We start from the raw sequence: 118583 nt of genomic DNA on the forward strand, positions 1-118583 counted from the left end.
CAAACCCATCCTATATATTTATTTTTAATTTTGTGATAAAAAATGTTTATGTAGCATTTAAGAATATATATGATTCTGATTTAAAAACATTAATTTAATTATGTCTCCTCCCCTCAAGCACATACAAAAATACATTTCATTAGATTATAACCACCCAGCCCCACCCCACATATTTTTAATTTTGTGATATATCTAATTAACTGCTTTTAAATCTGAACTATTTTATCTCATCCCCTCATACACACACCCTCTTATTTCAATAGATTATGACCACCCGACCTCACCCTACACATGTTTAATTGTATTTTTGTTATAAAATAATTTATTTAAAAGTATTCATTTATCTCCTCCCCCTCCAACCCTCTCACACACACACCTCCCAACCATCCGACCTCACACCCAACATCTGTTCTGTGAAAATTACTCAGCATTTAAGAACAGACTTATTTTTAAATGTTTTATTTATAATATTTACTATTTTAGTATTATCAACAGTTGCGTTTTTTTTTATTCATACCAATAACAAGAATTGCTCCACTCCTCCAGGCCTTGTCACTGTGAAGAAGAGTGTTAGTGTTTACAAGACAAGACAAGAATATGAATCCATCAAATTAAAAAAAATCCTGAGACAACAGCCTGAACACAGCTCCATCCTGAACACAACATAATTTGCCTCTTTCAGCAGGTAAAATCAGACATTTTCACCAAGAAAATACTTTTAATTTAGGATAATAATTATTTATTTATTTTTATTATTATTTAATTAGGTTAAGAAAAAGATCGACTATGAGACAAACTTCTGATCCTATCCAAGACTAAGTCCTTTCAGTAAGTAAACATATAATGAGATTTCTATACTTTTATACATATTTATTCATCCTAAATGTATATTTTGTTCCTCTTTAGATTTCAGACACATCTCCCTTTAGGAAACATTCTGACACTAAGAGGATGATACTCTCTACAATTACTAGTATCTGTGAAGAGCCGTCGATTTGTGACTTGAGAATGTAATTCTTTTTTTTAATTATTTTTATTATTTATGTTTTATCCTCATTTACAAAACGTATGCAACTGTTTTTTATTTATAGTATTAGTCATGAATCAAACGCCCCAACAGAAAGCTTTTAAATAATGAAGTTAAGAAGTCTAACATCAGTCCTTTTTCAAATAATATAATTAGCACTCACAATCAGATAATCTGTGAACTGGATCAAAGTCTATCAAGATTACAAAACTACTCTAAACAAACACAATACATGTACAACTCTGAATCCATTTCTATTAGATGCTGTGACCCAAACTAATACCAGGTTGTCAGAACCTCATAAACAGAGCTCAAACGTTGAATCTGTAACATCTAACAATAACCTAGAAATTACACCTGAATCTTTGCCTGATGTTTTCAGTCAACTAAACCTAAGTATGTCAAGGTTACAAAACAGTCTGCTAGATCCAACTATTCAGTTGAACCCTTTTCTATTAGATGTTGTGAACCAACTTAATGACAGTTTGTCAGTTCCCAACGAACACACATCGAATATAGAGGTTATACCATCTCCTAACAGTACTCTAGAAAATGTACAGTCTCAGGATTTATTCTTCAAACTAAACCAAAGTCTTTTGAGATTAAACGACAATTTTAACAGTTTAAGTCAAGTCTCACAAACTTCAACAACCAGTCCTGACCATGATGAATGCAATTCTTTTATGCATGATAATGAACCAAATTACGACCCAACATCTAATGCTGAAAGAGAGGAGTATCTGAGTAACTTTTCTCCTCCTCCACCTAAAAATGACGGTGCACAAATCGAGAGTGGTATTGACCCAAATATCATTATAAATCGCTTAGACAAATTCAATACCATAGAAATTAGAAGAAGAGTAAACTTTTCCTCGCTAGGCAATGTTGAAAGTTTTGCTGAATTTTACAATTATGTTCTTGAGATTTTGAATTATATGCTCAATGTTGCTAATGATGAAGTGGGACAAAGTGATGTTGTACACATTGAAATTCAAGGTGATTCGCTCAATGTTTCGTCGCGTGTTCAGTTAAATGACGGGTTTATAGAACTGAATTCCTTTCTGTCATTGCTTGAAAATGCAATTCAGAGCAAATTTGAAATACTTTCCAATGAAACTTTACAGCTGGTCATTCGAATTGTGCACGCCCCTCAGGGTGGTGGTGGAGGTAAAAAGCTTTCAAGTATCTTCAACTCAGAATTTGTTCAGAAAAAACTGAGACATCTGTATGTTTTTCATAACAAAGACAACCTCTGTTTTGCTTTAAGCGTTTCCCAAATATTGAATCCTCATAAAAACATTTATCAAGTAGAAAAAATAGCGAGGCAGTTGCAACATGATGTAGGATTATCCACAAAAGAAATGGTTAGCTTTGCTCACATTGCACGCTTTGAACACCATTTGAACTGTAAAATCATAGTGTTTTACAGAAGTGATGACAAAAAGGGGTACGCTATGTTTCAGAACACCAAGATGCCCCATGACAAAACCATTTACTTGTTCTTGCATGAAAACCATTATTACGGAGTGAAAAATCTTAAAGGGGTGTTAGGTACATCCCATGTCTGCCCTTACTGTTCCGCAGGGGTCAACAATATGAAACATCACAAATGTGATTTCCATTGCAACGTATGTCTTGACAAAGACTGTCCTAAACAGCCTAAAAAGACCGTACAATGCAAAGATTGTCTAAGGATTTGTAGATCGCAGTATTGTTATGATAAACACAAAGCAGCGATCAATTCAGACGTAGATCAAACTTTATGCAAAACTAGATTCTACTGTCCTAAATGTAACACAGTGCAGGATCGGGGTAACAAGTCCAAAAAGCATCAGTGTCAAGTGAGTCTCTGTAAAAACTGCGGTACCAAAGTGGATTCAGAGATTATACATGAATGTTTTATGGAACCTTTAAAAAGAGAACTTTCGGATGACAGGTTCATCTTTTATGATATTGAGGCCAGTCAACAGACAGATTACCACGTCGCTAATTATATATGCTGCATTGATTTTGAAGGTAATGAGTGGACAGCCGAAGGGGACAAATGTGTAGATGCATTCTTTAAGAGGTTTCGTAGGGTGAAGTACAAAGGCTATACTTTCATAGCGCACAATGCTAGAGGGTATGATTCATACCTTTTGTTGAACCATTTGGTAAAAGAAGGCATCACACCTAGCATCATAGCACAAGGGGGTAAAATACTGTGTTTTGAGGATTATACGTATAAGCAGAGATTCATCGATAGTCTCTCTTTTCTTCCTATGAGACTGAGCGCTATTCCACAGGCTATGGGGTTCACAACAGATAAAAAAGGGTATTTTCCACATTTATGGAATACCCCGGAAAATCAGAATTATGTAGGACCTTATCCTCAGCCTGTGTTCTATGGGGTAAACACCATGATGGCTAAAGAAAGAGATGAGTTTTTTGACTGGTACAATACACTCGCAGGAAAGACCTTTGACTTCAAGAAGCAGATGTCTGAATACTGTAAAAATGATGTTCACGTTCTGAGAAAGGGTTGTTTGGCTTTTAGGAGTGAGATACTGAACAGCACAGGAGTTGATCCATTCAAATGCATCACAATTGCTAGTGTCTGTTTGAAAATATTCAGAACCAACTTTCTGCCTAAAAACTGTTTAGCTATCCCACGTTTAGATAATTACATCGACAGTCAGAAATCATTCTCAACACCCTCCATACAGTGGCTCGAGTACATCTCTGACAGAGATAAGATCCCCATCCGACATGCCCTCAACGAAGGTGAAGTCAAATTCGGAAACTACTTTGTGGATGGTTATTGCGAAGATGGTGGTGTACGAAAGGCTTTTGAGTTTTTAGGATGTTTTTATCACGGCTGTGATGAGTGCTTCCCTTCAAACTTAACACATCCTCTAAGTAAGAATTCACAATCCTTTGGGGATGTTTATCAACATTCCTTGGATAAAATTCGGATTTTGCAAAAAACATATAATCTGCACGTTACTGTAATGTGGGAGCATACCTGGAATGAAATGAAAAGGTCAAACCAGGATGTTAAATTGTTTCTGGAACACTTTGACTTTCCTGAGCGCTTGAAACCACGAGATGCTCTGTTCGGTGGTCGAACAAACGCTTTGCATCTCCATTATGTGGCTCAGCCCGGTGAAAGAATCGATTACTACGATTTCACGTCACTCTATCCATATGTGAATAAAACAAAGAGGTACCCTGTGGGTCACCCCACTATCATCTTTCGGAATTTCGAACCATTGGAAAATTATTTTGGTATCATTAGAGCAAAAGTTCTCCCCCCTAGAGGTTTGTGGGCCCCTGTTCTCCCTTATAGGGTGAAAAACAAACTCTTGTTTCCATTGTGTCGAATGTGTGCTGAACTACAAATGCAAAGTTGTAGCCACACGGATGAGCAGAGGGCGCTGACAGGTAGCTGGTGTACCGTTGAGATGATGAAAGCCCTCGAGAAGGGTTACAGAGTGTTGAAGGTGTTTGAAATATGGCACTTCCCTAATCATTCAGATGAATTGTTTGCAGATTACATCAACATGTTTCTGAAGACAAAACAGGAGAGCTCAGGTTATCCTTCCTGGGTAGTTGATGAGTCCAATAAAAAAGAGTACATTCAAAAGTATGAGGAGAATGAAGGGATCAAACTAGATGAATCTCGCATAGTTGCTAATCCTGCCAAGAGATCTGTGGCTAAACTGGCTTTGAATTCTTTGTGGGGTAAGATGTGTCAGAAATCTGACAGGTCAAAAACTTCCCTGATCAAAAACCCCAGCGAGTTTTTACAATTCATGTTCTCAGATATGTATAATGTAAGTAATTTCTCTTTTCTGAATGAGGAGGTGGCAATGGTGCAGTGGCGGTACGTAGACGATAGGTGTCTCAATCCAGGCAATGCTAATGTTTTTATAGGTATATTCACTACAGCCTATGCTAGACTTGAATTGTACAATCTGATAGATCGACTACAGCAGAGGTGTTTGTACACGGATACAGACAGCGTCATCTTCAAAAGTAAAGAAGGTGACTGGATGCCGTCTCTAGGTGATTACTTAGGAGGTCTTAAGAATGAACTGGATACAGGTGATCAAATAGTAGAATTTGTCAGCGGGGGTCCAAAAACCTATGGTTATCGAACTCTCAAAGGTAAAACTACGATGAAAGTTAAGGGGATTACTTTAAACTACACCAATGGTGAAATTGTGAACTTGAAATCCTTGACAGAACTGGTTGATGAACATGTGAAAAACCCTAATCATGCCAGAGAACTAATGACCACCCACAGTCAAATTGTGAGAGATAAAAGAGGCTTTCACTTGAAAATCAAAGCACAGATGAAAAGATTCAGAGTTGTGTACGATAAACGTGTTCTATTACCTGATTTTACAACTTTACCTTACGGTTATTAAATAACTTACTCCAATTAAAAAAAAAACACACATTATACCTAAGGGGTTTAATTGTAGACTTCAACTAACTTTTTTCTTGTATTGTGTATGGACCTAGCAATAGTGGAAAATATTTTTGTATCAAAATGTTACTGGAAAATTGTGTGGATACCGTGTCAAATATATTTTATGTGTTATATGTGCCGACAGCCTGTCTATGATGAACTGTTGGACAAAATAAACATACCTTGAACAAAACGGATTCCTGACTCTGTGTGAACTATTTCCACAACACAAAACAAACATATTGGTGGTTGATGATTTGATGGAAATGGCTAGCAATAATGAAGAAGTAGAAAAAGCTTTTACAAAATATACACTGCATAGAAAACTGAGCATCATCAATTTGGTTCGAAATCATTTTTTTCAAAATGAGAAATAGCAGAACCAGCCATCGAGCAACCACATTGGTTAAAATCATGGTCGCATCAAAAATAACCTGTACATTTATAGGATGAAACTGTTTGGTTAATGAAAGCAGCTTCATTCTAACCTGGCGCTCTTATAGCAACATGAGTGCAATCAATTGCTCCAATTACATTTGGGAAACCAGCCAGTGCCGCAAATTGCGCTTTGATGTCAGCCTGTTCATCCATGGTGTATGGAAATTTGATGTACCAACTTGTGATTATGGCAGCTTTATTATACCGATCTGATTATGGCAGCTATTATGTTATTATGGAGTTTAAGGATGGTTGAGGTATTCCTGACCTGTCCAGTAATTCTCTCTGAAAGCTACCAGTCACCAGGGATCCAAGGGTTGTTAGCACCTGTAAGTGGACGTGTATTGCCTGATCCCGTAATGTTGGTCTCTCTTAATCTGTGCCCAACTCAGCACACAGCTCCATGAGGATGGCTCTTGGAAACCTAAATTGGCTCATTTACCAGTCATCGTTTTCAAAAAAATAATTAATGAATAAATATTTTAAAAAAAGGAAAAACACACAAACCATTATCTCTGAGAACATGTATTTGTCGGTTGACTAGTTTCGAGTGAAACCTAAAGCTAAAAACACCATTATGACAAAGTTCATCACTCTTTTCTGCCAGCTGTTTACGTTCATAGTTATCAACAACAAAATTACCAGCCCATAACATTTCCCTCTCTCTTTATTATGGAATTTAATATGTTGCTGCATTAATAATAATAATAATAATAATAAAAATAATAATAATAAGCTTTATATATAGCACCTTGAGATTTTAAAAATTGAGATTAAATACAGAAATAAAATTGAAATTAACTACAGAGTGAATTACACTAGTTAGTGTAAAAATAACACTACATATAGTACATATAAAGAAGATACAGCAAGGATTGAAACTTTAAATAAATTGTGTGTATAAACAAGTGTTAATCTTCCTTCGTTAATCTTGATTTATGCCATATGTACTGATGCATGAGGATGGTTTGCGCATTTACTTGCAATATACTTGCAAATCTCTGCACTTTTGTGCTTCAAAGATTGGCTGATGACACTGTGGCACTGAGAGGTTTTTATGGTCGTGGAGAGCAGCTGCGCAGTGCACACCACCTCTAAATATATTCCTGCAGCTATGTTTGTAGATTATTTAACAACAGTCCAACCATGAGAAGAACCGTCACAGGCAAGTATTTCTTTATAAATCACAGTCTTTGTGTGAGATGTTGCACCCACACATTTCGGGCATGTTTTTTATGCGCATGCACTCTGCGGCCCCTGGTCTTTCAGCTGAAATACTGGATATGGTGTTGTAGGTTCACCCTACAGAGAAACAAACGGACATGGCACGACACAATGAAAGACAAACACAGAAAATATGAATGTTTCATTATAATATTCCAATAAAGTGTATCTCCGTGTGGGTTTCCTCTGGGTGCTCCGGTTTCCTCCCACAGCCCAAAAACACACATTGGTAGGTGGATTGGCGACTCAAAAGTGTCTGTACGTGTGAGTGTATGAGTGAATGTGTGTGTGTGTGTGTGATTGTTGCCCTGTGAAGGACTGGTGCCCCCTCCAGGGTGTATTCCTGCCTTGCGCCCAATGATTCCAGGTAGGCTCTGGCCCCACCGCGACCCTGAACTGGATAAGGGTTACAGATAATGAATGAATGAATGAATGAATAAAGTGTATCAGTGAAAATGGAGTAAATAGCTAGAATAGGATAATAATTGAAAACAAATAAATAAATAAAGCATATACTAAAAATATTAATCCGTGTGACCGATCATGCCAATATTTATTAACTGTACGTGGCCAAAAATATATTTAGAATTATAAAATACTTAATGTCAGTCCATCAGTTTCAACAGCAACTCTGGGGAATTTGTTGGCTCCACTGTGTTTAGCCATTTTAACAAGCCACAGTGTAATGTTCCACTTGCCCCAGGGAACCTTATAAATAAGGGTTCATTCATGAACGTTTTCAGTGGTCAATCCCTCTGCAAACTCTCTAAGCCACCATGCAAATCTTCATGATCATGAATACACTAACAATACACGCAGTGAGTATAGAATACACCCAATGCACAAATCCTTTACCAAAATTACAACCACCAAGTCAGACCCATAAAATTGAGAGTTTCTCAAATACCTCCTTTCCCTTTGTTGAAAAATGAATATAAATATTTACTAAGGACAGTTAGGGACCCCAAAGTGTGTGTGTATCCGTGTGCAATATCTCCCTCTCTCATGCTGCATCTTACTCTGGCAGGTCACATGATGGAATTATACAAACTCCTATTGCAGCGCTGTGCAAAATGCAAATAATTTAACACAATACTGAAATGAAAAATACCCAAATAATATTTCAAAGTCAAACCAAATCAGTAAAGTGGTGTAAAACTAACACACACATTAACTGTCAACAGCTCAGTAAAATGATCAAGTTAAAAAGAGCATCTCAGTGCAGCTGAGTCTTGCAGAAGTAAGTGGTTCATCATTTAGTGAAAAACTGCATGGGCGAAAAATTTACACAGTAAAAAATCATGTTTCTCAATGTAAAATATCAACCTATGAATTTCTTGAGATGTCCCTATAATGCCAGGGACAAGGCCAAAAACCTATATTGACTGGCTGTGGTCTTCAGGCCCTGAAATAGGCACTGCATTAAAAACAAACAGTTCTGTAGTGGAAATCATTGCATGGGCTCAAACTCTTTACAAAGTTGAGCAGCTTAAATATTGTATCGCACAAAAATGGGAAACCATTTCGCTTTCAAAACCACAGCAATTGTTATTTTTGTTAAAAACAAGAGCCAATTAATTATTTGGTAAACCCCAGTCCCAACTGTGTGGAACATGTTTGATCACTCGTATCAAATAAAAAGTAAAAAAATTAAATCCACCAAACCATAATAGACGTTTCTCATTTTAAACAACTTCATATGTTGATTTTGTCTCATGCGAAGTTATTGTTTTATTTGCTTTTATTTACATTTTGCATAGCGTCACAACTTTTTCTGGAAAAAGGGTGTGTATTTCTTTTTTAATATAATAATCATCTACATTTATTTAAGCATGTTTAAATGTAAAAAGTAATACACACTAATATTAGTTCACTCAAATTCTATGATCCATTATATGTCCAATAATTCTCTCCGAAAGCTACCAGTCGCCAGAAATCCAAGGGTTGTTAGCACCTGTAAGGAGACATGCATTGCCTGATTCTGTAACGTTGGTCTCTCTAAGTCTGTTCCCAACCCAGCACACAGTTCCATGAGGATAGCTCTTGGTGACCTAAAATTGGGCCATTAACCAGTCATCATAGTTCACAAAAAATGTATATTAACCCTGAGACATGGCCAAAGGCTTAGCCCAGCTGAACAAATGGGGTTTCATTTTGTTCTATGTTAATTTAAAAAAAAATAAATGGGGTTCCCCATGTTAATGTAGGTTTAAACCCAGGTCTCTGAGGTGGGAGACAAAGGCTTGTAGCGTGAGCAAACAAGGAACATTAGCCCAAATGTAGAACAAGACAGACCAAACGGTTATGTCAAAATAAAACAGGAAATAAAACTGTGGCTTTAATCAGGAGAGAATCCAAACTACACTCATTAACCTTTAGCATTTAACCCTTTTTTTGTTTGTTTGTTTGTTAAACAATACTTCCCACAGAGAAAAATTGCAACTTGAGAGAGAACAGTATCAAAAAGCATTTCAAAAAAGAGCTAGAAAAACAGCTCTAGAACCTTTACCAAATTTAACAGCCAACTCTTTTGGCTGTTAATATATATCCATGTATAACAAAGACAGAGTGCCTCAGCCTTCGGGAGCAGTTCTTAAATAGAGATATGAACAGGTGTTAGTGATTGACTAAATTACTTGGGAGTAGACCTTTGCCTCCCTCAAGTGGCCAAAAAAAGACTAGCAGTCAGCCCAGCCCCTATCCTAACAAGAATTATTACTGTTTTTACATTTTTTTAATGCAAAACATTGGCCTGTGTTGTCAGGATCTGTAGGCCCTTGGTGGTGTCTACAGCTAGAAAAAGTCCTAAAAAGTCCATTCAGAAAGAATTTGGAGATTGGGCAGCCAACGTTACCCAGTCATGTTCAACACAGAGCCAATCTTTTTACCCGTTTCCTTATTTTCTTCTAAAAGTCTTTAACTTTCACCTAGAGACTTCATTCATTCATTGTCTGTAACCCTTATCCAGTTCAGGGTCCGGAGCCTACCAGGAATCACAAGGCAGGAACACACCCTGGAGGGGGCCCCAGTCCTTCACAGGACAACACTCACTCACACCTACAGACCATTTTGAGTCTCCAATCCACCTATGTGTGTTTTTGGAGCGTGGGAGGAAACCCGAGCACCCGGAGGAAACCCATGCAGACACAGGGAGAACACACCACACTCCTCACAGACAGTCACCCAGAGGAAACCCACGCAGACACAGGGAGAACACACCACACTCCTCACAGACAGTCACCTGGAGGAAACCCACGCAGACACAGGGAGAATACACCACACTCCTCACAGACAGTCACCCGGAGGAAACCCATGCAGACACAGGAAGAACACACCACACTCCTCACAGACAGTCACCCGGAGCAGGAATCGAACCCACAACCTCCAATTGTGTAATGCACCAGAGATAAACAGCTTTAACACGAAAAACAAATTAAAACTTTACAACTCGACAGAACACTGGTCCCAAAGCCTGAATCACCTGATCAGAATCCTGTGTCCCTGAATAAAGAACAGAACAGAAGTGGTGTTTTTGGTTGCAGTAATTATTTATTTGTTTCAAAGTCAGGCATTAGAAGAATAATAAAAATTTATTTAATTTCATTGAACTCAGCTGTATTGGTTAAAAAAAGCCTTTAATTAAAGGAAGCATAATATTTTTACTTAAACTGAATTTTAAAGATGAACAAATGTTTTCATTAAATAAAAATAAGTATTTAACCATTAATCTATTAATACTATTCAACATTTTTAAAAAAATGCACATGTACACTTTGTATTATTAGAACCACTATTAATTTATGAATTTTTTACTTAGACATTGATTTAAGACAAAAAAAAAGCTTTCTGCATAAAACTATAGTGTAAAATTCACTGAGCATCAAACCCATGACTAAAAAACATATGTAATTCATACAGAAAAAAACACAAAAGCAAAACAAAATGCCAAGATTAAAACAGTGGCATACAACCTTTATAATATAAACTCAATGTGTAATGATTGTTGATATTTTTTCTCTTGTTTCTGAAATTAAAGTGTATTCCTGCTCCTTTTGTCCCTGTACATCAAAGTGATGCTGGGTATTAGACATTGTCCCAACATTATTTTTAGGTCATCAATTGTCATGACCCACATTAAACCAAAGAATAACATCTAGGACATACTGGGGCCACTGGAATATTCAAATTTCGAGGAGTGAATTAAAGCATGCTTTTGCCATCATGCCGCTTTAATGCATTTTACATTACTACAGTTTCACATCTGCCTTAGTTCTTTCACACCCTGCTCTGGCCACACTTCCTGTGTTTTCAGGCTTTTTTTTTTTTTAGATATAATGCATTACATAGACATTACAGAGAGACACAGATACTTTTTTTTTCTTTTTTCTTTCCATATATAGCTCCCTGCTCAACAACATAAGAGCTTTTCATTTTAAACTATATTTGTAGGGCATTTCATAAACTTAAAATATTTAATGGTGTAATTCAGAAAAGTGAATTTTAACAGAGCTTTTTTGTGTGTGATTTGTGGTGGTGAAATATTAAAAAAAAAAAAACAGATCCTGAAAACAAAGATTTCATAAATTCAGAGACACATTAACCATTCACAGCGCCCTGTTCTCACAGAGCTGTCTGACCCCCTGATATTTTACAAAACTAAAAGTCAGTCTCCATGTCCATTAACATCGGGTTCAGTAACAAAAACCTGAAAAGCACACAATGCATTAGAGTAGTGCCAAAAGGTAGTCCACCATAAATGAACTGAATTTTTATAACAACACAAAACAGTACTTAATAACACTAAGCTGTAGGGTATTCATAATGACACCCGTGAAACTGAGCTGTGACGGCAGTGTACGTCCCTAACAGAGGACAAGGGGCACTTAATTAGTTTCCACTAAGAATGAGAAGGTAATCTGGATTAACAATGATTTTAAATGTAATGAAGTAGAATTCGGATCATGGTGTAAATAGTTATTTTATTTTGACCTCACCCTTAAACGTAAGGCAGCTGTCTCCTTTATTTTTCTTTGGCCTCAGTTCAATTTCTGCATAAACCCCATCACTGGGTCCAGCTCCATCTGAGAGAGAGCAGAAGTTGTTATCATTCTAAGATATTATATTTCTTTAATCATGTTTTAATAAACTCAGTCTTAAAACACAGTTCTCAACCAGTCACACATTACAGTCCACAACTACATTTTTCAGAAACAAGACCCACTTTCCAGTGTCACATTCATGTTTTTGAAGTAACCCATATCTGTTGTTTGGTGGAGCAGCCTTTAAAAATATTGCAGTTCAAATTCTCACCATTTCCATGGCCTTTGGAGCTGCTTTTAATCTCAGAGTAAGTCACACTATTGAGTATTTCCCCTGCATCGTCTAAAAAAGAAGAGAAAATAAATCATTAGTAAGAATACAGCAGTGGAGCTGTGTTTTGCAGAAGTGCAGTTCTTACCATTTCTCTTGGACTCTTTGTTTTTAATAGTCACAACACTGGTGTAGGTTACGTCATCGGACCGAACCACAGAATCACCTACAGCAAAAATGTCAGACATTAGAGACCCACTGTGTTTTCACCTCACGAAAACTGTTTGGGTTGTTGTTTATTACTCGTAAAATGATAGTGACACACTGATTCAGTGTAGTTTCCCTACTGCATCTGTTCAAATATAATCTTTTTTTTTTTATAGAAAATAACTGAATATTTGAAATTTTACTGCCACAAAGTGCTACATCTCTGTCACTCTCTCTCTCTCTCACACACACACAAATTACACTCACATGTATAATATAGATACATGTGATGTCACAGTTGAAACAGCATTTTCAGCTCCTACAGTGAATGATAAATGTCTGAATATCGAATTTTTGTTTTTGTAAATCTGTGCAACAGCTGGCATTTTACTTTAGCAGCTGCAACACTCTCATTTTCTTACGACGGAGTTCTAGGGCCACAGCGTTGAAAAAAAAACAAGATTCCGAGATTAAAGTCAGAATTCTGAGAAAAAAAGTTGGAATAATTCTGAGAAAAACTCTGAATAATTCTGAGAAAAAATCTCTGAATAATTCGCTGCGTATAATGGAGCAGACACAGTGTAACTGGAATGCAGTGTGTTGCTTAAGTTATGCTATGGTATAGATTTCAGAAATAAACACTCTTCTCTTCCACATCAGGGCCACGGTGTGATTAGTGTTTAAACCCTGAATCAGTGCACGAACCCATGGCATGTAGTATCACGATACAATTAATGATCACGAAAATGATGGATCCAAAGCGAACAGAACTCCGGCGCCAACGAGCCTCAATCACGTTACGGCTCGGACTCGTACAAAAAACTAAAGCCTTATGCATGAATTATTTATTAAACGCATTCACACCGACATAACGCAGCCCCTGACTGAGATGCATTAAGGCTTTAGTTTTTTGTCCGAGCCGTAACACGATGGAGTCTCGTGGGCGCCGGAGTTCTACTCTGTTATACTGTGTGTGTTTTTCTCATAATTATTCCGAGTTTTTTTTCTCAGAATTATTCCGACTTTTTTTTCTTAGAATTATTCCGAGATTTTTTCTCAGAATTATTCCGACTTTTTTTTCTTAGAATTATTCCGAGATATTTTCTCAGAAAATATTTTTTTTTCTCGTAATTCTGACTTTAATCTCGGAACCTTGTTTTTTTTTTTTTTTTAACGCTGTGGCCCTAAAACTCCGTCGTAGTTTCTGCAGGAACTACACCACAATAAGGAATTTTCGGGGGTCACAATTTCTTTTGCACTGCTTTAATTCTCAAGTTGGATATGTGCAGATATAGTAAGCAGAATCTGTACTGAGTTTAAGACCTCATCCACAATAGTGTGACCAGACGTCCTCTTTTACCCGGACATGTCCTCTTTTTAGACTTTAAAAAATGTCCGGGCGGAATTACACTAACGTCCGGGGTTTTGTTTTTCTAGAGTTTACATAGAATTTCGAGAAGCGTTTCGTTCACAAACTAGTCCCGCCCTCCCCTCCTCCGTTTGGTTCGCTTGAGTGAGAAGGGGGCGTGGTGAAGTATCGTAAAATCTTCTGATTGGACGGTCTGACTGTAGCGCTACCGTTATTGGTCGATAACCTTCTCTGTAAACATTTAATTGGTCAGTCTGCACGTCAGTAGTCCTTGTTTACGTCAGGCAAAACTAATGTACCTACCCTCATCTCGAGCAGCTATGCCGAAACGTAAATGTAAGTTCTCGGATGAATTAAAAAATAAATTCCCATGTTTTAGCCTCTCGTCCACATGGATATGGTGTTGTAGATGAATAAAAACCGAGGTTTTCGAAAAGGCTCTCCAAGTATACGGTTATTTGGGATTAAAGCTCTGTGTTCAGTCGCAGTCTTCGTTGTGTTTAGATATCTCTCTGAAAAAGGTACTATGGCCCCCTACTGGACTGGAACGATAATGCAGCCATTTTCATATTCATCTGGATGGGGATATTTTATAAAACAAATGTAAATTTTTTAATCAGTTCTTAATATAAAATCTGATCCAGTCAGAACCATGAATTAAAAAAAACATTATTCCCCTCAGGACTTTAGACAGATATTTTTGGTTTACAGATACAGCAAAAGTATGCTTATGTTTTACAGGCAAATGTTTTGTTTTCAAACCTTTCTTTTTCTTGTAACAGCAGAATATGCCCAGTATGATAATGAGGAGCAAGAATACACTCAGTCCCACTGCCACTGTAACAACAGTAGATCCAGAACCAGAGGCTGGAGAAAAAGATGCATGGATTTATATTGAAATACATGTGTTTACTGTAGAAATGTTTACTGTGAGATATAAAAAATATGAAGCCATTTCTCACCTTCTTCTGTCTGTTTTCTGACTGAGATCCAGCTCTGTGGAGACTCTCCTTTCTCTGGGTGTTTACAGTGGTAGAGACCTTCATCTGACCTGGAGACTTTATGGATGGTCATCTCTCCTGTCGTCTGGTTCTGGAGGAGTGATCCGTTTTTATAGAAATCAACTGGAAGATGTGAGGACTTTGTGGAGCGAAATAAACAGCGGAGAGTCAGAGGATCTCCCTCAGTCACAGGGTGCACAGGACTCTCCAGAATCACATCACCATCTGTAGGATAACAGTGAAAAAGTGTTTTTAAACTGTTAACCACAAAATATTAAACATAAAATAAATATATACAGATATATTGTTGAGGAGAGTAATGGAGACTCACTGTACACTGTGACATTCACAGGATCACGTCCCTCTCCAGATTCAGACTGACACCAGTACACTCCAGTGTACGATGTGGAGAGGGAGCTGATGTTGCAGGTAAATCCTGTGTCTGTTGAACAATCCGACACCTCACCGCGTGTGTATCTCTCCACTCTCCATCCAGTAGAGTCTCTCTGTCCCTCACAGCTCAGTGAGAGAGAGTCAGCGCTGAAGTGTTGAGTCCTGCTGGGACTGATGATCAGAGACACTGGAGGAGATTTACCTGAAAATACACAGAAGATACACATATAACATGTTGATAAATAGTAACATAAGGCTAAACAAACACATAACACAGTTCTCCAGTTCCTCACCAGTGATCCATAGCAGGTGTGGTCTGCTGTGCTGTGTGTGATAGACCGGTTCTCCTCTCTCTGCTCCACACAAATAAACTCCTGTGTGATTTAGAGCAGCAGGACTGAGAGTGTAGGAACCTCCAGCTCTTCTGCTGTCTGACAGGAGCTCCACATAATACATGACGGTACCATGAGCATCTGTTACTGGGGTTAAACCTTGTCTGTGGGGAACAGCTCTGTACCAGCTGAATGTCCAGTCTGCAGTGGAGCCTGGAACCTCACAGCTTAGAGTCACTGAGTCTCCTTCAGTCAACCAGCTCTGTGGAGACACACTCAACACTGCGTGGACTACACCTGACAGAGACAACATGGAGGATATAACACACACAAACACGGTCATACAGAGAGAGCAGATTATTACATGCAGTAGAATTAACAATAAAATAAATGACACACTCACCTGATACAGTGAGAGTAACAGCATCACTGATCTCTGAGTTCTGATTCTCCATTTCTCCTCTGCAGGTGTATTTACTGCTGTTAGACTCTGTAACAGAGTGGATGGTGTTCTCCTGTGTTTCACTGCTCAGATACAATCCATCATCTTTAAACCAGCTGTAAGTCCACTCAGTGTCTCCTACTGCCCGTATGTCACATCTCAGTGTGACCGTCTCTCCTTTAAACACATGTGTATCAGGCTTTATGGACAATATGGCTTTAGGATTATCTGAAAATATACACATTATTATTATTGCCAATAATACAGCCCGTACTGCTCATATATGTTCAGAAATTATCAGCTTCACAGCATCATCAAAAAACTTTCCTTATCCTCTTCTTAAGTACTAAATTTTGTTCAGTGAACATAAACTGTGTGTTAAAATTTTAACATAAAATTGGCACATAATACACTGTCTGCTTTTTAAAAATCATATATAGAAACTTTTACATACATACAGAGTATCTAAAACAGTTCATTGGCATCTAGAAAACTTTTATTTCAGTTGTCTTTTATTGCTCGGCTATATTCGACACGGGCAGTAGGGGGCGACCGCGGGCTTTGTTCTTCGTAAAGCAATCTTTGGGAAAAAGCGCTTGTGTTTACTGTGAGGTTCATATCCCTATTTAGATATAAAAACAGTAAAATAGTGTTTAAATATATTTGAAAAGGTAATTGTAGAAATTGTTTATTATATTAGCATTTACTTCGATATGTGAATATTAGTTAATCGAATTTAATACTGTTAATGTTTAATTTGTGTGAACGTGTCATCGCCGCCATTTTAGATTATCCAGTGTTTCGGCAGAGTCGAGTTAATGGCGGAGGTGTCTGCAGGATACCGAGATAATATGTTACCGTGTTTAATGTGTTTCGTTTATTAAGTTTAATTCATGGATTAATTAATAATATTAATAGTTTATCATGTTGTATAAAGAAATGATGTTAAATTGTCTTTATATAGCGTTTTTCACAACAGAAGTCATCAAAAAGCAGCTTTACAGAGATTTAACCCAAACGTCCTATCAGCAAGCCAGGGGCAAGGAAAAGCTCCCCCAGCGCACCAGAAAGAAATCTTGGTAGGAACCAAGACTCATATGGGGGAACCCATCCTCCTCTGGTCAACACCCGAGAGCACAACAAAGATAAAAGTGATACAGTCGGTGAGTTATATGTAATATGAAGTGTATAAAATTAGTAAGGCGCATGTGAGAGGGAGCAATTATTTGAATTGTAAGCATATTCCAACTCATTATTCATGAATTATATATTGATATATGATATATTATATTGGTAATAGGTCATTTTATTAAAATTAGGCTAGAATAATGAACTGAATCACCCTGAAACCCTAAAATTATGATTATGATGGTGTAAATGTTATTTTCTCAGCCTCCAATAAAAGAGAAATAAACTCTTCTGTATAACATGAATGCTAATGTGATGTTTAATACTGTTTTAACTGTGTTAAAGTAAAATATCCTGCAATATTACCAGTTTAATTACAGATAAAATAATTGATAATACAAGGTAAATAGAAGATAATTTTAAGAATTAATCATTGTTATATTAGTTATGTAATTACCTCATTTTTGAGAGTAGGGCTACACACATACTCCTCCACACAGCCCTGTGAACTCACATCATTTCCGTGTCGGCTAAACTTGCTCCCACCTGCATCCCTTCTACACCCTTTTTCTTGTGTCCACACGGTTTGTCTTCATACACATTCCAAAGCTGCCCTGAACTCCTCCATTTCAACCTTTACGGGTGTGGTCCGTACTAGCAAAATGAATAAGTCCCTGATGGGAAAGTTGTGGAGGACAAACCCGCCTGGAGGAGGGAAATACACTGGGGCTCAACACTGACTATTGGAACATGGTTTTGGCTGCAGACAGGAGCAAGAAGCAGAGAAGAGTATGGTTAGTTCCAGCAGCAGCTCACTATTGGAGAGCCGAGTTAGTCCCAGTTGAGAGTGCAGAGCTCACTCTGGGGCTCATTGGACACTGCATCAGTGGCACTTTCTCTTCTACTTGCTGTCTGCAGCCAGAGCCAGGGTCCCATGGGCTGCACTGAAATTTAGGGTTCCTGCTCAGGATCTTGAAGAGCAGTGGATTTGAATGTAACCCCTGATGTTCATTCTCTCACTTTTTAAAGCAAACTTATACCCATGATTTAATGTGTCCTAATAGAATTCTTTCTTCTCCCTTAGTGAAAGTCTCACTCACCTGTGACGTTTACCCAGAGTGCATCACTGTAGTGTGTGTAGTAGACTGGGTCTCCTCTGCCAGCTCTGCACCAGTACCGACCTCCATCAGAGAGCCTAACTGACCTGATGGTGTAGTTGTAGGTGCTGCTGTTGTTCTCAGGGTTCTGTGTGTGTTTGGACCAGTAGAACGTCCATCCAGCAGACGGACCCAGACTACAGTACAGAGTCACTGTGTTTCCTGTCAGTGCGGCTACTTTAAGGCTTGAAGTGAGTGTAGGATGAGGCTTATCTGTTGATGAAGAACAAAGTAAAGAATTTGTTTTTTTTGTTCAATGCCTTTTTAGTACTTTATATTTTATTATTTTTAAATTGTCAAACAGAAAAATGGTCATCAAGTGCAAGTTAGTGGTTTTTCAGGAGAAATTTAAGCAGATTAAAAATAAGACAAACTGCAAACCCAAGAAGAAAATATTTTAAAGAGCCAACAAAACTATACACTTAGATTAACACTATTTAAAGTTTTCATAAAGAACTACAATAGATTTAATTATAAAACACCACTCAAATTTGAACTTTCCTTGGTACGCATAATATAAGAGAGACCCCACACTCACCTGATACAGTCAGAGTAACAGCGTCACTGGTGTGTGTGTATATTCGGCCTGATGACTGTGTTCCTTTACAGGTATAAACACCTGCGTCAGACTGACCAACATTAGAGATTATATAATCCTTCCTTACAGAACCCCTGAGAGACTGTGTGTTTTTATACCACTCATAATTCCAATAATCTCCACCTCCTGTTTCACACGTCAGAGTGACCCTCTCTCCAATGAACACACTCTCCGCTGGCTGCACTTTCACTGTAGGCTTCTGTCTCTCTGCAGGAAGATACAAACACTCTGAAATGGCTCCTGCAAATGATTAAATGTTAATTATAGAAATAATGTGAGAGAGACCCCACACTCACCTGATACAGTCAGAGTAACACCGTCACTGGTGTGTGTGTGTATTCGGCCTGATGACTGTGTTCCTTTACAGGTATAAACACCTGCGTCAGACTGAGCAACATTAGAGATTATATAATCCTTCCTTACAGAACCCCTGAGAGACTGTGTGTTTTTATACCACTCATAATTCCAATAACCTCCACCTCCTGTTTCACACGTCAGAGTGACCCTCTCTCCAATGAACACACTCTCCGCTGGCTGCACTTTCACTGTAGGCTTCTGTCTCTCTGCAGGAAGATACAAACACTCTGAAATGGCTCCTGCAAATGATTAAATGTTAATTATAGAAATAATGTGAGAGAGACCCCACACTCACCTGATACAGTCAGAGTAACACCGTCACTGGTGTGTGTGTGTATTCGGCCTGATGACTGTGTTCCTTTACAGGTATAAACACCTGCGTCAGACTGAGCAACATTAGAGATTATATAATCCTTCCTTACAGAACCCCTGAGAGACTGTGTGTTTTTATACCACTCATAATTCCAGTCGTATCCACCTCCTGTTTCACACGTCAGAGTTACCCTCTCTCCTATGAACACACTCTCCGCTGGCTGCACTTTCACTGTAGGCTTCTGTCTCTCTGCAGGAAGATGTTAAACCTTGTTGTGACATATGCTCACCTAAAAGTGCTCTATTTCTATCTGTTTGTGATTAAAATAAAGTGAAATAATGTGAGAAGCGAAAAAAGCTCACCTGATGGCTGCACTTTCACTGTAGGCTTCTGTCTCTCTGCAGGAAGATTTTATATAATTGTTTGTGGCTTATACACATTCTCTAAAAATGCACCTGGACATGTTTAATTGTTAATGATTAAAATAATGTGATAAAGAGCCCACAGTCTCCTGATACTGTCAGAGTAACAGTGTGACTGTGGTGTGTGTATGTTCTCTGTATTGACTGTGTTCCCTTAAAGGTATAAACACCTGCACTGGAGAGTTTAACACCAGACACCGGGTATTCATTGATGTGCATCACTCTTCTTATAGTTAATAACTCACATTATTAATAAATAATTAAAACAGGAAACATTACGTACCTCTCACTGTAATCTTGATGAAGGCACTGTATGAACTATTCAGTGACCATTTCCCAAGACACCTGAACCATGTTTCTCCTGGATCAGACACTGTTACTCTGACTGTGGAGGTGTGAGTATCTTTATGAATCAGATCAGGACTAAAATACTGAAAGTCTTTCATCCAGACAATCTCAGCTCCAGTCGACTGTGTCTCACAGCTCAGAGTCACTGTGTCTCCAGTAAAGACTGAGCCCTCAGGCTCCACTCTCAGTGTGGGTGATTCTGTTGAAATAAAATGAAGAAGTCAGCACAGCTGCTTTTCTCTTTACACTTCACAGCTGTGTGTTAACGTATGAGCGCCCTGCAACAAACTCTTCTCCACATTTAACACACAATTAGTGTTTATCTGCTGAATGTAACATATTGTAAGATTGTGGCCTGTACAAAAATTACAGCATTAAATTATTTGAAATTATACATTCATTCATTCATTGTCTGTAACCCTTATCCAGTTCAGGGCAGAGGGGTCCAGAGCCTACACAGAATCACCAGTTCCTCACATGGCAACATTCACTCACACATTCAGTCACACTCAAAGACACTTTTGAGTCTCCAATCCACCTATGTGTGTATTTTGGAGTGTGGGAGAAACCGGAGCACCCGGAGGAAACCCACACAGACACAGGGAGACCACACCACACTCCTCACAGACAGTTACCTGGAGGAAACCCACGCGGACACAGGGAGAACACACCACACTCCTCACAGACAGTCACCCGGAGGAAACCCACACAGACACAGGGAGAACACACCACACTCCTCACAGACAGTCACTCTGAGGAAACCCACGTGGACACAGGGAGACCACACCACACTCCTCACAGACAGTCACCTGGAGGAAACCCACGCGGATAAAGGGAGAACACACCACACTCCTCACAGACTGTCACCCAGAGGAAACCCAAGCGGACATGGGGAGAACACACCACACTCCTTACAGACAGTCACCCGAAGGAAACCCATGCAGACACATGGAGAACACACGCACTCCTCACAGACAGTCACCCGGAAGAAACCGACGCAGACACGGGAAGAACACACCACATTCCTCAGTCTCCTGGAGGAAACCCACGCAGACACAGGGAGAACACACCACACTCCAGGACCCTGGAACTGTGACAGAGACATTACCTGCTGCTCCACTGTACCGGCCTAAACTATACATAAATAAACAAATAAATAAAAAATGTACAATGTGTGTTTCTTTAGACCAGAGTATGTCCATTGCAGACAGTGCATTACGGTATGAAATAGCTCTACCTTCCAAAAAGCCTATGCTGTGAAGTTTATGCCTTTAATGTTTCTGTGTATTTCCCTCTGTAACTTTCTACAGCTCTGTGTCCTCATTAAAATTCCTAACTGAAGATTCATTGAGAAAAACTCATTTCATGTCATGGGCATGATGCAGGGAATAGCTCCTCTTTTCTTAAGCAGCCATGTCAAAAGGTGTATCTGGCAGTCTTGGAATAATACTACTGTGTTTTTGAAGAGTCAAAGTATTGCCCTGAATCAATCAATGAGAACAACTGCCCTTGTATCTTCCCTGATACCACAAGCATATTCATTCATGGTCTATAACCACCCATCAACTTCAGGGCCACGGTTGGTCCAGAGCCCACCCAAAATGATATTACCATGATTTATTGTGCTCAGATTTTGGAATCGTAGTTCAGGGAGCATGAGGAATCACTGCTACACACAAACTGTCCACCACAGAGCCCTGACCTTAACCCCAGTGAAAGTCAGATGTAGTATTTTACGGAGTGTTTATCCAACCCACCATCAGTACACGGCAGAAATAAGTGAAACTTTGGACAGAAATAAATGAGATTTTGCGTGACTTTGTTCATACTATGCCATGTTGAATACACAGTGTGATCAACACTAAAGGTGTTCCAGTGAAATATTAGAGTGCCACAGGGGTTTTTAGGTAAGGAAATGAATCTGCATTTGAGTGTACATGAATAATACTGAATTAATTCAGTAGAGGAACATGATTCACCTTGAGTTTGTCCACAGTGGAGGAGTCCAACCAGCACTAAAGCACAGACAGAAGAACACAGGATACGATGCATTAATGTGAATGAAGAAATCTGAAAGAGATTGTGCAGCTGGAGCTAGAGAATCAGATCAGGTAACAATCATCATTTCCATCCAGTAAAAGTGCTGCATGCTACAAAATGTTCTTTTTCAGCGATGCCATAGAAGAACCTCTTTGGGTTCATGAAAGAACCGTGTTTGTTTAAAAGGTGTGTGTGTGTGTGTGTGTGAAGAAGATTTACAGAAACTTCACATGAACTTATTAGAAAAGATGTCTATTGGGGAACCAATAGTGGTTCTTCTATGTTATTGTTGAAGAACACTTTGTAGCTCTTTTATTGTAAAGAGTGTCCTGTTATTATCACGTTATTAAAGTGCAGAATAAAAGTATTGTATATGGGTCAAAAACATAATAATGTAAATGAGGATGTTACAGCTCTAAAACATTTATTCCTGATCGTAACCCTCTCTAGTAGAAGAAGATCCAACGTAAAATACATAAAGTCAAAATGTAATACAAAATTCTCTCATTGATGAACACGTAGAGACCAAGCACAGTTACTCACCTTCGGGAAAGCTTCATGTCCCGCTGCTTTTTTTTTTTTTACCTAAATGTTACTATTTACTCCGCATTTGTTTGGAGTCTGTGAGCATCTTTGCTGTGTACAAGTGAATTTGTTCACTCTAATCTACATTAAATAGTAATTAAGTGTGGCACCCCAACTTTTGCTTTAGACTGAAGGCGAATATTAAACTCATACGACCAGGTGCTAGACTTTATCTGGATCTTTGCAATGAGGAGTAAAGTTTTTTGTGGAATTTAATTAAAGGCATAATGAATAAACCACACAAACTGTTAGTAACTGAAAGAAAAAAAAACATGTTTTGCAACTGACTGTAAGTGTAGTCCAACAATTAAAAAATCATTATATAATTATAAAACTTTTAATCATTATGACTTTAAACACATTACATAAGTTATTTCTCTGTGTGTGTATTTGTGTGTGTGTGTGTGTGTGGACACAATTCAGGACCTACACGGCTAGAGCTCATGAATTTTTGATTTAGAAATAAATCGCTTCAATCTCTGATCTCAAGGTAAAGCTGTTACTTTATTATTGTCTTCCTTCAGCAGCCCTCACTCTACTGAAGTTAGTGAAGATATTAAAGGACAGTTTTACTCACCGAGCATCACAGAGAGAGGACTGAGCTCCATTCTGCCCCAGTAAAGACTGAGAACTGCAGTGTGTTAAACTCTCAACACTTCCTGTGTTCTTATCCTCAGAGAGAGAGAGACCTCAGTATTGAACTGCTTTTCTTTTAGACTCCTGATACAGTTATGAAACCGATTATTACTCAGAGCCCACTTTGCTTACTGCAATAATATGTTTGTATTAAGATATATGATTTGAGTCGCCAATCCACCTGCAGTGTGTTTTTGGACTGTGGGAGGAACACAAGGACATGACCATATTAAATATTTCATTATTTGTGTAAGAACATGATGATTATTGATTTGATAGTTACAATGCATTTCAATTCCCAAAAACATTAAGCGAAATTATCCAATTATTAGCTTTATAGCGATTATTTATTTTGCTAGCTAGTTAGCAATTTAATGTTAGCGTAGCTTTAAAAATTAGCTACTCATTTAAATGACAAGATTTTAGCTGTTTATCCTGTAGCTTTCCTGTAAATTGCACTTTTTAGCTAGTGCTCTAATCATTTTATCACTGAATTTAATTTTTATTAACTTTTTAAAGGTTTTATCTGTTTTTCCAAAAAAAAAAAAATAAATTAAACCATTTCAGCACTTTTCACAGATACTTGTTTATTTTGATTCTTATTGGACACTGTCATGGAAATTTGTCAACGTCAAGCACCACAATCAGACCCCTGCAAAACCTTGAACTGTGGTAATAACTCTCATGGCCATGGCCTCATCAACAATTCAATAGTTGATGGCCTCATCAACATTAACAATAGTATTTCCAAACAAAGTTACGTTAAATATATCCCACGTTGTTGTGGGACCCGTCTGGTGAATCAGAGCTTTAAGTATCTTTAGTACTGCTCATAGATACAACTGGCACTTATTGCCATCATCAAGGGAAAATACATTTATCAGTATATCCTACAGAATCCTGTCTGAGTCGCTTTCTGAGACTAAAGATCAGTTAAAGCTGATGGTTATGATATTAATATTAATATTACCGGAAATTGTGCAGCTGATAACTGGATATGATTTATCTGTTTTATGTTTGTTTAGTTGTTTACTAGACAACAGCAGCTCTCCTTATCACTGCATGAGAATTTCATCATGAACAGACTAGTAGAAATGTTCCACAACTACTTACAATTATTTGAGAATTACTTTGAAATAATTTACTGAATACTCAGTCCTGGAATGTGTAGTGTGTATATGCATCCATCCAGGTTTATTCACAGATAATGGAATTTCAGGTTGAAGCATTAATGGAATAAAAACTGGTCTCCCTTCAGTAGTTACAGTTATATTCATAATCAGTGCCTTATACCACTGTGGATTAAAGCTCTTCTTTAAATTAGCATTCATTCATTTATTGTCTGTAAATACTTGTCCAGTTCGAGGTTGCGGTAGGTCCGGACCTTACCCGGCAGAAACACACCCTGGAGGGGGGGCCATCTTTAGACTAGCAATAAAATCATAATAAATATAAGTTACTACTCTATAATACAATGAATTCAATTAATTCTGTTGATGAAATATAGCTAACAACTGTTCCATTGTGAATTTCAGCTTGATTGGGCTGTGACCCTTTACACGATTGCTGACCTGTGCCCACCTTGTTTATTTCTGACCTCCAGGTAAGTGGGTTTCAGTTCCGCTTCCGTTGGTAATATCTGTGTGTCTGTGGCACTAGAACAGAAGTCACACCACAAACACATATCTAACCCCTCTCTATTCTCAGCCCTAGAAGATTCTTGGTTTGGGTTTGGTTGATGAAGTGAACAACAAAGCTCCTGATGCTTACAGAGGTGTGACCAGTGACACAGTTCCCACAGTTCTACAGCCTGTCTTCTGTAGTGGCTCAGTTCTTTTCTGATTTATCTGTTTGTACTCTATTGGAACTGTGGTGATTTTGAGCAATCAAATGGACACAGCTGGTATAATACTGGATTACAAATACTATTATCTCTAAAGTATTGGATGATACCCCATGGATTGCAGTTCCACTGCTTCAAAGCTCAATACTGGGGGTTCATATCTTTTTAGTTGAGCTTTGGTGACCTCAGGCTTAAGCATGAATGCTCCAGAGCAGACATTTCCTTTCCTGTTTTTCCATTATGATTATGCCGTCTGTGTGGAAATCTGACTGCTGTGTCCAAAATGGGAGCACCTTAAAGTAGATCTGTTCACTGATTATATACAAGAGGATTCCAGAGGTTTTGATGGAATTGTGTCATCAGCAATAGAGTAAGCATTAATAAGAACAGGTAGTAAGTGCTGATTTATTCATGAGAATATGTTCATATCCTATACTTTTGCCTACCCTACCCATATTTATAATAATTATAAAAAAAACATTGCCCTTTACTAATCAAAGAAGCCCCAAACACAGACCTGAATAACAAATATAAATAATAAAAAACTGAATCAAGTTATTTTCCATGACCCAGTCATTCAGAAAAACCACAGTACACATCAGTTTTATTTTTCAAATGATACATTTTAATCTTTAATTCACAGTGAAATAATATGAACTGGGGGTGTTACAAAAATATAAAAATATATTCCATATTAAAAATATAAATAATTAGAAATAAATGTGGTAAACAATGATATTAAACATTATAAAATTGGCCAAAACTAAATAAAATACACAATCACACTTGAGTGTATTTATCTTATATCTGAGTAAATCATTGATTCTGATGGTAAAATATTATGGAAAATCATAAGACTATTACAAAAATATCAAAGTACTAAATAAATGATTGAACACTGAACATTCTCTGAATTTGTTTCAAATCTATTAATACATTTTATAATTATTAGAAATAAAAAGACTCTAAAAAGCACATGTACACATTGTATTATTAGAACCACCATTCTTTTATGAATATTTTTAGTTAGACATTGATTTAAGACAAAAAAAAGCTTTCTGCATAAAACTATAGTCTAAAATTCACTGAGCATCAAACCCATGACTAAAAAACATATGTAATTCATACAGAAAAAAACACAAAAGCAAAACAAAATGGCAAAGTTTAAAACAGTGGCATACAATCTTTATAATATAAACTCAATGTGTAATGATTGTTGATATTTTTTCTCTTGTTTCTGAAATAAAAGTGTTTTCCTGCACCTTCTGACCCTGTACATCAAAGTGATGCTGGGTATTAGACATTGTCCCAACATTATTTTTGGGTCAACAATTGTCATGACCCACATTAACCCAAAGAATAACATCTAGGACATACTGGGGCCACTGGAATATTCAAATTTCGAGGAGTGAATTAAAGCATGCTTTTACCATCATGCCGCTTTAATGCATTTTATATTACTACAGTTTCACATCTGCCTTAGTTCTTTCACACCCTGCTCTGGCCACACTTCCTGTGTTTTCAGGCTTTTATAGATATATATAGATATAACGCATTACAGAGAGACACATTACTTCTTTCCATATATAGCTCCCTGCTCAACAATATAAGAGCTTTTAATTTTAAACTATATTTGTAGGGCATTTCATAAACTTAAAATATTTAATGGTGTAATTCAGAAAAGCGAATTTTAACAGAGCTTTTTTGTGTGTGACTTGTGGTGGTGAAATATTAAAAAAAAAAAAAAAAAAAAAAAAATCCCCTGATATTTTACAAAACTAAAAGTCAGGTCATCTGTCCCACACCAATCCACAGAACACTGTTTAACTTTACACAAAAACAGGTGAAAGGTCCACATTTTTAAAGCAAGGACACCAGGGAGTGAGGGGTCTCCTCAATATTTTAATGAGGCTGTGGACCTCCATTAAATACATCACTCAATTTCGTCAATCATTCATAGCTAAGTGTTTCTACATAAAAGAGCTGTTCTGTTATCAGTTATATATTAGTTCTAGTTAAAAAACTGTAAAGGTGCTTGCATTTAATGAGGTTAAGATGTCACAGTTAAAGTGTAAACAAGTTGCTTGAAATTTAATTCAGTTCAGTTCAGTGTAGTCTTCATTGTTTTAGTTTGTTAAACGGACAAAAAAAGACTTGTGTCACAGTTGGGCAGGACAGACAAGGGAGGTGGACATAAACACAAGGAATCCTTTATTTAACAGGACCAAAAACAAAACAAAAACACGAGCAAAGAGTTTCACAAACTAACCACACGAACAGACAGACAACCGAGAACAGGTGTAGACATGGGAGACGCTGAGAAAGAAACACACGTCTACACACACAAGAACCGACAAGGGAACACTGAAACAAAGGGACAGACCACTGACAAGGAACACCTGGGGACAGTAACGAGAGGGCAGGACTACAAAGGAGACACTGACGAGAGGGCGGAGCTAAGGCGGGACTAGGGCAGAGACAAGAACCAGTGCTACATGAGCACATGGTGAGGAAAACAGACAGGACGTTACAACTTGCCCTGATCACGGTCCTCGTCTGCCTGACGTTTTTTAACTTTTACTTAACTACAGCAAATTAAAGAGGGCTTTTTACTTCAGCGTGTTTTTTAAAAAGACACTGTACCCAAATGCCACTCAGAAAACTCATTTACAAAGGAAAAATGACGACAGGAATATTTTAATGGTGATTTTGTAATGTTACTAAATGTAAGCACCTTTATATTTTATTAACCTGGATTATATACATTGGTTAAAGGAACAGGGAATCATTGGGAACCAACCTTTTATATTTACTCATTCCTGTATAAACATCTGAGTGAGAAACCAGTCCTGTACGTAATGGAGGTCCAGCCACTCTGTTTAAAACGCTCTGTATAAACGCTCGCTCTCTGGTGCTGTGGTTTTAATTATCTATACAGTTTACTTGTTTTGGAGTAAAGGTAAAATTAAGCAGAGAGGTTGTGCAGATGAACTGGACAGAAGGCAGTAACAGTCAGATCTGTTCATTTAAACACTGTACGATCACTCTGTGGAAGTTTAGATCTGAATTTTATAATTTAAATATTTCACCACCTCACAATTTCAAAACACACACACACAAATAATTGTTAGTATTTAAATTCATGAATTACACCATTTACTTATTTCAAGTTTATCAAATGACATATAAATATAATTCAGTTATTAAATTCACTTCATCAACAAACAAAACCGACAGAACTATTGTTAATGAATATTGTATTCCTGGGTGTTCTTTTGAGTCTAAATAAGGTCAGATCCTCTTCTGTCTGCACACTTTAAACCTTAGTTTTGATAAATATTTCTTTTCAATATCACACCAACAGGTTTCTTCACTGACCTAGAAGAGAAAATCACTTTAGGACGTGGATATTTGAGCATGTTTAAGAAGCTTGGGTTTAAATTGTGACCTTTCCTCTCTTTATGCTGGAGCTTCTGTGCAAACGTCAGCAAAACCATGTGGAAAAATGTTCCTGTTGCTTTTGTTTTACAGAGAAGTTATTCATTTTTGTGAGAATAAAGTGGTGATGGTGTATAGTATGGTAATGTGGGGTGTGGGGGATTAACATCAGGTTCAGTAACAAAAACCTGAACAGCACACAAGGCATAGAAGTGCCAAAAGCTAGTCCACCATAAATGCACTGAATCTTTATTACAACACAAAACAGTACTTAATAAGACAAAGCTGTAGGGTATTTATAATTTATAACAAGATAATCAAGCCCCCCCACCACCACTGGGTGTCATTGAAACCCTGGCCTGTGACACCTGTGAAACTGAGCTGTGACGGCAGTGTACGTCCCTAACAGAGGACAAGGGGCAATTAATTAGTTTCCACTAAGAATGAGAAGGTAATCGGGATTAACAATGATTTTAAATGTAATGAAGTAGAATTCTGATCATGGTGTAAATAGTTATTTTATTTTGACCTCACCCTTAAACGTAAGGCAGCCGTCTCCTTTATTTTTCTTTGGCCTCAGTTCAATTTCTGCATAAACCCCATCACTGGGTCCAGCTCCATCTGAGAGAGAGCAGAAGTTGTTATCATTCTAAGATATTATATTTCTTTAATCACGTTTTAATAAACTCAGTCTTAAAATACAGTTCTCAACCAGTCACACATTACAGTCCACAACTACATTTTTCAGAAACAAGACCCACTTTCTGTGTCACATTCATGTTTTTGAAGTAACCCATATCTGTTGTTTGGTGGAGCAGCCTTTAAAAATATTGCAGTTCAAATTCTCACCATTTCCATGGCCCTTGGAGCTGCTTTTAATCTCAGAGTAAGTCACACTATTGAGTCTTTCCCCTGCATCGTCTAAAAAAGAAGAGAAAATAAATCATTAGTAAGAATACAGCAGTGGAGCTGTGTTTTGCAGAAGTGCAGATCTTACCATTTCCCTTGGACTCTTTGTTTTTAATAGTCACAACACTGGTGTAGGTTACGTCATCGGACCGAACCGCAGAATCACCTACAGCAAAAATGTCAGACATTAGACTCCGCTGTGTTTTCACCTCATCAAAGCTATGTTTGGGTTGTTGTTTATTAATCGTAAAATGATTGTGACACACTGATTCAGTGTAGTTTCCCTACTGCATCTGTTCAAATATAATCATTTTTTAAAATAGAAAATGACTGAATGTTAGAAATTTTACTGCCACAAAGTGCTACATCTCTCTCTCTCTCTCTCTCTCTCACACACACACACACACACACACGTTTAATATAAATACATGTGATATCACAGTTGAAACAGCATTTTCAGCTCCTACAGTGAATGATAAATGTCTGAATATCGAATTTTTGTTTTTGTAAATCTGTGCAACAACTGGCATTTTACTTTAGCAGCTACAACACTCTCAGTTTCTGCAGGAACTACACAATAAGTAATTTTCTGGGGTCACAATTTCTTTTGCACTGCTTTAATTCTCATGTTGGATATGTACAGATGTAGTAAGCAGAATCTGTACTGAGTTTAAGACCTCATCCACATGGATATGGATATTTGTAAAAAAGGTTCTTGTCTGTGTTTTGGCCTCTCATCCACAGGAAAATGGTGTTGTAGATCAATGAAAGCCGAGGTTTTAGAAAAGTCTCTCCAAGTATAAAGTAATTTGGGATTAAACCACTGTGTTCCTCTCAGTCTTCATTGTGTTTAGATATCTCTCTTAATAAGGTCCCCCTACTGGACTGGAACGATAATGCATCCATGTTCACATTCATTTGGATGGGGATATTTTATAAAACAAATTTCAATTTTAATCAGTTCTAAATTTAAAAGTCTGATCCAGTCAGAACCATTAATAAAAAAAAAAATTTTTCCCTCAGGATTTTAGACAGATATTTTTGTTTTACAGATACAGCAAAGGTATGAGCATGTTTTACAGGCAAATGTTTTGTTTTCAAACCTTTCTTTTTCTTGTAACAGCAGAATATGCCCAGTATGATAATGAGGAGCAAGAATACACTCAGTCCCACTGCCACTGTAACAACAGTAGATCCAGAACCAGAGGCTGGAGAGAAAGATGCATGGATTTATATTGAAATACATGCGTTTACTGTAGAAATGTTTACTGTGAGACATAAAAAAACATGAAGCCATTGCTCACCTTCTTCTGTCTGTTTTCTGACTGAGATCCAGCTCTGTGGGGACTCTCCTCTCTCTGGGTGTTTACAGTGGTAGAGACCTTCATCTGACCTGGAGACTTTATGGATGGTCATCTCTCCTGTCGTCTGGTTCTGGAGGAGTGATCCGTTTTTATAGAAATCAGCTGGAAGAGGTGAGGACTTTGTGGAGCGAAATAAACAGCGGAGAGTCAGAGGATCTCCCTCAGTCACAGGGTGCACAGGACTCTCCAGAATCACATCACCATCTGTAGGATAACAGTGAAAAGAGTGTTTTTAAACTGTTAACCACAAAATATTAAATATAAAATAAATATATACAGATATATTGTTGAGGAGAGTAATGGAGACTCACTGTACACTGTGACATTTACAGGATCACTTCCCTCTCCAGATTCAGACTGACACCAGTAAACTCCAGTGTACGATGTGGAGAGGGAGCTGATGTTGCAGGTAAATCCTGTGTCTGTTGAACAATCCGACACCTCACCGTGTGTGTATCTCTTCACTCTCCATCCAGTAGAGTCTCTCTGTCCCTCACAGCTCAGTGAGAGAGAGTCAGCGCTGAAGTGTTGAGTCCTGCTGGGACTGATGATCAGAGACACTGGAGGAGATTTACCTGAAAATACACAGAAGATACACATATAGCATGTTGATAAATAGTAACATAAGGCTAAACAAACACGTAACACAGTTCTCCAGTTCCTCACCAGTGATCCATAGCGGGTGTGGTCTGCTGTGCTGTGTGTGATAGACCGGTTCTCCTCTCTCTGCTCCACACACATAAACTCCTGTGTGATTTAGAGCAGCAGGACTGAGAGTGTAGGAACCTCCAGCTCCTCTTCTGCTGTCTGACAGGAGCTCCACATAATACATGACGGTACCATGAGCATCTGTTACTGGGGATAAACCTTGTCTGTGGGCAACAGCTCTGTACCAGCTGAATGTCCAGTCTGCAGCGGAGCCTGGAACCTCACAGCTTAGAGTCACTGAGTCTCCTTCAGTCAACCAGCTCTGTGGAGACACACTCAACACTGCCTGGACTACACCTGACAGAGACAACATGGAGGATATAACACACACAAACACGGTCATACAGAGAGAGCAGATTATTACATGCAGTAGAATTAATAATGAAATAAATGACACACTCACCTGATACAGTGAGAGTAACAGCATCACTGATCTCTGAGTTCTGATTCTCCATTTCTCCTCTGCAGGTGTATTTACTGCTGTTAGACTCTGTAACAGAGTGGATGGTGTTCTCCTGTGTTTCACTGCTCAGATACAGTCCAAAATCTTTAAACCAGCTGTAAGTCCACTCAGTGTCTCCTACTTCCCGTATGTCACATCTCAGTGTGACCGTCTCTCCTTTAAACACATGTGTATCAGGCTTTATGGACAATATGGCTTTAGGATTATCTGAAAACAAACACATTATTATTATTGCCAATAATCACAAACAACACTACAGATTATTTAACACCACAGCCCGTACTGCTCATATATGTTCAGAAATTATCAGCTTCACAGCATCATAAAATAACATATCAGACTTTATATTAAGAACTTTCTTTATCCTCTTCAGATATAGTACTGAATTTTGTTCCGTTAATGTGAAGTGTGTTAAATAGTTATAATAAAAATGGCACGTAATACATTGTCCGGTATTTTTAAGAGGAAATGCTTTTTTAAAATCATATATAGAAACTATAACATACATACAGAGTATCTAAAAGAGTTCGTTGGCATCTAGGAAACTTATATTTCAGTTGTCTTTTGTTGCTCGGCTATATTTGACACGGGCAGTAGGGGGCGACCGCGGGCTTTGTTCTTCATAAAGCCACCTTTGGGAACCAGGGCTTCTGTTTACTGTGAGGTTCATTTCCCTATTTAGATATAAAACCAGTAATATAGTGTTTAAATATATATAAAAAGGTAATCGTAGAGATTATTTATTTTATAAGCATTTAATTTGATATGTGAATATTAGTTAATCGAATTTAATACTGTTAATTAATGTGTAATTTGTGTGAACGGCTCATCGCCGCCATTTTAGATTCTCCAGTGTTTCAGTTAAGTCGAGTTAATGGCGGAGGTGTCTGCAGGATAAATTTACCGAGGATAGATTACCGAGATAAACATCCTCAACAGCGGCTCAAAACTGAATTTGTTAATAATTCAGTTAGGGAGTTTAATGTGTTAAGTTTAATTTATGGATTAATTTATAATGTTAATAGTTTAGAATGTTGTATTAAGTAAATTATTTTAAATCAAATTATATTTATATAGCGTTTTTCACAACAGAAGTCATCACAAAGCAGCTTTACAGAGATTTAATTCAAACATTCTATCAGCAAGACAGGAGCAAGGAAAAACTCCCTCAGCACACGAGAAAGAAACCTTGGAAGGAACCAAAACTCATAATGGGAATCCATCCTCCTCTGGTCAACACCCGAGACCACAACAAAGAACAGAAGTAAAAGTGATACAGTCGGTGAGTTATATGTAATATGAAATGTGAAAAATTTATAGGGCGCATGTGAGAGGGAGCAGGAGGTGGTCAGTGATTCCCTGGGAGGGTTTAATGCAGGGCCAAAAGCTAGAAAGTAATTGTTATATTTAAATGACCCTAAATTATATTATTTGAATTGTAAGCATATTCTAAATCATTGTTCATAATATATTATATTGAAAATAGGTAATTTTTAAAATTAGGCTACAATAATGAACTGAATCACCCTGAAACCCTAAAATTATGATTATAATGGTGTAAATGTTATTTTCTCAGCCTCCAATAAAAGAGAAATAAATATTTCTGTATAACATGAATGGTAATGTGATGTTTAAAACCGTTTTAACTATGATTTAATGTGTCCTAATAGTATTCTCTCTTCTCCCTTAGTGAAAGTCTCACTCACCTGTGACGTTTACCCAGAGTGCATCACTGTAGTGTGTGTAGTAGACTGGGTCTCCTCTGCCAGCTCTGCACCAGTACCGACCTCCATCAGAGAGCCTAACTGACCTGATGGTGTAGCTGTAGGTGCGGCTGTTGTTCTCAGGGTTCTGTGTGTGTTTGGACCAGTAGAACGTCCATCCAGCAGACGGACCCAGGCTGCAGTACAGAGTCACTGTGTTTCCTGTCAGTACGGCTACTTTAAGGCTTGAAGTGAGTGTAGGACGAGGCTTATCTGTTGGTGAAGAACAAAGTAAAAAAAATTTTGTTCAATACCTTTTTAGTATATCAGATTTTATTATTTTTAAATTGTCAAACAGAAAAATGGTCATCAAGTGCAAGTTAGTGGTTTTTCAGGAGATATTTAAGCAGATTAAAAATAAGACAAAGTGCAAACCCAAGAAGAAAATATTTTAAAGAACCAACAAAACTATACACTTAGATTAACACTATTTAAAGTTTTCGTAAAGAAATAAAAATAGATTGAATTATAAAACACCACTCAAATTTGAACTTTCCTTGGTAGGCATAATATAAGTGAGACCCCACACTCACCTGATACAGTCAGAGTAACAGCGTCACTGGTGTGTGTGTATTTGGCCTGATGTTCCTTTACAGGTATAAACACCTGCGTCAGACTGACCAACATTAGAGATTATATAATCCTTCCTTACAGAACCCCTGAGAGACTGTGTGTTTTTATACCACTCATAATTCCAATAGCCTCCACCTCCTGTTTCACACGTCAGAGTGACCCTCTCTCCGATGAACACACTCTCCGCTGGCTGCACTTTCACTGTAGGCTTCTGTCTCTCTGCAGGAAGATGTTAAACCTTGTTGTGACAAATACTCACCTAAAAGTGCACTTTTTTTCTGTTTTTGATTAAAATAAAGTGAAATAATATGAGAAGTGAAAAACACTCACGTGATACAGTGAGAGTAACAGTGTCACTGGTGTGTGTGTGTGTTCGGCCTGATGACTGGGTTCCTTTACAGGTATAAACACCTGCATCAGACTGACCTACATTTCTGATTGTGTATTCCTTCCTTGAAAAACTGCGGAGAACCTGATTATTCTTATTCCACTCATAATTCCAGTCGTATCCACCTCCTGTTTCACACGTCAGAGTGACCCTCTCTCCGATGAACACACTCTCCGCTGGCTGCACTTTCACTGTAGGCTTCTGTCTCTCTGCAGGAAGATACAACCACTCTGAAATGGTTCCTACAAATGAGTAAATGTTACTTATAGAAATCATTTGAGAGAGACCCCACACTCACCTGATACAGTCAGAGTAACACCATCACTGGTGTGTGTGTATATTCGGCCTGATGACTGTCTTCCTTTACAGGTATAAACACCTGCGTCAGACTGACCAACATTAGAGATTATATAATCCTTCCTTACAGAACCCCTGAGAGACTGTGTGTTTTTATACCACTCATAATTCCAGTCGTATCCACTTTCTATTTCACACGTCAGAGTGACCCTCTCTCCAATGTACACACTCTCCGCTGGCTGCACTTTCACTGTAGGCTTCTGTCTCTCTGCAGGAAGATGTTAAACCTTGTTGTGACAAATGCTCACCTAAAAGTGCACCATTTTTTCTGTTTATGATTAAAATAAAGTGAAATAATGTGAGAAGCGAAAAAAGCTCACCTGATGGCTGCACGTTCACTGTAGGCTTCTGTCTCTCTGCAGGAAGATTTTATATAATTGTTTGTGGCTTATACACATTCTCTAAAAATGCACCTGGACATGTTTAATTGTTAATGATTAAAATAATGTGATAAAGAGCCCACAGTCTCCTGATACTGTCAGAGTAACAGTGTGACTGTGGTGTGTGTAGATTCTGTGTATTGACTGTGTTCTCTTACAGGTATAAACACCTGCACTGGAGAGTTTAACACCAGACACCGGGTATTCATTGATGTGCAGCACTCTTCTTATAGTTAATAACTCACATTATTAATAAATAATTAAAACAAGAAACATTACGTACCTCTCACTGTAATCTTGGTGGTGTTACTGTAGTATGAACTTTGTGGCCATTTCCCCATACACCTGAACCGTGTTTCTCCTGGATCAGACACTGTTACTCTGACTGTGGTGGTGTTACTATCTTTATGAATCAGATCAGGACTAAAATACTGAGTGTCTTTCCACCAGAAAATCTCAGCTCCAGTCGACTGTGTCTCACAGCTCAGAGTCACTGTGTCTCCAGTAAAGACTGAGCCCTCAGGCTCCACTCTCAGTGTGGGTATTTCTGTTGAAATAAAATGAAGAAGTCAGCACAGCTGCTTTTCTCTTTACACTTCACAGCTGTGTGTTAACGTATGAGCACCCTGCATCAAACTCTTCTCCACATTTAACACACAATTAGTGTTTATCTGCTGAATGTAACATATTGTAAGATTGTGGCCTGTGCAAAAATTACAGCATTAAATTATTTTAAATTATACATTCATTCATTCATTGTCTGTAACCCTTGTCCAGTTCAGGGCAGCAGTGGGTCTGGAGCCTACCCAGAATCACTAGGCACAAGGCAGGAACACACCCTGGAGGGGGAGTCAGTCCTTCACAGGGCAACATACACTCACACTTATAGACACTTTTGAGTCACAAATCCACTTCTAACAACGTGTGTTTTTGGAGCGGGAGGAAACTGGAGCACCCGGAGGAAACCCATGCAGCCACAGGGAAAATACACCACACTCCTCACAGGCAGTCACCAGGAGGAAATCCACGCGGACACAGGGAGAACACACCACACTCCTCACAGACAGTCACCAGGAGGAAACCCACGCGGACACAGGGAGAACACACCACACTTCTCACAGACAGTCACCCGGAGTAAACCCACACACACAGGGAGAACACACCACACTCCTCACAGACAGTCATCCGGAGGAAACCCATGCAGACACAGGGAGAACACACCTCACAGACAGTCACCCGGAAGAATCCCACGCAGACTCAGGGAGAACACACCACACTCCACACAGACAGTCACCAGGAGGAAACCAACACAGACACAAGGAGACCACACCACACTCCTCACAGACATTCACCCGGAGGAATCCCACGCAGACACAAGGAGAACACACCACACTCCTCACAGACAGTCACCCGGAGGAAACCCACGCAGACACAGGGAGAACACACCACACTCCTCACAGACAGTCACCCGGAGGGATCCCACACAGACACAAGGAGAACACTCCTCACACCCGGAGCGGGACTCGAACCAACAACCTCCAGGACCCTGGAGCTGTGACAGAGACACTACCTGCTGCGCCACCGTACCGTCCTAAATTGTACATAAATAAAAAAAATTAAATTAAAAATGGAAATGTGTGTTTCTTTAGACCGGAATATGCCCATTGCAGGCAGTGCATTACGGTATGAAATAGCTCTACCTTCCAAAAAGCCCATGCTGTGAAGTTTATGTCTTTAATATTTCTTTGCATTTCCCTCTGTAATTTTCTACTGCTCTCTGTCTTCATTAAAATTCCTAACTGAAGATTCATTGCGAAAAACACATTTAATGTCATGGCCATGATGCAGGGACTAACTCCTCTTTTCTTAAGCAGCCATGTCAACAGATGTATCTGGTAGTCTTGGAATAATACCACTGTGTTTTTGAAGAGTCAAAGATTTGCCCTGAATCAATCAATGAGAACAACTTCCCTTGTATCTTCCCTGATAGCACAAGCATATTCATTCATGGTCTATAACCACCCGTCAAGTTCAGGACCACGGTTGGTCCAGAGCCCACCCAAAATGATATTACCATGATTTATTGTGCTCAGATTTTGGAATCGTAGTTCTGGGAGCATGAGGAATCATTGCTACACACAAACTGTCCACCACAGAGCCCTGACCTTAACCCCAGTGAAAGTCTGATGTAGTATTTTACGGAGCGTTTATCCAACACATCATCAGTACACAACAGAAGTACAACTTTGGACAGAAATAAATGAGATTTTCATGACTTTGTTCATACTATGCCATGTTGAATACACAGTGTGATCAACACTAAAGGTGGTCTAGTGAAATATTAGAGTGCCACAGGGGTTTTTAGGTAAGGAAATTAATCTGCATTTGAGTGTACATGAATAATACTGAATTAATTCAGTAGAGGAACATGATTCACCTTGAGTTTGTCCACAGTGGAGGAGTCCAACCAGCACTAAAGCACAGACAGAAGAACACAGGATACGATGCATTAATGTGAATGAAGAAATCTGAAAGAGATTGTGCAGCTGAACTAGAGAATCAGATCAGGTAACAATCATCATTTCCATCCAGTAAAAGTACTGCATGCTACAAAATGTTCTTTTTCTGCGATGTCATAGAAGAACCTCTTTTGGTCCATGAAAAAACCGTGTTTGTTCAAGAGATGTGCAGAATAAAAGCATTGTATATGGGTCAAAAACATAATGTAAATGAGGATGTCACAGCTCTAAAACGTTTATTCCTGATCGTAAACCTCTCTAGTAGAAGAAGGTCCAACATAAAATACATAAAAGTCAAAATGTAATACCAAATTCTCTCATTGATGAACACGTAGAGACCAAGCACAGTTACTCACCTTCGGGAAAGCTTCATGTCCCGCTGCTTTTTTTTTTCTTTACCTAAATGTTACTATTTACTCAGCATTTGTTTGCATATCTTTGCTGTGTACAAGTAAAATTGTTAAATAAAGTGAATCTACATTAAATAGTAATTAAGTGTGGCACCCAAACTTTTGCTTTAGACTGAAGGCGAATATTAAACTATATATAAAAACTCATAAGGTGCTAGACTTTATCTGGATCTTTGCAATGAGGAGTAAAGTTTTTGTGGAATTTAATTAAAGGCATAATGAATAAACCACACAAACTGTTAGTAACTGAAAGAAAAAAAATACATGTTTTGCAACTGACTGTAAGTGTAGTCCAACAATTAAAAAATAAAATGTGTTTAACTTTAAATTATGGCTTTAAACACATGAAAACAGAAATAAATTATCTCATTATTAGTGAGCTGCTGGTATCGTATGTCCTGCACTTGTCTTCTGTTTGTTCACTTTCTCTGTGTGTGTGTGTCGTTTCTCTGTGTGTGTGTCGACACAATTCAGGACCTACACGGCTAGTGCTCATGAATTTTTGATTTAGAAATAAACCACTTCAATCTCTGACATCAAGGTAAAGCTGTTACTTTATTAACGTCTTCCTACAGCAGCCCTCACTCTATTGAAGTTAGTGAAGATATTAAAGGACAGTTTTACTCACCGAGCATCACAGAGAGAGGACTGAGCTCCATTCTGCCCCAGTAAAGACTGAGAACTGCAGTGTGTTAAACTCTCAACACTTCCTGTGTTCTTATCCTCAGAGAGAGAGAGACCTCAGTATTGAACTGCTTTTCTTTTAGACTCCTGATACAGTTATGAAACCGATTATTACTCTGAGCCCACTTTGCTTACTGCAATAATGAGTTTGTATTAAGATACTGATATATGATAAGAATACTATTTTCTTAGCTATTAAACTTGACGAACCTGAAAGATAGAACCTGAAATATAACACAAAGACATGACCATATTAAACATCTGAATACTTGTGTAAGAACATGTTGATTATTGATTTGATAGTTACAATGCATTTCACTTCCCATACCCATTAAGCAAAATAATCCAATTATTAGCTTTATAGAGATTTTTTGTTTTGCTAGCTAGTTAGCAATTTAATGTTAGCGTAGCTTTAAAAAATTGCTACTCATTTAAATGACAAGGTTTTAGCTGTTTGTCCAATAGCTTTCCTGTAAATTGAACCTTTTATCTAGTGCTCTAATCATTTTATTATTGAATTTAACTTTTTAACGGTTTTATATATTTTTCCAAAAAAAGTTTTCTTTTTCACTTTTCACAGATACTTGTTGTTTATTTTGATTCTTATTGGACACTGTCATGGAAACTTGTTCACGTCAAGCACCACAATCAGACCCCTGCAAAACCTTGAACTCATCACCCCATTAACAATAGTATTTCCAAATAAAGTTACGTAAAATATATCCCACATTGTTGTGGGACCCGTCTGGTGAGTCAGAGCTTTAAGAGCTTTCTCTTTAGTACTGCTCATAGATACAAATGGCACTTATTGCCATCATCAAGGGAAAATACATTTATCAGTATATCCTACAGAATCCTGTCTGAGTCGCTTTCTGAGACTAAAGATCAGTTAAAGCTGATGGTCATGATATTAATATTAATATTAGTGGAAATTGTGCAGCTGATAACTGGATATGAATGATCTGTTTTTTGGATTGTTTAGTTGTTTACTAGACAACAGCAGCTCTCCTTCACACTAGAGGTGGGCGATACTGGGAGTTCAATCAATCCGATACCAAGTAAATAAAGGGCCAGTATACCTCTAGTCTTCACCACGTGCAGGTGCCGGCGCGCATGCTCTGAACTTACTCATCCATATGGCGTTATTTTTGTGCCACAATTCTGCACAAGTGCACGGACATTTCGAGCAAGCAAGGTTTCTGCGTGTGCCCAGATATTTTTGAGTGAGCATGCGCGTGCGATGTCTCTGACCTCTGACCTAAGTGTTTTTTTTGTGTGTGTGTGTGTGTGTGTGTAAAACTCGGGAGGGTTGCTCAGGTGGGTTGATTTAAACCTGCCTTCCTTTTTCTACATTAACAGTTTTTGATTGGCAGTATTAAGCTTTATTTAGAAAGTTATTTACTGCTCTCCGGCCTGTATGTCCTTTCCACTTGGCGGTCAAGCCATCCAATCAGAAATTACCTTTGTCATTTGACGTTTCTGATTGGCTGAAACTGAGGCACACTGTAATGGCTGTAAGTGTGGAGCGAGCGCGCGGGTCAGAGACATTACGCGTAGGACAGGAGAGCAAGATGTGTAGGTTGTAGTTTGCGTTCAAGAAACCTCCTTGCTCGCTTAAAATATCCACGCGCACTCGCAAAACCCTTGCTCGCTCGAAATATCTGCGCACGTGTGCAGAATTGTGTCACAAAAATAACTAAACACACCCACGGATCGATCCGCACACCTCTACACACTGCATGAGAATTTCATCATGAACAGACTAGTAGAAATGCTCCACAATTACTTACAATTATTTTGAGAATTACTTTGAAATAATTTACTGAATACTCAGTCCTGGAATGTATAGTGTGTATATGCATCCATCTAGGTTTATTCACAGATAATGGAATTTCAGGTTGAAGCATTAATGGAATAAAAACTGGTCTCCCTTCAGTAGTTACAGTTATATTCATAATCAGTGCCTTATACCACTGTGGATTAAAGCTCTTCTTTAGACTAGCATTCATTCATTTATTGTCTGTAAATACTTATCCAGTTCGAGGTTGCGGTAGGTCCGGACCCTACCCAGCAGAAACACACACTGGAGGGGATGGCGTCTTAAGACTAGCAATAAAATCATAATGAATATAAGTTACTACTCTATGACATAATGAATTCCATTAATTATGTTGATGAAATATAGCTAACAACTGTTCAACAAATTAGCTGTGGTAATAACGCTAACAAATAATAAATAATATAGCTAACAAATTGGGTATTTCAGCTCGATTGGGCTGTGACCCTTTACACGATTGCTGACCTGTGCCCACCTTGTTTATTTCTGACCTCCAGGTAAGTGGGTTTCAGTTCCACTTTGGTTGGTAATATCTGAGTGTCTGTGGCACTAGAACAGAAGTCAGACCACAAACACATATCTAACCCCTCTCTATTCTCAGAAGATTCTTGGTTGGGTTTGGTTGATGAAGTGAACAACAAAGCTCCTGATGCTTATAGATGTGTGACCAGTGACACAGTTCCCACAGTTCTACAGTCTGTCTGCTGTAGTGTCTCCTTTCATTGCTGCTTTATCTGTTTGTACTCTATTGGAACTGTGGTGATTTTGAGTGATAGAATGGACACAACTGATGTAACACTGGATCACAAATACTATTATCTCTAAAGTATTGGATGGTACCCCATGGATTGCAGTTCCACTGCTTCACAGCCCAATACTGGGGGTTCATATCTTTTTAGTTCAGCTTTGGTGATCTCAGGCTTAAGCATGAATGCTCCAGAGCAGACATTTCCTTTCCTGCTTTTCCATTATGATTATGCCGTCTGTGTGGTTATATTGTGTTATCAAAAACATTTATTGTGGTATCAAAACAGGGATACAGCTTCCCTCGCCCGGAGTAAGGTTGCCGGGGCCTCACCCTGGAGCCAGGCCTGGGGGGAGGGGCTCTTTGGCGAGCGCCTGGTTGCCGGACTTTCACTCATGGGGTCCGGCCGGGCTCATCCTGAAGGAGCAACATGGGTCCACTCTCCCATGAGCCCACCACCTGTGGGAGAGGTTGGAATCCGGGTCTGGTGCATTGCGGATTGGGTGGCAGTCGGGGTCGGGGACCCTGGCGTTCTGATCCTCGGTTACTGAAACTGGCTTTTGGAACATGGAACGTAGTTGGGCTCACCTCGACACACAGTATGGGCTCTGGAACCTTGAGAGGGGCTGGATTCTCTTTCACTCCCTGGGGCGAGAGGCGTAAGGCAGGAGTGGGCTTACTCATAGCCCCCCAGGCTTAGCGCCTGTACGTTGGGGTTTACCCCAGTGGACGAGTGGGTAATTTCCCTGCGCCTTCGGGTTGGGGAAAGGGCTCTGACTGTTGTTTGTGCTTATGCACTGAACAGCAGTTCATAGTACCATGCCTTCTTGGGGATCCTAGACGGGGTGCTGGAGAGCACTCATTCTGGAGACTCCATTGTTCTGCTGGGGGACTTCAAGGCTCACATGGGTACTGACAGTGAGACCTGGAGGGGCATGATTGGGAGGAAGGGCCCCACGGATCTGAACCCGAGTGGTGTTCAGTTACTGGATTTCTGTGCCCGTCACAGTTTGTCCATTACGAACAACATGTTCGAACATAAGGGTGTCCACAAGTACACCTGGCATCAGGACACCCTAGGCTGCATTTCGATGATCGACTTTATAGTCGTATCATCTGACCTGCAGCCATATGTTCTGGACACTCGGGTGAAGAGAGATGCTGAGCTGTCAGCTGTCATTTGTATCAGATGGCGGGGGAGGATGCCGGACAGACCTGGCAGGCCTAAACGTGTGCTGAGGGTTTGCTGGGAACGTTTGGCAGAGGAACCTGTCAGAAAGATCTTCAACTCCCACATCCGCCAGAGCTTCGACTGCTGTCGCTAAGGCAAAAACTCAGGTGTGGGAGGAGTTCGGGTGAGAACAAGAAGTTTCTGGCAAACCATCAGGCGACTCAGGAGGGGAAAGCAGTTTTCCACCAACACTGTATATGGTGGGGTTGTGGAGCTGTTGACTTCGACTGGGGACGCCATTAGGCGGCGGAAGGAATACTTCGAGGATCTTCTCAATCCCACCAGCACGTCTTCCGCAGAGGAAGTAGAGTTTGGGGAACCCAGGGGGTCTATCACTGGGGCTGAGGTGGCCGAGGTGGTAGGAAAAATCTTTGGCGGTAGGGCCCCGGGGGTGGATGAAGTTCGCCCCAGGTTCCTCAAGACTCTGGATGTTGTAGGGCTGTCCTGGCTGACACGTCTTTTGCAACATCGCGTGGACATTGGGGGCAGTGCCTCTGGACTGGCAGACTGGAGTGGTGTTTCCCCTTTTTAAAAAGGGGGATTGGAGGATGTGTTCCAACTATAGGGGGATCACACTCCTCAGCCTCCCACATAAGGTCTATGCGGGGGTACTGGAGAAGAGAGTCCGACTGATAGCTGAACCTCGGATGCAGGAGGAACAATGCGGATTCCGCCCTGGTCGTGGAACACAGGACCAGCTCTTTACCCTTGCTAGGATTCTGGAGGGTGCGTGGGAGTTTGCTCAACCAGTCTACATGTGTTTTGTGGATCTGGAGAAGGCATTCGTCCATGTCCCTCTGGGTATTCTGTGGGGGGTGCTCTGGGAGTATGTGGTACTTAGCTCTTTGCTACAAGCCATCCAGTCCCTGTATAAACAGAACAGGAGTTTGGTTCGTATGGCTGGCAGAAGGTCCGAGTTGGACTCCATCAGGGCTGCCCATTGTCACCGGTTCTGTTCATAATTTTTATGGACAGAATTTCTCGGCATAGACAAGTGGCGGAAGGTGTCCGGTTTGGTGGTCTCAGGATTCCAGGTCTGCTTTTAGTGGATGATGTGGTCTTGTTGGCTTCATTGAGCCGGGACCTCCAGCTCTTGCTGGGCCAGTTTGCAGCCAAGTGTGAAGTGGTAGAGATGAGGATCAGCACCTCCAAGTCTGAGTGGATGGATGGATGGATGTGTTATCAGTATAATAATGTAAGCATTAATTAGAACTGATAGTAAGTGCTGATTTATTCATGAAAATATATTCATATCTTATACTTTTGCCTACCTTACCCATATTTATATGATTAAAAAAAAACTGCTCTTTACTAATCAAAGTAGCCCCAAACACAGACCTGACCATCCTGAATAATAAATATAAATAATACTGAATCTTATTTCCTCAAAAAATAAGAAATTGAATCAAGTTATTTTCTATGACCCAGTCATTCAGAAAAAACACAGTACACATCAGTTTTATTTTTCAAATGATACATTTTAATCTTTATTTCACAGTGAAATAATATGAAATGGGAGTGTTACAAAAACATAAAAATACATACAATATAAAAAATATAAACAATTAGAAATAAATGTGGTAAATTACAATACAATTACATTAAACTTTATAAAATTGGTCAAAACTAAGTAAAATACACAATCACACGATTGTATTTAACTTATATCTGAGTAAATCATTTGATTCTAATGGTAAAATATTATAGAAAATTATAAAACTATTACAAACATATCAAAGTACTTTGTTTCAAATCAAGTCTTTCTTCAACTTTATACAACTGGTCAAAACTAAATAAAATACACAATCACACTTGAGTGTATTTATCTTATATCTGAGTAAATCATTGATTCTAATGGTGAAATATTGTGGAAAATCATAAAACTATTAAAAAATATCAAAGTACTGAATAAATGATTGAACACTAAACATTCACTGAATTTGTATCAAATCAAGTCTTTCATCAATTCTCCAATTTAAGAAATTAATTCAGAAACAGAAACGTAAAAATAATACAAACGTATTCAAAGTCATGAAAATCTAAATATAACCCACACAATATAATCATGTAGAATATTGTGTTCCTGCCTTGCACCCAGTGATTCCTGGTTTGCTCTGGACCCACTGCGACTCCGAACTGAAGAAGCAGTTACAAACAAAGAATAAATCATTGTTTAAAATGTATTCATTTAATTTACTTACTGAATAAGAAAAAAACCCGGTGTAGTCTGTACAGCAGAGTTAATAACATTATTTCTGAAAGGGAGATGAAATATTTCGAATTAAGTCCTAGAATTAACCAGTTTATGCTCCATACAGTGGGTCCACCATATGGGGGCAGCCATGGGTAAAATACCTGCTGCATTAACTGCATCTTCTGACAGAGCAAACTGAACCTCCTGGATATTGAACTGTTATTTAAAGCCTCTTTTCTGACCTCTTGGACTCTGCCGTCTCTAAACACTGCATGAAGATTCAAAAGAATTTAAACATAATATAAAACTGCATGAGTGGAGAATCTCAGCCAGTTGCTCCAGCTTCTATCACTGCGCAGGGGCGGTTCTCCTCATCAGGTTTAACTGTGAAATACACTGTGTTAAACAACGTAGGTTAGTCTTTGATCAGACATTAGGGTTCAGTTTTAAGTGGATAAAGAAAGTCCTGATGTAGAGAAACCATTGGAGCTCTTACCTCAAAATCTGCAGCATTTAACCCCCAGCACAATGGAGATTATCACAAAGGGAGACATTGCCAGGACATGACTGAGAAAACTGAGCACTGTAGGACAGAGATAAATACTGAATGCAAGATTATGAAAAGTTACATTATTAGTACATTATAATTATTAGATACTAGGCCATGGGTTTCCTGAAAGGACTCTTTGAGGAACATGGGATATGCAAAGACAAGTGTGACCAATTTGATACCGGTTTCAAAGGGTTTAAGATGATGATAACAAATGTATACATTTTCTTCCAGCTGAAAAATTAACAGCACTTCCATTATAGGATCTATCTGTTTTAACCTGAGATATTGATGAATAGCAGTGATAATTTATTTTGGATTCTGATGGGTTTGTGTTGACATTATTAATGTCAGTATAGATTTTTGAGTTGTTTATCTTAGCTGGATTTGCATTGTTATGTTTTCTAACAGAATAAGAAGTGGGATATCTTGTTTTAATATAAATCTACAATAATTTAAATTATGTTTACGTTTGTACACATCACTGATAATGATCTACGTGTTGTTGTAAAAAACAATTTTATTACTTTGTATTAGTGGACAAATATCCTTAAATGATTAGTTAAAATTAAGCATTTATAATTGTGTGAAATCTTGTATCTTATATGTACTCATATGAATGATTAACCAGTATCTAGACATGCATTTAAACAAGTTTAGAATCTGCACACTAACTGGCATGTTGACTCAGTATTAGCACCTTTCTAAATTCTTAGACCTCTAACATTGAACAGATCTGCACTTAGGCTCACATAAATTACAAGTGTTAGCCAAAAGGGGGAGTTGAACTTTAGGGCATCTCAGTGACCTTAAGTCCATTAGTGACTCCTCTGAATCTTGGTGACAGAAAAGGAGTGTGGGAAACAAAACCTACAGTGTCAGAAGGGCATGATGAGTGTTTTGGGGTCACAGGTGCATGGGAAACCTGCACGCGAGAAACATGAGTACTAACATGTCTAATTATGCATATTAATATATGTTAATCAGCCAGAAACGCCTTGCCAGCAGGGTATACGTCATGTAGGCGCCAGATGCCTATTTTGTGCCTAGTTTTTGAATTTGCCCCATATTATGTGTATTTCATATTTTATAGTATAATGTCATATTGATAAAATATTTGATTTAAATTCATGCTTGATATATTTAATAATTTAAGTTAAAAACATATGTAAAAGGTTAAAATGTGGATTTAGAATAATTACAGGAAGTTACATAGTTGACCTTTAATCACGCAAGGTGCACAGTGCACAGGAGACAGTGTAGTTAGATTGACACGGGAGAAGGAAGGTTGGTGCCTCACGGTTTTCTGACCGTGCCGTGTCGTGTTGTGTCCGTAGTCATGCTGTGGAGTGATTATAATTTACATTAGTGGAAGCTTAAGAGGCACAATTTCGTTTGTATTCGTTTTTGTTATCTTTTTTGTTTTAAATAAAAATACAAAACGTGACTTTGGTTGAGGATATTTTGGATCCTGAAACACGCGTCAGCCACAAAGCTCCAACCTAGAAAGATTTTGTTTAAAATACCCTACAACTTTAGTCAGAAAACCTTCTGCTTCGTGTGGAGAAGGAATTGGAAAGGACAACGGACTCGTGGAAACTGTGGAAACGTTGGACAACGTTTTATCAAAGCGAAAAGAGTAGCTGTGAACACTGGATGGACAGTAACTAATCACGAGACGAGTGGATGATCATGCTGGTAAGCTGCAACTTGTGTGTTATTTTGGAAGTTTGCCATTATGCATGAAGTTACTGAACAGTTAACTAGTGGAAAAAGAGAATCGAAAATGACAGAGAAAGCCGTTGAAGACAAGCTACACCGCTTAACACAGTCAAGGAAAGCTAAGCTAGGCCATCTAACTAGCCAAATTAACCGGATTGTAACGCTAATGGAATTCGATGGTAACGTGGACATAGTTAAACAGAAATTGCGCGTGGACTTTAAAGATTCATTCGGTGAGTTGTGTAAGATAAACGATGGTCTGCAACAATTAATGAATGAGGAAGAGTTTAAGAAGGACCAAAATTCGTGGTTTAACCCAAATGCGAGCCGAATGCAGGGGTTCATTGAACATGCGGAAGTGTGGATTAAAGCAGCTGCGGCTCGCGCTGAGCAAGCAAGACGCTGTGACGCCGAAATTCGTCCTTCTGACAGCGCGTCTGCTGTATCGGTTGCCTCGAGCAAGAGGAGTAAAGGGCGCGAGACAATAGCTGGAAGCAGAGTATCCACCACTTCTTCAAAACTTAAGCTTAAAGCAGAGATGGAGAAAGCTACATTGCTCGCAGAGGCAACAACTTTGCAACAAAAACAAGATTTACAGTTGCAAGAAGCTGAATTAAAAGCAAAAAGGGAACAAATAGAAGCTGAATTAAAACGCCAAGAAGCTGAAATAAAAGTTAAAAAGGAACAATTAGATCTGCAAACACTTATTGCAGCAATGGATGCAAAAATAAAAGTTTTAGAAAATTATGAAAATGAACGCTTTTCACAAGTGAGCCATGCATCACGCCATTCATCACGTCATTCATTAACAATTGAGTCTGGATATATTCAACTGCCCTTAAGTCGAAATCCAGACACTGACAATACAAGTGCACATGATCAGTTCATCCCACTGCAGCCTCAGCCTATTGCTGCACAGCACATTCAGTCCATTGGTGCACAGCAGCCACAGCTTATTGGCACACGGCAGCCTACAGCTACACCTGTAGCAGATGACCATGCAGTTGAAACACTCTGCAGTGTTATGACTCGTCAGAATACAATAACTGAGTTGATGGTGAAGCAACAGAAAATGATGACCCTGCCACCATTAGACATTCCCACCTTTAGTGGTGACCCCCTTGAGTACAACGCATTTGTAAGGGCATTTGAACATGGTGTAGAATCACGCACTGAAAGCCCTAAGGATCGTCTCTATTTTTTAGAGCAGTTTACGTGTGGTCAACCTAAAGAGTTGATAAAGAGCTGCCTTCATATGAAGCCAGACGAAGGCTACCCGAAAGCAAAGAGGTTACTGAAGGAACACTTCGGCAACGATTACAAGATTGCTGTAGCCTACATGAACAAGGTAGTAAACTGGACGCCTATCAAGCCGGAGGATGTTGACTCACTGAACGCCTTTTCACTCTTTCTGACAGCATGCCTCAACACCATGACTGAAGTGAGTTACATGGAGGAGCTTGATAATGTTGCGAATTTAAAGGCCATTGTTTTGAAGCTTCCTTATAAGCTACGTGAAAGGTGGAGGGGTGTTGTATTTGGTGTGCAAGAGCAAGCTGACAAGAGAATCAAGTTCAAGGATTTGGTGGAGTTTATTAACAAACAAGCCAAGATCGCACTGCACCCAGTCTTCGGAGACATAAGAGATAGCACAACATTTAAAGCACCTACACTTAAGCAAAACAATAACAAAGAGCAGAAGAAAGGCATAATTAAGAAGTCATTCACTATAAGTGCTAAACAGTTGGACAAACAGGAGGAAAACACAAAGTCAAAGGAAAACATGGATTCAGAGATGACTGCCACAAATACGTGTTTCTTTTGTGACGGTGAACACAACTTGGACTCGTGTACTAAGCTTAAAAGCAAGCCACACAACGAGAAGATAGACTTCCTGAAGAGCAAAGGATGTTGTTTTGGCTGCTTAAAGCAAGGCCACATGAGTAAATCCTGCAAGGCAAAAGTCAGCTGTCAGGTGTGTTCGCTAACGCATCCAACGTTGCTGCACATAAAGAAAAGGGGCATCGGTGCTGAAACAAAAAGGGAGACACAGAGTTGTGAAACACAAACTATCCTCAGTGCCTTCATTGCTGCAGAGTATGAAGGTGGTGAGCTGATTGGGGCCGGGGAAGACGACTGTACGCTGGCTATTGTTCCTGTCCAAGTCAAAGCCAAGAGGAGAAATGCAGTGGTGCGGACGTATGCCTTCTTGGACCCAGGAAGCTCCGCCACATTCTGTACCGAAGCATTGATGAAGAAGTTGAAGCTCACTGGAAGAAAGACCGACATACTGCTGAGAACTATGAACGAAGAGAAACCTGTTTGTACTCACATAGTGTCAGGCTTGGAAGTCAGCAGTTTGTCCGGTGAGGAGTTCATCGATCTTCCAGACGTTTTCTCGCAGAAAGCCATACCTGTTGGAAAAGAAAACATACCGAAACAAAAGGATCTTGAAAGGTGGACCTACCTTAAAGGAATACACTTACCTCATATCGAAGCCGACATTGGATTGCTCATAGGAGCAAATGTGCCCAAAGCTATGGAGCCATGGGAGTTGGTGAACAGTGTCGGTGAAGGGCCATACGCCGTGCGAACCAAGCTAGGCTGGACTGTAAACGGGCCTTTGAGGGAGACATGTAGCGCTGAAAACAAAGGAAGGCTAAAGAGGACAACAGCAATCCGCATATCAGTCAGCAGTTTGGAGAACCTGTGGCTACAACAGTTCAAGGTGGATTTTCCGGAATGTGGAAAACATGAAGAAGTGGAGATGTCCAGGGAAGACCATCAGTTCATGGACATGGTCACGGAATCTGCTACACTGATTGATGGTCATTACTCCTTATGTCTACCACTCAAGAACAGATTGGTTCACATGCCAAACAATCGACCAATAGCTGAACAGCGAGCACAAAACCTAAAGCGGAAGTTTCTCCGAAACGACAGCTACAGACAGGAGTATACAGACTTTATGGAAGACCTGATAAAAAAGGGCTATGCAGTGCAACTTTCAGAGGACGAACTGATACACAAAGAAGGGAAGGTGTGGTATATACCACATCACGCCGTATACCACCCTGTGAAACAGACACTAAGGGTTGTGTTCGATTGTGCAGCATCGTATCAAGGCACATCCCTGAACAACCAACTCCTTCAGGGTCCAGACTTGACCAGCAGTCTGATTGGTGTTGTGATACGATTCAGACAAGAGCATGTTGCGATTATGGCAGACGTGGAAGCAATGTTCCACCAAGTTAAGGTGTCTGAGGAAGATTCTGACCTGCTCAGGTTCCTCTGGTGGACAGACGGTGACTGCAACCGGACGTTGACGGAGCACAAGATGACTGTACATCTATTTGGGGCCACATCCTCACCGAGTTGCGCCAGCTTCGCTTTGAGGAGGTGTGCTGAAGATCAGAGTGGGCAGTTCGGACCTGAAGTAGTTCAAACTGTCTTACAGAACTTTTACGTAGATGACTGCCTCAAGTCTGTCGCTACAGAGGAGGCAGCTGTATCCATATGTCAAGACCTCATGAAGATCTGTGCCAAAGGAGGCTTCCGTCTCACCAAATGGGTGAGCAACCGACGGAAAGTGCTTGACTCCATTCCCAAGTCTGAATTGGCAACAGAAATAAAAACGTTGGATCTGGATCATGACGAACTACCTATGGAGAGGGCTCTCGGTCTCAACTGGTGTGTTGAGTCAGACGTATTCAAATTCAAGATCAACATAAGAGATCGCCCATTCACTAGGAGAGGACTTCTCTCAGTCATTGGTTCAGTTTATGATCCATTAGGCTTTTTGACACCCGTAGTCTTGCCAGCGAAAGCTATCCTGCAAGAATTATGCAGATTGAAGATTGGATGGGACGACGACTTACCTGAGCATGTGAAGAAGCAGTGGACGGACTGGCTAGCTAGTCTTCCTGCCTTGGAGGATTTCTCAGTGGCCAGATGTCTCAAGCCCGAAGAGTTTGGAAGTTGCGTATTCGCGCAATTACATCACTTTGCGGACGCGAGTGAGGATGCGTACGGGTCGGTTAGTTACCTTCTCCTGCGCAATGCAGACAATAAGACGCACTGCACATTCATGATGGGCAAGTCCAGAGTAGCGCCTCTTAGGCCTCCTACCATTCCCCGGATGGAATTGATTGCGGCTATGTTGGCCATTAAGATGGATGGTGTTCTAAGAAGAGAGCTTCAACTGGATCTTGCAGAATCAATATTTTGGACTGACAGTACGGTGGTACTCCGGTATCTGCAGAATGAGAACACACGTTTCCGCACATTTGTGGCAAACAGAGTTTCGGCTATCTTAAAAAACTCTGATGTGGAGCAGTGGAGACATGTCAGCACTGACGTGAATCCAGCCGACTGCGCCTCTAGAGGGCAAAGAGTGGATCAATTCTTGAAGAACACCACATGGGTGTTTGGTCCTGAGTTTCTCCATGGTCCCGAAGAGAATTGGCCCAACACTCCATTGAGCCACACACAACTTCCATCAGATGATCCTGAGATCAAAAAGGTCATAGTGAATCGAGTGGAAGTGGAAGAGAATGTAACTCCATTCAAAAGACTAATCAATCACTTCTCATCCTGGATCAAATTGAAAAGAATCATGGCGTGGTTCCTAAAGTTGAAGGCCATCCTGCGAAGCCTCTGTCAAAAACGCAAAGAGCTGCGTGCAGTTGACACTGAGAACAGTGCAGTTCAATGTGAACAGCTGATCCAAAGCCAGATTGACCGCTTCAAGGCGAGCATTAGACCTACTCAGCTTTCAGTGGAAGACTTGGAGCAAGCAGAACTTGACATAATCAAATTCTGTCAGAAAGAGAAATACTCAGAGGAGATTGCGGCTTTGCACAAAGGTCAGAGCGTGAAGCGCAGTAGTCACGTGTACAAGCTAAACCCAGTATTTCAAGATGACCTGTTGCGAGTTGGCGGAAGATTGAGTCAGGCAGCTATGCCAGAAAGTAGCAAGCAGCCAGTCATCCTGTCCAGAGACTTTCACATAACAGACTTACTCCTTCAACAGATTCACTTAAAGACTGGACATGGAGGGCGCAATCATATGCTCTCTGAGCTGCGTCAAAGATTTTGGATTCCAAGCGCCAACATGGCCATTAGGAAAGTGATTGGGAAGTGTGTGATGTGCCGCCGCTTGCATGGGAAAGTTGGACACCAACTTATGGCTGATCTTCCACAAGAGCGAGTGATCCCTGATGACCCACCTTTCACGCGTGTTGGCGTGGATTATTTTGGACCACTGGAGGTCAAGCGTGGAAGAACCATCTTGAAGAAGTATGGAGTCATATTCACTTGTTTAGCCATTCGCGCAGTGCACATTGAGTTGGCCTCGTCATTGGACACTGATTCGTGCATTAACGCGATTCGGCGCTTTATAGCGCGCAGAGGACAAGTGAAAGAGATTCGCTCGGATAATGGGACAAATTTTGTAGCTGCCAATCGTGAGCTGAAGGCAGCCATTGCTGATTGGAACTCCTCAGATTTTCAGCATCTGTTCCACCAGCATGGGATCAAGTGGACGTTCAACCCTCCCACCGCATCACATCACGGTGGAGCATGGGAGAGGTTGATACGATCAATACGAAAAGTGCTAAATTCAACTGTGAGAGAACAGATCCTTGATGAGGAAGGCCTTCTTACGGTCCTGTGTGAGGCAGAGTCGATCATCAACAGCCGTCCGATCACCAAGGCATCCAACGATCCGAATGATTTAGAGGCTTTGACGCCTAATCATTTGTTGTTGCTGAAGACAACGCCCTCATTGCCTCCAGGATTGTTTGACCAGGACGACCTCTACTCTAGGCGCAGGTGGAAACAGGTGCAATATCTGTCCAACTTGTTTTGGAAGAGATGGACTAAGGAGTACCTACCTCAACTACAGGAGCGCCAGCGCTGGGCCACAGCATCTAAGAACTTTGAGGAAGGAGACGTTGTACTTCTTGTGAATGACTGTGCGCCTAGAAACTACTGGATTATGGGCAAGATCATCGAAGCAATTCCAGACAAGAATGGTCTGGTCCGCAGAGTCAAGATAAAGACCAAGACTAACATCTTGGACAGACCCATTACGAAGATCTGTCTGCTTGTGGAGTCTGACTGGGCCAGTGGTAAAGACTAAGCCCCTACGATGAGCCATGTGCTAGCAACCTCTGGCTCTACTTTCTCTCTTTATTTCTCTACCTTTCTCTCTCTTTCTTTACTTTCTTTATTGCAGATGGAGTGATTATGGACTTTATATCCTTGAAAGTTTTGACAATAGAACAATAGACATTTAGTGTACATTATTAATAGTATCTTGGTTATGGGACAGAAATTTGCATATTTCTTATACGTGGATATGATTCATATTTTACTTAGTAAGAAGAAGTTTGGTAATTGTTCTATGTTACTTTGTTATTAGAACAATTAGGGGCCGGTAATGTAGGCGCCAGATGCCTATTTTGTGCCTAGTTTTTGAATTTGCCCCATATTATGTGTATTTCATATTTTATAGTATAATGTCATATTGATAAAATATTTGATTTAAATTCATGCTTGATATATTTAATAATTTAAGTTAAAAACATATGTAAAAGGTTAAAATGTGGATTTAGAATAATTACAGGAAGTTACATAGTTGACCTTTAATCACGCAAGGTGCACAGTGCACAGGAGACAGTGTAGTTAGATTGACACGGGAGAAGGAAGGTTGGTGCCTCACGGTTTTCTGACCGTGCCGTGTCGTGTTGTGTCCGTAGTCATGCTGTGGAGTGATTATAATTTACATTAGTGGAAGCTTAAGAGGCACAATTTCGTTTGTATTCGTTTTTGTTATCTTTTTTGTTTTAAATAAAAATACAAAACGTGACTTTGGTTGAGGATATTTTGGATCCTGAAACACGCGTCAGCCACAAAGCTCCAACCTAGAAAGATTTTGTTTAAAATACCCTACACGTCATATCAGGTATAAAACTGTGGAGTCAGATGCGAAGAGTCAGAACTTTGCGTGGAAAGGGCACTTTGCATTTCTTATGTATTAGTTCTCCTGGATCCAGTATTGTAATAAATACTTTGATTTGCTTTGAACTTCACTCGACTGGTCTTTGTAAAACTTCCGGAACGAGCACGCCTCCCTGAGGAGGAAGGTTCTATTTTGGAACTTTTTGATATTTTCTAAATTTTAATTACTTTGGGAACGGTCCAAAAAGAACGTTTTAATTCTTCAGTGTGAAACCCCAATGTTGCCCGATATCAGAAGTCAGTCGATGTACAGGTCTAGCCTTAGGCATTGCAGCCATCTTAATGCCCCATGCCCCATATATAACAGATATAGTGTGTGAAATGTAGGTGCTCAGTAAATCTGGAATGGATCAGAGGACAGAATCTCATACATCATGTGGTTACCATAACATATGGTGTGTAAGAAGAATATAAATGAAAAGATACAGTCACTTGAATTCAGGACTTTGTTGCAGTTACAGCAGTACTCTCCTTGTCTTTAAGAACTAATAAAGCCACCTGATGGAGTTAAAATGGTGCCTGACCCACCTTTGACACTAAACTCTACTGTCATTTCTCTGACTGAGATCCAGCTCTGTGGGGACTCTCCTTTCTCTGGGTGTTTACAGTGGTAGAGACCTTCATCTGACCTGGAGACTTTATGGATGGTCATCTCTCCTGTCGTCTGGTTCTGGAGGAGTGATCCGTTTTTATAGAAATCAACTGGAAGAGGTGAGGAATTTGTGGAGCGAAATAAACAGCGGAGAGTCAGAGGATCTCCCTCAGTCACAGGGTGCACAGGACTCTCCAGAATCACATCACCATCTGTAGATAACAGTGAAAAGAGTGTTTTTAAACTGTCAACCACAAAATATTAAACATAAAATAAATATATACAGATATATTGTTGAGGAGAGTAATGGAGACTCACTGTACACTGTGACATTTACAGGATCACTTCCCTCTCCAGATTCAGACTGACACCAGTAAACTCCAGTGTACGATGTGGAGAGGGAGCTGATGTTGCAGGTAAATTCTGTGTCTGTTGAACAATCCGACACCTCACCGTGTGTGTATCTCTTCACTTTCCATCCAGTAGAGTCTCTCTGTCCCTCACAGCTCAGTGAGAGAGAGTCAGCGCTGAAGTGTTGAGTCCTGCTTGGACTGATGATCAGAGACACTGGAGGAGATTTACCTGAAAATACACAGAAGAGACACATATAGCATGTTGATAAATAGTAACATAAGGCTAAACAAACACGTAACACAGTTCTCCAGTTCCTCACCAGTCATCCATAGCGGGTGTGGTCTGCTGTGCTGTGTGTGATAGACCGGTTCTCCTCTCTCTGCTCCACACACATAAACTCCTGTGTGATTTAGAGCAGCAGGACTGAGAGTGTAGGAACCTCCAGCTCCTCTTCTGCTGTCTGACAGGAGCTCCACATAATACATGACGGTACCATGAGCATCTGTTACTGGGGTTAAACCTTGTCTGTGGGGAACAGCTCTGTACCAGCTGAATGTCCAGTCTGCATTGGAGCCTGGAACCTCACAGCTTAGAGTCACTGAGTCTCCTTCAGTCAACCAGCTCTGTGGAGACACACTCAACACTGCCTGGACTACACCTGACAGAGACAACATGGAGGATATAACACACACTAATAGAAACTAGTACATACATATAGAGTATCTAAAAGAGTTCGCTGGCATCTAGAAAATTTTTATTTCAGTTGTCTTTTATTGCTCGGCTATACTCGACACGGGCAGTAGGGGGCGAGCGCGGGCTTTGTTCTTCATAAAGCCATCTTTGGGAAACAACGCTTGTGTTTACTGTAAGGTTAATTTCCCTATTTAGATATAAAACCAGTAAAATAATGTTTAAATACATTTCAAAAAGTAATCGTAGAGGTTGCTTATTATATAAGCATTTACTTCGATATGTGAATATTAGTTAATCGAATTTAATGCTGTTAATCAATGTGTAATTTATGTGAACGAGTCCTCACCGCCATTTTAGATTCTTCAGTGTTTCAGCAGAGTCGAGTTAATGGCGGAGGTGACTGCAGGATACCGAGATAAATAACCTCAACAACGGCTCAAAACTGAATTTGTTAAAAATAAACAATAATAATAACAAACAATAAAAGAGAAATAAACTTTTCTGTATAACATGAATGCTAGTGTGATGTTTAAAACTTTTAATTGTGTTAAAGTAAAATATCCTGCAATGTTACCAGTTTAATTACAGATAAAATAAATGATAATACAAGCAAAATAGAAGATAATTTTAAGAATTAATCATTATTATATTAGTTATGTAATGACATAATTGTTGGGAGTAGGGCTACAAACAAACTCCTCCACACAGCCCTGTGAACTCACATCATTTCCGTGTCGGCTAAACTTGCTCCCACCTGCATCCCTTCTACACCCTTTTTCTTGTGTCCACACAGTTTGTCTTCATACACACTCCAAAGCTGCCCTGAACTACTCCAGTTCAACCTTTAGGGCTTGGTCAGTACCAACAAAATGAATAAGTCCCTGATGGGAAAGTTGTGGAGGACAAACCCGCATGGAGGAGGGAAATACACTGGGGCTCAACACTGACTATTGGAACATGGTTTTGGCTGCAGACAGGAGCAAGAAGCAGAGAAGAGTATGGTTAGTTCCAGCAGCAGTTCACTATTGGAGAGCCGAGTTAGTCCCAGTTGAGAGTGCAGAGCTCACTCTGGGGCTCATTGGACACTGAATCAGTGGCACTTTCTTTTCTACTTGCTGTCTGCAGCCAGAGCCAGTGTCCCATGTGTAACCCCTGATGTGCATTCTCTCACTTATTAAAGCAAACTTATGCCCATGATTTAATGTGTCCTAATAGCATTCTCTCTTCTCCCTTAGTGAAAGTCTCACTCACCTGTGACGTTTACCCAGAGTGCATCACTGTAGTGTGTGTAGTAGACTGGGTCTCCTCTGCCAGCTCTGCACCAGTACCGACCTCCATCAGAGAGCCTAACTGACCTGATGGTGTAGTTGTAGGTGCGGCTGTTGTTCTCAGGGTTCTGTGTGTGTTTGGACCAGTAGAACGTCCATCCAGCAGACGGACCCAGACTGCAGTACAGAGTCACTGTGTTTCCTGTCAGTACGGCTACTTTAAGGCTTGAAGTGAGTGTAGGACGAGGCTTATCTGTGGATGAAGAACAAGGTAAAGAGGTTTTTTTTTGGTTCAGTACCTTTTTAGTACTTAATATATTATTATTTTTAAATGTTAATACTGAAAAATGGTCATCAAGTGCAAGTTAGTGGTTTTTAGGAGATATTTAAGCAGATTTAAATAAGACAAAGTGCAATCCCAAGAAGAAAATATTTTAAAGAACCAACAAAACTATACACTTAGATTAACACTATTTAAAGTTTTCATAAAGAACGACAATAGATTTAATTATAAAACACCACTCAAATTTTAACTTTCCTTGGTAGGCACAATGTAAGAGAGACCCCACACTCACCTGATACAGTCAGAATAACAGCGACACTGGTGTGTGTGTATATTCGGCCTGATGTTCCTTTACAGGTATAAACACCTGCATCAGACTGACCAACGTTTCCGATTGTGTATTTGTTCCCTAAAAAACTGCGGAGAACCTGATTATTCTTATTCCACTCATAATTCCAGTCGTATCCACCTCCTGTTTCACACGTCAGAGTGACCCTCTCTCCAATGAACACACTCTCCGCTGGCTGCACTTTCACTGTAGGCTTCTGTCTCTCTGCAGAAAGATGTTAAACCTTGTTGTGACATATGCTCACCTAAAAGTGCACTATTTTTCCTGTTTGTGATTAAAATAAGGTGAGATAATGTGAGAAGCAAAAAATACTCACCTGATACAGTCAGAGTAACAGCGTCACTGGTGTGTGTGTATATTCGGCCTGATGACTGTGTTCCTTTACAGGTAAATTCACCTGCGTCAGACTGACCAACATTAGAGATTATATAATCCTTCCTTACAGAACCCCTGAGAGACTGAGTGTTTTTATACCACTCATAATTCCAATAATTTTCACCTTCTGTTTCACACATCAGAGTAACCCTCTCTCCAATGAACACACTCTCCGCTGGCTGAACTTTCACTGTAGGCTTCTTTCTCTCTGCAGGAAGATTTTATATAATTGTTTGTGGCTTATACACATTCTCTAAAAATGCACCTGGACATGTTTAATTGTTAGTGATTAAAATAATGTGATAAAGAGCCCACAGTCTCCTGATACTGTCAGAGTAACAGTGTGACTGTGGTGTGTGTATATTCTCTGTATTGACTGTGTTCCCTTAAAGGTATAAACACCTGCACTGGAGAGTTTAACACCAGACACCGGGTATTCATTGATGTGCATCACTCTTCTTATAGTTAATAACTCACATTATTAATAAATAATTAAAACAGGAAACATTACGTACCTCTCACTGTAATCTTGATGAAGGCACTGTATGAACTATTCAGTGACCATTTCCCAATACACCTGAACCATGTTTCTCCTGGATCAGACACTGTTACTCTGACTGTGGTGGTGTGAGTATCTTTATGAATCAGATCAGGACTAAAATACTGAAAGTCTTTCATCCAGAAAATCTCAGCTCCAGTCGACTGTGTCTCACAGCTCAGAGTCACTGTGTCTCCAGTAAAGACTGTGCCCTCAGGCTCCACTCTCAGTGTGGGTATTTCTGTTGAAATAAAATGAAGAAGTCAGCACAGCTGCTTTTCTCTTTACACTTCACAGCTGTGTGTTAACGAATGAGCGCCCTGCATCAAACTCTTCTCCACATTTAACACACAATTAGTGTTTATCTGCTGAATGTAACATATTGTAAGATTGTGGCCTGTGCAAAAATTACAGCATTAAATTATTTAAAATTATACATTCATTCATTCATTCATTGTCTGTAACCCTTATCCAGTTCAGGGCGGCGGTGGGTCTGGAGCCTTCCCAGAATTACGAGGCACAAGACAGGAACACACCCTGGAGGGGGAGCCAGTCCTTCACAAGGCAACACACACTCACACATTCACACTTTATAGTCTCCAATCCACCTAACAATGTGTGTTTTTTTGGAGTGTGGGAGAAACCGGAGCACTCGGAGGAAACCCACACAGACACAGGGAGAACACACCACACTCATCACAGACAGTAACCTGGAGGAAACCCACACGGACACAGGGAGAACACACCACACTCCTCACAGACAGTCACCGGAAACCCAAGCATACATGGGGACAACACACCACACTCCTCACAGACAGTCACCCAAAGGAAACCCACGCAGACACAGGCAGAAAACACCACACTCCTCACAGACAGTAACCTGGAGGAAACCCACACGGACACAGGGAGAACACACCACACTCCTCACAGACAGTCACCGGAAACCCAAGCATACATGGGGACAACACACCACACTCCTCACAGACAGTCACCCAGAGGAAACCCACGCAGACACAGGCAGAACACACCACACTCTTCACAGACAGTCACCCGGAGGAAACCTACGCAGACACAGGGAGAACACACCACACAAACACAAAAAAAGAATTTTTGATTAAGAAATAAATCACTCCTCACAGACAGTCACCTGGAGCAGTAATCGAACCCACCACCTCCAGGACCCTGGAGCTGTGACAGAGACACTACCTGCTGCTCCACCGTACTGCCCTAAACTACATAAATAAACAAATAAATTAAACATGGAAAATGTGTGTTTGTTTAGACCAGAGTATGTCCATTGCAGGCAGTGCATTACGTAATGAAATAGCTCTATTATCCAAAAAGCCCATGCTGTGAAGTTTATGTCTTTAATTTTTCTGTACATTTCCCTCTGTAACTTTCTACAGCTCTGTGTCCTCATTAAAATTCCTAACTGAAGATTCATTGAGAAAAACTCATTTAATGTCATGGCCATGATGCAGGGAGTAGCTCCTCTTTTCTTAAGCAGCCATGTCAAAAGGTGTTTCTGGCAGTCTTGAAATAATACTACTGTGTTTTTGAAGAGTCAAAGTATTGCCCTGAATCAATCAATGAGAACAACTTCCCTTGTATCTTCCCTGATAGCACAAGCATATTCCTTAATGGTCTGTAACCACCCATCAACTTCAGGGCCATGGTTGGTCCAGAGCCCACCCAAAATGATATTACCATGATTTATTGTGCTCAGATTTTGGAATCATCAAGTTCTGGGAGCATGAGGAATCATTGCTACACACAAACTGTCCACCACAGAGTCCTGACCTTAACCCCAGTGAAAGTCTGATGTATTTTACGGAGCGTTTATCCAACACATCATCAGTACACGGCAGAAATAAGTGCAACTTTGGACAGAAATAAATTTTTGCATGACTTTGTTCATACCATGCCATGTTGAATGAACAGTGTGGTAAAAACGGGTTTTTTTAGGTAAGGAAATGAATCTGCATTTGAGTGTACATGAATAATACTGAATTAATTCAATAGAGGAACATGATTCACCTTGAGTTTGTCCACAGTGGAGGAGTCCAACCAGCACTAAAGCACAGACAGAAGAACACAGGATACGATGCATTAATGTGAATGAAGAAATCTGAAAGAGATTGTGCAGCTGGAGCTAGAGAATCAGATCAGGTAACAATCATCATTTCCATCCAGTAAAAGTGCTACATGCTACATTTTCAGTGATGCCATAGATAGAAAAACCTCCTTTGGTTCATGAAAGAACTGTGTTTGTTTAAGAGGTGTGTGTGTGTGTGTGTGTGTGTGAAGAACCTTTTGATGGTTTACAGAAACTTCACATGAAGTCATTAGCAAAGATGTCTCTTTGTGGAACCAAAAGAGGTTCTTCTGTGTTATTGTTGAAGAACACTTTGTAGCGCTCTTATTTTAAAGAGTGTCCTGTTATTATCACGTTATTAAAGTGCAGAATAAAAGTACTGTATATGGGTCAAAAACATAATAATGTAAATGAGGATGTTACAGCTCTAAAACGTTTATTCCTGATCGTAACCCTCTCTAGTAGAAGAAGGTCCAACATAAAATACATGAAGTCAAAATGTAATACAAAATTCTCTCATTGATGAACACGTAGAGACCAAGCACAGTTACTCGCCTTTGGGAAAGCTTCATGTCCCGTTGTTTTTTTTTTTTTTTACCTAAATGTTACTATTTACTCAGCATTTGTTTGGAGTCTGTGAGCATCTTTGCTGTGTACAAGTGAATTTGTTCACTCTAATCTACATTAAATAGTAATTAAGTGTGGCACCCAAACTTTTGCTTTAGACTGAAGGCGAATATTAAACTCATACGACCAGGTGCTAGACTTTATCTGGATCTTTGCAATGAGGAGTAAAGTTTTTTTGCGGAATGAGGCAATGAATAAACCACACAAACTGTTAGTCACTGAAAGAAAAAAAAAATACATGTTTTGCAACTGACTGTAAGTGTAGTCAAACAATTAAAAATAAAATGTGTTTAACTTTCAATCGTGGCTTTAAACACATGAAAATCAGAAATAAATTGTCTCTAATGTTTCAAAATTGTAATGTTTAATTTCTGTGTGTGTGTGTGGACGCAGTTCAGGACCTACACGGCTAGAGCTCAAGAATTTTTGATTTAGAAATAAATCACTTCAATCTCTGATCTCAAGCTCAAGGTAAAGCTGTTACTTTATTATTGTCTTCCTACAGCAGCCCTCACTCTATTGAAGTTAGTGAAGATATTAAAGGACAGTTTTACTCACCGAGCATCACAGAGAGAGGACTGAGCTCCATTCTGCCCCAGTAAAGACTGAGAACTGCAGTGTGTTAAACTCTCAACACTTCCTGTGTTCTTATCCTCAGAGAGAGAGAGACCTCAGTATTGAACTGCTTTTCTTTTAGACTCCTGATACAGTTATGAAACCGATTATTACTCTGAGCCCACTTTGCTTACTGCAATAATAAGTTTGTTTAAGTTTGTAATAAGTTTTCTTAGCTATTAAACTTGACGAACCTGAAATATAACACAAGGACATGACCATATTAAACATCTGCGTACTTGTGTAAGAACATGATAATTATTGATTTCATAGCATTTGCATGTACATTTCAATTCCCAAAAACATTAATCGAAATAATTCAATTATTAGCTTTATATAGACTATTTGTTTTGCTAGCTAGTTAGCATTTTTATGTTAGCGTAGCCTTAAAAATTAGCTACTCATTTAAATGACAAGGTTTTAGCTGTTTATCCAATAGCTTTCCTGTAAATTGCACTTTTTGGCTAGTGCTCTAATCATTTTATTATTGAATTTAATTTTTTATTAACTTTTTAAAGGTTTTATTTGTTTTTCCCAAAAAATTTTAACCATTTCAGCACTTTTCACAGATACTTGTGGTTTATTTTGATTTTTATTGGACACTGTCATAGAAACTTGTTCACGTCAAGCACCAAAATGAACAAACTAGTAGAAATGCTCCACAATTACTTACAATTATTTTGAGAATGACTTTGAAATAATTTACTGAATACTCAGTCCTGGAATGGGTAGTGTGTATATGCATCATCCAGGTTTATTCACAGATAATGGAATTTCAGGTTGAAGAATTAATGGAATAAAAACTGGTCTCCCTTCAGTAGTTACAGTTATATTCATAATCAGTGCCTTATACCACTGTGGATTAAAGCTCTTCTTTAGATTAGCATTCATTCATTCATTGTCTGTAAATACTTATCCAGTTCGAGGTTGCGGTAGGTCCGGACCCTACCCGGCAGAAACACACCCTGGAGGGTGGGGGGGGCATCTTTACACTAGCAATAAAATCATAATAAATATAAGTTACTACTCTATGATACAATTAATTGCATTAATTTTGTTGATGAAATATAGTTAACAACTGTTCCATTGGGTATTTCAGCTCGATTGGTCTCTGACCCTTTACACGATTGCTGACCTGTGGCCACCTTGTTTATTTCTGACCTCCAGGTAAATGGGTTTCAGTTCCACTTTGGTTGGTAATATCTGAGTGTCTGTGGCATTAGAACAGAAGTCAGACCACAAACACTTATCTAACCCCTCTCTATTCTCAGCCCTAGAAGATTCTTGGTTTGGGTTTGGTTGATGAAGTGAACAACAAAGCTCCTGATGCTTATAGATGTGTGACCAGTGACACAGTTCCCACAGTTCTACAATCTGTCTGCTGTAGTGGCTCAGTTCTTTTCTGCTTTATCTGTTTGTACTCTATTGGAACTGTGGTGATTTTGAGTGATAGAATGGACACAGCTGGTATAATACTGGATCACAAATACTATTATACTCTAAAGTATTGGATGATACCCCATGGATTGCAGTTCCACTGCTTCACAGCTTAATACTGGGTGTTCATATCTTTTTAGCTGAGCTTTGGGGACCTCAGGCTTAAGCATGAATGCTCCAGAGCATTTGCTTTCCTGCTTTTCCATTATGATTATGCCGTCTGTGTGGAAATCTGACTGCTGTGTCCAAATTGGGAGCAACTTAAAGTAGATCAGTTCACTGATTATATACAAGAGGATTCCAGAGGTTTTGGTTGTATTGTGTTATCAGTAATAGAGTAAGCATTAATAAGAACTGGGAGTAAGTGCTGATTTATTCATGAGAATATGTTCATATCCTATACTTTTGCCTACCCTACCCATATTTATAATAATTATATAAAAAAACATTGCCCTTTACTAATCAAAGTAGCCCCAAACACACCATCCTGAATAATAAATGTAAATAATATTGAATCTTATTTCCTCCCAAAATAAGAAACTGAATCAAGTTATTTTCATCAATTTCATTTTTCAAATGATACATTTTAACCTTTATTTCACAGTGAAATAGTATGAAATGAGGGTGTTACAAAAATATAAAAATATATCCCATATCAAAAATATAAATAGTTAGAAATAAATGTGGTAAACAATTATATTAATCATAAAATTGGCCAAAACCAAATAAAATACACAATCACACTTGAGTGTATTTATCTTATATCTGAGTAAATCATTGATTCTAATGGTGAAATATTGTGGAAAATCATAAAACTATTACAAAAATATCAAAGTACTGAATAAATGATTGAACACTAAACATTCTCTGAATTTGTTTCAAATCAAGTCTTTCATCAATTCTCCAATTTAAGAAATTAGTTCAGAAACAGAAAAGTAAAAATAATACAAACGTATTCAAAGTCATGAAAATCTAAATATAACCCACACAATATAATCATGTAGAATATTGTGTTCCTGCCTTGCACACAGTGATTCCTGGTTTGCTCGGGACCCACTGTGACTCCAAACTGAAGAAGCAGTTACAAACAAAGAATAAATATTGTTTAAAATGTATTCATTTAATTTACTTACTGAATAAGAAAAAAACCTGGTGTAGTCTGTACAGCAGAGTTAATAACATTATTTCTGAAAGGGAGATGAAATATTTTGAATTAAGTCCTAGAATTAACCAGTTTATGCTCCATACAGTGGGTCCACCATATGGGGGCAGCCATGGGTAAAATAACTGCTGCATTAACTGTGAAATACACAGTGTTAGACAATGTAAGTTAGTCTTTGATCAGACATTAGGATTCAGTTTTAAGTGGATAAAGATAGTCCTGATGTAGAGAAACCATTGGAGGTCTTACCTCAAAATCTGCAGCATTTAACCCCCAGCACAATGGAGATTATCACAAAGGGAGACATTGCCAAGACATGACTGAGAAAACTGAGCACTGTAGGACAGAGATAAATACTGAATGCAATATCATGAAAAGTTACATTATTAGTACATTATAATTATTAGATACTAGGCCATGGGTTTCCTGAAAGGACTCTTTGAGGAACATGGGATATGCAAAGACAAGGGTGACCTATTTGATAACGAATTTATACATTTTCTTCCAGCTGAAAAATGAACAGCACTTCCATTATAGGATCTATTTGTTTTAACCTGAGATATTGATGAATTCATTCATTCATTGATTCATTATCTGTAACCCCTTATCCAGTTCAGGGTCGCGGTGGGTCCAGAGCCTACCTGGAATCATTGGGTGCAAGGTGGGAATACACCCTGAAGGGGGCGCCAGTCCTTCACAGGGCAACATAGACACACACCACACATTCACTCACACACACACTCACGCCTACGGACAATTTTGAGTCGCCAATCCACCTACCAACGTGTGTTTTTGGACTGTGGGAGGGAACCGGAGCACCCGGAGGAAACCCACGCAGACACAGGGAGAACACACCACACTCCTCACAGACAGTCACCCGGAGGAAACCCACGCAGACACAGGGAGAACACACCAACTCTCCTCACAAACAGTCACCCGGAGGAAACCCACACAAAAGAACACACCACACTCCTCACAGACAGTCACCTGGAGGAAAACCACGCAGACACAGGGAGAACACACCAACTCCTCACAGACAGTCACCCGGAGCGGGAATTAAACCCAAAACCTCCAGGTCCCTGGAGCTGTGTGACTGTGACACTACCTGCTGCACCACCGTGCTGCCATCTGCCAAAACCTCTCTGTAAACTAAAATTGTGTAATGCACCGGAGATAAACAGCTTTAACAAACTTTAGCAAAATTTAACAAATTAAAACTTTAAAATTTTGGATCTGAGCATACACACAGCTGCGGAGTAGCACATTTCGACAAGGTAGCACAACTCCACAGAACACCGGTCCCAAAGCCCAGATCACCTGATCAGAATCCTGTCTCTGAATAAAGAACAGAACAGAAGTGTTGTTTTTGGTTGCAATATTTATTTATTTGTTTCAAAGTCAGGCATTAGAAGAATAATAAAAAATATATTTCATTTCATTGAACTCAGCTGTATTGGTTAGAAAAAGCTTTTAATTAAAGGAAACAATATTTTTACTTAAACTGAATTTTAAAGATGAACAAATATTTTAAGTATTTTAAATATTAATCTATTAATACATTTTATAATTATTAGAAATAAAAAGACTCTAAAAAGCACATGTACACATTGTATTATTATAACCACCATTCATTTATGAATATTTTTAGTTAGACATTGATTTAAGACAAAAAAAAAGCTTTCTGCATAAAACTATAGTCTAAAATTCACTGAGCAAACCCATGACTAAAAAACATATGTAATTCATACAACAACAAAAAAAAGCAAAACAAAATGGCAAAGTTTAAAACAGTGGCATAAAACATTAATAATATAAAATAAGTGTAATGATTGTAATGAAGTGTAATGATATTTTTTCTCTTGTTTCTGAAATAAAAGTGTATTCCTGCTCCTTTTGTCCATGTACATCAAAGTGATGCTGGGTATTAGATGTTGTCCCAACATTATTTTTGGGTCAACAGTGTCATGACCGGCATTAATCCAAAGAATAACATCTAAGGACATACTGGGGCCACTGGAATATTCAAATTTCGAGGAGTGAATTGAAGTGTGCTTTTACCATCGCTTTTACCTTTTATGCATTTTACATTACTACAGTTTCACCTCTGCCTTAGTTCTGTCACACCCTGCTCTGGCCACACTTCCTGTGTTTTCAGGCTTTTATAGATATATATAGATATAACGCAATACAGAGAGACACATTGCTTCTTTCCATATATAGCTCCCTGCTCAACAATATAAGAGCTTTTAATTTTAAACTATATTTGTAGGGCATTTCATAAACTTCAAATATTTAATGGTGTAATTCAGAAAAGCGAATTTTAACAGAGCTTTTTTGTGTGTGATTTGTGGTGGAGAAATATTTAAAAAAAAAAAAAAAAAAAAAAACAGATCCTGAAAACTAAGATTTCATAAGTTCAGAGACACATTAACCATTCACAGCGCCCTGTTCTCACAGAGCTGTCTGACCCCCTGATATTTTACAAAACTAAAAGGTCATCTGTCCCACACCAATCCACAGAACACTGTTGAACTTTACACAAAAACAGGTGAAAGGTCCACATTTTTAAAGCAAGAACACCAGGGAGTGAGGGGTCTGCTCAATATTTTAATGAGGCTGTAGACCTCCATTAAATACATCACTCAATTTCGTCAATCATTCATAGCTAAGTGTTTCTACATAAAAGAGCTGTTCTGTTATCAGTTATATATTAGTTCTAGATAAAAAACTGTAAAAGTGCTTGCATTTAATGAGGTTAAGATGTCACAGTTAAACTGTAAACAAGCTGCTTTAAATGGAATTCAGTTCAGTTCAGTGTAGTCTTCATTGTTTTAGTTTGTTAAACGGACAATAAAAGACTTGTGTCACAGTTGGGCAGGACAGACAAGGGAGGTGGACGTAAACACAAGGAATCCTTTATTTAACAGGACCAAAAACAAAAAAAAACATGAGCAAGGAGTTTCACAAACTAACCACACGAACAAAACAGGAACAGACAGACAACTGAGAACAGGGGTAGACATGGGAGACGCAGAGAACGAGAAACACACGTCTACACACACACACAAGATCCGACAAGGGAACACTGAAACAAAGGGACAGAGCACTGACAAGGAACACCTGGGGACAACAACGAGAGGGCAGGACTACAAAGGGGACACTGACGAGAGGGCGGAGCTAATGCGGGACTAGGGCAGAGACAAGAAACACAACCAGAGCCATTTGCTACATGAGCACATGGTGAGGAAAACACAGGACGTTACAACTTGCCCTGATCACGGTCCTCGTGTGCCTGACGTTTTTTAACTTTTATTTCACTACAGCAAATTAAAGAGGGACCTTTACTTCCGCGTGATTTTTTTAAAAAGGCACTGTACTCAAATGCCACTCAGAAAACTCATTTACAAAAGGAAAAATGACGACAGGAATATTTTAATGGTGATTTTGTAATGTTACTAAATGTAAGCACCTTTATATTTTATTAACCAGGATTATATACATTGGTTAAAGGAACAGGGCATCATTGGGAACCAACCTTTTATATTTACTCATTCCTGTATAAACATCTGAGTGAGAAACCAGTCCTGTACGTAATGGAGGTCCAGCCGCTCTGTTTAAAACGCTCTGTATAAACGCTCGCTCTCTGGTGCTGTGGTTTTAATTATCTATACAGTTTACTTGTTTTGGTGTAAAGGTAAAATTAAGCAGAGAGGTTGTGCAGATGAACTGGACAGAAGGCAGTAACAGTCAGATCTGTTCAGTTAAACACTGTGTACGATCACTCTGTGGAAGTTTAGATCTGAATTTTATCATTTAAATATTTCACCACCTCACAATTTCAAAACACACACACACACACAAAGAATTGTTAGTATTTAAATTCATGAACTACACCATTTACTTATTTCAAGTTCATCAAATGCCATATAAATATAATTCAGTTATTACATTCACTTCATCAACAAACAAAACCGACAGAAATATTGTTAATGAATATTGTATTCCTGGGTGTTCTTTTGAGTCTAAATAAGGAAAAGGGGCAATTAATTAGTCTCCACTAAGAATGAGAAGGTAATCGGGATTAACAATGATTTTAAATGTAATGAAGTAGAATTCTGATCATGGTGTAAATAGTTATTTTATTTTGACCTCACCCTTAAACGTAGGGCAGCCGTCTCCTTTATTTTTCTTTGGCCTCAGTTCAATTTCTGCATAAACCCCATCACTGGGTCCAGCTCCATCTGAGAGAGAGCAGAAGTTGTTATCATTCTAAGATATTATATTTCTTTAATCACATTTTAATAAACTCAGTCTTAAAACACAGTTCTCAACCAGTCACACATTACAGTCCACAACTACATTTTTCAGAAACAAGACCCACTTTCTGTGTCACATTCATGTTTTTGAAGTAACCCATATCTGTTATTTGGTGGAGGAGCCTTTAAATAATACTGCAGTTAAAATTCTCACCATTTCCATGGCCCTTGGAGCTGCTTTTAATCTCAGAGTAAGTCACACTATTGAGTCTTTCCCCTGCATCGTCTAAAAAAGAAGAGAAAATAAATCATTAGTAAGAATACAGCAGTGGAGCTGTGTTTTGCAGAAGTGCAGTTCTTACCATTTCTCTTGGACTCTCTGTTTTTAATAGTCACAACACTGGTGTAGGTTACGTCATCGGACCGAACCGCAGAATCACCTACAGCAAAAATGTCAGACATTAGAGACTCCACTGTGTTTTCACCTCATCAAAGCTATGTTTGGGTTGTTGTTTATTAATCGTAAAATGATTGTGACACACGGATTCAGTGTAGTTTTCCTACTGCATCTGTTCAAATATAATCATTTTTTTTTATAGAAAATAACTGAATGTTTGAAATTTTACTGTCACAAAGTGCTACATCTCTCTCTCTCACACAAACACACACACACAAATTACACTCACATGTTTATTATAGATACATGAGATATCACAGTTGAAACAGCATTTTCAGCTCCTACAGTGAATGATAAATGTCAGAATATCGAATTTCTGTTTTTGTAAATCTGTGCAACAGCTGGCATTTTACTTTTGCAGCTACAACACTCTCAGTTTCTGCAGGAACTACATCACAATAAGGAATTTTCTGGGGTCACAATTTCTTTTGCACTGCTTTAATTTTCATGTTGGATATGTGCAGATACAGTAAGCAGAATCTGTACTGAGTTTAAGACCTCATCCACATGGATATGGATATTTGTTTATGTTTTGGCCTCTCATCCACGGGAAAATGGTGTTGTAGATCAATAAAAACCGAGGTTTTCGAAAAGGCTCTCCAAGTATAAAGTAATTTGTGATTAAACCTCTGTGTTCCTCTCAGTCTTCATTGTGTTTAGATATCTGTCTTAAAAAGGTACTATGGCCCCCTACTGGACTGGAACGATGATGCATCCATTTTCATAGTCTTTTGAATGGGGATATTTTATAAAACAATTTTCAATATTTAACTCAGTTCTTAATATAAAGTCTGATCCAGTCAGGACCATGAATAAAAATATTTTTCCCCTCAGGATTTTAGACACATATTTTAGTTTTACAGATACAGCAAAAGTATGCTTATGTTTTAAAGGCAAATGCTTTGTTTTCAAACCTTTCTTTTTCTTGTAACAGCAGAATATGCCCAGTATGATAATGAGGAGCAAGAATACACTCAGTCCCACTGCCACTGTAACAACAGTAGATCCAGAACCAGAGGCTGGAGAGACAGATGCATGGATTTATATTGAAATACATGCGTTTACTGTAGAAATGTTTACTGTGAGACATAAAAAACATGAAGCCATTGCTCACCTTCTTCTGTCTGTTTTCTGACTGAGATCCAGCTCTGTGGGGACTCTCCTTTCTCTGGGTGTTTACAGTGGTAGAGTCCTTCATCTGACCTGGAGACTTTATGGATGGTCATCTCCCCTGTCGTCTGGTTCTGGAGGAGTGATCCGTTTTTATAGAAATCAACTGGAAGAGGTGAGGACTTTGTGGAGCGAAATAAAAAGCGGAGAGTCAGAGGATCTCCCTCAGTCACAGGGTGCACAGGACTCTCCAGAATCACATCACCATCTGTAGGATAACAGTGAAAAGAGTGTTTTTAAACTGTTAACCACAAAATATTAAACAAAAAATAAATATATACAGATATATTGTTGAGGAGAGTAATGGAGACTCACTGTACACTGTGACATTTACAGGATCACTTCCCTCTCCAGATTCAGACTGACACCAGTAAACTCCAGTGTACGATGTGGAGAGGGAGCTGATGTTGCAGGTAAATCCTGTGTCTGTTGAATAATCCGACACCTCACTGTGTGTGTATCTCTTCACTCTCCATCCAGTAGAGTCTCTCTGTCCCTCACAGCTCAGTGAGAGAGAGTCAGCGCTGAAGTGTTGAGTCCTGCTGGGACTGATGATCACAGACACTGGAGGAGATTTACCTGAAAATACACAGAAGAGACACATATAGAATGTTGATAAATAGTAACATAAGGCTAAACAAACACGTAACACAGTTCTCCAGTTCCTCACCAGTGATCCATAGCGGGTGTGGTCTGCTGTGCTGTGTGTGATAGACCGGTTCTCCTCTCTCTGCTCCACACACATAAACTCCTGTGTGATTTAGAGCAGCAGGACTGAGAGTGTAGGAACCTCCAGCTCCTCTTCTGCTGTCTGACAGGAGCTCCACATAATACATGACGGTGCCATGAGCATCTGTTACTGGGGTTAAACCTTGTCTGTGGGCAACAGCTCTGTACCAGCTGAATGTCCAGTCTGCAGTGGAGCCTGGAACCTCACAGCTTAGAGTCACTGAGTCTCCTTCAGTCAACCAGCTCTGTGGAGACACACTCATCACTGCCTGGACTACACCTGACAGAGACAACATGGAGGATATAACACACACAAACACGGTCATACAGAGAGAGCAGATTATTACATGCAGTAGAATTAACAATAAAATAAATGACACACTCACCTGATACAGTGAGAGTAACAGCATCACTGATCTCTGAGTTCTGATTCTTCATTTCTCCTCTGCAGGTGTATTTACTGCTGTTAGACTCTGTAACAGAGTGGATGGTGTTCTCCTGTGTTTCACTGCTCAGATACAATCCATCATCTTTAAACCAGCTGTAAGTCCACTCAGTGTCTCCTACTGCCCGTATGTCACATCTCAGTGTGACCATCTCTCCTTTAAACACCTGTTTATCAGGCTTTATGGACAATATGGCTTTAGGATTATCTGAAAACAAACACATTATTATTATTGCCAATAAACACAAACAACACTACAGATTATTTAACACCACAGCCCGTACTGCTCCCAGACAGCAAGTATATATCGGTCCACTGACATAAAAAGGCTGGCACACCACTGACTATAGACCACTGCTGGTCCACCATGGGACCACTCAGATTACTGTCCTGTACAGGATATAACTCATTTATAATCTCCTCAAACAGATTTTACAGTCATAGAGACATTTATTCTGGAAAACAAACTAATACAAATATCACCAACAACTATGAGAGATATAATAATGAGTATAAGCCTGATATAAAATGATTATGATAAAAATGTTGACACTGTGCTGGAATAAAATTATTTACTAATCTTATTTATAAAGAATAACAAAAGAACCTAATGAAGGAAAAAAAATTTAATTGGACTGTGAATGGAAAAGTGCTAAAATGTGGCATTTTGTCTAAAATTCTGTTTAATCACCAGCGGTTCGCACAGAAAGCGCTGCGTAAAACACTAGTGGACCTCCAACTTTGCCCTCAGTGGGACAACAGTGGTCCGCTGTCTCCTTGCTATCAGGAGCTCATATACGTTCAGAGATTATCAGCTTCACAGCATCATCAAAATTTCGACCGCAGGCTTTGTTCTTCATTCATTCATTATCTGCAACCGCTTATCCAATTCAGGGTTGCAGTGGGTCCAGAGCCTACCTGGAATCATTGGGCGCAAGGCGGGAATACACCCTGGAGGGGGCGCCAGTCCTTCACAGGGCAACACACACACACACACACACACACATTCCCTCCCACACTCACACCTACGGACACTTTTGAGTCGCCAATCCACCTACCAGCGTGTGTTTTTGGACTGTGGACTCCGGAGCACCCGGAGGAAACCCACACAGACACAGGGAGAACACACCACACTCCTCACAGACAGTCACTCAGAGCGGGAATCGAACCCAGGTCCCTGGAGCTGTGTGACTGTGACACTACCTGCTGCGCCACCATGCCGCCCTTCTTTGGGAAACAGTGCTTGTGTTTACTGTGAGGTTCATTTCCCTATTTAGATATAAAACCAGTAAAATAGTGTTTAAATATATTTGAAAAGGTAATCGTAAAGATTGTTTATTATATAAGCACTTACTTCGATATGTGAATATTAGTTAATCGAATTTAATACTGTTTATGTGTAATTTGTGTGAACGTGTCATCGCCGCCATTTTAGATTATCCAGTGTTTCAGAGTCGAGTTAATGGCGGAGGTGTCTGCAGGATACCGAGATAATGTTACCGTGTTTAATATGTTTCGTTTATTAAGTTTAATTCATGGATTAATTAATAATATTAATAGATTATCATGTTGTATAAAGAAATGATGTTAAATTGTCTTTATATAGCGTTTTTCACAACAGAAGTCATCACATAGCAGCTTTACAGAGATTTAACCCAAACGTCCTATCAGCAAGCCAGGGGCAAGGAAAAGCTCCCCCAGCGCACCAGAAAGAAATCTTGGTAGGAACCAAGACTCATATGGGGGAACCCATGCTCCTCTGGTCAACACCCGAGAGCACAACAAAGATCAGAAGTAAAAGTGATAGTCGGTGAGTTATATGTAATATGAAGTTTACAAAATTAGTAAGGCGCATGTGAGAGGGAGCAGGGAGCAATTATTTGAATTGTAAGCATATTCCAACTCATTATTCATGAAATATTATATTGGTAATAGGTCATTTTATTAAAATTAGGCTACAATAATGAACTGAATCACCCTGAAACCCTAAAATTATGATTATGATGGTGTAAATGTTATTTTCTCAGCCTCCAATAAAAGAGAAATAAACTCTTCTGTATAACATGAATGCTAATGTGATGTTTAAAACTGTTTTAACTGTGTTCAAGTAAAATATCCTGCAATATTACCAGTTTAATTACAGATAAAATAATTGATAATACAAGCAAAATAGAAGATAATTTTAAGAATTAATCATTGTTATATTAGTTATGTAATTACCTCATTTTTGAGAGTAGGGCTACACACAAACTCCTCCACACAGCCCTGTGAACTCACATCATAAACTTGCTCCCACCTGCATCCCTTCTACACCCTTTTTCTTGTGTCCACACGGTTTGTCTTCATACACACTCCAAAGCCCTGAACTCCTCCATTTCAACCTTTACAGGCGTGGTCCGTACTAGCAAAATGAATAAGTCCCTGATGGGAAAGCTGTGGAGGACAAACCCGCCTGGAGGAGGGAAATACATTGCGGCTCAACACTGACTATTGGAACATGGTTTTGGCTGCAGACAGGAGCAAGAAGCAGAGAAGAGTATGGTTAGTTCCAGCAGCAGCTCACTATTGGAGAGCCGAGTTAGCCCCAGTTGAGAGTGCAGAGCTCACTTCTGGGGCTCATTGGACACTGCATCAGTGGCACTTTCTCTTCTACTTGCTGTCTGCAGCCAGAGCCATTGTCCCATGGGCTGCACTGAAATTTAGGGTTCCTGCTCAGGATCTTGAAGAGCAGTGGATTTAAATGTAACCCCTGATGTGCATTCTCTCACTTTTTAAAGCAAACTTATGCCCATGATTTAATGTGTCATAATAACATTCTCTCTTGTCCCTTAGTGAAAGTCTCACTCACCTGTGACGTTTACCCAGAGTGCATCACTGTAGTGTGTGTAGTAGACTGGGTCTCCTCTGCCAGCTCTGCACCAGTACTGACCTCCATCAGAGAGCCTAACTGACCTGATGGTGTAGTTGTAGGTGCTGCTGTTGTTCTCAGGGTTCTGTGTGTGTTTGGACCAGTAGAACGTCCATCCAGCAGACGGACCCAGACTGCAGTACAGAGTCACTGTGTTTCCTGTCAGTACGGCTACTTTAAGGCTTGAAGTGAGTGTAGGACGAGGCTTATCTGTTGATGAAGAACAAAGTAAAGAATAAAGTAAAGAGTTTTTTTTTTTGTTCAATACCTTTTTAGTACTTAATATTTAATTATTTTTAAATTTTAAAACTGAAAAATGGTCATCAATTGCAAGTTAGTGGTTTTTCAGGAGACATTTAAGCAGATTAAAAATAAGACTAAGTGCAAACCCAAGAAGAAAATATTCTAAAGAACCAATAAAACTATACACTTAGATTAAGTGTATATATACACTTAGATTACCTGCACTGGAAAGTTTAACACCAGACACCGGGTATTCATTGATGTGCAGCACTCTTCTTATAGTTAATAACTCACGTTATTAATAAATAATTAAAACAGGAAACATTACGTACCTCTCACTGTAATCTTGATGGCGGGACTGTTGTATGAACTTCGTGGCCATTTCCCCGTACACCTGAAATATATTTCTCCTGGATCAGACACTGTTACTCTGACTGTGGTGGTGTGAGTATCGTTATGAATCAGATCAGGACTAAAATGCTGATAGTCTTTCCACCAGAAAATCTCAGCTCCAGTCGACTGTGTCTCACAGCTCAGAGTCACTGTGTCTCCAGTAAAGACTGTGCCCTCAGGCTCCACTCTCAGTGTGGGTTTTTCTGTTGAAATAAAATGAAGAAGTCAGCACAGCTGCTTTTCTCTTTAAACTTCACAGGTGTGTGTTAACGTATGAGCGCCCTGCATCAAACTCTTCTCCACATTTAACACACAATTGTTGTTTATCTGCTGAATGTAACATATTGTAAGATTGTGGCCTGTGTAAAAATTACAGCATTAAATTATTTTAAATTATACATTCATTCATTCATTGTCTGTAACCCTTATCCAGTTCAGGGCGGCGGGGTCCGGAGCCTACCCAGAATCACCAGTTCTTCACTGGGCAACATTCACTCACACATTCAGTCACACTTAAAGACACTTTTGAGTCTCCAATCCATCTAACAACATGTGTTTTTGGAGCGGGAGGAAACCGGAGCACCCGGAGAAAACCCACGCAGACACAGGGAGAACACACCACACTCCTCACAGACAGTCACCCGGAGGAAACCCACGCGGACACAGAGAGAACACACCACAGTCCTCACAGACAGTCACCCAGAGGAAACCCACGCGGACACAGGGAGAACACTCCTCACAGACAGTCACCCGGAGGAAACCCACGCAGACACAGGGAGAACACACCACACTCCTCACAGGCAGTCACCCGGAGCAGGACTCGAACCCACAACCTTCAGGACCCTGGAGCTTTGACAGAGACACTAGTTGCTGCAACACCATACCGTCCTAAATTGTACATAAATAAAAAATTAAATTAAACATGGAAAATGTGTGTTTCTTTAGACTAGAGTATGTCCATTGCAGGCAGTGCATTACGGTATGAAATAGCTCTATCATCCAAAAAGCCCATGCTGTGAAGTTTATGCCTTTAATATTTCTGTGTATTTCCCTCTGTAACTTTCTACAGCTCTGAGTCCTCATTAAAATTCCTAACTGAAGACTGATTGAGAAAAACTCATTTCATGTAGCTCCTCTTTTCTTAAGCACCCATGTCAAAAGATATATCTGGTAGTCTTGGAATAATACTTCTGTGTTTTTGAAGAGTCAAAGTATTGCCCTGAATCAATCAATGAGAACAACTGCCCTTGTATCTTCCCCGATAGCACAAGCATATTCATTCATGGTCTGTAACCACCCATCAACTTCAGGGCCACGGTTGGTCCAGAGCCCACCCAAAATGATATTACCATGATGTAGTATTTTACGGAGCGTTTATCCAACACATCATCAGTACACAACAGAAATAAGTGCAACTTTGGACAGAAATAAATGAGATTTTGTGTGACATTGTTCATACTATGCCATGTTGAATGCACAGTGTGATCAACCCTAAAGGTGTTCCAGTGAAATATTAGAGTGCCACAGGGGTTTTTAGGTAAGGAAATTAATCTGCATTTGAGTGTACATGAATAATACTGAATTAATTCAGTAGAGGAACATGATTCACCTTGAGTTTGTCCACAGTGGAGGAGTCCAACCAGCACTAAAGCACAGACAGAAGAACACAGGATACGATGCATTAATGTGAATGAAGAAATCTGAAAGAGATTGTGCAGCTGGAGCTAGAGAATCAGATCAGGTAACAATCATCATTTCCATCCAGTAAAAGTGCTGCATGCTACAAAATGTGCTTTTTCAGCGATGCCATAGAAGAACCTCTTTGGGTTCATGAAAGAACCATGTTTGTTTAAGAGATGTGTGTGTGTGAAGAACCTTTTAAAGGGTTACAGAAACTTCACATGACATTATTAGAAAAGATGTCTCTTTGTGGAACCAATAGTGGTTCTTCTATGTTATTGTTGAAGAACACTTCGTAGCTTTTTTTTAAAGAGTGTCCTGTTATTATCACGTTATTAAAGTGCAGAATAAAAGTATTGTGTATGGGTCAAAAACATAATAATGTAAATGAGGATGTTACAGCTCTAAAACGTTTATTCCTGATTGTAACCCTCTCTAGTAGAAGAAGGTCCAAGGTAAAATACATAAAGTCAAAATGTAATACAAAATTCTCTCATTGATGAACATGTAGAGACCAAGCACAGTTACTCACCTTCGGGAAAGCTTCATGTCCCGCTGCTTTTTTTTTTTCCTAAATGTTACTATTTACTCAGCATTTGTTTGCAGTCTGTGAGCATCTTTGCTGTGTACAAGTGAATTTGTTCACTCTAATCTACATTAAATAGTAATTAAGTGTGGCACCCAAACTTTTACTTTAGACTGAAGGTGAATATTAAACTCATACGACCAGGTGCTAGACTTTATCTGGATCTTTGCAATGAGGAGTAAAGTTTTTTGTGGAATTTAATTAAAGGCATAATTAATACACCACACAAACTGTTAGTCACTGAAAGAAAAAAATACATGTTTTGCAACTGACTGTAAGTGTAGTCCAACAATTAAAAAATAAAATGTGTTTAACTTTCAATCATGGCTTTAAACACATGAAAATTAGAAATAAATTGTCTCTAATTTTTAAAAATTGTAATGTTTAATTTCTGTGTGTGTGTGTGTGTGTGTGTGTGTGGACACAATTCAGGACCTACACGGCTAGAGCTCATGAATTTTTGATTTAGAAATAAATCACTACAATCTCTGATCTCAAGGTAAAGCTGTAATTTTATCAACATCTTCCTACAGCAGCCCTCACTCTATTGAACTTAGTGAAGATATTAAAGGACAGTTTTACTCACCGAGCATCACAGAGATAGGACTGAGCTCCATTCTGCCCCAGTAAAGACTGAGAACTGCAGTGTGTTAAACTCTCAACACTTCCTGTGTTCTTATCCTCAGAGAGAGAGAGACCTCAGTATTGAACTGCTTTTCTTTTAGACTCCTGATACAGTTATGAAACCGATTATTACTCTGAGCCCACTTTGCTTACTGCAATAATAAGTTTGTATTAAGATACTGATATATAATAATAATACCCATAATAATTAATAATACTACTAATAATATTTTCTTAGCTATTAAACTTGACGAACCTGAAATATAACACAAAGACATGACCATATAAAACATCTGAGTACTTGTGTAAGAACATGATGATTATTGATTTTATAGTTACAATGCATTTCACTTCCCAAAAACATTAAGCAAAATAATCCAATTGTTAACTTTATGGAGACTATTTGTTTTGCTAGCTAGTTAGCAGGTTAATATTAGCATAGCCTTAAAAATTAGCTACTCATTTAAATGACAACGTTTTAGCTGTTTATCCAATAGCTTTCCTGTAAATTGCACTTTTTAGCTAGTGCTCTAATCATTTTATTACTGAGTTAAATTAAAAAAATTTCAGCACTTTTCACAGATACTGTTTATTTTGATTCTTATTGGACACTGTCATGGAAACTTGTTCACCTCAAGCACCACAATCAGACCCCTGCAAAACCTTGAACTGTGGTAATAACTCTCATGGCCACGGCCTCATCACCCCATTAACAATAGTATTTCCAAATAAAGTTACGTAAAATATATCCCACGTTGTTGTGGGACCCGTCTGGTGAATCAGAGCTTTAAGTCTCTTTAGTACTGCTCATAGATACAAATGGCGCTTACTGCCATCATCAAGGGAAAATACATTTATCAGTATGTCCTACAGAATCATGTCTGAATCGCTTTCTGAGACTAAAGATCAGTTAAAGCTGATGGTTATGATATTAATATTAATATTAGTGGAAATTGTGCAGCTGATAACTGGATATGATTTATCTGTTTTTGTTTGTTTAGTTGTTTACTAGACAACAGCAGCTTTCCTTATCACTGCATGAGAATTTCATCATGTACAGACTAGTAGAAATGCTCCACAACTACTTACAATTATTTTGAGAATTACTTTGAAATAATTTACTGAATACTCAGTCCTGGAATGTGTAGTGTGTATATGCATCCATCCAGGTTTATTCACAGATAATGGAATTTCAGGTTGAAACATTAATGGAATAAAAACGGGTCTCCCTTCAGTAGTTACAGTTATATTCATAATCAGTGCCTTATACCACTGTGGATTAAAGCTCTTCTTTAGACTAGCATTCATTCATTTATTGTCTGTAAATACTTATCCAGTTCGAGGTTGCGGTAGGTCCGGATCCTACCCGTCAGAAACACACCCTGGAGGGGGCGCCATCTTTAGACTAGCAAAAAATCATAATAAATATAAGTTACTACTCTATGATACAATGAATTCCATTAATTCTGTTGATGAAATATAGCTAACAACTTTTGCATTGGGTATTTCAGTTTGATTCGGCTCTGACCCTTTACACGATTGCTGACCTATGCCCACCTTGTTTATTTCTGACCTGCAGGTAAGTGGGTTTCAGTTCCACTACCTTTGGTAATATCTGAGTGTCTGTGGCACTAGAACAGAAGTCAGACCACAAACACATATCTAACCCCTCTCTATTCTCAGCCCTAGAAGATTCTTGGTTTGGGTTTGGTTGATGAAGTGAACAACAAAGCTCCTGATGCTTATAGATGTGTGACCAGTGACACAGTTCCCACAGTTCTACAATCTGTCTGCTGTAGTGGCTCAGTTCTTTTCTGCTTTATCTGTTTGTACTCTATTGGAACTGTGGTGATTTTGAGTGATAGAATCGACACAGCTGGTATAATACTGGATCACAAATACTATTATCTATAAAGTATTAGATGATACTCCATGGATTGCAGTTCCACTACTTCACAGCTCAATACTGGGGGTTCATATTTTTTTAGCTGAGCTTTGGTGACCTCAGGCTCAAGCATGAATGCTCCAGAGCAGACATTTCCTTTCCTGCTTTTCCATTATGATTATGCCGTCTGTGTGGTTATATTGTGTTATGAAAAACATTTATTGTGGTATCAAAACAGGGATACAGCTTCCCTCGCCCGGAGTAAGGTTGCCGGGGCCTCACCCTGGAACCAGACCTGGGGGAGGGGCTCCTTGGCGAGCGCCTGGTGGCCGGACATTCACTCATGGGGTCCGGCCGGGCTCAGCCCATAGGAGCAACATGGGTCCACTCTCCCATGGGTCCACCATCTGTGGGAGAGGTAGTAATCCAGGTCTGGTGCATTGCGGATTGGGTGGTAGCCGGGGTCAGGGACCCTGGCGTTCTGATCCTTGGTTGCTGAAACTGGCTTTTGGAACATGGAACATAACCTCTCTGGTAGGAAAAGAGCCTGAGCTGGTGCGCGAGGTTGAGAGGTACCGGCTAGATATAGTTGGGCTCACCTCGACACACAGTATGGGCTCTGGAACCTTGAGAGGGGTTGGATGCTCCCTGGGGCGAGAGGCGTAAGGCAGGAGTAGGCTTACTCATAGCCCCCCCGGCTTAGCGCCTGTACGTTAGGGTTTACCCCAGTGGACGAGAGGGTAATTTCCCTGCGCCTTCGGGTTGGGGAAAGGGCTCTGACTGTTATTTGTGCTTATGCACTGAACAGCAGTTCAGAGTACAATGCCTTTTTGGGGACCCTAGAGGGGGTGCTGGAGAGCACTCATTCTGGAGACTCTATTGTTCTGCTGGGGGACTTCAACGCTCACGTGGGTAATGACAGTGAGACCTGGAAGGGCATGATTGGGAGGAACGGCCCCGCTGATCTGAACCCGAGTGGTGTTCAGTTACTGTATTTCTGTGCCCGTCACAGTTTGTCCATTACGAACAACATGTTCGAGCATAAGGGTGTCCACAAGTACAGCTGGCATCAGGACACCCTAGGCCGCATTTCGATGATCAACTTTATAGTGGTATCATCGGACCTGCAGCCATATGTTCTGGACACTTGGATGAAGAGAGGTGCTGAGCTGTGAATTGATCACCACCTGGTGGTGAGTTGGATCAGATGGCGTGGGAGGATGCCGGACAGACCTGGCAGGCCTAAACGTGTGCTGAGGGTTTGCTGGGAACGTTTGGCAGAGGTACCTGTCAGACAGATCTTCAGCTCCCACATCCGGCAGAGCTTCGACTGCTGTCACTGAGGCAAAAACGACTTTCGGTCGGCTCCAAGCAGTTTCTGGCAAACCATCAGGCGACTCAGGAGGGGAAAGCGGTTTTCCACCAACACTGTATATGGTGAGGGTGGGGAGCTGTTGACCTCGACTGGGGACGTCATTAGGCGGTGGAAGGAATACTTCGAGGATCTTCTCAATCCCATCAGCATGTCTTCCACAGAGGAAGTAGAGTTTGGGGACCCTGGGGGGCTCGTCTATGACTGGGGCTGAGGTGGCCGAGGTCATAGGAAAAATCCATGGTGGTAGGGCCCCGGGGGTGAATGAAGTTTGCCCCGGGTTCCTCAAGGCTCTGGAAGTTGTGGGGCTGTCCTGGCTGACACGTATTTGCAACATTGCGTGGACATTGGGGGCAGTGCTTCTGGACTGGCAGACTGTGGTGGTGGTTCCCCTTTTTAAAAAGGGGGATTGGAGGGTGTGTTCCAACTATAGGGGGATCACACTCCTCAGCCTCCCCGGTAAGGTCTATGCGGGGGTACTGGAGAAGAGAGTCCAACTGATAGTTGAACCTCGGATCCAGGAGGAACAATACGGATTCCGCCCCGGTCGTGGAACACAGGACCAGCTCTTTACCCTCGCTAGGATCCTGGAGGGTGCGTGGGAGTTTGCTCAAACAGTCTGCATGTGTTTTGTGGATCTGGAGAAGGCATTCGTCCATGTCCCTCGGGATATTCTGTGGGGGGTGCCCTGGGAGTATGGGTACTTGGCTCTTTGCTACGAGCCATCCAGTCCCTGTATAAACAAAGCAGGAGTCTGGTTCATATGGCTGGCAGAAAGTCCGACTTGTTTCCAGTCAGAGTTGGACTCCGTCAGGGCTGCCCGTTGTCACTGGTTCTGTTCATAATTTTTATGGACAGAATTTCTCAGCATAGACAAGTGGCGGAAGTTGTCCGGTTTGGTGGTCTCAGGATTCTATGTCTGCTTTTTGTGGATGATGTGGTCTTGTTGGCTTCATCGAGCCGGGACCTCCAGCTCTTGCTGGGCCAGTTTGCAGTCGAGTGTGAAGCGGTAGGGATGAGGATCAGCACCTCCAAGTCCGAGTCCATGGTACTCATTTGGAAAAGGGTGGAGTGCTCACTCCAGGTTGGAAGTGAGATCCTGCCTCAAGTGGAGGAGTTTAAATACCTCGGGGTCTTGTTCACGAGTGAGGGAAAGATGGAGCGGGAGATTGACAGGCGGATCGGTGCAGCATCAGCAGTAATGCAGGCTCTGTACCGGTCCGTTTTGGTGAAGAGAGAGCTGAGCAGAAAAGCAAAGCTTCGCCTCGGTATACCCCCGGAGGAGCTGGAGGCAGTGGCTGGGGAGATTGAGGTCTGGGTTTCTTTGCTCCGACTGCTTCCCCCGCGACCCGGACCCGGATAAGCGGTGGAAAATGGATGGATGGATGGACGGATGTGTTATCAGTATAATAATGTAAGCATTAATTAGAACTGGTAGTAAGTGCTGATTTATTCATGAAAATATATTCATATCCTATACTTTTGCCTACCCTACCCAGATTTATAATAATAAAAAAATAATTGCCCTTTAGTAATTAAAGTAGCCCCAAACACAGACCTGACCATCCTGAATAGTAAATATATAAATAATATTGAATCTTATTTCCTCAAAAAATAAGAAACTGAATCAAGTTATTTTCCATGACCCAGTCATTCAGAAAAAACACAGTACACATCAGTTTTATTTTTCAAATGATAAATTTTAATCTTTATTTCACAGTGAAATAATATGAAATGGCCTTGTGAAGGACTGGCGCCCCCTCCAGGATGTATTCCCGCCTTGCGCCCAATGATTCCATGTAGGCTCTGGACTCACCATGACTCTGAACTGGATAAGGGTTACAGATAATGGATGGATGGATAATATGAAATGGGGGTGTTACAAAAATATAAAAATATATCCCATATAAAAAATAGAAATAATTAGAAATAAATGTGGTAAACAATTATATTAAACATTATAAAATTGGTCAAAACTAAATAAAATACACAATCACATTTGATTGTATTTATCTTATATCTGAGTAAATTACTGATTCTAATGGTAAAATATTATGGAAAATCATAAAACTATTACAAAAATATCCAAGTACTGAATAAATGATTGAACACTAAACATAAAAATGTAACCCACACAATATAATCATGTAGAATATTGTGTTCCTGCCTTGCACACAGTGATTCCAGGTTTGCTCTGGACCCACTGCGACGCTGAACTGAAGAAGCAGTTACAAATAAGAATAAATAATTGTTTAAAATGTATTAATTTAATTTACTTACTGAATAAGAAAAAAACCCGGTGTAGTCTGTACAGCAGAGTTAATAACATTATTTCTGAAAGGGATATGAAATATCAGATTAAGTCCTAGAATTAACCAGTTTATGCTCCATACAGTGGGTCCACCATATGGGGGCAGCCATGGGTAAAATAACTGCATCTTCTGACAGAGCAAACTGAACCTCCTGGATATTGAACTGTTATTAAATCCTCTTTTCTGACCTCTTGGACTCTGCATGAAGATTCAAAAGAATTTAAACATAATATAAAACTGCATGAGTGGAGAATCTCAGCCAGTTGCTCCAGCTTCTATCACTGCGCAGGGGCGGTTCTCCTCATCAGGTGTAACTGTGAAATACACTGTGTTAAACAATGTAAGTTACTCTTTGATCAGACATTAGGATTCCGTTTTAAGAGGATAAAGAAAGTCCCGATATAGAGAAACCATTGGAGCTCTTACCTCAAAATCTGCAGCATTTAACCCCCAGCACAATGGAGATTATCACAAAGGGAGACATTGCCAGGACATGACTGAGAAAACTGAGCACTGTAGGACAGAGATAAATACTGAATGCAATATTATGAAAAGTTACATTATTAGTACATTATAATTATTAGATACTAGGCCATGGGTTTCCTGAAAGGACTCTTTGAGGAACATGGGATATGCAAAGACAAGTGTGACCGATTTCATACCGGTTTCAAAGGGTATAAGATGATGATAACAAATGTATACATTTTCTTCCAGCTGAAAAATTAACAGCACTTCCATTATAGGATCTATCTGTTTTAACCTGAGATATTGATGAATAGCAGTGATAATTTATTTTGGATTCTGATGGGTTTGTGTTGACATTATTAATGTCAGTATAGATTTTTGGGTGGTTTATCTTAGCTGTCTTTGCATTGTTATGTTTTCTAACAGAATATGAAGTGGGATATCTTGTTTTAATATAAATCTACAATAATTTAAATTAAGTTTACGTATGTACACATCACTGATACTGATCTACGTGTGAAACCCCAATGTTGCCCGATATCATAAGTCAGTCGATGTACAGGTCAAGTCTTAGACATTGCAGCCATCTTAATGCCCCATGCCCCATATAGAACAGATGTAGTGTGTGAAATGTAGGTGCTCAGTAAATTTGGAATGGATCAAACGACAGAATCTCATACATCATGTGGTTACCATAACATATGGTGTGTAAGAAGGATATAAATGAAAAGATACAGTCACTTGAATTCAGGACTTTGTTGCAGTTACAGCAGTACTCTCCTTGTCTTTAAGAACAAATAAAGCCACCTGATGGAGTTAAAATGGTGCCTGACCCACCTTTGACACTGAACTCTACCGTCATTTCTCTGACTGAGATCCAGCTCTGTGGGGACTCTCCTTTCTCTGGGTGTTTACAGTGGTAGAGACCTTCATCTGACCTGGAGACTTTATGGATGGTCATCTCTCCTGTCGTCTGGTTCTGGAGGAGTGATCCGTTTTTATAGAAATCAGCTGGAAGAGGTGAGGACTTTGTGGAGCGAAATAAACAGCGGAGAGTCAGAGGATCTCCCTCAGTCACAGGGTGCACAGGACTCTCCAGAATCACATCACCATCTGTAGGATAACAGTGAAAAGAGTGTTTTTAAACTGTTAACCACAAAATATTAAACATAAAATAAATATATACAGATATATTGTTGAGGAGAGTAATGGAGACTCACTGTATACTGTGACATTTACAGGATCACTTCCCGCTCCAGATTCAGACTGACACCAGTAAACTCCAGTGTACGATGTGGAGAGGGAGCTGATGTTGCAGGTAAATCCTGTGTCTGTTGAACAATCCGACACCTCACTGTGTGTGTATCTCTTCACTCTCCATCCAGTAGAGTCTCTCTGTCCCTCACAGCTCAGTGAGAGAGAGTCAGCGCTGAAGTGTTGAGTCCTGCTGGGACTGATGATCACAGACACTGGAGGAGATTTACCTGAAAATACACAGAAGAGACACATATAGCATGTTGATAAATAGTAACATAAGGCTAAACAAACACGTAACACAGTTCTCCAGTTCCTCACCAGTGATCCATAGCGGGTGTGGTCTGCTGTGCTGTGTGTGATAGACCGGTTCTCCTCTCTCTGCTCCACACACATAAACTCCTGTGTGATTTAGAGCAGCAGGACTGAGAGTGAAGGAACCTCCTTCTCCTCTTCTGCTGTCTGACAGGAGCTCCACATAATACATGACGGTACCATGAGCATCTGTTACTGGGGTTAAACCTTGTCTGTGGGGAACAGCTCTGTACCAGCTGAATGTCCAGTCTGCAGTGGAGCCTGGAACCTCACAGCTTAGAGTCACTGAGTCTCCTTCAGTCAACCAGCTCTGTGGAGACACACTCAACACTGCCTGGACTACACCTGACAGAGACAACATGGAGGATATAACACACACAAACACGGTCATACAGAGAGAGCAGATTATTACATACAGTGTCTCCTACTGCCCGTATGTCACATCTCAGTGTGACCGTCTCTCCTTTAAACACCTGTTTATCAGGCTTTATGGACAATATGGCTTTAGGATTATCTGAAAACAAACACATTATTATTTTCAATAAACACAAACAACACTACAGATTATTTAACACCACAGCCCGTACTGCTCATATATGTTCAGAAATTATCAGCTTCACAGCATCATCAAAAAACTTTCCTTATCCTCTTCAGACATAGTACTGAATTTTGGCTCAAAACTGAATTTGTTGGTGATTCAGTTAGGGTGTTTAATATGTTAAATTTAATTTTTGGATTAATTTATAATGTTAATAGTTTATAGTGCTTTATAAAGAAAATTACGTTAAATCAAATTGTATTTATATAGTGTTTTTCACAACAGAAGTCATCACAAAGCACACGAGAAAGAAATCTGGGTAGGAACCAAGACTCATACGGGGAATCCATCCTCCTCTGGTCAACACCCGAGAGCACAACAAAGATCAGAAGTAAAAGTGATACAGTCGGTGAGTTATATGTAATATGAAGTGTATAAAATTAGTAAGGCGCATGTGAGAGGGAGCAGGAGGTGTTCAGTGATTCTCTCGGAGGATTTAATGCAAGATCAAAAGCTAGAAAGTAATTGTTATATTTAAATGACACTAAATTATATTATTTGAATTGTAAGCATATTCCAGTCCTCATTATTCATAAAATATTATATTGGTAATAGGTCATTTTATTAAAATTAGGCTACAATAATGAACTGAATCACCCTGAAACCCTAAAATTATGATTATGATGGTGTAAATGCTATTTTCTCAGCCTCCAATAAAAGAGAAATAAACTCTTCTGTATAACATGAATGCTAATGTGATGTTTAATACTGTTTTAACTGTGTTCAAGTAAAATATCCTGCCATATTACCAGTTTAATTACAGATAAAATAATTGATAATACAAGCAAAATAGAAGATCATTTTAAGAATTAATCATTATTATATTAGTTATGTAATGACATTATTGTTGGGAGTAGGGCTACACACAAACTCCTCCACACAGCCCTGTGAACTCACATCATTTCCGTGTCGGCTAAACTTGCTCCCACCTCCATCCCTTCTATACCCTTTTTCTTGTGTCCACACGGTTTGTCTTCATACACATTCCAAAGCCGCCCTGAACTCCTCCATTTCAACCTTTACGGGCGTGGTCCGTACTAGCAAAATGAATAAGTCCCTGATGGGAAAGCTGTGGAGGACAAACCCGCCTGGAGGAGGGAAATTGTCACATCTTGGCACTTTCTTGTTTGTTTTCTCCTTCCATGTGGCTCTGTCTGTTTGTTGTTTTTCCTATCTCCGCCCTCGTTCCACTCTAGCTCCACCTTCAGTTCAGTTCAGCCTCTTTGTCATTATCTGCGTCAGGTGTTTCTTGTTAGTTCTTGTATTTAAGTCCTCTTCACTCACTTCCTGTGATCGATCATTTGTGTTTGTGTTTGCTCTGTTCTAGTCAAGTCATTCCTACTCATTTGTGTTTGTGTTGTTTGTATTGTATTGTGTTGTGTTGTTGTTTTGCTCTGTTCTAGTCAAGTCTGTGTTTCTCTAGCTCGTTTCTCATTCGGTCTCCTGCCTGTTTCATGCCCCAGTCCTGTAGTGTTGTTTCCTGCTCTTTCCTAGGTTTCTAAGTAATGTTATTTCGTGTTTCAAGTTCGTTTGTTGTGTTTTCTCTTTATTAAACTGTCTGTGTTGTAGCAAGTGTGTCCGCCTCCGTAAGTCCACCCTTCACGTCCCCGTGACAGAATGACCAATCTATATAAGGACACAGCTAGCACGGATTATTATTTTAAAAGATGTGTAATTCGCCGGACTCCGTTTCGAATAGGGTCCCAAAGATCCCGTGGAGGAGGCTTTAAGAGCGGCCTCGGAAGCGGAGTCGACGGCTGCAGCTCATGCCCGGTGCGGTTCCTTCCCATCTAACAGAGGACTCGATTCGAGAATCGAAGGATTATTCCAGCGGGAACAGTAGGAGCTGTAGAAAGAAGCGGGCTGGAGTCTCCCCCTCGCTGGTGGATTACCCCCTCAGGTCCGGGGAAATTCTTGAGGGGGGGTTAAGGGTAGGGGCTGTTAGCCTCCTACCTCAGGACAACGGAGGTGAGGCTAACAGGGGCGCACCTCCGGGGGAATCCCTCAAGAGTGCGCCCATCAGAACCCCTAAACCCTTAACAGCTCCAGTCCACGACGGAACAGCACGAGCCCCTGCCGCCGTGGACGTTGCTGCAGGGCCTTCTGTTTCCAAAGACGGCGCTGCAGTCCCTTCTGCCGCCCAGGAGAAGCTTGCAAGCCTCCTCTGCCTTCTTGGACGTTGTCGCAGCTTCCTCTGCCTCCATGGACGACGTCGCAGCTTCCTCTGCCTCCGTGGACGACGTCGCAGGTCTTCCTGCCTCCGTGGACGTCGTCGCAGGTCTTCCTGCCTCCGTGGACGTCGTCGCAGGTCTTCCTGCCTCCGTGGACGTCGTCGCAGGTCTTTCTGCCTACGTGGACGTCGTCGCAGGTTCCCCTGCCTCTGTGGACTTCGTCGCAGGGTCTCCTGTCTCCGTGAGTGCGGCTCCCTCAGCCGATCCTGTTTCCGTGAGCGCGGCTCCCTCAGCCGCTCCTATCTCCGTGACTGTGGCTACAGCCGTTTCTGCCCCTGAGACTGTGGCTACGGCCGTTTCTGCCCCTGAGACTGTGGCTACGGCCGTTTTTGCTCCAGTGACTGTGGCTCCGGCCGCTTCTGAATCAGTGACTGTGGCTCTGGCCGCTTCTGAACCCGTGACTGTGGCTCCGGCCCCAAGGACTTCGAGGCCAATCCCCAGAACTGTGCCCAGGCTGGCACCTTGGACAGTCCCACAGACTTTTGCCAGTCCTGGGCACCCTGCACTTGTATTAATTCCCATGTCTGTCCCTGTCTTGGTTCCTGTCTCTGTCCTTGTCCCTGTGCTCGTATCAGCCTTTGTCTCTGTCCCAGTCCCTGTCACTGTATTCGTGTCTATCCCGTGAGAGCGGCGTCTCCGGCCGCTTCTGATCCGTGAGAGCGGCGTCTCCGGCCGCTTCTGATCCCGTGAGAGCGGCGTCTCCGGCCGCTCCTGTTCCTGTGAGAGCGGCGCCTCCGGCCGTTCCTGTTCCTGGAAGAGCGGCGCCTACGGCCGCTCCTGTCTTCGTGAGCGCGGCGCCTACGGCCGCTCCTGTCTTTGTGAGCGCGGCGCCTACAGCCACTCCTGTCTTCGTGAGCGCGGCACCTCCAGCCGCTCCTTCCTTCGTGGATGTCGTCGCCGCTTCCTCTGCCTCCGTGGACGACGTCGCAGCTTCCTCTGCCTCCGTGGACGACGTCGCAGCTTCCTCTGCCTCCGTGGACGACTTCGCAGCTTCCTCTACCTCCGTGGACGTCGTCGCAGGTCTTCCTGCCTCCGTGGACGTCGTCGCAGGTCTTCCTGCCTCCGTGGACGTTGTCGCAGGTCTTCCTGCCTCCGTGGACGTCGTCGTAGGTTTTCCTGTCTCCGTGGACGTCGTCGCAGGTCTTCCTGTCTCCGTGGACGTCGTCGCAGGTTCCCCTGCCTCCGTGGACGTCGTCGCAGGGTCCCCTGTCTCCGTGAGTGCGGCTGCCTCAGCCGATCCTGTTTCCGTGAGCGCGGCTCCCTCAGCCGCTCCTATCTCCGTGACTGTGGCTACGGCCGTTTCTGCCCCTGAGACTGTGGCTACGGCCGTTTCTGCCCCTGAGACTGTGGCTACGGCCGTTTCTGCCCCTGAGACTGTGGCTACGGTCTTTTCTGCCCCTGAGACTGTGGCTACGGCCGTTTCTGCTCCTGAGACTGTGGCTCCGGCCGCTTCTGAATCAGTGACTGTGGCTCCGGACGCTTCTGAACCCGTGACTGTGGCTCCGGCCCCAAGGACTTCGAGGCCAATCCCCAGAACTGTGCCCAGGCTGGCACCTTGGACAGTCCCACAGACTTTTGCCAGTCCTGGGCACCCTGCACTTGTATTAATTCCCATGTCTGTCCCTGTCTTGGTTCCTGTCTCTGTCCTTGTCCCTGTGCCCGTATCAGCCTTTGTCTCTGTCCCAGTCCCTGTCACTGTATTCGTGTCTATCCCTGTTAAGGTCATGGTTCCTGTACCCCTGCCAAGCCCAGTCCAGTACCCTGTGAAACCCTCTGTCCAGTCTCGTGTCCAGTTCCCTGTTAGTCATCTCCAGTCACCAGTTAAACCCTCTGTCCAGTCACCTGTCCTGTCACCATTTTCTTCAAATGTCCAACATCCTGTCCTGTCACGTGTATCTGCTCCTGTTCCGTCTCAGTCCCCGTTTAGTGTTCAATCAAATGTCCAGTCTATGTTTCAGTCCCCTGTCTCTACTCCTGTCTTCTCTCGTTCCCCGTCTCTTCTTTCTAGTTCTGTCCAGTGTCCGTTTAAGTCTAGTTCCTTGCTCCCTGTTCCATTTCCTGTCTTGTCCTGAATCTTTTGGTTTCGTCTTTGTCTTGTTTCTTCTGGCCCCTCCAGCGCCAGCTCCTGGGGAGTCTAGTTTTTCGCGCTCCGGGAGTTGCGTGTCTTGGGGGGGGGCGTCTGTCACATCTTGGCACTTTCTTGTTTGTTTTCTCCTTCCATGTGGCTCTGTCTGTTTGTTGTTTTTCCTATCTCCGCCCTCGTTCCACTCTAGCTCCACCTTTTGTTCCGCCTCTTTGTCATTATCTGTGTCAGGTGTTTCTTGTTAGTTCTTGTATTTAAGTCCTCTTCACTCACTTCCTGTGATCGGTCATTTGTGTTTGTGTTTGCTCTGTTCTAGTCAAGTCATTCCTACTCATTTGTGTTTGTGTTGTTTGTATTGTGTTGTGTTGTTGTTTTGCTCTGTTCTAGTCAAGTCTGCGTTTCTCTAGCTCGTTTCTCGTTCGGTCTCCTGCCTGTTTCATGCCCCAGTCCTGTAGTGTTGTTTCCTGCTCTTTCCTAGGTTTCTAAGTAATTTTATTTTGTGTTTCTTGTCAAGTTCATTTGTTGTGTTTTCTCTTTATTAAACTGTCTGTGTTGTAGCGAGTGTGTCCGCCTCCATAAGTCCACCCTTCACGTCCCCGTGACAAATACACTGGGGCTCAACACTGACTATTGGAACATGGTTTTGGCTGCAGACAGGAGCAAGAAGCATAGAAGAGTATGATTAGTTTTAGCAGCAGTTCACTATTGGAGAGCCGAGTTAGCCCCAGTTGAGAGTGTAGAGCTCACTTCTAGGGCTCATTGGATACTGTATCAGTGGCACTTTCTCTTCTACTTGCTGTCTGCAGCCAGAGCCAGGGTCCCATGGGCTGCACTGAAATTTAGGGTTCCTGCTCAGGATCTTAAAGAGCAGTGGACTTAAATGTAACCCCTGATGTGCATTTTCTTACATTTTAAAGCAAACTTATGCCCATGATTTAATGTCTCCTAATTACATTCTCTCTTCTCCCTTAGTGAAAGTCTCACTCACCTGTGACGTTTACCCAGAGTGCATCACTGTAGTGTGTGTAGTAGACTGGGTCTCCTCTGCCAGCTCTGCACCAGTACTGACCTCCATCAGAGAGTCTAACTGACCTGATGGTGTAGTTGTAGGTGCTGCTGTTGTTCTCAGGGTTCTGTGTGTGTTTGGACCAGTAAAACGTCCATCCAGCAGACGGACCCAGACTGCAGTACAGAGTCACTGTGTTTCCTGTCAGTACGGCTTCTTTAAGGCTTGAAGTGAGTGTAGGACGAGGCTTATCTGTGGATGAAGAACAAAGTAAAGAGGTTTTTTTTTTGGTTCAGTACCTTTTTAGTACTTAATATATTATTATTTTTACATTTTAAAACTGAAAAATGGTCATCAAGTGCAAGTTAGTGGTTTTTCAGGAGAAATTTAAGCAGATTAAAAATAAGACAAACTGCAAACCCAAGAAGAAAATATTCTAAAGAACCAATAAAACTATACACTTAGATTAACACTATTTAAAGTTTTCATAAAGAACTACAATAAATTTAATTATAAAACACCACTCAAATTTGAACTTTCCTTGGTAGGCATAATATAAGAGAGACCCCACACTCACCTGATACAGTCAGAGGAACAGCGTCACTGGTGTGTGTGTATATTCGGCCTGATGTTCCTTTACAGGTATAAACACCTGCGTCAGACTGACCAACATTAGAGATGATATAATCCTTCCTTACAGAACCCCTGAGAGACTGTGTGTTTTTATACCACTCATAATTCCAATAATCTCCACCTCCTGTTTCACACGTCAGAGTGACCCTCTCTCCGATGAACACACTCTCCGCTGGCTGCACTTTCACTGTAGGCTTCTGTCTCTCTGCAGGAAGATTTTATATAATTGTTTGTGGCTTATACACATTCTCTAAAAATGCACCTGGACATGTTTAATTGTTAATGATTATAATGAATTGTTAATGATTATAATGAATATTGAAGCGTGTCCTTAAAATAATGTGATAAAGAGCCCACAGTCTCCTGATACTGTCAGAGTAACAGTGTGACTGTGGTGTGTGTATGTTCTCTGTATTGACTGTGTTCCCTTACAGGTATAAACACCTGCACTGGAGAGTTTAACACCAGACACCGGGTATTCATTGATGTGCATCACTCTTCTTATAGTTAATAGCTCACATTATTAATAAATAATTAAAACAGGAAACATTACGTACCTCTTACTGTAATCTTGATGTGGGGACTGTAGTATGAACTTTGCAGTGACCATATCCCAAGACACCTGAACTGTGTTTCTCCTGGATCAGACACTGTTACTCTGACTGTGGAGGTGTGACTATCTTTATGAATCAGATCAGGACTAAAATACTGATAGTCTTTCTTCCAGAAAATCTCAGCTCCAGTCGACTGTGTCTCACAGCTCAGAGTCACTGTGTCTCCAGTAAAGACTGAGCCCTCAGGCTCCACTCTCAGTGTGGGTGGTTCTGTTGAAATAAAATGAAGAAGTCAGCACAGCTGCTTTTCTCTTTACACTTCACAGCTGTGTGTTACCATATGAGCGCCCTGCATCAAAATCTTCTCCACATTTAACACACAATTAGTGTTTATCTGCTGAATGTAACATATTGTAAGATTGTGGTCTGTGCAAAAATTACAGCATTAAATTATTTTAAATTCATTTTACATTCATTCATTCATTGTCTGTAACCCTTATTCAGTTCAGGGTGGGGGTGGGTCTGGAGCCTACCCAGAATCACTAGGCACAAGGCAGGAACACACCCTGGAGGGGGAGCCAGTGCTTCATAGGGCAATACACGCTCACACATTCACTCAAACCTACAGACACTTTTGAGTCTTCAATCCACCTACAAACGTGTGTTTTTGGAGCGTTGGAAACCCACACAGACACAGGGAGAACACACTACACTCCTCACAGACAGTCACCCGGAGGAAACCCACGCAGACACAGGGAGAGTACACCACACTCCTGCATGACGGTATTAAATAGTTCTATCATGCAAAAAGCCCATGGTGTGAAGTTTATTAGTCTTTAATGTTTCTGTGTATTTCCCTCTGTAACTTTCTACAGCTCTGTGTCCTCATTAAAATTCCTAACTGAAGATTCATTGAGAAAAGCTTATTTCATGTCATGGCCATGATGCAGGGTGTAGCTCCTCTTTTCTTAAGCAGCCATGTCAAAAGATGTATCTGGCAGTCTTCGAATAATACTACTGTGTTTTTGAAGAGTCAAAGTATTGCCCTGAATCAATCAATGAGAACAACTTCCCTTGTATCTTCCCTGATAGCACAAGCATATTCATTCATGGTCTATAACCACCCATCAACTTCAGGGCCACGGTTGGTCCGGAGCCCACCCAAAATAATATTACCATGATTTATTGTGCTCAGATGTTGGAATTGTAGTTCTGGGAGCATGAGGAATCATTGCTACACACAAACTGTCCACCACAGAGCCATGACAATAACCCCAGTGAAAGTCTGATGTAGTATTTTACGGAGCGTTTATCCAACACATCATCAGTACACGGCAGAAATAAGTGCAACTTTGGACAGAAATAAATGAGATTTTGCATGACTTTGTTCATACTATGCCATGTTGAATGCACAGTGTGGTAAAACGGGTTTTTAGGTAAGGAAATGAATCTGTATTTGAGTGTACATGAATAATACTGAATTGATTCAGAAGAAGAACATTATTCACCTTGAGTTTGTCCACAGTGGAGGTGTCCAACCAGCACTAAAGCACAGACAGAAGAACACAGGATACGATGCATTAATGTGAATGAAGAAATCTGAAAGAGATTGTGCAGCTGGAGCTAGAGAATCAGATCAGGTAACAATCATCATTACCATCCAGTAAAAGTGCTGCATGCTACAAAATTTTCTTTTTCAGCGATGTCATAGAAGAACCTCTTGGGGTTCATATTGATCAAAAACATCATAATGTAAATGAGGATGTTACAGCTCTAAAACCTTTATTCCTGATCGTAACCCTCTCTAGTAGAAGAAGGTCCAACGTAAAATACACAAAGTCAAAATGTAATAAAGAATTCTCTCATTGATGAACACGTAGAGACCAAGCACAGTTACTCACCTTTGGGAAAGCTTCATGTCCCGCTGCTTTTTTTTTTACCTAAATGTTACTATTTACTCAGCATTTGTTTGCAGTCTGTGAGCATCTTTGCTGTGTACAAGTGAATTTGTTCACTCTAATCTACATTAAATAGTAATTAAGTGTGGCACCCAAACTTTTGCTTTAGACTGAAGGCGAATATTAAACTCATACGATCAGGTGCTAGACTTTATCTGGATCTTTGCAATGAGGAGTAAAGTTTTTTGTGGAATTTAATTAAAGGCATAATGAATAAACCACACAAATTGTTAGTCACTGAAAGAAAAAAAATACATGTTTTGCAACTGACTGTAAGTGTAGTCCAACAATTAAAAAATAAAATGTGTTTAACTTTCAATCATGGCTTTAAACACATGAAAATCAGAAATAAATTGTCTCTAATGTTTCAAAAATGTAATATTTAATTTCTCTGTGTGTGTGTGTGTGTGTGTGTGGACACAATTCAGGACCTACACGGCTAGAGCTCATGAATTTTTGATTTAGAAATAAATCAATTCAATCTCTGATCTCAAGGTAAAGCTGTTACTTTATTATTGTCTTCCTACAGCAGCCCTCACTCTATTGAAGTTAGTGAAGATATTAAAGGACAGTTTTACTCACCGAGCATCACAGAGAGAGGACTGAGCTCCATTCTGCCCCAGTAAAGACTGAGAACTGCAGTGTGTTAAACTCTCAACACTTCCTGTGTTCTTATCCTCAGAGAGAGAGAGACCTCAGTATTGAACTGCTTTTCTTTTAGACTCCTGATACAGTTATGAAACCGATTATTATTCAGAGCCCACTTTGCTTACTGCAGTAATGTGTTTGTAATAAGATACTGATATATAATAATAATACTATTTTCTTAGCTATTAAACTTGACGAACCTGAAAGACAGAACCTGAAATATAACACAAAGACATGACCATACTAAACATCTGAGTATGTGTAAGAACATGATGATTATTGATTTGATAGTTACAATACATTTCACTTCCCAAAAACATTAAGCGAAATAATCCAATTATTAACTTTATAGAGATTGTTTTGCTAGCTAGTTAGCAGTTTAATGTTACCTTAGTCTTAAAAATTAGCTACTCATTTAAATGACAATGTTTTAGCTGTTTATCCAGTAGCTTTCCTGTAAATTGCACTTTTAGAGCTAATGCTCTAATGCTCTAATCATTTTATTTGTGAATTTAATTTAAAAAATTTCAGCACTTTTCACAGATACTTGTGATTTATTTAGATTCTTATTGGACACTGTCATGGAAACTTGTTCACGTCAAGCACCACAATCAGACCCCTGCAAAACCCTGAACTGTGGTAATAACTCTCATGGCCACAGCCTCATCACACATCATAGTATTTTCAAATAAAGTCACATAAAATATATCCCACATTGTTGTGGGACCCATCTGGTGAGTCAGAGCTTTAAGTCTCTTTAGTACTGCTCATAGATACAAATGGCACTTATTGCCATCATCAAGGGAAAATACATTTCTCAGTATATCCTACAGAATCCTGTCTGAATCACTTTCTGAGACTAAAGATCAGTTAAAGCTGATGGTCATAAGGTCATGGATATTACGATTAGTGAAAATTGTGCAGCTGATAACTGGATATGAATTATCTGTTTTTTGTTTGTTTAGTTGTTTACTAGACAACAGCAGCTTTCCTTATCACTGCATGAGAATGTCATCATGAACAGACTAGTAGAAATGCTCCACAATTACTTACAATTATTTTGAGAATTACTTTGAAATAGTTTACTGAATACTCAGTCCTGGAATGTGTAGTGTGTATATGCATCCATCCAGGTTTATTCACAGATAATGGAATTTCAGGTTGAAGCATTAATGGAATAAAAACAGGTCTCCCTTCAGTGGTTACAGTTATATTCATAATCAGTGCCTTATACCACTGTGGATTAAAGCTCTTCTTTAGATTAGCATTCATCCATTCATTGTCTGTAAATACTTATCCAGTTCGAGGTTGCGGTAGGTCCGGTCCCTACCCGGCAGAAACACACCATCTTTAGACTAGCAATAAAATCATAATAAATATAAGTTACTACTCTATAATACCATGAATTCCATTAATTCTGTTGATGAAATATAGCTAACAATTGTTCCACTGAGTATTTCAGCTCGATTGGACTCTGACCCTTTACACGATTGCTGACCTGTGCCCACCATGTTTATTTCTGACCTCCATCTGAGTGTCTGTGGAACTAGAACAGAAGTCAGACCACAAACACATATCTAACCCCTCTCTATTCTCAGCCCTAGAAGATTCTTGGTTTGGGTTTGGTTGATGAAGTGAACAACAAAGCTCCTGATGCTTATAGATGTGTGACCAGTGACACAGTTCCCACAGTTCTGTAATCTGTCTGCTGTAGTGGCTCACTTCTTTTCTGCGTTATCTGTTTGTACTCTATTGGAACTGTGGTGATTTTGAGTGATAGAATGGACACAGCTGATATAATACTGGATCACAAATACTATTATCTCTAAAGTATTGGATGATACCCCATGGATTGCAGTTCCACTGCTTTACAGCTCAGTACTGGGGATTCATATTTTTTTAGCTGAGCTTTGGTGACCTCAGGCTCAAGTACGAATCCTCCAAAGCAGACATTTCCTTTCCTGTTTTTCCGTTATGATTATGCAGTCGGTGTGGAAATCCAACTGCTGTGTCCAAAATGGGAGCACCTTAAAGTAGATCAGTTCACTGATTATATACAAGAGGGGTCCAGAGGTTTTGGTTGTATTGTGTTATCAGTAATAATGTAAGCAATAATTAGAACTGGTAGTGAGTACTGATTTATTCATGAGAATATATTTAACAACAAGATTGAAAATATTAGACAAACAATAAATGCCATATTACTAAATCCAGCCTGTCTGTCATCTGGTGTGGCTGATATGTTCGAGGGGAGGTAGGAGTAACAAGGTTGAAGGGCTTACTTAAAACCCTAAAGTTGAAATAATATGATTTAAATCAAATTTACCAAATATGTATAAACAAACTACAAAACCCAAAGTGTCTAATGCACTCTCCCCAACTTAGCCCCCTTTCAGCTTTACCCAAAAGCTTGTTCGGTCAGGGGAAAACAGAACTTGCCCAGCAACTCACAGAACAATCTAAATTCCAGTCATAAAATGATTTATTCCAAAAAAAAAAACGATGAAAAAAAATAAATTTCTCATTTGCGAATTGCAATCAATAAAATAATACAATAATAAAACTCTCCTTCCATTCGACACCAGTCCAGGGGAAGAAGAGCAAAGGAGGAAACAAACAGAGAGAAACTCTGGTGGGCCCCGGCAGGTAGTCCCTTAAGTAGCAAGGTCCCAGTCTCACAAGCGCCCCTCGGTCACGTCCACTCCAGTACTCTAAAATACACAATAAAACAGCCGGCTGTAATCTAGAACTACTAAAATGAATTAAAATAAATTGGAGTTCCCAAGCGAGTGGCTAAAACCTATCATTAACGGCTAGCGAACTACTCTTAGCAGCTGGAGACACTTAGGCCACAACAATCAAGGCTGCAGTACTCACACCATTCCGAGGCTGATCGTAACCAGCCCCTGAGTCTGCAGCGTCTTGCCTTTGAGGTGTCCAAGCGCTCCCTGTCCCGTATCCCCAGCATCGCCAGTTCCACTCTCCTCGGTCCAGTAGCTACTTCGTTGGCCCTCTCAGGAACACTCGCGACGGCTCGATTTCCAACTCTCTCCGCCGCTACGCCAAGTCAAGCTCCTTTACTCAATTTCCTATATCCACGCGCTAGTCGTCACGCCGTGACCGCCTGCCTTCCCTTGCTCCTCTTCTGCTCTCTTTTTTTTCGCTCCCCTTCCAGTCTCCTTCAGTTCCTTAAAAACAAAAGTCTCCTCCTGCCAAAATTACATCAATTAATGATCGTCCTTATTGGTCCTGTCAGCAATTAGAGGTAGCAGCAGGTGGCAAGCAACATATTAATTCATTCATTCATTATCTGTAAGCGCTTATCCAGTTCAGGGTCACGGTGGGTCAAGAGCCTACCTGGAGTCATTGGGCGCAAGGCAGGAATACACCCTGGAGGGGGCGCCAGTCCTTCACAGGGCAACACGGACACACACACATTCTCACACCTGTGTTTTTGGACTGTGGGAGGAAACCAGAGCACCCAGAGGAAACCCACGTGGAGAACACACCAACTCCTTTCAGACAGTCACCCGGAGCAGGAATTGAACCCACAACCTCCAGGCCCCTGGAGCTGTGAGACTGCGACACTACCTGCTGCCACCATGCCGCCCCGCAAGCAACATATACAAATAAATAATTAACAAATAAATAACTCAACAACCCACCACAAATATGCACACTTTGACAAATTAAAACTCAATTTAAACACCACAAAAATCACACAAGGTTCACCACAAAAAGAAAACCAATCACACCACAATAAATTGCTTGTCCCCAACAGATATAGAACAAAACATAGAAGAAAGACTAGAGGACTTTGACCCACTACCAGAGCTAGAATTGGAGTAAATCATCTACTCGTCAAATTGTACGACCTGCACACTTGATGCAATACCAACAAAACTATTTAATGAAGTATTACCAGTCATAATCAATCCCCTTTTAACAATCATAAATTCGTCCCTTAGACTGGGTCACATACCCAAAGCATATAAACTAGCAGTTTTTAAACCCCTGATGAAGAAACCAAATCTTGATCCTAGTGTACTATTCAATTACAGACCTATCGCTAACCTTTCCTTCATATCTAAGACCTTAGAAAAAGTTGTGGCCCAACAAATTTGCTCATACTTGCATAAGAATAACATATATGAAAAATTTCAATCTGGTTTTAGGCCACACCATAGCACCGAAACAGCTTTAGTTCAAATAACAAATGACCTTCTTCTCACCTCTGATCGAGGCTGCATATCCATGCTAGTTCTACTTGACCTCAGTGGAGCTTTTGATAAAATTGATCATACCATTCTGCTAGAAAGACTAAAAAACATGGTTGGAGTCACAGGAATGGCCCTATCAAGTCCTACCTCACAGATCACTACCAATTTGTAAAAGTAAATAATGTTTCTTCTATTCATACAAAAATGAGATTTGGAATTCCCGAGGCTCAATTTTAGGACCTTTACTATTCATATTATACATGCTGCCACTGGGCAGATTTATTAGCAGGCATGGCATTACATTCCACAGTTACGCAGATGACACACAGTTATACATATCAGCCAAACCAGGCGACAAACCAACACTAAAGAAAATGGAGGACTGTGTTAAAGAAGTGAAGCATTGGATGTCATACAATTTCCTTCTGCTAAACAGCGACAAAACCGAAGTTCTCCTTCTAGGTCCAAAACCTGCTATAAATAAGTTATCAGACTTAATACATAATTTTGACTTCCCTGTTCTCCAGAGCTCATCAGCTAAAAATCTGGGTGTTATAATTGATTCAGATCTATAATTTGATCAGCATATAGGTAACATTACAAAAACTGCTTTTCTACATCTTCGGAACCTCGCTAAGTTAAGAAACTCCTTATCCCTCCCAGATGCGGAAAAATTAGTTCACGCTTTTATTACATCAAGAATAGATTATTGCAATGCACCTTTATCAGGATGCTCCAGCAGAAACTTGAGTAAACTCCAGTTAATTCAAAATGCAGCAGCCAGGGTCCTTACTAAAACGAGAAAATTTGATCATATCAGCCCAGTCTTATCGGCCCTTCACTGGCTTCCAGTTAAATTCCGTATTGATTACAAAATTATTTTACTAACGTATAAATCCCTACATGGTCTCGCCCCTGAATACCTGCGAGACCTCATCACGCACTTTGAACCACCAAGATTACTCAGATCTCAGGGCGCCGGCCTCTTATTCATAAGACTTCAGCGGGGGGTGGGAAGCTTTCTCCTACGAAGCCCCTCAGCTCTGGAACAATCTTCCAGCTAGTGTTCGGGACGCAGACACAGTCACTATGTTTAAGTCTAGGCTCAAAACACACTTGTACTGTTTAGCTTTTGGCAACTAACCGGTTTCTAGTTTAAGGTTGTTGTTTCAGGAACTCATGGACATGGGGAATCAGGGTAAACTCGGATGATGTGCTCACAATTTCTCTTGTTTAGAGCGGAAGGATGTCTTTGCCTGAGCTCCTTCTGGTTTCCCTCCTTCCAGTCTGTTACAGTCAGATCCGTCACTACACTAATGAAAATATTCACATGCTCTTTTTCTCTGCTGCACTCAACTAAACTAACTGCTTCCCTTTACTGTTTTCTGAGAGAATGGTGGCCCATTGATGGAAGATTGTTTGCTGGATTCTCCTGCGGCCCACACCAGATCAGACCAGCTGCTTACCGTCATCTACTGCTGCTAGCCTCGGACCACTCACCATGATCAACTACACTGAAGTAGAAATGGACTCAGATTAGCAACACTGACTGATTCTTCCAATCTGGTGCAGTATTATTATGCCCCAAGATTGATGTCACTATTATTATTATTATTACTATTATTGTACTGTAGCATAATGACACTTAGTTGGTGATAATTTAAAAATTAAATCTATAGTTTGATCAGAGGAGGATGGATCCCTTTTGTGAGTCTTGCTTCCTCCCAAGGTTTCTTCCTCCAGCCTCGAAGAAGTTTTTCCTTGCTACTGTCGCCTTCTGCTTGCTCGCATTGGTCTTTGATTTACAAACCGGATTGCAATAAAGTTGGGACACTAAACAAATTGTGAATAAAAACTGAATGCAAAAATGTGGAGATGGCAAATGTCAATATTGTATTCGTAATAGAACATAGATGACAGATCAAAAGTTTAATCTGAGTAAATGTAACATTTTAAAGGAAAAATATGTTGATTCAAAATTTCACAGTGTCAACAAATCCCAAAAAAGTAGGGACAAGTATCAATCAGTAGCTGGAAAAAGGAAATTGAGCATATAACGAAGAGCTGGAAGACCATTTAACACTAATTAGGTCAATTGACAACATGATTGGGTATAAAAAGAGCTTCTCAGTGTGTCAGTGTCTCTCTGAAGCCAAGATGGTAAGAGGATCACCAATTCCACCATTGTTGCGCAGAAAGATAGTGCAGCAATACCAGAATGATGTTACCCAGCGTAAAATAAAAAAAACTTTTAAGTTATCATCATCAACCGTGCATAACATCATCAAAAGATTCAGAGAACCTGGAACAATTGCTGTGCGTAAGGGACAAGGCTGTAAAACTCTACTGGATGCTCGTGATCTCCCAGCCCTTAAACGTCACTGCACCTCAAACAGGAATGCAACTGTTAAGGAAATAACAGCATGGGCTCAGGAATACTTCCAGAAAGCATTGTCAGTGAACACAATCCACCGTGCCATCCGCCGTTGCCAGCTGAAACTCTACAGTGCAAAGAGGAAGCCATTTCTAAGCAAGCTCCACAAGCTCAGAAGTTTGCACTGGGCCAGGGGTCTTTTAAAATGGAGTGTGGCAAAATGGAAGACTGTTCTGTGGTCAGATGAGTCACGATTTGAAGTTCTTTATGGAACACTGGGACGCCATGTCATCCGGACCAGAGAGGACAAGGATAACCCAAGTTGTTATCAACGCTCCGTTCAGAAGCCTGCATCACTGATGGTATGGGGTTGCATGAGTGCTTGTGGCATGGGCAGCTTGCATGTCTGGAAAGACACCATTAATGCAGAGAACTATGTTCAGGTTCTAGAACAACATATGCTCCCATCTAGACATCATCTCTTTCAAAGAAGACCCTGCATTTTTCAACAAGATAATGCCAGACCACATTCTGCAGCAATCACAACATCATGGCTACGATCTTTCACCTATAGAGAACATTTGGCGCATCATAAAGAGGAAGGTGCGACAAAGAAGGCCCAAGACGATTGAACAGTTAGAGGCCTGTATTAGACATGAATGGGAGAGCATTCCTATTTCTAAACTTGAGAAACTGGTCTCCTCTGTCCCCAGATGTCTGAGTGCTGTAAGAAGAAGGGGGGATGCCACACAGTGGTAAAAAATGGGGATTTGTTGACGCCATGAAATTTTGAAACAACATATTTTTCCTTTAAAATGATACATTCTCTCAGTTTAAACTTTTGATCTGTGATTTGTGTTATATTCTGAATAAAATACTAGATGTTGGCACCTCCACATCATTGCATTGAGTTTTTATTCACAATTTGTTTAGTGTCCCAACTTTTTTGGAATCCGGTTTGTAAATTTTCTGTTCTGATACTAACTATGCGAAGCTGCTTTGTGACAACGTCAGTTGTAAAAGGCGCTATATAAATAAATTTGATTTGATTTGATTCTTATCCTATACTTTTGCCTACCCATATTTATAATATAAAAAAAAAACATTGCCCTTTACTAATCAAAGTAGCCCCAAACACAGACCTGACCATCCTGAATAATAAATATAAATAATATTTAATCTTATTTCCTCCAAAAATAAGAAACTTAATCAAGTTATTTTCCATGACCCAGTCATTCAGAAAAAACACAGTACACATTAAGTTTATTTTTCAAATGATACATCTTTATTTCACAGTGAAATATGAAATGGGGGTGTTACAAAAATATATCCCATATAAATAATTAGAAATAAATGTGGTAAACAATTATATTAAATTTGATAAAACTGGTCAAAACTAAATAAAATACCCAATCAATCTTGAGTGTATTTATCTTATATCTGAGTAAATCATTGATTCTAATGGTAAAATATTATTGAAAATCATAAAACTATTACAAAAATATCAAAGTACTGAATAAATGATTGAACACTAAACATTCACTGAATTTGTTTCAAATCAAGTCTTTCATCAATTCTCCAATTTAAGAAATTAGTTCAGAAAGAGAAAAGTAAAAATAATGCAAACATATTCAAAGTCATGAAAATCTAAATATAATTCACACAATATAATCATGTAGAATACTGTGTTCCTGCCATGCACTTCCTGTGGTTTTATAATGATTAAGAAAATCAGATATTCCTTCACATGCACATATAGCTCTCTGCATAACAGTCTGTGCAGGAATAACTACTGCAAAGCCTCCAAAAACCTTACGGTACGCAAGCGACAGACGGCTGACATCGGGCAGCGTGTCGACATTTTGCGGTTGTCGAGGTGAGCGGTACTGCATGTAATGATGGGAAAGTGCCCATGGATGGAAGAGGATGTGTTTAGGAGGTGGTTGGCTCTGGCTGAAAGCAAAAATGAGGCAATGGGCAAATTCTGCAAAAGACTTTTTCGTTAGGGGCCATGAATGGAGGTGTTAATGTTTGTGACTAACTGATCTTCAGTGTTCTATTGACACAATCAGGCTTAAAATCCTCATCTTCAAGGTCCCTCACTATATCAGCCTTTTTAAAATAATGAGTCTTCCTCTTCCAGATATCCATCTATCCATCCATTATCCACTGCTTATCCGGGTCCGGGTCGCGGGGGAAGCAGTCAGAACAAAGAAACCCAGACCTCCCTCTCCCCAGCCACCACCTACAGCTCCTCCGGGGGTATACAGAAGCGTTCCCAGGCCAGTCAAGACATGTAGTCTCTCCAGCGTGTTCTTGGTCTGCCCCGGGGCCTCCTCCCCATTGGACATGCCCGGAACACCTCACCAGGAAGGCGTCCAGGAGGCATCCGGACCAGACGCCCGAACCACCTCAACTGGCTCCTCTCGACGTGGAGGAGCAGCGGCTTCCTCTTCCAGATATATTGAACGTTATTCTGACGCATACTTGTAATAGTCTGATTTGGAAAGGTATAGAATATGCTGGGTAAATACATCTATAAACATTTTCCAATTTTGTCAAATATAGTTGTACAAATAGTCACATTTCTCTTTGGAGCCTGGGGCTTAACTGAGGCTTACAGTTGTCCACATTTTTGAAGATATTTATGGACTACTTATTTTTCAGTTTTGAAAGCTAGAAAACATTTTATTTTACAGTTAGTGTAACTGAAACATTTAGTTAAATTACAATTTTTTATGTGTACGAGTTATTTAGAAGATTTAGTCTTAAACCAGAAAACAGTAAATTGATTGGTTGTAGATTATCAAGTATTCTAGGGTCTTTGTCTGATATTGGAACAAGGATAATAATAATTTGTCTCACTGTGAGAGGGAATAGAGGGAACCCTAACTGAGTGCATCCTGTAAAAGATTAGGAGCGCCTCCTTCTCTTTGGCCCTGTCCCCTGATTTGAAGCCTCTCTTTTCTGAAGTAGATCACTCTTACTTGCAGAGACCAGTGAATCATCAGGGGCATTGCGGTCACATGGAAGCCACAGAAGATCAGAAAGGCCTGGAAACACCTCTCTTTTCCATATTTGATTTGTAGACTGTAGCCTTTGTGTTGTTACAATGAGTTTACACACATCAATGCTAGTCACCTACTCTTCTCTGAAGGCTTTAGAGTTGATGTGGGAACATTGCTGTGAGGATCTGACGGCATTCAGCCACAAGAACATTAGTAAGGTCTGGTACTGGTGATGGATGATCATTTCTGGATCACAAACCAGAGATAGTCACAAATCTTTTATTTGCAAGTCCAAGTCAAGACTCAAGTCTCTCATCACGAGTCCAAGTCGAGTCTCATATCTCTTACGGTTGAAAAGCATGAGTGCCATCTGATCCATATGGAGTCAAACTAGAGTCAAAATGTTTTTGAGCTTGTGAAACAATATTCACAAATGTACTGAAATTTGTGTTTGAGCAACTACATGCAATAAAATCTAAATGCACAAATGAATTGGAATGTGCAAATATGAAGCAAAAAAACATAATTATAATTCAAATTCACAAATGTGTAAAAAATATTAATATATGAATTTCTTTTAATGTGCCTCTAATGCTCTAATGGAAAATCATAAAAATATTACAAAAACATTACAAGTGTAAAATATTAATATACTAAATAAATGATTGAACATTGCACATTCACTGAATTTGTTTAAAAATTCATGAAATTATTTCAGAGTCTAAATTGTCTATAACTGTAAAAGAAGTCTTAAGCATATACCATGTGATTAAAGAAACAGAAATGTAAAAATAATACAAAGGTGTACTAAGTCATGAAAATATACACATAAACGACACAATATAATCATGTATGAAGATTAATGTCATCTTTAAAAAGGACGTCATACTGCTGCAACATGGTGTCACTGTCACACAGCTCCAGAGACCAAGGGTTATGGGTTTAAACCACGCTTTCAAATCACTACATCTTAGGAGCATGGTGAGTTCTCCCTGTGTCTGTGTGCGTTTTCTCCTGGTGCCCTGATTTCATCCCACAGTCCAAAAACACACATTGGTAAGTGGACTGGCCATATAGCTGGTGACCCCTCCAGGGCAGTGTTCCTGCATCGCGCCCAGTGATTCCGGGTTGACTCTGGACCCACTGCAACCTTGAACTAAAGAAGCAGTTACAACAAACTTTTTCATTAGTTGTCTGTAGGAGCTTATTAAGTTCAGGGTGGCGATGGGTCCGAAGTCTACCCGGAATCACTGGGCGCAAGGTGGAACCACACCTTGGAGGGGGCGCCAGTCCTTCGAAGTATGGCACACACTCACACCTATGGACTTTTTTGAGTCGCCAACCTGCCAATTCCATGGAAGGAACCTCACAAACAGTCACCTGGAGCAGGGTTTGAACCTACAACCTCCAGGTCCCTAGAGCTGTGTGTCAGAGACTCTACCTGCTGCAACTGCAGTTACAAACATTCATTCATTCATTCATTATCTGTAACCGCTTATCCAATTCAGGGTCGCGGTGGGTCCAGAGCCTACCTGGAATCATTGGGCACAAGGCGGGAATACACCCTGGAGGGGGCGCCAGTCCTTCACAGGGCAACACACACACACACACACACATTCACTCCTACAGACACTTTTGAGTCGCCAATCCACCTACCAACGTGTGTTTTTTTTGGACTGTGGGAGGAAACCGGAGCACCCGGAGGAAACCCACGCGGACACAGGGAGAAAACACCAACTCCTCACAGACAGTCACCCGGAGCGGGAATCGAACCCACGACCTTCAGGTTCCTGGAGCTGTGTGACTGCGACACTACCTGATGTGCCCAGTTACAAACAATGAATGAATAATTGTTATAAATGTATAAATTTAATTTACTTACTGAATAAGCAAAAAAAACAGTATGGCTTAATTTAGCAATGTTATTATATAATAATTATATCAGAAAGAGAAATGAAGTATCAGATTATTATTAAGTACCACAATGAAGTTTATGCTCTATACAGCGTGTCCTCCACATGGGGCAGCCATGGGTAAAATAACTGCTGCATTAAATGCATACACTATGCATCAGTGGAGTATCTCAGCCAGTTGCTTCAGCTTCTATCACTGCGAGCTGTTCCCCTTATTAAGATTAACTGTGAAATACACAGTGATGGAAGTTAGTCTTTGATCAGACATTAGGATTCAGTGTAAAGTGAATAAAGAAATTCCTGATGCAGAAAATTTGGGAGACCTTTGGAGCTCTTACCTCAAAATCTGCAGCATTTGACCGCCAGCACAACAGAGATTATCACAAATGGAGACGTTGCCAGGACATGACTGAGAAAACTGAGCACTGTAGGACAGAGATAAATACTGAATGCAATATCATGAAAAAAGCTGTACTATATTAGATACCATGCCATAGGTTCCCTGATCCAGAAAGGACTGTGTGAGGAGAGCAGGGCATGCAAAAAAGCATCCAAACATATTTGATACTGGTTTTAAAGAGCTTATAAAAATAATAACAAATTACACATTTTCAAGTGAATTATTGAACACACTTCCACTACTGGCTGCTTTTATCTGTGTGATATTAGCAGCAATAACGGATTTAAACTCGTAAAGAATCAATTTTATGTTTTTTTTGTAACATTATATTATAGATTAGTGTAAAAATATTATAGATTTTTGAGGTGACTATTTTAGCTGTCTTTGCACAAAGTGTACTATATATATTAATATGTGTATGCATATTAATAGACAGTCAGTGAACGCTTAGCATTCCTTCTTGATGCCCCCTGGTGTCAACAATATGTACTGGTTTTGTTCAGAGGAGCATGACAAGCTGATTTAAGCTTTTAAACTTGAATACTGGTGCTTTATCAGTGGGATATTTTATGTATAGGTCAGGCCCCTAGGCATTACAGCCATCTTAATACCCCATCCCCCATCCATATTCTTGTTGTTTATTTTTACTTGTTGTTGTTTTAGTTTAGTGTGGAGTGTGAAATGTGCATGCTCAGTAAGATACGAGTGGATAGGAGGGCAGAATACATCTTAGTGGTCATATAGTGTGTAAACAGTGTATGGATAAAAATATTCAGTCCCTTGAGCTCAGTTCAAAATACACTGGATGGGACTTTGTTGCAGTTACAGCAGTACTCTCCTTGTCTTTAAGAACTAATAAAGCCACCTAATGAAGTTAAAATGGTGCCTGACCCACCTTTGACACTGAACTCTACCGTCATTTCTCTGACTGAGATCCAGCTCTGTGGGGACTCTCCTTTCTCTGGGTGTTTACAGTGGTAGAGACCTTCATCTGACCTGGAGACTTTATGGATGGTCATCTCTCCTGTCGTCTGGTTCTGGAGGAGTGATCCGTTTTTATAGAAATCAGCTGGAAGAGGGGAGGACTTTGTGGAGCGAAATAAACAGCGGAGAGTCAGAGGATCTCCCTCAGTCACAGGGTGCACAGGACTCTCCAGAATCACATCACCATCTGTAGGATAACAGTGAAAAGAATGTTTTTAAACTGTTAACCACAAAATATTTAAAATAAAATAAATATATACAGATATATTGTTGAGGAGAGTAATGGAGACTCACTGTACACTGTGACATTTACAGGATCACTTCCCTCTCCAGATTCAGACTGACACCAGTAAACTCCAGTGTATGATGTGGAGAGGGAGCTGATGTTGCAGGTAAGTCCTGTGTCTGTTGAACAGTCCGACACCTCACCGTCTGTGTATCTCTTCACTCTCCATCCAGTAGAGTCTCTCTGTCCCTCACAGCTCAGTGAGAGAGAGTCAGCGCTGAAGTGTTGAGTCCTGCTGGGACTGATGATCACAGACACTGGAGGAGATTTACCTGAAAATACACAGAAGAGACACATATAGCATGTTGATAAATAGTAACATAAGGCTAAACAAACACGTAACACAGTTCTCCAGTTCCTCACCAGTCATCCATAGCAGGTGTGGTCTGCTGTGCTGTGTGTGATAGACCGGTTCTCCTCTCTCTGCTCCACACACATAAACTCCTGTGTGATTTAGAGCAGCAGGACTGAGAGTGTAGGAACCTCCAGCTCCTCTTCTGCTGTCTGACAGGAGCTCCACATAATACATGACGGTACCATGAGCATCTGTTACTGGGGTTAAACCTTGTCTGTGGGCAACAGCTCTGTACCAGCTGAATGTCCAGTCTGCAGTGGAGCCTGGAACCTCACAGCTTAGAGTCACTGAGTCTCCTCCAGTCAACCAGCTCTGTGGAGACACACTCAACACTGCCTGGACTACACCTGACAGAGACAACATGGAGGATATAACACACAACAACCCAGTCATACAGAGAGAGCAGAGTATTACATACAGTAGAATTAACAATAAAATAAATTACACACTCACCTGATACAGTGAGAGGAACAGCATCACTGATCTCTGAGTTCTGATTCTTCATTTCTCCTCTGCAGGTGTATTTACTGCTGTTAGATTCTGTAACAGAGTGGATGGTGTTCTCCTGTGTTCCACTGCTCAGATACAGTCCATCATCTTTAAACCAGCTGTAAGTCCACTCAGTGTCTCCTACTGCCAATATGTCACATCTTAGTGTGACCGTCTCTCCTTTAAACACCTGTTTATCAGGCTTTATGGACAATATGGCTTTAGGATTATCTGAAAATATACACATTATTATTATTGCCACTATAAACAACTCAGATTATAGCCCGTGCTGCTCATAGCTGTTAATTATCAGCTGAATTTTATTCTGTAATTGTGTACTGCACGTGCTGTGTGCTAAAATACGTATTGTAAAAATAAAACATAATACATTGTTCAGTATTTTAAATCCAAGTGTGAGCATGTTATAAAAAAAAATCAACTCAGCCAGTAGGGGGCGACAACGGGCTTTGTTCTTCATAAAGCCATATGAGGGGGAAACACAGCTTGTGTTTACAGTGATCTTTGCATTCTCTATTTAGATATAAAGCCAGTAAAATAGTGTTTAAATACCTTTGGAAAAGTAATCGGAGAGACAGGGTATTATATAAGTATTTACTTCTATGTGTGAAAATTGTTTAATCGAACTTAATACTGTTAATTAATATGTGATTTGAGTGACTTGTATGAACGATGATCGCCGCCATTTTAGATTCTCCAGTGTGTCGGCAGAGTCGAGTTAATGGCGGAGGTGGATACCGAGATAAATAACATCAACAGCGACTCAAAAATGAATGTGTTAACAATTCCCTGTTATTAGTTAAGTGTTTAATATTTGAAGTTTATATATTCAATATTTTCAGAATTATTTATAATTTTATAAAGAAAATGCAGGCTAAAAAAAGGTAAATCCTAAATAATTATTTGAGTTATGAGCATATTCCAACTCATTCTTTATAAAGTATTGTATTGGTAATACATAGTTTTATGTTAAATAGAGCTATACAGTAATACAGTGATAATCACCCTAAAACACATAATGAAATGGTTATAATGGTGCAAATGTCTCTGCCATATTTTATAAAAAAGTAAAATAAATGTTAATATCTGTAAAAATAGTTTTAAAGTAAAATACCCTGCCATATTATCAGTTTAATTATGTAAAAGGACACAAAATGTCAGAAGATCATTTTAAGAATTAATCATTATTATAAGTCCCCAAAGTGAAAGTGTGGGAGAAGGGAAGTGAGTTGGTTGGCTGTGGACCATTGGAACATGTTTTTGGCTGTAGATAGGAGCAAGAAGCAGAGGAGAGTGTGGTTAGTTCCAGCAGCAGCTCACTAGTGGATGCCCATGATTTCATGTGCCCTAACAGCACTCTTTCCCTTAATGAATATCTCACTCACCTGTGACGTTTACCCAGAGTGCATCACTGTAGTGTGTGTAGTAGACTGGGTCTCCTCTGCCAGCTCTGCACCAGTACCGACCTCCATCAGAGAGCCTAACTGACCTGATGGTGTAGTTGTAGGTGCGGCTGTTGGTCTCAGGGTTCTGTGTGTGTGTGGACCAGTAGAATGTCCATCCAGCAGACGGACCCAGACTGCAGTACAGAGTTACTGTGTTTCCTGTCAGTACGGCTACTTTAAGGCTTGAAGTGAGTGTAGGACGAGGCTTTTCTGTTGATGAATAATAAAGTAAAGTGTCTCCCAGAAGTACCACACACTCCTATAGCACTGCCTTTCATATTTTTCATTTTTTGGGTCAAATTCACCTGATATTTGGGTACACTCACCTGATACAGTCAGAGTAACAGTGTCACTGGTGTGTGTGTATATTCGGCCTGATGACTGTGTTCCTTTACAGGTATAAACACCTGCGTCAGACTGACCAACATTAGAGATTATATAATCCTTCCTTACAGAACCCCTGAGAGACTGTGTGTTTTTATACCACTCATAATTCCAATAACCTCCACCTCCTGTTTCACACGTCAGAGTGACCCTCTCTCCAATAAACACACTCTCCGCTGGCTGCACTTTCACTGTAGGCTTCTGTCTCTCTGCAGGAAGATACAAACACTCTGAAATGGCTTCTGCAAATGATTCAATGTTAATTATAGAAATAATGTGAGAGAGACCCCACACTCACCTGATACAGTCAGAGTAAGAGCGTCACTGGTGTGTGTGTATATTCGGCCTGATGTACCTTTACAGGTATAAACACCTGCATCAGACTGACCAACGTTTCCGATTGTGTATTCCTTCCTTGAAAAACTGCGGAGAACCTGATTATTCTTATTCCACTCATAATTCCAGTCGTATCCATCTCCTGTTTCACAAATCAGAGTGACCCTCTCTCCGATGAACACACTCTCCGCTGGCTGCACTTTCACTGTAGGCTTCTGTCTCTCTGCAGGATGACATATATTTTAGATTGGTATATTGACAGATTGAGAACAAAACCTTCTATCTCAATGTTTTCCCCCCTTTTTATTTATTTATTTACAAAAACTCGAAATACCAACTGCACGTAATGCTCGAACAAAAGTGAACTAAACAACAGAAGTGATAAAAAAAGACCTAAAAATGTTACATTAATTTATACCCAAAGTTACATACATATTTTTACTCTCCATTTACTTTTATGGAAGTGCAGGGTTTTGTTTTGGCAGGAAGTTTTAAAAGCTGAGGGTCTTTCATCCAGAGAAACTTCGCTGTGATTGACTGTGGTGTCTCACAGCTCAGAGTCACTGTGTCTCCAGTAAATTCCCACAGAAACTCATGTGTAACTCGAGCTGTTTAGTTTTGTAGCACTTTCACTCTGTTTACTTTCATGCAGTTAGTGCTCTCCCAAATTTATAGTCAGTTCGTACCTAAATAATTTGAAACAATAAAACATTTCACCCAGGTATGAAGCAGGAGTAAAGCAATATCTTAATCTGTTTTCATGATTTTCAACATTGGGATGGCTCTGCCTTTTTCCTGCTGTGAGCAGACAAAGAAGTAACCGAGCATATCTGACCAAGCCACTTCGCTTTTCACTTGTTTACAGGCGCCAGGGCTTTGTAAACACATTAGACTGGTTTCTGACTTAAAACCGACTGGAGGGCAGCATGTGGTGAGGAAGCATCTGAATTTTTTAAATTGTTTTTGTATAATTTTGATAATCGTGAGCATTGCCTTTAAGCTTTTGTAAGAGGAGTTTCAGTTTGTGTTTCTGGATCAGAAACATATTAGTGCATGGTGTTTGTGAACATGGAGGGATCCTGGTATAAATCCAAGGTTAGGTTGTACACAAACAACATTTCATATTAAACAGATGATAAACTGTTACAGCCTTCATCCATTTCTAAAATAAATGTAGCAACAGAAAAATATGTTTTGTTTGGATGAATCAGTCAAATCAATGACAGAGTGAGCATCCAGCCTTTTATTTATACCCACAGTGAAATTCCTAAACTGCAGACACGCTTTTATCAGGGAAGTAAAAGATTTTGTGTTTGGAAATAATGAGTTCTGAAATTTTTAAACTAAATATTAGTGCTTACTCCGTTTTGAGGTTCACTACTTTCAGGATTGACCCATGTTTAAATGCAGAGGAAAGGAAAATTCAGACTTTATCTCTTCAGAAACAGAATAATAATTTTAGAGCAGAAACCTCAACACATTTAACTTTTAACTTTGCAAATAAAGACAGAAAGACCCCACACTCACCTGATACAGTCAGAGTAACAGCGTCACTGGTGTGTGTGTATATTCGACCTGATGTTCCTTTACAGGTATAAACACCTGCGTCAGACTGACCTACATTAGAGATTATATAATCCTTCCTTACAGAACCCCTGAGAGACTGTGTGTTTTTATACCACTCATAATTCCAATAATCTCCACCTCCTGTTTCACACGTCAGAGTGACCCTCTCTCCTATGAACACACTCTCCGCTGGCTGCACTTTCACTGTAGACTTCTGTCTCTCTGCAGGAAGATACAGGCTCTAAAATGTCACCAAAAATGCATTTTTAATGATGGAAACATAAAAGCAAGAGAGACCCCACACTCACCTGATACAGTCAGAGTAACAGCGTCACTGGTGTGTGTGTATATTCGGCCTGATGACTGTGTTCCTTTACAGGTATAAACACCTGCATCAGACTGACCAACATTAGAGATGATATAATCCTTCCTTACAGAACCCCTGAGAGACTGTGTGTTTTTATACCACTCATAATTCCAATAATCTCCACCTCCTGTTTCACACGTCAGAGTGACCCTCTCTCCGATGAACACACTCTCCGCTGGCTGCACTTTCACTGTAGGCTTCTCTCTCTCTGTTCAAAGAAGATAAATCTCACCATCACATTCATAACTTGGTATCTCCAGTGTTATCTTATCTTATTTTTAAACAAACACTGAAATACCAGGGGCCCCTATGTTTTGACAAAAGGTCTATTGAATAATGAACTAATAGAAATACTCAAAAATTACTTAAAATTATTTTACATTAATGTAGAATTAAATTACAAATTGCGTAATTCTGTGCTGTGTTTCAATACAAAAAATTTGTACTTGTAGCAATACAGTACTGTGCAGAAGCCTTAGGTCCCTAAGATAATGATCTATATTTAAACTAATGCCTTCTCAGTGAGCGTGTGGCTTGTATAAAGTGATAAGTGACTGGCGGCACGGTGGCTTGGTTGTTAGCATGTTCACCTCCCAGCGCTGGGATCTTGAAAGTCTGTGTGTGACTCGGTGCAGAGCAGCGCACGCACCCCCCTGTCTTTAGCTGTAGCGTGCGCACCCCCCCCCCCCCCCTTATTTTGTTGCGGCACCGGTTTTCGCGGCAAAGACTAGCGGTATCGTATCGATATCAGCAATACTGGATCTGTATTTACTTATCGCCCACCTCTAGTAGGTGAGAGTTTGAAGAACAATGTTTTGTTCAGATTCTCCTTGATTTGCATGAATTTGTTAAATCCACAGCACACATTATTTAAAATCATTATTTATTAACCAATTGGGTTTAATGTTGGGGGTGTTTTGATAGGTTTTTTTTAACTAATAAACACGTACTGCTCTGATCAATAACTTTTTAAACCTCATAATCTCAGGTGCCTAAAAACTTTACACGGTACAGTACATTCTTTCAAAGTGAATTATATTTTTTCTCTATGGTTAATATCTCGGGCCATTTCTGGAAAAAAAATAATCACATACCTCTATCAGGCTCTCTGAGGGGTTTACTGTAGAGGCTGACACCACACCCTGTTGACCTTTTTGCTCTGCCCCTGCTGGCGTAGGTATATTCAGGAGTCAGAGGAGGTTTAAACTGAGAGTCTTCTGCTCCAGTACTCTCTGGTGTGTCATAGTTTATAGTGTCTTCAGTAAAGAATGGGCTCTGACGCTTCACTCTCCATTTGGGATTTTCTGTTGATATAAAAATGAAGAAATCAGTACTGCAGCTTTTCTCTTTACAGCTGTGTGTTAAAGTGTGAGCGCACTTCATCAAATTCCCATATTTTTCCTCAGTATTTTAAACTATAAATAAATAACTAAAAATAAATAAATAGAAATTATACACAACTTTATAAGTATGAAAAATGGGTGTGTCCAAAATATACATAAAATTGTAGACAGTGAAGTAATGTAAGAATTAGCTCCATCACCTTAAAATCACATAATTTGAATATTTTTTTATATTTGTAATATGTTATTGCACAGACTATAACATTTACACCACACCTACAGACTATAAACTATAAATAGATTTGATGTAGATATCATGAATTATGTCACTGATTTAACAGATGAAGGATTCCTACTTGACATTAAAGTAGGTCACATTCCCTTAACACATCGTAACAACACTGTTCCCACATCATATTCTCAACTGAAGATTTGTGAAAGAAAAAAAACCTTCCAAATCTACCCCAGTCCAGACCTCTGTATCCTCAAAGCTATCTATGGCCAATGTGAAGAATGTTCTATATTCATTAACGTGTATTATAAATATACAAACATTTTAATAAAATATTTCACCTTGAGCTTGTCCACAGTGGAGGAGTATAATCAGCACTAAAGCAGACAGAACAGAGGATATTGTGCATTAATATGTTATTGTCAGGTAACGCATGTAAAATGAAGAGGTCTGAAAGAGTTGTGAAAAGCTGGAGCTGGAGAATCAGGTCAGTTCAAATTAGAATGTAGTAATCACAGTTTATACAAAATACATTTAAAAAGTACACTACTCACCATCACCACCTTTTATCTACTGTCACTATCACAATTAAACTGTAGATTAATACACATTAAGACTTGTTGGCAGGGAGAATGAGACAAAATTACACCCGAGATGCTTTATCAGCCTCTAAAACGTCTATATTGTAATGAAAGACAAAAATAACACATTTAAAAATGGCAAATGCTTTACAGTTAAAAGTATATTTATTATTAATTTTTAATATTTTGCAAATATCACAATTAGGTTAAAAGGTTTTTAAGCATTTTTTATTCCGTAACTATTTGTAATTCAAAATTGATTTTGAGGTAGCTGTTGTGTAGCATTAACACTCAGTTCAGCACATAAATAAATACATGACAATCTGTAAATGGTCTAAACCCAAACTCACATGTACATTTGGAGACAGTATTCTCCCCAAGAACAGAACAAATCCATCACAGTCTTCTGCAGCACTTTTTACTGATGGAGCTCAGAACTATAGCAGCAATCCAACAAATTCAGCTTTATATTCACACTAATTAATTACAAGGTAAAACACCAAATTATGTGCTGATTATTGTTTTCAATATAATGTAGATCACAGGCATATATATATAATTTTTGACATCTGTAACATTATCACCACTTCGTCCTTCGGCTGCTTCGGCCGCCACAACAGATCAACCGATCTGCGTTATAGATTTGGCACAGTTTTACACCGGATGCCCTTCCTGATAAAACCATTCCTATTTATCCAGGCTTTGGGGTCGGCACTACAAAGCAATGCATTCCAGTGGCTAGGTACTCCCTCTCACACCTACGGACACTTTTGAGTCTCCAATCCACCTACCAACGTGTGTTTTTGGAGCATGGGAGGAAAGCAGAGCACCCGGAGGAAACCCACGTAGACACAGGGAGAGCACACCACACTCCTCACAGACAGTCACCCAGAGGAAACCCACACAGACACAGGGAGAACACACCACACTCCTCACAGACAGTCACCCAGAGGAAACCCACGCAGACACAGGGAGAACACACCACACTCCTCACAGACAGTCACCCAGAGGAAACCCACGCAGACACAGGGAGAACACACCACACTCCTCACAGACAGTCACCCAGAGGAAACCCACGCAGACACAGGGAGAACACACCACACTCTTCACAGACAGTCACCCCGAGCGGGACTCGAACCCACACCCTCCGGGACCCTGGAGCTGTGAAAGAGACACTACCTGCTGCTTCACTGTGACGCCATGTAACATTATCAGCACAATGATGCATAACATCAGCTCAAAGTGAGAGCCGCTCAGCCTGAGATACAGCCTCCCACTCAATCAAATGATTATACTTCATACAGAAGCCCTCTCTGTTAATGAAGATATTAAAGAAATATTTTACTCACAGAGCACCACAGAGAGAGGACTGAGCTCCATTCTGACCCAGTACAGACTAAGAACTGCAGTGTGTTAAACACCCAACACGTCCTGTGTTCTTATACTTTACACTTAGAGAGAGCGAGAAAGAGAGAGAGAGAGAGAGAGAGAGAGAGAGAGAGAGAGAGAGAGAGGTGCATGAGTGATAAATGGACATGCTTTCTCAAACATAAATTGAGAGAAACCTATACTATATATGATATAAAACCCAACCTAACTCACGATTCGCAAACTCTCTGAGTGGTTCACGGCTTTACTAACCGTTTCTTGTCCGATATCCCCCTCTTTTATCTGCACAACCCATAACTAGGCATCAATTAGGCGACCTCAAAGTGTTTAGAGTCCTGCACAAAACAGTTTAATGTCCTTAAACTCTAAACATTACCCACATTGTGGTTATTTTTATAAGATATTTACACTCAGACTAGAGAGTGAAACCTACTTTACAGCCCTTTACTATCTGTTCCATCTGCAGCCTCACCTCTGCCTCAGTTATCTCTCCCCACTCAGACTGCACTTCCTGTGGTTTTATGATGATTAATAAAATCTGATACTCCTTCACACAGACATACAGCTCTCTGCATAACAGTCTGTGTTCCCATGGTCATCCTAAACTCAGTCCTGTCTCTAGCAAAACTGACTATTACAGTACTGCAGGAGTCAGTCCCTGCAGAGCCTACACAGCATCTCCTCCAACCCTCCACGCAATATACAAGATGTGATCTGTACAGAAATGATATAGTTAACATGAGGTATTTTCTCATGTTGTGCCGTATTTTTATGAATATACTGCTGTACATTCAGTCAAATTATTTCTTCAGTCGT

The 118583-nt window shown here is 40.1% G+C and overlaps 2 protein-coding genes across 2 annotated transcripts; both read right to left on the reverse strand.

Moving 5' to 3' along the window:
- Positions 1–11945: 11945 nt before the first annotated feature.
- On the reverse strand, positions 11946–42561 carry LOC136690914 (Fc receptor-like protein 5). Its single transcript, XM_066663002.1, has 18 exons — positions 42498–42561; positions 36253–36516; positions 35271–35474; positions 34955–35063; positions 34805–34887; positions 34215–34484; positions 32443–32715; positions 32004–32336; positions 31649–31912; positions 31278–31541; positions 16161–16472; positions 15364–15627; positions 14994–15257; positions 14683–14898; positions 12604–12681; positions 12456–12527; positions 12140–12226; positions 11946–12007 (listed from the first exon to the last, which is right to left on the reverse strand). Exons 1-18 carry the CDS (start codon positions 42559–42561, stop codon positions 11946–11948), a joined length of 3483 nt encoding a protein of 1160 aa, XP_066519099.1.
- Positions 42562–55362: 12801 nt separating this feature from the next.
- Positions 55363–117758, reverse strand: LOC136690919 (basement membrane-specific heparan sulfate proteoglycan core protein-like). Its single transcript, XM_066663019.1, is given in 28 exon segments — positions 55363–55688; positions 55795–56058; positions 57775–58044; positions 58740–59006; positions 59314–59577; positions 69427–69513; positions 69743–69814; positions 69891–69968; positions 70900–71004; positions 71100–71363; positions 71471–71734; positions 71826–72153; positions 72197–72537; positions 75178–75447; positions 75813–76076; positions 80321–80394; positions 80990–81153; positions 81248–81296; positions 81936–82412; positions 84521–84530; positions 85635–85910; positions 86018–86281; positions 86373–86749; positions 86751–86880; positions 92267–92536; positions 110071–110337; positions 111510–111825; positions 117735–117758. Coding segments are annotated over 28 exon segments (6162 nt in total).
- Between the last annotated feature and the right edge of the window lie 825 nt (positions 117759–118583).

This window comes from Hoplias malabaricus, chromosome 3 (assembly GCF_029633855.1).
Source record: "Hoplias malabaricus isolate fHopMal1 chromosome 3, fHopMal1.hap1, whole genome shotgun sequence".
In the NCBI taxonomy this organism is placed as follows: domain Eukaryota; kingdom Metazoa; phylum Chordata; class Actinopteri; order Characiformes; family Erythrinidae; genus Hoplias; species Hoplias malabaricus.

Coding starts and splice junctions, on each gene's coding strand:
- LOC136690914 (XM_066663002.1), bottom strand. CDS start 42,561: ATGAGTGAAAGTCCGGCAACCAGGCGCTCGCCAAAGAGCCCCTCCCCC. Junction 32,337..32,442: donor TCTCACTGTATCAGGTGAGT/GTGTCATTTATT, acceptor TGTCAGGTGTAG/TCCAGGCAGTGTTGAGTGTG. Junction 15,628..16,160: donor TGTTACTCTCACTGTATCAG/GTGAGTGTGTCA, acceptor GTGTATTTTCAG/GTAAATCTCCTCCAGTGTCT.